We start from the raw sequence: 144,179 nt of genomic DNA, 5'->3' as shown, positions 1-144,179 counted from the left end.
TCTTTTTAAATTCATGACATCCCCACTCCAACCTCCCTTCTGCCTTTGTTCTCCCCAAGTCGCACTCACTCTGTTTTTTTTTTTTTTATTTAAAATGGCTCTGAGCACTATGGGACTCAACTGCTGAGGTTATTAGTCCCCTAGAACTTAGAACTAGTTAAACCTAACGAACCTAAGGACATCACAAACATCCATGCCCGAGGCAGGATTCAAACCTGCGACCGTAGCGGTCTTGCGGTTCCAGACTGCAGCGCCTTTAACCGCACGGCCACTTCGGCCGGCTGCACTCACTCTATTTTCCCCTTCCCCTCCTCCTCATTTTCTTGTTCCTCCTCCCCCTCTCCCGTACTTCCGACAGATACCTCCACACTCTCTGATATGATGATGTTCTGAGTAGACAGTACTGGTTGCTGAAGCAACTACCTAGGTAAATTCTACATATATTAACAATTCTTCTTTCTCCTTATTGAAAAATATTAAACGGTAGAGGTAAAGGTGGATAAATGGGCCCCCACTTTGCTTTTTTTATATAACACCTTTTATTTTTAGTATAATCACCTGAAATTAACATAAAGCATTTCTCTAGTATGTCCTGCAAATGGTTACGACATGTTTTGGCACAACTTTTTAATAGTTAAAACAAAATTTTATTTTTCCTGATAGTCTGTATTTTGTTGCGTCAAGAATTTGTGCTGGTAATATGGGCCCCAAGGTAGTTTGAAATAAAAAGAAACAAAAATTTGAAAAAACAATTTTATTTAATTTTTGTGTATAATGAAAGAAAGATTCACTCTGAACATTGTTAATTAGTCTACTGGTGGGATGATTTTCACAGCCTACGCCTAGTCTATTCACAATAGTCACACACATAAGCATCTTTTTACTCGTTACAAGTGATGCTCTTTCAGCTGCAGATAATGCACCAACTTGCCTTTTTCCCCTCAGGCCGATGGCACGAGAAATTTTTCTTTGAACGACACTAAGATCTGACTCGTCTGCCGGCTGGAGTGGTCGAGCGGTTCTAGGCGCTACAGTCTGGAACCGCGCGACCGCTACGGTCGCATGTTCGAATCCTGCCTCGGGCATGGATGTGTGTGATGTCCTTAGGTTAGATAGGTTTAAGTAGTTCTAAGTTCTAGGGGACTGGTGACCTCAGCAGTTAAGTCCCATAGTGCTCAGAGCCATTTTTTGATTCGTCTACATTAAAAACTCTGTCTGCAGGATATTTGTAGTTACTGAACGCAGCTTCAAGTAAACTGAAGAAATTGTCGACAGCTTGTTTATTAAACTCATTAGCACGTGAAATGGAAGTTGCGGATGGCTTCAAAATAGACAGAATATTTTTGTGCCGTGACATAAAATGGTCAAACCAAGTTCGACCAGAAACTTCGCCCTTTACAAATGGATGAGGGATTTTATTTCTTGTGCAAAGCTGGTAGGCCAAGCGCCTGACGTCATTTCTGGTAAGGCTGTAGAATTTGGATTCCATAATGAGAGGATATTTAACCAGTTCGTCCTAAAGTCCCTGTGGTAAAACCGGTGGACGGCCCAGTTTAATATAAACTATTTCTTCGACCGGTTTATCGATTCGTGAAAGCCTTTGGAGCGTAGAACGAGGGACAGAGTACACTTTAACCGCTTTTTTCAACCCCATTTTTTTCTCTTTAATAGCTACAATAGCATTTGACATATTTGCTTTGTCTCACGATTGCCGTTTCGATTTTTTTGGTGGTACAAGATGTCTTCGAGGCATCTGAAACATAAAGAGTAGCAATATTTGTAAATGGTCCCATAAAATCTGATTGTTTTTACGGGGCCCATAATACCAGCAGCAAAAGGCGCCCATATATCCACCCTCGACATCTTGGGAAAAACGATTTTGCCTACGGTTAGTTTGGTTCGCAACCGTCGTTAATTAATGTAAAACGGCATCCCATCAACAAGCCAAATACGTACCTTACCTTAGTTTTAGTAATAACATGTTAGAAATTTGAGTTTTATTCAAATAAACACTAACCTTTCAAACTTTTGATGACAGCGAAAAAATTCACAGCACAACTACTCACAAACCATGACAGCTACTACGTCTGCACACTCTACAGCGAAGTTTGGCAACTAGTTCTAGTAGCTCATGTGCTCTCCGCTAGAATTCATGGCCTGTACTTCCAAATATGTAGGGGGCCCATAATACCAGCAGGGGCCCATTTTTCCACCTTTGCCTCTACATATTTAGTTTTACTTTGTTTTGGATCTGAAGATAGTCCTGAGTGATTCAAACATGCCGTCGAATTAAAAATGTACAACTGAGACTGAATAATAAATGGGAATTATCTTCAACTTCTTTTCTTTTCCCCTTATACCTGGAAAGCCCGAATCTGTAGGGAATTAAACTCCCATGCACAAAACAGCTTCAAACATCTGATAACTTTATAAATGAGTTGAAATGTTACATATTTGACTTTGCGTAAGTAAGCGAAATAAATTTAGGAAAGGTCTGAAATTCTGCTCATAGTTTGTTGGAAGTCGCTAAGTGTTCTAATTATCAAACATTGCATGAATATAGTGTGGGTAATTTACGTTCCATTTTAAGCAGCAGCTACTTTTTCAAGCACATAAATGTTTAGAACGTCACATCTCCTTAACTACGTATCGTACAATGATATAATTTTGCACGTTCATTGAATAATATATTTAGATACTGTCTGCAAAACGGGTAGCGAATAGAGTTAGTACTAGTGAAGAAAAAAAATTGAATGGTTCTGCCGCATCATGAAGTTGTACTGCACGTCGTTTAGAGCATTTAAATGTTTATGACACAACAACCTCTGAGCTCTTCGTTTACAATAACGCAATTTTGCAGGTACATTCAATGGCGCCGGCGGCTGTGGACGAGCAGTTCTAGGCGCTTCAGTCTGGAACCGCGCCACTGATACGGTCGCAAGTTCGAATCTTGCCTCGGGCATGGATGTATGTGATGTCCTTAGGTTAGTTAGGTTTAAGTAGTTTCTAAGTCTAGGGGACTGATGACCTCAGATGTTAAGTCCCATAGTGCTTAGAACCATTTTTCAGTGGCACTTGCGCTTGTTGCCTGTAAACAGAGTTCCGTATAGCGTCAGCAGGAAAGAAGAAATTAATTGAAACCTCATGTCTTGTGCTCAAGTTTGACAGCATGAAAAGCGAAAATGTAATGTGTGATGTAGGATTTTTTCTTTATTTAGTCGGGTGTGTCAGCGGGAAGAAATATCTTCATTGTTTGAAATTGTGTGTGAAATTTGTTGGAAGTCTCTAAATGTTCTCCTTGTCAAGTAGTGGATGAATACAATCTGGTTATTTGCGCGCCGTCAGTTACGCTGCCTTAAGGAAAACACACAGTTTCTAACTGTTATACTCCTCTTATTGTGTTAAACTTTTAATATAAGATTATACCTCTTAATGAGAGGATTATAACAATATTTTAAATTTTTAAATTCGGTCGAGAATGCGGCGAAATACTGAGAATAAAATTCTGTTGCACCTGGAAGCCGTTAGATAGGCAATGTGCAACGGGTACAGGGTTCCGGGATAACGGTTTAAAAACACAGATTCCGCTGAAATGAAAGAAAATAAATTTGCTTCGATATCGGAAACGGAGCACTAGCATTTACGAACATTTTATAGTGAGAAGATTTAGATTGTCTTCTAATCTACACATGCGTTATCCGTGAAGATTTAAAAGGCCTCTACGAGGTTGAGGAAATGTCTGATGATGTGACAGAGGGAGAAGTGGGGGTCGATATAAAAGACATAAGAGATCCAATATCAGAGTTTGACAAATCTTCGGAAGACTCTCGAAAGAAAAAGGCAGGGAACTTTACATTCCTTTGGAATTTCTAAAGTCTTTAGGGGAAATGGCAATGACGACATACCACCACACTCTCGGAAATACATCAGCCATACAACATACCACCACACTCTCGGAATCATATCATACATACAACCCATACGATAGCAAGGTAAGTGTGACAGTCATCGAATAACCCGCTTAACAAGTCATGCATCCAAGTTGATGACAAGAATAATAAACGGAAGAATTGAAAACAAAATTGGGTCATCAGTTAGATGGCGATCAGTTTGGCTCTAGGAAAGGTAAAAGCGTCAAACAGCGAGTTCTGACGTTGTGCTTGACAAGGAAGAAAAACTCAAAAATAGTGAAGACGCCTAGATAAAATTTGCCGACATAGAAAAAGCGTTTCGCAATTCAAAATGTAAGATGTTCAAAATTCTCAGCAAATAGGTGTAAGCTATAACGAAAGATGAGTGGTGTACAATGTGTACAAGAACCAAGAGGGGTGAAATATGAATGGAAGAGCAAGAACGAAGTGCACGGGTTAAAAATTGTGTAAGACATGGATGCCGTCTTTCGCCTCTACTGCTCAGTCCACACAACGTAGAAGCAAATATGGAAATTCACTGATGGCGTTGCTATCCTCAATGAAAGCGAAGATTATGTAGGACCTGTTGAATAGAATGAACAGCACACCCAGAGGGTTGAGAGTAAACGCAAGAAAGGCGAAAATAATGAGGATAATCAGAAATGATATTACCGATGAACTTAGTGTCAAAATTGTGGACACTGTGGTAGATGATACGAAAATTTCTTAACTAGGAAGCAAACTAACGCTTGGCGTTCTGAGTAAGGAGGGCATACGAAGATTGCATTCCTGACTAAAAGAGGGCTACTGTTACCAAACAGCGGCCTTAAACTGAGGATGAAATTTCTGAGAATGTACGTTTGGTATACGACGAAACAACGTTTGACGTACGAAGCAAGGAGGACATAACAAACCGACTAGCACAGACGGAGGGTTATTCCTGTCTATAAGACAGCTGCTATTATCAAATAAGAACCTTCAGTTCTCGGTGAAACTTCTGAGAATGTACGTGTGGAGCAGGGCATCGTGCGGAAGTGAATCATGGGTTGTAGGACAAACCGGAAAAGAACGGAATCGTTTTGTGTGTGGTGCTATGGAAGGATGCTGTAAGGTAAGTGGACTGATAAGAAATGCAGAAGTCCTCCGCGGAACCGGTGAAGAAAGGAAATGTGGAAATCTCTGGAAAGGAGAAGGGACTGGATAGTAGGAAGTGTTAACACATCGAGGAATAACCTCTGTCGTTCTAGAGGGAGCAGTAGACGGTAAAAACGGTAGAGGACGACAGAGATTAGAATGCAACTAACTGATGACGTCAGGTCAAAGTCTTACCCTCAGCTGAAGACATCGCCACAGGAGAGGAATAATTCTTCTCGGGTAGCATCTAAACAGACAGAGTATTGATGACACTTTTCCTCCACAGCAAAAAAGTGCCATTGAGAGAAACAACACTCCCTGAAGAAAGCATAGGTCAATCGCCTTACTGGAACCGGAATGGGACCTACGTCTCAAAAGCCCGTAAACCCTTGGGTATTGTCTTCTGTAGGAAATTGAGTTCCCTCCAGGTGAAGCGATGACAAACTAGCTGACGGATAAACTGCTGAAAACAACACCTGCTGCCTCAGAGTCAGGGAGGTGGTACCCCTGCTGCTGGGCATTTCCTGTGAGTCAAACGTAGCACTACCAGAAGGAGCCGCAGTATGTCCAAAGACCCAGTGCCTGAAGCTAGTAATGATGATTCGGCTTGTCTCACTCTTCAAGTCTCTTTTCTGATATTTCCTAATTGGCAAATATATATTCGGTGATTTGTGATAAAATTGAGAGCCTGACAGAGCAAAAGCTTGAGTTTGGGAAAAGTAACGGCACCAAGAAGCACTTATGACGTTGTATGTGATAATGCAAGAAAGAACTCAGCAACTTCAAGAAACATTCGTAGGATTTGTGTACCTATAAATGCGTTACACAATTTGAAATAGTTGAAATTCTTAGGGAAATAGGTGCCAGGTACCATTTACTATGTATACATAAACAAAGAGGGAAAAATAAGAATGGAGAACCAAGACTGTAGAGACCGGATTGAAATGGATGTAAGACAGGGATGCAGTCTTTCTTCCTTATTGTTCAATCGAATAAACAGTGACGAAAATAAAAGAAAGGTTGAACAGTGTAATTAAAATTTAGGGTAGAATAATATCAATCATAAGATTCGCTGATGACGTCGATATCCTCAGTGAAAGTGACGAAAGAAATGCAGGATCATTTGAATGGAATGAAGAGCCTAACGAACACACACTATGGATTGAGAGTAAAACTGAGAAAGAAGAAAGCGATGAGAAATAAGAGAAATGAGATTAGCTATAAATTATCAAAACTCTAGATCATGAAGTAGACGAATTGAAGGAATTCTGCCGATTTGAGAGCAAAATAACGCAAGACAGACGAAGTTACCAAGACATGAATCATGGACTGTAGAATCTAAACGTTTGAAACGTGTTGTTGTAGAAAGAGTCGGAAAATTAGTGGACTGATAAAATAAGAAATTGGAGCTTCTTAGCAGAATCGATGAGGAGAGGAACATTTGAAAAATATTGACAACAAGAAGGGACAGGATGACAGGACGCGTGTCAAGACAAGAGGGAGCTGTAGAGCGCAAAAGCTCTAGGGTAAGACAGAAATTGGAAAATATCCTACAAATAGTTGAGGAACTTCAGTGTCGGTGCTACTCTGAGATTAAGAAAGTGCGGCACAGGAGAGAAATTCGTGACGGACTGCATCAAAACAGCCAGATGGATGATGATTAAAGAAAAAAATATTCCTGAAACTTAAGTCGTATATAATTATTAGATGCTTTCGAAATGTAATAGTAGAAGTTCATCCAGATCAAAATAAAATGCTGCGTTTTTGGATGCTGAGATCTTGATATTTTGCCAACGGCCGCAATGGTACTAACTTGACTGTAAGTGACGGGTAGTATTTCCGCATATGGGAAGGGGACGCAGTTTAAATCAACCTAGTTGTATAGACACAGTTCCTTTAGCAATCAATTAAATACAAATCGTTAAAGGCCTCGTATTAAACATTTCTAGTTTTCAAAGAAAATATACATTGAGCAACTAGAACATTATGACCACCTTTGGCACGGATAACAGCAGTGATGTGAACTGGCGTGTAAGCAATGAGGCCCTGGTAGGTCCCTGAAGGGAGTTGGCACCACACTTGCACATACAAGTCACTTGATACCCGCAAATTCCGGGGAAGAGAGCGATGAGCTCTGCCGTCACGTTCAGTCACATCTCAGATGTTTTCGATCGGGTTGACATCTGGCAAGTTTGGGGGTCAGCACATCAAGAGGAACTTATCACTACTGTTTTTCTCGAACCATTCCATCACACTCCTGACATTTTAACATGGCGCGTTATTTTGTTGAAAAATACCACTGCCATCGGGAAACATGATCATCATGAAGGGGTGCACGTGGTCTGCAACCAATTTACAACATTACTTGGCCATCATGGTGTCTTGCACGAGTTCCACTGGACGCATGGAAGCCTGAATATTCCTCAGAACGTAATGGAGCCGCCGCCAGCTCGTCTCCGTCCCACAGTACAGGTGTCAGGGAACTGTTCCCCTGGAAGGCGACGGATTCGCGCCCTCTCATCGGCATGTTGAAGAAGGTATTGGGATTCATCAGACCAAGCAACTCTCTGCCACTGCGCCAACGTCCAGTGCCGATGGGCACGAGCCCATTTGAATCGTAGTTGCCGATGTCGTGGTGTTAACATTGGCACCTGCATCGCACGTCGACTGCGGAAGCTCATCTTTAGGAGTGTTCAATTCACTGGGTGTTGAGACACATATGTGCTCTGCTCAGCATTAAAGTCTAATGTTAGTTCCTCCACAGTTCGCCGCCTGTTCTGTTATACCAGTCTGCCTAGCCTACAACATCCGACGTCGGTAAGGGGGGCGTTGCCCACGTCTGGACCGAGCGAGGTGGCGCAGGGGTTAGTAAATTGGACTCGCATTCGGGAGTACGACGGTTCAATACCGCATCCGACCATCCTGATTTAGGTTTTCCATGATTTCCCTAAATCGTTTCAGGCAAATGCCTGGATGGTTCCTTTGAAACAGCACGTCCGACTTTCTTCCCCATCCTTCCCTAATCCGATGAGACCGATGTCCTCGCAGTTTGGTCTCCTCCCCTCAAAAATCAACCCAACTCAACGAGGTCTGGACGTGGTTTCACATGTTGAAGACACCGCAACACTCCTCGAGTACCCGACAAGTCGAGCAATTCCCGAAAGGTTCGGGGCAAGCCTCCACGACATCATAATGTGCCATCGGTCAAATTCAGACAGATCGCGTGCCTTCCCCAGTCTACACACGGACAGTACACTCACAAGACACTACGAGCATGGTGTGTGCGTCTGACTAGCAGCCATTCCGCGCCAGATGACGCTGTTATCGCCTGGACGGGTTTATACAGACAGTAGGTCGTGGTCATAATGTTTGGCTAATCAATTTCAAAACAGTCTTGGTTGTAATTTTAGTTTTTTTCTTTTTCAACTACGCGTTTCCCCTTATTTAGGCATCTTCAGGTGATCTTTTCTAGATGGACGCTAGTGACACCAGGATGTGTATAACGCGTTCCCGTTCACAGAAGGAATATGCATATATATATTTTCCGTTCTCTGCTTCAGTAAGTAGAGCAGGCTGTTAAGAGTTCTGACGAGAGCGACGGTGTGGTGCATTGCATATTGTCTTTTACGTGTTGCAAGCCACTTGCGAGTTATGAGCATCTGTAGACGAGCAAATGGATGCACATGATCTGATCCTAGGTTACTGCAATGGACTGAAGGCATTCACGGTCTGTCTTTACTAACGTTTCGCCCCATCTTCTGAAGACACCTTCACACGTGAAGTTACCAATTTTATTACCAATTTTATCTCTCCTAAGATGTCACTTGCAGATGGGGACGAAACATTAGCAAATATTTTACACATTAATGACGCCCTCAACGTGAAAGTTTTTATCGTACTAGATTACTGTATCTTTTGCGGGGAGACATTATGACGGAAATTTCAGAGATTTATTCCATCCCTTCTAAACATTACCCACGTAAGAAGACATCCACAACTGCGTGAACAAAGCGGAAGCTATGGCCTCAAGTTGTTTCGATGTATTCGTGTTCTGCCGTTGGTTTGTACTAGTATGTAAAGCGATTGATCAGTCCAGGAGAACTATTCCCATACTTCGAACATCCAGTGGCATTATCCTTGCACCCGTCAAATCTTTCTGCCCTGTGACGTTTGATGACCAGCTACACACATATGACACGTTTGGATCTGTATGCCGTAGCCAGGAGATGGTTCTGAATGCACGGACGCTCGCTGGTTGTTGTTTCGTTCAGCATTGAACAGGCGCTTAATTTGCTACTCTGGGGCGCGTCTGTCCGCTGTTAGAAGCAAAGATATCCCTTGATGACCCCTGACATCAACACATTTTTCTTGTTTCTTATGGCATTTTGACTTTTTCCACTTCTAAATACTCGCGGTACACCCTAGATGGTTTAGCAGACGAAGAACACAGTGGCTGCATAGCCTTGGAGACAAGGAGACATGTGCGGTCTGCGGTCCCCCAGAGTTTGGCCGGGATCGAAAGCACTGCTACCACAAGCCATGTTCTTCCTGCTCTCGACTGTTACGTCGTCTATGACTAATTAATTAGACCGCGCGGGTTAGCCGAGCGGTCTGAGTCGCCCTGTCACGGTCCACGCTGCTCCGCACGTCGGAGGTTCGAGTCCTCCTTCGGGCATGGGTGTATGTGTTGTCCTTAGCGTAAGTTAGTTTTAAGTTAGATTAAGTGGTGTGTAAGGTTAGCGACCGATGGCCTCAGCAGTTTGGTCTCATAAGACCTAACCACAAATTCCCAAAATTTTTTACTAATTAAATTATTCTGGAATGCACATAAAAACTGCAACTGCGCTTCTGTATAAGAATACTAATATTAATCTAAACAATAATGTACTTCCTTTGTTGCAACTGAACGTAATGCGGATGTACCCTGACACCTCCTGAGGTATAATTGCACAGGGTTTAATGGGCAAACGTGCAAATATTTCTGTTAGTGACTGAAGGCAGTGTACTGAACCACGTTACATCTGTATCTACATCATTCGCAGAATAGTAATTATAGCCATTACAAGTATGTTTTTAGGTAGGTTAGTACTTCCAACTGCCTGTAGCAAGCGTATTTTCCCCAGGACAGCAGGTCCGGTGCTGAAGTGTGGACATGTGGATGCAAAATGATTAGTCTACGCTGACAGGCGGTGTACACTTAGTGGAGCACTTGCAACCTTGCAGAAAACGTCAGACTGTAAAGTATGTGGCATGACTGTTCTACAGATAGGTAAAAAACCACCACAGTGATGTGTGTACATATAAAGGAGCCATGTAGAAATATATCTGCACTTATACATATTACATCATTTGTAATCCGTAACGTAAAGTTACTGATTACTCAGGATGCCTACCCTATATTTCAAAAGATGCTAATAGATTCAGGTTCAAGTTTTTAAATACAAAATGACTGTACCTATCTTTTTAAAAAATAGCTGAAATATATTCGCAATTGCGAATACGAACTACTAGCAGCTGTATGATGGAGTAACTACAGTGAAAATGTGTGCCGGACGAGGACTCGAAGCCGGACTTCCCGCCTATAGCGAGCGGTCGCCTTTCCATTTGACTACCAGAGCACGACTCATAGCTAGACCCAAACCTTCACATGTCGTCAACGACGTGTGTACATCTTGCACTCGTGCATCCGTTACGTATATTCCCTTACAGGGAAGACATACTTGAAAGTCGCTTGCCCGGTTTCGGCCGATAAATACGATATTGAATGCCTGTGTAATTCGGAGGCGCAAATTTGTGCAGTGAAACGTGTGTCCAAGCCACAGAAACATAACACGACGTAGTATTTACAAACGAACAGCTCCGCTACACAAAAACATGTTTGGTACATCAAAACAAACTTGCCACAGTTAAGGACTAGCAAAATACTACAACGATCAAATGGTGTACTAATTTAGACCTGTGGCTGATTTTGTTTGGCAGCCACAGAACACACGCAATGTAAATCAAAAGAAAAGTAATGAAAAGAAAACCCTGAAGATGACATAACTGTGACGAAACATGTCTGGGTGATAAAACAAAGGACAATAATTTGTGTACTTGCAAATAGGGGGAGCAGTAATTTTTTCGGCGAGGCACGGGGGGGGGGGGGGTGGAGGGGGGAAGGGGGCGGGGATGGCGGTCTAAAGAAACTGCTGCAGCCTTACACTAGGAAGATTGTTACATTCGCTTGACGTTAATTTAGGAACCTAGGAACCTAGAAGACTAACTCAAACAACCATATTGGCATTTGGACAGAGCTCTTAATGCCACTGCACATCAACTGATGACATGCATTTTCTCGCACGACTAACGCAGCGAAACACTGTCTTTACATAGTTTAAGTTTCCACTGTTAAACATTTCAGCAATGATAAATACCTTAAATTATGCGTGATCTATGCTGCTTCCAACAAATTTTGCGACGCTGCACCTGGGTGATACAAACATCATGCAGTGTATGTTGGCTAGCAGCTATCTAATCTTAAGTTCATGGGAATTCGTCTTTTCATTGTCACAGGTTTCTCCTCACAGTCTGAAGCAAGAACGGTGGCCTCCACGCCTAATGGGGCCTGTGTGAAAAATATTATTGATTGGCGACTCCATGGAGTGTCCTGTGCACCACGACCAGATAATGGATATACTTGGAAGGACAGACAGCATTGGTCGAATTTTTTTTTTTGTTTTATTAACCGCAAAATCGATTTTCGGTCACTTAGTGACCATCCTCAGTGCTAGGAGTTAAAATTTTTCACATAACGATCAGAGAGTATAAAAGGGAAAATCACAACTACATCTGCATATGCACCTAACAGTTGGTAAGAACATACCTGTAATATACAATTTAAATTAGTAGGCACTGGTGTCAACAAGCTTAGATCGATCACATAAACTGAGGCCGCTGTTTACATGCACTTGTTCAGCAGACCTCGGTGTGACAGGTCTTGGAACGCCCTCTATGTGACATGTGTCACGTGAAGACTTAATATTACTGGTTTTGCGAGATATTAACACTAAATAACTCTTGTGCATTTGTGAATCATGAAGTAATTCAAATTTAAAATGTACGTAAAACACATAGCAGACGAAGGGGGAAGGAAACATATAAAATACATTGGCGTATTGTTTTTAAAAAAACAAACTTACAAAACATAAAACAGATCGATAATAAGTTGTCAGAGTGCAGGACAGATAAAAGAGAAAAAGACCATGAAAAAGAATAATATATGAATAAAATGAAATGAGGTATAAAACAGGTTTTTAAAGAACATAATACCCACCATCTGGCGTGATAAGTTAGAAGTACAACGTTCGTGATTTACGTAAAATGTTACTTTAAGACTAAGGTATATATATATATATATATATATATATATATATATATATATATATATATATATATATAAGGTAATAGTACGAAACTGACATTACGTAATAATTAAAATGCCGTGAAACACAATGTTCATTACAAAAAAGTTTGTAGGTGTGGATTAACAATTTTGCGTGAGTCTCCATGGAACCGAATGGGAATAGTGGCTACTGAACGGATACCTTGGGGGACAGCACGAAAAGGTCACAGATTTGTTTGACCCACGGGAGTGGGTCTTGAAAAAACAGAAAGAACTGATTTGGCACGTGCTTCAAGATAGCCGCAAACTATCCCATGAAAGTCTACTTACAAAGTTTGTACAACTAACGTTAAGTGATGAATCTGGGAATATATTACAACCTCTACGTATCGCTTCTACAGGGATCACGAAGAGGAGAACTGACTAATTACATCACGCACAGAAGCATTTAAGTAATCACTCTTCCTACGCTCCAAAATGAATGGAATGTGAAAAAGTACAATCTGCCACGCACTTCACAATGGTTTGCAGTATACACATATACATTTAGAGGCCTAATATCTTTACCTTTTTTCTGAATCTAAATTGTACACTCCTGGAAATGGAAAAAAGAACACATTGACACCGGTGTGTCAGACCCACCATACTTACTCCGGACACTGCGAGAGGGCTGTACAAGCAATGATCACACGCACGGCACAGCGGACACACCAGGAACCGCGGTGTTGGCCGTCGAATGGCGCTAGCTGCGCAGCATTTGTGCACCGCCGCCGTCAGTGTCAGCCAGTTTGCCGTGGCATACGGAGCTCCATCGCAGTCTTTAACACTGGTAGCATGCCGCGACAGCGTGGACATGAACCGTATGTGCAGTTGACGGACTTTGAGCGAGGGCGTATAGTGGGCATGCGGGAGGCCGGGTGGACGTACCGCCGAATTGCTCAACACGTGGGGCGTGAGGTCTCCACAGTACATCGATGTTGTCGCCAGTGGTCGGCGGAAGGTGCACGTGCCCGTCGACCTGGCACCGGACCGCAGCGACGCACGGATGCACGCCAAGACCGTAGGATCCTACGCAGTGCCGGAGGGGACCGCACCGCCACTTCCCAGCAAATTAGGGACACTGTTGCTCCTGGGGTATCGGCGAGGACCATTCGCAACCGTCTCCATGAAGCTGGGCTACGGTCCCGCACACCGTTAGGCCGTCTTCCGCTCACGCCCCAACATCGTGCAGCCCGCCTCCAGTGGTGTCGCGACAGGCGTGAATGGAGGGACGAATGGAGACGTGTCGTCTTCAGCGATGAGAGTCGCTTCTGCCTTGGTGCCAATGATGGTCGTATGCGTGTTTGGCGCCGTGCAGGTGAGCGCCACAATCAGGACTGCATACGACCGAGGCACACAGGGCCAACACCCGGCATCATGGTGTGGGGAGCGATCTCCTACACTGGCCGTACACCACTGGTGATCGTCGAGGGGACACTGAATAGTGCACGGTACATCCAAACCGTCATCGAACCCATCGTTCTACCATTCCTAGACCGGCAAGGGAACTTGCTGTTCCAACAGGACAATGCACGTCCGCATGTATCCCGTGCCACCCAACGTGCTCTAGAAGGTGTAAGTCAACTACCCTGGCCAGCAAGATCTCCGGATCTGTCCCCCATTGAGCATGTTTGGGACTGGATGAAGCGTCGTCTCACGCGGTCTGCACGTCCAGCACGAACGCTGGTCCAACTGAGGCGCCAGGTGGAAATGGCATGGCAAGCCGTTCCACAGGACTACATCCAGCATCTCTACGATCGTCTCCATGGGAGAATAGCAGCCTGCATTGCTGCGAAAGGTGGATATACACTGTACTAGTGCCGACATTGTGCATGCTCTGTTGCCTGTGTCTATGTGCCTGTGGTTCTGTCAGTGTGATCATGTGATGTATCTGACCCCAGGAATGTGTCAATAAAGTTTCCCCTTCCTGGGACAATGAATTCACGGTGTTCTTATTTCAGTTTCCAGGAGTGTACTTATTTAAGTCCATTTTCAGTACCTCTGTCTCCGTTCCACGCAGTTTTATTGTTAGCAACTGTCGTGGAAGAGATGTCGGACCGAATGTCGAATCGTTCTGATGATTATCCGCTCGTGCCTTCTACGTTAGCACAACGGTTATACTTTACTGTTAACTCAGGTTCTGCACCCTTAACAAAATTTCTTTTGTTCACTTGTTGAGCAGACATCATTCAGCGGTTTATTAAACTTTGTGACATAGTACACTTTTCTACAGAAAGGCACTGAAAAATGTGTAGTTAGTTGTTTAGAAAACCACACCCGATTTCTTTAAAACTATTTCATCTGAAAGACGTATGCATGCTAACAGTATATTGCGACGTGCACTGGCGCTACATATGTCGTGGGATACCGATATGCACATATACAAATGGTGGCAGTATCGCGTTCACAAGCTGTTAATGGGCAATGAATTGGCATTTGCACTCTGATGATTCATGTGGAAAGGTTTCCGACATGATTATGGGCGCACGACTGGAATTAAAAGACTTTGAACGTTGAATGGTAGTTGGAGCTAGATGCAACAGGACATTTCATTTCGGATATCGTTAAGGAATTCAGTAGTCCAAGATCCACAGTGTCAAGAGTGTGCCGAGAATACCAAACTTCGGGCATTACCTCTCACCACGGACAACGCAATAGTCGACAGACGGCCTTCTCTTAACGACAGAGAGCAGCGACGTTACGTACAGCTGTCACAGCGAACGGATAAACAACATAACTTAAAATAACAGCAGAAATAGATGAGAGACGTACTACGAACATGTCCGTTAAGACAGTGCGGTGAAATTTGGTGTCAGTGGGCTATGGAAGCAGACGACCGGCGTGAGTGCCTTTGCTAACAGCACGACATCGCCTGTAGAGACTGTCCTGTGGTCGTAACCATATCGGCTGGACCCCAGACGACTGGAGAACTGTAGCCTGATCAGATGAGTCCCGATTTCAGTTGGTAATAGCTGATGATAGGGTTCATACCCCAAGAAGCCATGGACCCAACTTGTCAACAAGGAACTGTGCAAGCTGGTGGTGGTCCCACAATGGTGTGGACTGTGTTTACATGGAATGAACTGGGTCCTTTAATCCTACTGAACACATCATTGACTGAAAATTATTTTCGGCTAGTTGGAGGCCATTTGCAGCCATTGATGAAGTTCATGTTTCCAAGCAACGATCGAATTTTTACGGATGACAATGCGCCATACCCCCGGGCACAACTATCTCGATTGGTCTGAGAAACATTCTAGACAATTCAAGCGAATACTTTGGCCACGCAGATCGCCCGGCACGAATCCCATCTGTCATTTTTGCACCAGCAACTCTTTCGCAGTTATGGACGGCTATAGAGACAGCATGGCTCAGTATTTCTGCAGCGGACTTCCAACGACCTGTTGAGTCAATGCCACGTCCAGTTACTGGATTACACCGGACAAAAGGAGGTCTGACACGATATTAGGAAGTATTTTATGACTTTTATCACTCAGTATAAGTAGTCACAACTTTACAACAGTATTTGTTCTAGTGGGCAGTGCATACACAGAAATTTTCCCACTTGCTGAGTGTTCTGTGCCCAAGCGTACTGTCATATATCCCTTATACTGGGAGTAAGGAAGCAACTGCTAGTAGCCGAATTTCTGCAGACAGTGTAATTTTCCTCGAGGACGCTACTGTGTCATGTCTCGTTTGAAGCACTTCATCGACAGAATAAAACGAAATCGCTGAGATCATACTGACGTGTAAAATGTTACGTTTGCAGTGACCATGTTACAACCAGTAGAAAGCAATATTACCTCCATCTCACGGCCGCGCGGTGTAGCCGCGCGGTCAAGGACGTCTTAACATGGTTCGCGCGGTTCCCTCCGTCGGAGGTTCAAGTCCTCCCTCGGGCATGGGTGTGCCTGTTGTCCTTAGCGTAAGTTAGTTTAAGTTAGATTAAGTAGTGCGTAAGCTTAGGGACAGAGGGCCTCAGCAGTCTGGTCCCATAAGATCTTACCACAAATTTCCAATTTCCGTCTCACGATCCACATATACTTCGAACTCCATCAGTAAAGAGTCTTACGAAACAGCGTTACACCAATCCAGCGTGGACTTTTGCGAGTGATTCTTACAGGAAATTTCACCTAGGTCTGACTTCCGAGAGCATGATTAACTCAGAAACCTAGAAAAGCTATCAACAACCATGAGTGGTACTTGCTCAATATTGTGCAAAGCTATACGGACGAGTCTGATAGAATGCTAACCACGCTCCGCAGGGAACACTGTAATATTCCGGTTGGCTCTAATAGAATGCTAACCACCGTCCAAAAGGAAAAATGTAGTATTCCTATTTCAAGTGTTGGTAGAGTTCTTGGTGAAGTTCAAGCTGCTAGAGAATTTTTTGTGACTCTAATAAGACACGGCCGTCCTATCTTGTTAGGGAAAGCGTACAAATCTATTTTTCGAAGTTGCTGAGAAGGCAATAGTATACATGCGTCTTGACTAACACAACCTCTCGACTTAACGTCTATGCATTTGTTATTGTGCGGGAGGCGTGAGGTACTCTGTGTGTCCGTCACCAGCAGACTCTCTTCAAGATGTAGTTCCCTGCGTTGCTCGTATTGTAGACATGATGAATGTGTTACACAGTTGTCACTATGTTGATGTAAATTACGCTTTAGTATACAGAGTAAGCAGCTTCATCAACAGCAAACACTAAACGCAACTGACCACAGTCTCAGAACATAAATTAGTAGTGCGTTACTTCACATAGAATCAGTGTATCTCGTAACCTCTGTATCTAGGCACAAATCCAAAAGGCACATCTCATCTAAAAGCGTTTATATTTTTCCGTATAATACTCTCCGGATTTCTTAGCTGCCTTGAAGAGAGTAAAGTACAAAAAGTAATGCCTCAGAATTTTTTATTCTGTTCTAAATATCGGTTGAGGTTTAACACGTCATGCATATTACAGGGTCGATCTTAGCACTTCGCTGACGCAAGTTGCAACCCTCTACCGCTAGAGGCTCGGAATTGTAGCGCGTGACATGGCAGTGTGTTACGCGTCAATGTCGGTAAATGAGAAATAGAGTGCTGGAATCGAGTTTCTAACCACAGAAGTGTTTCGAAGAGATAGACCACACAAGAAGCATTCTCTCCTTCAACATGACAATGCTAGACCACACACGAGCGGTGCTACTTCTGCAACAATCTTTGCCTTTGATTCACTGTATCCACCATCCTCCGTACAGTAGTCTCGACTTCACCCCGTGTGGTATTCATCTGTTTTCATAACACAAAGAACACTTTCGAGGACTTCACTTTGATAGTGATGAAGCGGTGTAAGGTTTTGGCTCCGTCAACACAATCGTATATGCAACAGTGACAGAATTAACAAACTGGTCTATCGTTGGGTGAAATGTGTTCTTCGTGAGGGTGAGTATGTTGAGGAATAAAAATATAGAGTGAAGAATATAGATGTAGGGTGTTAATAATGTTATATAAGAAGCTTTAAGAATTTTGCACATAAAGAATTTATAGGCATTAAAGCACGCCCTCGTTATATGAACATTCCAGCCAGGATAGAGTCTCCGTCCGTAGGCTGACCATACCTGCTGCCCACAAGAAGTCTGACTGACACGGTTCGTGAGTCCAAAGGCGGAACAGGCAAACTGCAGAGAGTTGAGTGAGGCAATATATATATATATATATATATATATATATATATATATATATATATATATACTCCTGGAAATGGAAAAAAGAACACATTGACACCGGTGTGTCAGACCCACCATACTTGCTCCGCACACTGCGAGAGGGCTGTACAAGCAATGATCACACGCACGGCACAGCGGACACACCAGGAACCGCGGTGTTGGCCGTCGAATGGCGCTAGCTGCGCAGCATTTGTGCACCGCCGCCGTCAGTGTCAGCCAGTTTGCCGTGGCATACGGAGCTCCATCGCAGTCTTTAACACTGGTAGCATGCCGCGACAGCGTGGACGTGAACCGTATGTGCAGTTGACGGACTTTGAGCGAGGGCGTATAGTGGGCATGCGGGAGGCCGGGTGGACGTACCGCCGAATTGCTCAACACGTGGGGGCGTGAGGTCTCCACAGTACATCGATGTTGTCGCCAGTGGTCGGCGGAAGGTGCACGTGCCCGTCGACCTGGCACCGGACCGCAGCGACGCACGGATGCACGCCAAGACCGTAGGATCCTACGCAGTGCCGGAGGGGACCGCACCGCCACTTCCCAGCAAATTAGGGACACTGTTGCTCCTGGGGTATCGGCGAGGACCATTCGCAACCGTCTCCATGAAGCTGGGCTACGGTCCCGCACACCGTTAGGCCGTCTTCCGCTCACGCCCCAACATCGTGCAGCCCGCCTCCAGTGGTGTCGCGACAGGCGTGAATGGAGGGACGAATGGAGACGTGTCGTCTTCAGCGATGAGAGTCGCTTCTGCCTTGGTGCCAATGATGGTCGTATGCGTGTTTGGCGCCGTGCAGGTGAGCGCCACAATCAGGACTGCATACGACCGAGGCACACAGGGCCAACACCCGGCATCATGGTGTGGGGAGCGATCTCCTACACTGGCCGTACACCACTGGTGATCGTCGAGGGGACACTGAATAGTGCACGGTACATCCAAACCGTCATCGAACCCATCGTTCTACCATTCCTAGACCGGCAAGGGAACTTGCTGTTCCAACAGGACAATGCACGTCCGCATGTATCCCGTGCCACCCAACGTGCTCTAGAAGGTGTAAGTCAACTACCCTGGCCAGCAAGATCTCCGGATCTGTCCCCCATTGAGCATGTTTGGGACTGGATGAAGCGTCGTCTCACGCGGTCTGCACGTCCAGCACGAACGCTGGTCCAACTGAGGCGCCAGGTGGAAATGGCATGGCAAGCCTTTCCACAGGACTACATCCAGCATCTCTACGATCGTCTCCATGGGAGAATAGCAGCCTGCATTGCTGCGAAAGGTGGATATACACTGTACTAGTGCCGACATTGTGCATGCTCTGTTGCCTGTGTCTATGTGCCTGTGGTTCTGTCAGTGTGATCATGTGATGTATCTGACCCCAGGAATGTGTCAATAAAGTTTCCCCTTCCTGGGACAATGAATTCACGGTGTTCTTAATTCAATTTCCAGGAGTGTATAGAGAGAGAGAGAGAGAGAGAGAAATATCTTCCACAAAGAAAAAAGTAACAGAAAGACTGACTTTCCAAAATATGAGTTCTAAAATATTCTCTCTTACTAATCTACCAAAAGCATTCTGCAATCATTTTGCCAAAGTAACGTATCAAAAGCATTCTGCAGTCATAGTCATACTGACAAGCTAATCTACCAAAGGCGTTCTTCATATTGAAAAATTAAAAACACATGTTCAGAAATTGTTGGTTTCCCAGAAGTAATGCAGCTTAGTTAAACATCATAACTGTCCTCTGACGATGGTGCAAAGCGTCCGAAACACGTCGTGTGCTCTTAGTCTGCAAATTTCGGACAAATTCTTTTCAATTGATCTGTTTCGCTGAATTTCAGTTTCTTCGAAGTTAGGTTAAACGACATACTAAGCAATGATAAAAACAAATTATTAATGTATTAAAACTACTACCTACTTCAGTTCGATACAGCAACAAGCAAATTTGCAAATTTCACTTTTTGTTTAACTGATTACTAGTTTAAGGTTACTGGAAGTCATTAAATTACTTACAGTATACCATATATACTTCTCAAAATCTCGGACAAATTCTTTTCTATTGATATATTTCTCTGAATTTCAATTTCTTGGAAATTAGGTTAAACGACATACTAAGCAATGATAAAAACAAATTATTACTGTATTAAAACTACTACCTACTTCAGTTCAATACAGAAACAACCAAATTTGCAAGATTCACTTTTTATTTAATTGATTACTAATTTCCGGTTACTGGAAATCATTAAATTAATTACAGTATGAGATATATATTCTTCTCAAAATTTTGGACAAATTCTTTTCAATTGATGTACTTCCCTAAATTTCAATTTCTTGGAAGCTAGGTTAAACGACATACTGTTATTGTTGTGGTCTTCAGTCCTGAGACTGGTTTGATGCACCTCTCCATGCTACTCTATCCTGTGCAAGCTTCTTCATCTCCCCGTACCTACTGCAGCCTACATCCTTCTGAATCTGCTTAGTGTATTCATCTCTTGGTCTCCCTCTACGATTTTTACCCTCCACCCTGCCCTCCAATACTAAATTTGTGATCCCTCGATATCTCAGAATATGTCCTACCAACCGATCCCTTCTTCTATTCATGTTGTGCCACAAGCTCCTCTTGTCCCCAGTTCTATTCAATACCTCCTCATTAGTTATGTGATCTGCCCATCTAATCTTCAGCATTCTTCTGTAGCACCAAATACCGAAAGCTTCTATTCTCTTCTTGTCTAAACTACTTATCGTCCACGTTTCACTTCCACACATGGCTACACTCCATACAAATATTTTCAGAAACGACTTCCTGACATTTAAATCTATACTTGATGTTAACAAACTTTTCTTTTTCAGAAACGCTTTCCTTTCCATTGACAGTCTACATTTTATATCCTCTCTACTTCGACCATCATCAGTTATTTCGCTCCCCAAATAGCAAAACTCCTTTACTACTTTGTTGTTGTTGCGGTCTTCAGTCCTGAGACTGGTTTGATGCAGCTCTCCATGCTACTCTATCCTGTGCAAGCTTCTTCATCTCCCAGTACCTACTGCAGCCTACATCCTTCTGAATCTGCTTAGTGTATTCATCTCTTAGTCTCCCTCTACGATTTTTACCCTCCACGCTGCCCTCCAATACTAAATTGCTGATCCCTTGATGCCTCAACACATGTCCTACCAACCGATCCCTTCTTCTAGTCAAGTTGTGCCACAAACTTCTCTTCTCCCCAATACTATTCAATACTTCCTCAATACTTCCTGACACTTAAATCTATACTCGCTGTTAAGAAATTTCTATTCTTCAGAAACGCTTTCCTTGCCATTGCCAGCCTACATTTTATATCCGCTCTACTTCGCCCATCATCAGTTATTTTGCTCCCCAAATAGCAAAATTCCTTTACTACTTTAAGTGTGATCTACCCATCTAATCTTCAGCATTCTTCTGTAGCACCACATTTCAAAACTTTTATTCCCTTCTTGTCCAAACTATTTATCGTCCATGTTTCACTTCCATACATGGCTACACTCCATACAAATACTTTCAGAAATGACTTCCTGACACTTAAATCTATACTCGCTGTTAAGAAATTTCTATTCTTCAGAAACGCTTTCCTTGCCATTGCCAGCCTACATTTTATATCCGCTCTACTTCGACCATCATCAGTTATTTTGCTCCCCAAATAGCAAAATTCCTTTACTACTTTAAGTGTCTAATTTCCTAATCTAATTCCCTCAGCATCACCCGACTTAATTCGACTACATTCCATTATCCTCGTTTTGCTTTTGTTGATGTTCATCTTATACCCTCCTTTCAAGTCTCTATCCATTCCATTCAACTGCTCTTCCGAGTCCTTTGCTGTCTCTGACAGAATTACAATGTCATCGGTGAACCTTAAAGTTTTAATTTCTTCTCCAAGGATTTTAATACCTACTCCGAATTTTTCTTTTGTTTCCTTCACTGCTTGCTCAATATACAGATTGAATAACACCGAGGAGAGACTACAACCCTGTCTCACTCCCTTCCCAACCACTGCTTCCCTTTCATGTCCCTCGACTCTTATAACTGCCATCTGGTTTCTGTACAAATTGTAAATACCCTTTCGCTCCCTGTATTTTACCCCTGCCACCTTCAGAATTTGAAAGAGCGTATTCCAGTCAACATTGTCAAAAGCTTTCTCTAAGTCTACAAATGCTAGAAACGTAGATTTGCCTTTCCTTAATCTAGATTCTAAGATAAGTCGTAGGGTCAGTATTGCCTAACGTGTTCCAACATTTCTACGGAATCCAAACTGATCTTCCCCGAGGTCGGCTTCTACTAGTTTTTCCATTCGTCTGTAAAGAATTCGCATTAGTATTTTGCAGCTGTGACTATTAAACTGATAGTTCGGTAATTTTTACATTTGTCAACACCTGCTTTCTTTGGGATTGGAATTATTATATTCTTCTTGAATTCTGAGGGTATTTCGCCTGATTCATACATCTTGCTCACCAGATGGTAGAGTTTTGTCAAGAATGGTTCTCCCAAGGCTGTCAGTAGTTCTAATGGTATTTTGTCTACTCCCGGGGCCTTGTTTCGACTCAGGTCTTTCAGTGCTCTGTCAAACTCTTCACACAGTATTGTATCTCCTATTTCATCTTCATCTACATCCTCTTCCATATCCATAATATTGTCCTCAAGTACATCGCCCTTGTATAGACCCTCTATATACTCCTTCCACCTTTCTGCTTTCCATTCTTTGCTTAGAACTGGGTTTCCACATGAGCTTTTGATATTCATACAAATGGTTCTCTTTTTTCTGAAGCTCTCTTTAATTTTCCTGTAGGCAGTATCTATCTTACCCCTAGTGAGATAAGCCTCTATATCCTTACATTTGTACACTAGCCATGCTTGCTTAGCCATTTTGCACTTCCTGTCGATCTAATTTTTGAGACGTTTGTATTCCTTTTTGCCTGCTTCATTTACTGCATTTTTATATTTTCTCCTTTGATCAATTAAATTCAGTATTTCTTCTGTCACCCAAGGATTTCTACAAGCCCTCGTCTTTTTACTTACTTGATCCTCTGCTGTCTTCACTACTTCATCCCTCAAAGCTACCCATTCTTGTTCTACTGTATTGATTTCCCCCAATTCCTGTCAATTGTTCCCTTATGCTCTCCCTGAAACTCTGTACAACCTCTGGTTTAGTCAGTTTATCCAGGTCCCATCTCCTTAAAGTCCACCTTTTTTTTTTGCAGTTTCTTCAGCTTTAATCTACAGGTCATAAGCAATAGATTGTGGTCAGAATCCACATCTGCCCCTGGAAATGTCTTACAATTTAAAACCTGGTTCCTAAATATCTGTGTTACCATTATATAATGTATCTGATACCTTTTAGTATCTCCAGGGTTCTTCCGTGTATACAACCTTCTTTCATGATTCTTGAACCAAGTGTCAGCTATGATTAAGTTATGCTCTGTGCAAAATTCTACTAGGCGGCTTCCTCTTTCATTTCTTAGCCCCAGTCCATATTCACCTACTACGTTTGTTTTTCTTCTTTTTCCTACTATCGAATTCCAGTCAAACATGACTATTAAATTTTCGTCTACCTTCACTACCTGAATAATTTCTTTTACCTCATCATACATTTCATCAATTTCTTCCTCATCTGCAGAGCTAGTTGGCATATAAACTTGTACTACTTTAGTAGGCGTGGGCTTCGTGTCTATCTTGGCCACAATAATGCGTTCACTATGCTGTTTGTAGTAGCTTACCCACACTCCTATTTTTTTATTCATTATTAAACCTACTCCTGCATTACCCCTATTTGATTTTGTATTTATAACCCTGTATTCAACTGACCAAAAGTATTGTTCCTCCTGCCACCGAACTTCAATAATTCCCACTATATCTAACTTTAAACTATCCATTTCCCTTTTTAAATTTTCTAACCTACCTGCCCGATTAAGAGATCTGACATTCCACGCTCCGATCCGTAGAACGCCAGTTTTCTTTCTCCTGATAACGACGTCCTCTTGAGTAGTCCCCGCCCGGGGATCCGAATGGGTGTCTATTTTACCCAATAGGACGCCATCATCATTTAATTATACAGTAAAGCTGTATGCCCTCGGGAAAAATTACGGCTGTAGTTTTCACTTGCTTTCAGCCGTTCGCAGTATCAGAACAGCAGGGTCATTTTGGTTAGTGTTACAAGGCCAGATCAGTCAATCATCCAGACTGTTGCCCCTGCAACTACTGAAAGGCTGCTGCACTCTTCAGGAACCACACATTTGTCTGGTCTCTCAACAGATACCCCTCCGTTGTGGTTGCACCTACGGTACGGCTATCTGTATCGCTGAGGCCCGCATGCCTCCCCCCCAACGGCAAAGTCCATGGTTCATGGTGGAGAAAGCAATGATATAAACAAGTTATTAATGTATTAAAACTACTATTTCAGTTCTATACAGGAACAACCAAATTTGCAAGATTCACTTTTTATTTAATTGATTACTGGTTTCGGGTTACTTGAACTCTTTTTCAAATCATACTGGGAGACAGAAAGTTAAAATTACAATTTATCCTGCAAACTGTAACGAAAGTTACTATGATCATGTAACGAGATACAGAATGTATCGTACCAGGATAAAATAGTATTTTCCAAAATAGCGTATAAACCATGACAATATTATAAACATATGTGCTACGAAATCAAATTTAACCATTATCCTCTCTCTTCTCCTCTCCCCTTCCATACACCATCCTTCAATCGTCGTTTAGTTTGTGGCATATATCCTAGTTTATTCCCGGTCGATTGTCCTTTTCCTTGTTTATGTCTCGGCTTTCTCAATAATCTCCCCCCTCCCCTCCCCTCCCTCACTCAAAATCCCCTCACTCCCGTTTCCCTCACTCCCACCATAAGCAGTATTTTGGATATGCTTCACTTCTGTAATCTCTTAACTTACAATCACTCTTGGTTGATTATCAGCTTTCGTTCCAGATGGGGCTTCATGGCTGATCCATTAATTGACGAAATCAGCCTTCGATTCCACTGTACTATACAGTCATTTGGTGCCTTGTGGTTGCTACACGTTCAAAGTTATTATGTTAAAAATGTTTTCGTTTAGTTCGGTTTAGTGTTAGTAAAATAGTCTGGGCCCTTTTTATTAACATATGGTTAATGTAACAACTGTCCGCAATAAACAACGTGAATAATTTCCCGTCACATTCCTCAGTATGTTCTATGGATCAAATGGCTCGGAGCAATATGGGACTTAACTTCTGAGGTCATCAGCCCCTAGAACTTAGAACTACTTAAACCTAACTAACCTAAGGGCATCACATACATCCATGCCCGAGGCAGGATTCGAACCTGCGACCGTAGTGGTCGCGCGGTTCCGGACTGTAGCGCCTAGAACCGTTCGGCCACTCCGGCCGGCCAGTATTTTCTATGGTTTTTAATTAATCGTAAGCAACGAACTGCATGATGAAGGATTATTTCTCCAACTGTTAACAAGATTGTTCTCGCTACTGTTAGTTTTAGATTATTTTATATTTCTGTCAGGCTCTTCGTGCGGCTTTCGTGGATTGCAAACGAATTTCTGTCCTGTGCCAAACCTTTCATCTCACAGCAGCACTTGCAACCTATAGCCTCAGTTATCTGCTTACGTATTCCGTTCCGATCTCTGTCTTCTTCTACAATTTTGGCCCTCTACAACTTCCTCTACTACCATGGAAGTCATTTCCTGAGGTCTAAACAGATGTCCATTCTCCATATCAGTGTTTTCCACATCTTCCTTTCCTCTCCGATTCTGCGCAGAACCTCCTCATTCCTCACCTTATCAGTCCACCTAGTTCTCAACATTCGTCTGTAGCACCACATCTCATATGCTTCAATTTTCTCCTGTTTCGGTTTTCCCACAGTCCATGTTCCACTAAACCATACAATGCTGCGCTCCAAATGTACATTCTCAGAAATTTATTGCTCAAGTTAAGGCCTACGTTTGATACTAGCAGAATTCTCTCCGCCAGGAATGCCCTTTTTGCCAGTGCTAATCTACTTTTAATGTCCTCCTTGCTCCGTCCGTCACTGGTTATTTTGTTGCCTACGTAGCAGAATTCCTTAACCTCATCTACCTCCTGACCATCAGTCCTGATGTTCAGTTTCACTCTGTTCTCATTTCGCTACTTCTCATTACTTTCGTCATTCTTCGATTTACTCTCCTTCCGTATACTGTACTCATTATATTGTTCATTTCGTTCAGCAAATCATGTAATTCTTCTTCACTTTCGCTCAGCATAGCAATGTCTTCAGCGAATCGTGTCATTGATACCCTTTCACTTCTAACTTTAATTCCACTCCTGAAACTCGCTTTAAGTTCCATCATTGCTTCTTCGATGTACAGACTGAACAAAAGGGGCGAAAGACAATATCCCTATCTTACATACTTTTTAATCCGAGCACTCCGTTCTTGGTCGTCCACTGTTATTGGAATCCGTCTCTCCCCACACCTTGCCATATTTTTCTCCGATTTTGAACATATTGTACCATTTTACATTGCCGAATGCTTTTTCCAGGTCGAAAAACCTTACGAATACGTCTTGATTTTTCTTTCGTCTTACTTCCATTATCAACCTCAACGTCGGAATTGCTTCTCTCGTGCTTTTACCTTTCCTAAAGCCAGAATGATCACCATCTAACACATCCTCAATTTGGTTAACCATTCTTCTGTATATTATTCTCGTAAGCAGCTTGGATACATGAGCTGTAAAGATGATAGAGCGGTAGTTCTTGCACTTGTCGGCTCTTGCAGTCTTCGGAATTGTATAGATGACATTTTTCGAAAAGTCAGATGGCGTATCGCCAGACTCGTACATTCTACACACCAACGTTAAAAGTCGTTTCGTTGCCACTTTTTCCAATGTTTTTAGAAATTCTGATGGAATGTTACGTATTCCTTCTGCCTTACCTGATCTTACGAAGCTCACTTAATTTTTGATTCTAATACTGGATCCCCTACCTCTTTTTAATCGACTCCTGTCCCTTTTTCTATCTCATCAGACAAATCTTCCCCCTCATAGAGACCTTCAGTGTACTCTTTCAACCTATCCGCTCTCTCTTCTGCATTTAACAGTAGAATTCCCGTTGCACTCTTAGTATTACTACCCTTACTTTTAATTTCACCGAAGGCTGTTTTGACTTTTCTATATGCCGAGTCAGTCCTTCCGACAATCATTTCTTATTTTAATTTCATTACATTTTTCATGCAGCCATTTCGTCGTAGCTTCCCTGCACTTCCTATTTATTTCATTCCTGAGCGACTTGTATTTCGGTACTCCTGAATTTTCCTGAATATTTTTGTACTTTCATCTTTCATCGATCAACTGAAGTGTTTCTTCTGTTACCCATGGATTCTTTGCAATTTCCTTCTTTTTACCTATGTCTTTCTTTCCCACTTCTGTGATTGCCCTTTTTAGAGATGTCTATTCCTGTTCAACTATACTACTACTGGGCTGTTCTCAATAGCCATATCTGTAGCCTCAGAGAACTTCAAGCGTATCTCGTGACTCCTTAGTAATTCCGTATCCCACTTCTTTGCGTATTGATTCTTCCTGACAAATCCCTTAAACTTCAGCTTACTTCCAAAAATGGCTCAAATGGCTTTGAGCACTATGGAACTTAACATCTGAGGTCATCAGTCCCCTAGAACTTAGAACTACTTAAACCTAACTAACCTAAGGACATCACACACATCCATGCCCGAGGCAGGATTCGAATCTGCGACCGTAGCAGTCGCGCGGCTCCAGACTGAAGCGCCTAGAACCGCTCGACCACATCGGCCGGGACTTACTTTCACCACTACCACATTGTGATCTGAGTCTATATCTGCTCCTGGGTACGCCTTACAATCCAGTATCTCATTTCGGAATCTCTGTCTGATCATGATGCAATATGACTGAAATCTCCCCTTCGCCCGACGTTTTCCAAGTTTATCTCTTCCTCTTGAGATTTTTATTGCCTAACATTTTGGGTAGTTGACAACAATGCTTATTCTATGGTCCTGTATCTTCTTGTCATCCCCTTTTAGCATTATCCTGTTTTGACTCTTTCCATTTTCCGCACTTCCTCTCCGCCCAGACCTTCCAGCTCCCTCTCCCTACCCCGCCCCCGTTTCTGGCCGGGAGTTGTTCCTTGCCTCTCCCCGGTATGGCTGTTATCCTTTGGCCTTTTCCCTTCATATATTTTAGGTATCTGATATCCCTACTTTACTGTCTGATTACGTAGATAAAACAAGTTATTATGGGCCGTTGTGGGCCGTAACATTTGGGATAGCGTATGGGACAACCTAGCGTTTAATTTGTGTCCTTACTTACGAAGGGTCATTTAAAAGGGTTTTTATACGAGTAGTTGTTATATTGTGTTAGATCTGTTTCTGGTATTTTACGGGTATGTCTATTTCGGTAGGTGATGACGATTTTTCAATACATACTATTTTGATTTCTTTCACACTGTTTTATGGTTCCCAGCGAATAACGCTATGTGTCGCTAAACCATAGGACTTTTTTTTTTCTATACGTCCGATACGATGTTGGTGCTGTTTACTGTCCGTTGGTTTTAGGCCCTGCTGTCCTTTAAAAAGTTTTGAAGGAACTTAAGTGTGGCAGTTGACGTGGATTGATGATTGAAAGTTTTAGTAAGGACATTCCTTACATCCTGATAGGGTGTCCCTAGCTGAGGATTCCTTATGGCAGTGGAGGAAGTAGTCTACCAGTTATATGTTTTTTTCAGTCACTGTTCAAAGATCAACAGACTTCGGTATACGTGTATGTATAATCTTGACATGATTTATATGCTATTTCGAAAAATAATACTTCGTCTATCTGGTACATATATCCAGTTACAATATGTTCTGTATCTTGTTATTTCTACTCAATAATTTTTTTTTATATTTTAATGGATAAATCGTAATTTCATCTTCCGTTTCGCAGGATGATTTGAAAATGGGGCCGGCCAGAGTGGCCGTGCGGTTCTGGGCGCTACAGTCTGGAGCCGAGCGACCGCTATGGTCGCAGGTTCGAATCCTGCCTCGGGCATGGATGTGTGTGATGTCCTTAGGTTAGTTAGGTTTAATTAGTTCTAAGTTCTAGGCGACTGATGACCTCAGAAGTTAAGTCGCATAGTGCTCAGAGCCATTTGAACCATTTTTTTTGAAAATGGGTTGAGGTAACCCGAAACTAGTTATCTATTAAAGAGAAAGTGAATTTTGTAACTTTGACTGTTTCTTTATTTTATGGCTAAGTCAAGCCGTTGTCCTGCAAATTATCCAGCAAACTGGAAATCCATATTACATATTTATTATTATTTGAATCGTAGGGATGTGCCACACGCTAACGGTATGGGTGACAATAAACTCTGTTGGCGATGGGGGAGAGCCTGCAACTTATTACGAACCCCCACCCCAGGAGCGACAGCTGACTCAGCACCTACCTCTGTCAGTCGTAATGCATGACTAACGAACTTCACAGTTTTAATAACAGAAGCGAATATACCACCCTTTCGTACTAAATATGTAACAAATTTTGAAAGAAGAATCAATTTATCGAATAGGAGGTACTGTCAAAAAGGAACGTTAACAGTTTGCTTTTCGTGTTAATTTTGCAATACCTGATATTTTATGATTTCGGAGATGTGGTCTCAGTGAGTGATCGATCATCAATGAAGTGATCAGCTGCTGCAACATTCAGGAGGGTTGAGCAGCGCCGTGGGCCACAGCAGGTGTCCTCGGCAGCAGCAGCCGTAACGGGATGCCGCGGGGAACCAGTTCGCAGCAGGCCCTGGTGCCCAGCTCGATGGTCGGCAAGTGTCTGCCGGCCGTTTCCGCAAACGAGACACCTGGAAATCCCACAGCAGCCGGTCTCAGGCCTGCGCCGTTCAGTTCTTTTCCACTGACACCTCCTGTGGACCTTACAACCCCTCTAGTGCCTCTCAGATGTTTCATCAGGGCCGGCCGGGTTGGCCGAGCGGTTCTAGGCGCTACAGTCTGGAACCGCGTCACCGCTACGGTCGCAGGTTCAAATCCTGCCTCGGGAATGGATGTGTGTGATGTCCTTAGGTTAGTTAGGTTTAAGTAGTTCTAAGTTCTAGGGGACTGATGACCTCAGAAGTTAAGTCCCATAGTGCTCAGAGCCATTTGAACCTTTTTTTTTTTCTTTTTTTGTTTCATCAGGTACATACGAAACTTTCATTTATTCATTTTGTTATGATGTAAAATAAATCCTGAAGTTCTATTTTGATGCCTAATAGTCAACATCCACTGCATAAGATTTAAGTACAAATATAAACACAACGTAACTAGTTTGTAAATTTTAAGTTTTATTTTATTTAAGAAGCATTTCGTAGGCTTTACGCAATCATTAGGTAGCAGTTCGCTCCCTCGCTCCTTCTCACTAACCCACCAGAAACACCCTTCAATCAACATAATAAAGTGGAAACACACTAGATATTTCGACATAGTTGTTTCTCAGGAGCAACAGCTTTGTTAAACACCGGATCTGTCACCTGACGATGGAGCAAAGCTTCTGAAAGGCCTCGTAAATTAAAAAAAAAAAGTTATTGGTTGGGTATCTTGTGCCTAAAATTAAAACATTGGAAAAGCTACCAACCATGTAACGTGAAGTGATTTGCTCTTAAACTTTTACTGATGTCGGTCAGAAAGAAATCCAATTCAGTCGATGTCGAATTTCAGTTATCAAAAATGAAGCTCCTTCGAGCTTCAGGGCCAGCATGTGAATAAACATGTAAAAAGTTTATTGTCTTCACTTTATTGTGGTTTCTGCGAGTTAAATAAGGTGCTACAATATATTGCTGATAAACGTAAGAATCATACCGAGAGATTCTCCATCGTCATTTTCAGTGGCTATATGATGTTGACTGAAGTGTTGCAGATTCCATGTTGAACTACATAACACAGAAAGAAAGTGAGTCAGTTTGTTATGTAGTTTTCGCACTCGATACTTTTTCATTTGCAGTGAGCTAATTTCTTTCAACACTGCTGCCATTACGTGATGTAAGCACATAACCTATCTCTTTGTGTTATGTATAAATCTAAGAGGTATAATTTTTATATTATCATATTGTTTGTAATTTATTTTTTATTACTTCCTTGCTGCTGTTAATAACTTGTGTTATTGTTGTTACCACCAAATCACTTAATGACGCCCAAGGGGATGGAATTAAATTGTTTTATTTCAAAAAAATAGTAGGCAAACAACTTCTTTCAAGAAGTTTAAAACGACTGTACAACCTAGAATAAGAAAGACTATATATTTTCCGAAATATTAAAATAATATTACTCCATTCGATAACATTGGAACAAGGTAGATTTACATATGTTGTTTTGCCGATCACTAAATTTTATGAACCGGTTGCAACACCGAACGGAACTCTATTTCACTTGCTCACGCGATCAAGGTTTTTATGAAGCATGTCGAATGAGGACATACCAAACATTTAAGATACGAAACACGAGTGAACAAATATGAAACAGTAGTGTCCAGAATAAATGCGGCGACTGGCTTGCTTTCTGGAACGCATAGTTTATTCGAGCGAGTAGCCTACAGTTTATACAAGATAATTTTATTTTCAGTTCCAATCGCAGATAACTTGTTCGGCAGTCAACAACGTTTCTCCACTGTATTGCCAGTTTAACATTTCGTTCAACGGTGAAGTGTCATTACTGAATATGCAGATAGTCTGCTTGAACGCGTAGACTTTACACGTATCCGTACACCTTGAACAATAAACTTTACAATATATATATATATATATATATATATATATATATATATATATATATATATATATATATATATATATATATGGAGCTTTCAATATCGTATACATATTAAGGATCATATTGTACAAAATGATCTCTTATTTGACATTTTTGGGCTCTCTCAGTTGTAGAATCTATCGTTTGATCACTTTACGTATTAAGTGTGTAGACATCTCTTACTCATTTACTATGTCTCAAAATTATCAATAATCTTTACTTCCCCAACGTGGCTTTTTGTTGAATCAGATTCATACAAACTGCTAATGACACAAAGCAAACAAGATAATATTTGATATTCTTTGCATACCTCATAATTATTTATCGGGATGGCCTCCTTTATGTACATTCTAATATTGTACCCAACACAGTTAACCATTGTAGCCAAGTGTTACGTTTATCGCAGAGCTTTTCTCTTACTTCGTAGGACAGCTACGATAATATTGCGTGGACGAGTTTCCAAGCGGAAAAATTTTGTTTGGCATGAATTTGTAATAGAAGTTACGTATTTTCCTGACGAGAAAGGGATAGCCTTATATCGAGGAACAATTGGTGACCTCTAGAAATATCCTTGCAATAAGTGAACCAGATAATATAAAACACGGAAAGTGACCCGTCTTGCACAGTACAGTGGCTTGCCTTGAACAAGAAGGGACACGATCATAAACTGTGTTCTCCAGGGAATGATCTCAAAAGTATATACATTCTATGTTTAAAAATCAGGTAGAACTGTGTCTCAACTATTATCAGAATGTCTATCTCTCTCTCAGTAAAATCCTGAGTTCTGATTTAGTACTCACTAGAAAATTCTAGGAAAACGTCCGAAACGTTCCAAATATTGTATATTGATCATTCGATGTGAAACGTAAATGAAATATGATGAAATCATTTTCTATCAAAATATTGTCTGGAACATTTAATAATACGCAGATCTTTCGCTGATGTATGAAAAAGGAGAATTCCGAATGTAAATACAAAAAGGTTAAATGTAAAGGCACATACAGGAAATAGATGAAATTTTTAGGTAATATTTTCAACAAAATCAAGTTGCTAATTTAGCTTTTCATTGGCTTATTTCATGTCGACTTAGCACACCGTCCACACCATTCAACAAATGTTCTTCGGATAGCTGGTACCATCTTTCCATAGAATTCTAAAATCAGTGCGTGTTCTGATCTTGTCTTTGGTAAAACTTGGATGGCGATGGAAATAGAAGAGGATGCGCATCTTAGACATGTTTCACGAAGTTCGTGTATCAGGATATTTTACAATTGCTCTTGCAGTATATGTAGTCACAAATCAGATTATCCACTGAAAATTTAGGCGAAACCAAATTTGGCACCCAAAAACTATATGCCTCTCGAAATCAAAAAGAGAAAGAAAAGCAAAACACCACAAAGAAATTATCCGATTAGGACGCAAATCGACAGATGTGATGTACATTGTAGAGACAAACAAATGGTTACAATTTCTGAAAAAATTGGATGATTTATTCAAGAGAGAGAGCTTCACAAAGTAAGCATATCAGTAACGCGTGTCCACCTCTAGCCATTATGCAGGCATTTACTGATAGAGTTCTGGATGTCCTCCTGAGAAATTAAATTAGAAATTCTTTGCAGCTGGCGTGTTACATCGTCAAAATCCCCTACGGTTTTGTGGGGAGGGTTGGGAGAGGGAGAGAAGGAGGCGTTGCTGCCCATTACTCTCCAAACATTCTCAATTGAGAAGAGATCCGGCGACCTCGATGGCCAAGGTAAGGTTTGGCAAGCATAAAGACAACAATACAAACTCTCACCGTGCGCGGACCGGTCTTGTTGAAATGGAAGCCTAGGATGGCAAAAAAACGGGGCATAGAGTACCGTCGACGTGGTGTAAGGGTGCACAGATGACAACCAAATGGTTCCTGCCACGAACTGAAATCGCGCCCCAAACCATGTCCTGGTTGTCGAGCCATATGGTGGGCAACAGTCAGGTTGGTATCCCATTGTAGTCAGCGGCGTTTCCCGACAGTTTCCAGACAGGTCTTCTCTGATCATCGGGGCTCAGTGAAGCGGGTCTTATGACTGAAGGCAATTCTACTCCAGTCAATGAGAGTACAGGCTGAATATGCCGAATGCCAATGCAGTCGAGCTCGTTTGTGTACAGAGATCAATGGTACTGCCGAGGAATGCCGAGAGCTCAGCCCCCTTTCTGTGAGCCGCGTATTAATAGTCCTTGTGTTCAGTGGAGCACGAGTTGCACGTCTGGATCGATAATGATGATGGTGATGATGGATAATCCGTGGCCCTGAGTGCCTCTCAGACGACTGTTCGGTCCTCACGTTCTGTCGTCTGTCTAGGCAGGCTACTTCCTTCTTGACGCTGTGTTCGGCCACGATTCACCCATTCCTGCCAGCATCGTCGAGTAGTGGTATCAATCCTATTCAAATGTCGATTGATTCGCCGATTCCTCCAGCTGGCTTCTTTGAGCTCAACTACACGTTATGGTGACATCTGCGTATACTGTTCACGCGCTTGCTGTGACGCATAACTGCTATTCAGCTGAGTACATGGAATGAAATTCCCAAAGACTTTATACTCTGGTACCGACATGTTCCCTATTTACTATCCTTGATAGCTGTGCGGTGAAATTACTCTTCAATGTCACACATTTATCCATCAGCCACCAAAGTTTACAATTTTGCAATTTTCGGTGATACCTGTGTGAATATGAATTTGTGACCAGTTTACGTAATCCTTACTTTTTCTGTCTTAAAGCGCATGTTTTTTGGCTTTCTTCGACCTGTATTTGCGTGCCCCTGCAAACATGCTGACGACTATAATCAAATTATCACCATCAGATCTTTTCCATTGTCTCCGTGAAACCAGGTGTTTCAAGGTGACTGCAAACAAACGCGTGACAGGAGCCATGCACTCGGCCTTTCACTCTGAGTGTCCTGACTCAATGTAATAGGGTTTTTCCAATCACAATAACAATTGTAGTGCATTACCTGACAGTGTCAAACCACCTAAATAATACTTAGTTACATGTACAGATTGTTATCTAACCTGTCAAACGCACCTTCCATCTAGAATGGGTCAAACATAATTTTTATGTTGTATTACTACTGTACAGCACAAACTCTGTAGAAATAAGTGTCTGATAGAGGTTATCATACAAGTGTAAGCATTGTTAGCCTGATATTCTGTGTTTCTTCATATCCATCAATCATAAACTAAGAGTTGTTACCATTAGCATAAATCCTTAAGTGCGTAACGTCGTAGTTCAGCTGTGGTTTTCTGGTTCCACTTGGTTTTGGAAGCTATTATAGCTGTCAAAGTACAAAAAAGTGTAAATAAAGAACTAATATGGAACGTGAAGAAAATGCACTGCATAGAGACATATTAGGTTAACCCAAAAGAATATTCAGAACGGAGCTAGTTTCGATCAGGGATTTTATCAGTAGTTAAAGATCAAACATATCTAACTCAGAATAAATAATTTTATCATCTGCAGGAAATTGTGAGATCCAGCGAGGTATGGCATAGGCCACCATATCTTTTAGAAACTAGACGTTAGATCTATCTACCGAAAGTATCGTACGTCTGTCAACTAAAATCAGTCGTATTTGTCATCAGAAATTAATTTGTTAATTATACAAAACTGTCCAAATTCAGTCTGCAGATCGCTTGTTTTTATTTTCTTCAAATCTGTTAGAATGAACTGAAATTTCAATTGGCTTAAATCAGAAACAGTTTAAGATTTATGTTTGGAAAGTTTCAAAATTACAATATAGCAGTTGAGCAACATGGCATGTGTTACAAAGTGAGCTGTCGGATATGGAACAGAAAGTTAACTGTCTTAAGTAGCAATTCACAAGCAAGCTGTGGCTTACTAATTCTTTTTAAAAAAACACCTCATTGGTGCAACACTTTCCGCAATGAAAAGTGCTCTTTGTCTGTTGCACCAGTTGGGATCATTAAATTTTTTTTAATGTTTTGTATAAGTTTTATAATTTTTTTTGAATTCCACATCAGTTATTCATGCTATACTTAGGAGCATTTTTATGAATTACATCAGTCCTCTCTACAGATAGAGGGCGCTTTTCAGCGCTGTAGGTGTTGCACCAGTTAGAATTATCAAAAAATTTTATAAAGCAGCAGGAGACTGGTGTATGGCTAATTATGACAGTGAACTTTCAGTTCCCTATCCGGCAGCTTACCCTATAACTATAACATATGGCATGCAGCTGTTGCATTGTAGCCACTTACTTGAGGTTTTCTAAACATAAATCTCTGCGGCTGGTCCCTACGGAGGTTCGAATCCTCCCTCGGGCATGGATGTGTGTGTTTGTCCTTAGGATAATTTAGGTTAGGTAGTGTGTAAACTTAGGGACTGATGACCTTAGCAGTTAAGTCTCATAGGATTTCACACACATTTGAACATTTTTGTAAACATAAATCTTAAACCATTCGTAATTTAAACCAATCGTAATTTAAAGATTTTATATAAATCTGAAAATGGACACGTGGCCCTAAAGAAGTCATGTCGGTATAGAGAAAAGCGACATAGAGACTGAACTTGGACAGTTTTGTATCATGTATCTTCTGAATTAGGTTTCCAAGTTTTACAACACTTTTCGTAAAATAGAGAAGAGGGTCTGCTAAGATAAGAGAAACTCAAAAGCGAAATGGCACAACCCGAATAATGTAGAAAAACCATACGATTTACGAACGGATGTATCATGCAGTGCACAGGTCCCAATAGACGAGAATTCTTAGGCACGTGTATGGTTCACTGCCCTCTTCCATACCTAAAAGATAATTCTCCACCTCATTGTAGAACGAGACACTTCTGTGATCCATGCTATATGGCGCTAAATAGGATATGAATGTGTTTGCAAATCTTCATCTGCTACCCGTTTGCAAGCGAATTTTGAGCTGTTAAAAATTTCAAGAACACCGTCAACTGTAATTTAATCAGCAATTTATTGGCTGCCTATAGCAAAATAAATTAGAGACGAAATTGCAGCAAACGTTCTTCCTGACATTTATAACATACGTATTTGTTCTACCATTGAGTAAAGCACTAATGGACGCACCTAAGTTTTGAATCGGGATTCCAGTCCCGTACGTGATGGAAGAAGCTGTAAAAGAGATAGATTAAACTAGGAATTTGATCAACCTAATAAACTGTTAAAAATTTTAAATTATTCTGATGTTGCGCACTGAGGTGACAGAACACATGCGATAGCTATATTCACACATACAGTTGGAGGCAGTATCATGTACACAAGATATAAAAGGGTAATTCACTGGCGGAGCTGTCATCTGTACTCGGGTGATTCATGTGAAAAGATTTTCGACAGGATCATGGCCGCACGACGGAAATTAACAGATTTTTAAGCTGAATGGTAGTTGGAGCTAGACGCATGGGACATTCCATTTCGGAGATCGTTACAGAATTCAGTATTCAGGGATCCACAGAGTCAAGAGCATGCGAAGAATATCAAATTTCAGTCATTACCTCTCACCACGGATAATGCAGTGGCCAAGAGACCTTCACTTACACCGCGAGCAGTGACGTTTGGGTAGAGTTGTACAAACAGACAAGCAACACTGCGTGAAATAATGGCAGAAATCAATGTAGGACGTGCGACGAACGTATCCGCAAAATTTGGCGTTAATGGGCTATGGCAGCAGAGGACTGACACGAGTGCCTTTAGTAACAAAATAACATCGCCCTCGTGGTCATATCGGTTGGACCCCAAATGACCGGAAAACCGTGGCCTGGTCAGATAAGTCCCGATTACAGTTGCTAAGAGCTGATGGTAGTGTTTGAGCGTGGGGAGAACCAATGAAGCCATGGACGCAACTTGACAACAGGGTTCTATGCAAGCTGGTGGCTCCATAACAGTGTCGGCTGTGGTTACGTGGAGCATTGATTGGAAATACATTCGGCTTCTTGGAGACCATTCGCAGCCATTCATGGACTTCAAGTTTCCGAATAAGTGCCGTGTAACCTGGCCACAATTGTTCGTGATTGGTTTGAAGAACATCCTGGACAGTTCGAGCCAATGCTTTGGCCACACAGATCACCCTACATGAATCCAATAGAATATTTATGGGACATAATCTGAAGGTCAGTTCGTGAACAAAATCGTGCACCGGCTACAACAACGCAATTATGGACGGATATAGAGGCGGCATGGCTGAATAGTGCCGCAGGGGACTTCTAACGACTTGGTGAGTCCATACCACTTCGAGCTGCTGCACTACTCCAAGCAAAAGGAGATCCGACGTGGTATGAGGAAGAATCCCATGACTTTGTCACCACTGTGTGCATTACTTGTTAGTTGTAATCTTTTTCAAAATATCTCTGAATCCTCCCACCTGCTCTTTCGTATCAGCCACATATAGTTCTTCTTCACAAATCGACAAAATATCCTTCCTAGCGAAACGTAATAACAATTGAAGCAGCACCAGAAAACTAGAGAATTATATGGACGGACAGAGAAAATAGAGGAAGATGTTGCTGTATTTTTCAGCCTGAAGACTATTTTGATGCAGCTCTGGATGCTAGTCTATGCTGTGCAAGTCTCTTCATCTCTAAATAACTACTGCAACCTACTTCCATTTCAGCCAGCTTGTTGTATTTAAGTCTTGGTCCTCCTCTACCATTTTTGTGTCCCACACAACTTTCATTACCAAACTGACGATTCTTTGATGCCTCAAGATTAGTTCTATCAACCAATCACTTCCTCTAGTCGGGTTATGTCATAATTTCCCCTACCACCGACCCCTAGTTCACCTCCTCATTCTCTACTTTTAAACTTTCCTCTGTATCACCACAGTACAAAAACTTTTGTTTTCTCATTGTCTGAACTGCTTGTCGCCCACATTCCATTTCTGTACAAGGCTACCTCCCGAAAACACATTCAGAAAAACTTACCAACACTTTCACTTATATTCGATGTTAACAAATTTATCTTTTTCAAAATACTTTTCCTGAAATGACCTGTCTGTATTGTTATCCTCTTTTCTTCGGCCATCGTCAGTTAAATTGCTGCTTAAATAGCAAAAATTCATCTACTACTTTTAATCTTTGATTTCTTGATGTACTTGCCTCAACATTGCCCGATTAAATTCGACTGTATTACGTTACCTTGTTTTTCTGTTGTTAATGTTAATCTTACAGCCTCTTTTTAAGACCCTATCCATTCCGTTCAATGCTCTTTCAAGTCCTTTGCTGTCTCTGTGATAATTACAAAGCCGTCGACAAACCCTAAAGTTTTTGTTTCTTCTCCCTGATATTTAATTTCCTTTCCGAATTTCTCGTTGGCTTGCATTACTGCTGGCTCAGTTTGTGGACCGAATGACGACAGGAAGAGGCTACACTCGTGTCTCACACATTCTCAACAACTGTTTCCCTTTCATGCTCTTTGACTATTATAATTGCAGAATCGTCTCCCTACAAGTTGCCGATAAGTTTTTGTTTCCTGAGTTTTAGTCCTGCTACCTTTAGAATTTTAAAGAAAGTAATCCAATCAGTATTACATATGTGGATCAATAACTAATGCAACAATTTCTTTTCTCGGCCAGTTTAGGTTGAAAAATGCGGAATTTACTGTGGGACATCGTGGAAAATTCCTGCTTCAACACTTATGCTTTCGTAAAGTTGCGATAGGTAGCGACACAATATATACAGCCCTTCAAATGGCGTTTGTAGCGGAGATGCGTTCCATGAAAATAGTTTCTTTTGCCGGAAAACCAGACCATCGCAGTTATTCACAGGCGCTTGCAGATTATCCACGGAGACCTGGCGGTGAACAAGAGTAAACTGAGTCGGTGGGCGAGGTGTCTGTCATCATCGCAACATGGTCGCGCAAACATGTTCGATCTCCGGCGTGCCGGTCGGCCGCAGACAGGTTTGGGTCCAGCAGTGTTAGACCGTGCGGACACTCTCATTCGAGGTGATCGACGTATCACAACCAGACACCTCAGCTGGACGTCTCTCTTCGTAATGCTGACACACTCGTCCACCAGTTGAGGTAATCAATGGTTCCTCATCTACCTCACAGCCCGCATCTCGCTTCTTCCGACTTCCATCTGGTTGGCTCAATGAAGGATGCACTCCACGGGAATCAGTACTTAGATGATGACGAGGTTATTGATTCAGCAAGACGTTGGGTTCGACGTCGACCAGTAGAGTCGTGCTAGGCGGGCATAAAGGCCTTCCCAGTAATGTGTTATAAGGCCGGAAATTATGTTGAAAAATAGGGTTTTTTAGCCAAAAGAGTAGGGAATTGTATACTGCAATCCTGAATAAAACCAACCTGCTTTCAGAAAAGATAGTGTGTTGCATTACTTATTGAACGGCCCTCGCGCCAAAGGTTCTCTTAAATCTACAAATGTTATACCATAGGTTTGACCTTCGCGAGTTTGTCTTTTAATGCAAGTCGTAAGGTAAGCATTACCTTGCAAATTCTTATACAGGGTGATTCAAAAAGAATACCACAACTTTAGGAATTTAAAACTCTGCAACGACAAAAGGCAGAGCTAAGCACTATCTGTCGGCGAATTAATGGAGCTATAAAGTTTCATTTAGTTGTACATTTGTTCGCTTGAGGCGCTGTTGACTAGGCGTCAGTGTCAGTTGATGCTAAGATGGCGACCGCTCAACAGATGTTTAGTGATGAAGCAACTTTCCACACTAACGGGAAAGTCAACCGTCACAATGTCTGTATATGGGGCACTGAGAATCCGCGGGAAACAACTCAGTATGAACGTGCCTCGCCTAAGGTGAACGTTTTCTGTGCCATTTCAGCCAATAAAGTTTTTGGTCCCTTTTTCTTCGAAGGTGCTACTGTAACTGGACTACAGTATCTGGAGATGTTAGAGAATTGGCTGTTCCCTCAGCTCGAACAAGAAGCACAACAATTCATATTTCAGCAGGATGGAGCGCCACCACATTGGCACTTATCTGTCCATAACTACCTGAACGTCAACTACCCGAGGCGATGGATCGGCCGCCAGGCAGCCCGTGACAGAGCACTTCATCACTGGCCTCCAAGAAGCCCTGATCTTACCCCCTGCGATTTTTTCTTATGGGGGTATGTTAAGGATATGGTGTTTCGGCCACCTCTCCCAGCCACCATTGATGATTTGAAACGAGAAATAACAGCAGCTATCCAAACTGTTACGCCTGATATGCTACAGAGAGTGTGGAACGAGTTGGAGTATCGGGTTGATATTGCTCGAGTGTCTGGAGGGGGCCATATTGAACATCTGTGAACTTGTTTTTGAGTGAAAAAAAACCTTTTTAAATACTCTTTGTAATGATGTATAACAGAAGGTTATATTATGTTTCTTTCATTAAATACACATTTTTAAAGTTGTGGTATTCTTTTTGAATCACCCTGTATTTCACCGGAATCCATACAGTTCTTCCCCAAGGTCACCTTTATCAGTTTTGCTGTTATTCCGTAAATTATTAGTGTCAAAATTTGCATCCACGATTTATTAAACGGATGGTTCGGTAATATTCACACCTGTTAGCTCTTTCCTTCTTCGGAATGGAAATTATTACATTCTTCTTGAAGTCTGAAGGTATTTTGCTTGCCTGATATATCTGGCATAGAAGGCAGGATATGGCCAAAAACAAAAACACAAAAAAAAATCTGTCGATACAATTGCAAGGCGGTCGTGGCATATTCTGATCTTCAACTTACCCCTCGTTGAAACAGTCATTAGTTCGCTGAATGTAAAGAAATTCACAAGCTGTCTGAAAAGCTCTGAGTTGCATATCCATCCATTTTCTGGCGAAGGTTGTTGGGAGAGGATATTCGGAACCGCATTTTTCTGAAAAATGTAGAGAACGAAGTATGAATTGAAATTAACAGTGGACGTCGAATAGATCGCTCGATTTAAAATGTTGATTAAATGTTTAAGTAACGATTCATATAAATTGATAGCTTAATTTAAAGGCAATCGAAAGCATTAAAACATCGAGCAGCCATATCAGTGGGTACCTATATTTCTATCACCTCACTTTCAGATACTTACGAGATCAAATGAAATGATGAACTTTTCATTCCATAAGCTTTGAATTTCTTCGGCATGTCAGTGCACACCAAGACGACCACTGTGCAGTGCAGATTTCCGTTAAGCAGAAGAGACGTGAGGCACCTAACCGAAAACATTTAGTATTCTGAGATGAAGATACTAGCACAGTAGAAGAAGACGGGGGGAGCAAGTGCCTAGCCAGGAAACTTATGGGAAAAAAGTAAAAGAAACACGTTTGCCGACCTCTAACGTCTGCTAATGCATAGTTCCTACCAAACAAATTTAAGAAGACGTGTTTGTAGACGTCTTCTGCATTTTTTTATCTCCAGGAAATTTACTTATCGATATATCTGATTAATGTGCAGCGTTTACAGTCTACATTATTTAATTATATCAACTGAAGAGAATGTCAGATCCTTAGTCATCAACGGAGATATGTGTTTCCGGGAATTAACTCTTTCTGCGTACAAGTTGACGTGAGCATAGCCGTCGTATTTACCGAGAAACTCAAACATTTACCGTGCTGCTCCACAGCATGTCTGTGTCGGAGACAAATAGTCATTGTAGAATAGTGTGATAACAGTATGATGCTTTTCAGAAAAATGTATGTTCAAAACAGAAAGTTTCCTAGGTATGTAATTTTATCTGATACTAACATTACAGATGTGGTGTCCAGCCAGACTGTTAGCAGAGGTTCACAAAGCGTTCCCCCATTTCCGGTGGCAGAGTTGTCAGTCACTATTACCAGTATAGAACCTTATATCTCCACTTCTGCTACAATTCACATTTCGCTCCTTTCTCTTTTTAGGTATACACAGTTTACGTTAACAATAGTAATGGGGTTGTACCTTTACTGGTGCAGTCTGCATCGTTACCAAATTTCTGATAATGTCAGTGATGATGCCATCTACCACTGTTGCCAGATTTCCACCTCACGCAGCCATGTCAATTGCCCTATTTATAAAACGGTAGGAAACTTAAAATGTTGTGGGAAATTAAAGGCTCATAGGCTTTTCCCCACTGCTCTGATGTCTTAGCTCAGAGCCCAAATGTCTTAATTATAAATTGGCTGTAATTTCAAAAACAGGCAACTGTCGTACTATTTGAACATCCAAGATAGTGGATCCGCATTGTCAGAACTTAAGATGGCGATCCAGTATGGCGACCTGGGCAAAGTAGGACATCTTAAGTATGTATGTGTCATAAGTTTAAGTCCGGTTGTCTTAATTTTATACAAGACCCCCTCCATAAGTTAAAATAATTTATCTCACCCCAGTTACTCTAAGTTTGAAACCAAGACATGACTTGCTCTAAGCCTATTTGCCCTTTGCTTAAACAATCCCCCTTTTTCCCCAACTGCCACCTCACTTGTACTGTGTAATAGGACCAGGATAGGAATTTTTAGGTCTTTTTTTTTTTTAACAAATGCCACGCTGGAAAGGAACCCACATTTTGCCGATGCTTGGCGCTGTGATTTTAGAGGCATTGTGGGGGGGGGGGGGGGGGGGGAGAGGGGACGAGTGTAGTACCATTACATAGGATATACTAATGGGAAAAGTTGGATCTACTGTCTTGGACATTTGGTTTTCCCGCAATTTTTAACAGGCAGGTGCGTTCTTGGATCCTATACTTGAGACTCGGAACCGATGCTCTTCTTTGGAGGTGGCGGGGTGTGCGATGCCCCGGCACCAGGAACAGTCAAGCAGTAGGCGAGGCACTGTCAGCAATAGTCGCTGGTCACCCAACACCAGCAAAGAGTGTCGTGATTCGGGACTTGGAGAGCAGCAAGTGTGGCCCTCCATGCGCAGTATTTGTTTAAATAAAGACGTAACCACTCCTATCCATTCCTACCACATAGCAAAAGCGTGTTAGAATTTGGGGTGTAAGAATTATTTTATCGTAACTCAAAGGCCTTAAACATAGGGCAAGTCAGCTCTTAGGTTTCAAACTTAAGGTAAAAAAGGTGGGGTAAATTGTTTAAATGTGCAAGCTGTGATTTCATAAGGCGAGGTGGGTTGTTTAAATTTAAGAGGACTGGACATAAATGTAGGAGTGGATGTGGCATCAGCAGAAAACCCAGTAGCCATCTTGGTTCACCATCTTGATTTCGTGGACCAACACGACACTTCGGACTATCCTAGTACCAACAGATCGCGATCTTGGATGGCCATTTGGGTAAGTCTGACAACTACAGAAGCTGCACCAGTATCTCTGTACCTGCTAGCTTGTAGAGTCAAACAACTGGATAATTGCTTAGTTTTGCATTTCCTGCCAATTTCTACTTAAACACTTCGACACAGAGTAGTATTGAAAACCTGACTTTTTTTACTTTCTTGCCTTTTTTTCTTTTCTTTTTTTTTTTAATTTTCCACTTTTTTACACATAGAGTAACTGGCCTATAATATCAGAGAGGTGGGGGCAGTGTGAGGGTATATCTGGCAAGCATGAGTGCAGACTGCTTCAGTAATCGTATATCCCCGACGCTAACCACGTTCCACATTTCGTTCGTTTGTATAACCCACCGAATCCCACATCAGCTGCATATTTTTAAGTTCAACATAGTACCACTCTGAAAACTGAAGAAAGAACACTACTCGACCATTGTCGTTGATTTCAAATTCACTAATATGTAAGGTGTATGACATCATACGGTAATAAAACATTACAGTTCGTATCATATCATTATGTAGATTTCTTATTATTTTCCTCAGTTATGTACCATTTAGATTAAAGTCATAACCGTTGTTATGAATAGTGCTACACTGCTCAAAAAGTTACCAATGTAACTTATCATTATCAAATTTTTAAGATTTCTCATCTGGACAATAATCTATCTGCGTTCATTGCCCTGTATTCAGTAAGAACAAGTGAATGTAACAGCAGATTGTAAATCCACAGTTTGTCCAACGACCTAATTTCTACAATCCAAAAGGCCAGAAGGCCATAAAAGAGCTTGTGTGATTTTATACTATTGCTTCATTCGGAATTTCTGGAAATTTGATAAATAAAGCTGATATTACTTTATTTGATTAATGCAGGGACGAAAAACCAACAGTGGTCTTAGCCCACTTTTGCCCACACCAAAACTAAATTTATTGGCAGTTTCACTCCCTGTGATTCTAGTAAAGATATCCTTAAAAATAGTTGGATACAGTTTACTAGTTACCTATTACACACGATTTCTTCAGGCTTTAATAACCCGAATAGTCTGTATCTTTTGACGTCCTTAGCTTCGCATTGGAAGATCAGGTTTGGTACAGTTTCATCCTCCCCATCACATAATCTACGCTAGACTCTTCTTCTCTATATCCATCAAGTGTAGGTGTTTCTTAAAGTTCCCATGGCCAGTCATGAGGCCTATCATTATTTTGATTTGTCTCCTGTTCAAGTTCAGGATTACACAGCTTCTTTCGAAAGATGGTTTTGGCATCATTAGCTTGCAGTGTTTCTGTTTTTGAATTACAGCCCGATGTTCTGCGTGCTAGTCCCTGATCCAGCTTTGTAGTTTCTGTTCCTTCACACACAAGTATAAGAGCACCCTTGTCTAGATAGAACCTCCTGAATTTGGGTCCTGGACTTGCATCCTCCCCAGTCTTATTAAAGAGAGCCACATAAGCAAGCACCACCTGTCGCGAAGCTACATTGACCAGCGGATATCACTCTTGGATAATCTCCATCCTGAAAACCGAGGCTACAGTGCTATAGCTCTGTTTCCCTTTTTCTTGTTTCAGTTTTTTCTGGATCCGTTTATCCTGAGAGATGGGAGAATTAGACTGCTCCCTTGATCTCTGGTTTACTGCCTTAGAGATAGAAGGAGTCTGATTACCCCTTCACTCTGAGCCAATCCTTTCTTTGGAGGTCTTAGGTTCAAGACGTTTTAGCTTCCTCCATTTATGTTTAGCAATCCATTGGGCCTTCCTTTTCATTATGTTCTTTGAGAAGTTTCCTCATCCGACCCCAAGACAAGAATTTAATTTCGAACTTGTCCAATTTTGCAGCAACAGTTTCCACTTCTTGGACTGGCCTATCGCCCAATCCAATCGTAAAAGCTACTTCTATCGACGATAACCCTGATGCTTGTGTGTATGAGGTCTGATCAAGCGCCTCAATATTTATTTTCAGTGTTCTCCATTCCACGAGAACTGGGGATCTATTCGGTCGACATCAGGGAACTCCACGCAACACAAGGATAATTACTCAGGGAGGTTGCCCGACATAAGAGAGAGATGATGCGTTGTGGGACGCCCTTCGTCTAGTTCATCAGCTGAAGCCTGTCCAGCAAGGGAGACTCTGCCACCAGAGCTGGCGCAGCCCTCGGCTTCATGTGATTAAGCAAGCCTCTACGCGCACACGGTAAGTACTCCCCTGGGGAAGATAAACATTCTCATACCGTTTCATTACAGTCGAATGTGTACATGTTTGACCCATTAAAAGTTTTGTTTATTTTACAGTGTTTGTTTGACTGCGATTTATTAAAGTGTCTTCACAGCCACACACAGACCAACGTCATTTATAAGTCATCGTATTTCAAGATATTAAAATCCAACTTAAATTTTATTAGCAGAGGTAGTTTTCTTAAACACTTCCTTGCTGCAACAGGAATACTTAATGTCTATGACTCTCATACAAAATTTACAAAACTTCAGCGTATTCTTTTTTTATTTCTAATAATTGTTTGGCATCAAACATGCTGTCATATTTTGGTACCCATATTTACATCGTGTAAGCCTATTATATACTCTCAAAAAAAAGAAAAAAACTTTTCTTAAATGTCTTCCAATGTGAAAGATATAACGACAATTTGGTAAGAGAAATACCTGAAAAACTAAAAGTGTGCAGACGGAAAAAGCAGAAACTTGTGCATGGTGGGCATCAAATTTCGTCTGGTAAGTTAGCAGAAGGCACAGGGCACAGAAACTCAATATAGAGTAAATTTTAGTATCTCTTTTAAGGTTTCCTTAAGTTTTTGAATAGTTAAGGCGATGAATCAGAAAAAAATATGTTCAAAACGGACATAATGACATTTCAGAATTAGTGCAAAATGAAATGTGTAATGCCAGTCAGAGTATAAGGAAACGAAAGGAGGCTGGGCTTCATGGTGTTTGAATATAAATGGCCCAAGTTGGAGTCAAAGTGATACAAACAGAAATTGGAAAATCGTTTGCAGAATTTTTGTGAAAGGAGACGATGCACCAAAGCTAAAACAAGGGTATAACTGTTCCACTTCAAAAGGAAGTGAACAACCGAGACAAAAAAACTATGCGCTCATGATCCTACTTTCCGCAGTGTACAAGACAATGACTAAAATTATCGCCATCAGCACTGAAAAAATATTCGGTTTAGCTCTGAGAAAGGAACGAGCTGTGTGCAGAGGTGGATATAGCGCTGTCGACAATTTGCCTGTCGCGGTCGAAAATATGTAGCGGAACAGTGTCTATGAATCATCACTTTGAGATGAATAAATTTTGAGAAAAATTTTAAGTCAAAGAAATCTGAACCAACAGGTCCTGAGAAACAAACTTTTGTTTCAACATTCGTTAGCACACTCAAGAATATGTATACGTCAGTCAGAACAGTGGGAATCGAGAAATTATAAAGGAGACGGACAGGTGACTCCCATACAAAAAAATTATCTCAGCACCGACAAAGGAACTAAGACCTTGAAAACGGTTAGCGGAAAGCAACACGTGCTAGTAGAGCATATGGCAACCATCTCCGTTTTGTTTATGTACTGTTTGCTTCAAGTTGATTAATTTGTTATTTACATCTTCTGCAGGCCATCTGAACGTTTTTCAAGGAAACAAAGGTTTCCAAGACAGGCAGTCATATGAAGTCCACGTACGAGACAAGGACGAAGAGAAGAACATAAGAGTACATTTGAATGCAGGCGTGAAAAATCAACCGTAATAAATCCAAAATAACGTGCACGGAACACCTCGAACAAAAAACTAAAGGAGCTAACAATTAAGTCATAGAACGTATTGATAATGTTACATTTTTAACTTGTAAAAAGACGACTCAATAGTTAGAAAAATAAACGTAAGAAAAAATAGTTTAAGTGCTTTTCGTATATACGCTTTACAAAACTAAATTTCCGAGCTACATGAAAACAAATCATCCCATTTAGTGTACATTCTCATTGTTCTGTTATAGTGTTGACACGTTGAGTTTAAAGCAAAAATTGTAGCAAAGCTGAGCGGTGAGTAATATATACACGCAAGTTTGGAATTATGCGGAGGGACTATAAAGCAAATAATAACACATCAGAGAACATAATCAAATAGATAAATTAATCTTGAGTGTACTTAATCGAAATGGAGACGGGTGAGACATACATATGCCCGAATGAACAGAAGATTGACCAATGAAAGCCGCGACGAGGACCTAATGGAAAGTGGCCAAATAACATTGGAAAACGTGCGGGAACAACAGTGATTCCTGCTTACCTGAGGACCATAAAAATGGCTGGAAGAGAGAAGCCCTTTATCCTGCAAAGGATTTCAAATCGCTGACGACGACAATGATATTTATATCAGTTTCACCATCGGAAAAGCAATGACCATTTAGTACAACCTGCAACATCAACAAACACTGCAAGCAGTGCGTACAGCACACAGAATGTTCAAACAACCACCTGAAACTGTCAGAAAAGACCTTCTTTGAGATGTTATTCATCTCGCACGTCAAAGTCACGCCTTCTTCGGTCGTGGCGAGTCATCAGAACCAATATTGCAGTTTGTCTTTTGTGGTAGCTTCGTACTCATAACACCGTGATGTTTTTTGCAGAAAATAATTGTCTGCGTATTTCACTTTGATTAAGTGGCGGCAGGAATCCACACGTCGTTTTTGTTCGGGAGTCAAGTTTTCCCACTCATAAAAACATGCTAGAGAATGTCTCGAGAGCCTGATTTAGAGATGTTCAATTCGTTGTTCCATTGCGATTCACGACAAAACAGCTCTGACACACTATGGCGCACGTCCAGTAGAATGAACATCTGTTGCTTAGAGTTGTTAGCTCATGTTGCCTGGCTAATTACTGCGCTGAAATCGCTTAGGGGCTAGGAATAAAATCAGTCTCTGGAATTTTTGGACAGAGGGCGTGTTTTATACCACTGAATACTTGGTTCAAGTGGCTCTGAGCACTATAGGACTTAACATCTGAGGTCATCAGTCCCCTAGAACTTAGAACTACTTATACCTAACAAACCCAAGGACATCACACACACCCATGCCCGAGGCAGGATTCGAACCTGCGACCGTAGCAGTCGCGCGGTTCCCGACTGAAGCACCTAGAACCTCTCGGTCACCAAGGCCGGCCACTGAATACTCTTCGCAATTAATTCAGTTGCACACAGACGTAACCGCAAAATCATTAGTATACTATGGTGTTCTTCATTAGAATATTCTTTTATCTCTGCTGTTTTCATTTTTATTGAAGAAATGAAGATGTAAAATTAACGTTTAAGGACTAAATTCTACAGCATATACATTTCTGTTATCATTTTACCTTCATCCTCTGTAAAATAATACAACGATACATATTAGCACAGCGATATTTTCGCAAACATCGCGGTGACTTCAACAAGAGGACAGACAATGAACTCTAAAAACCAAATAATTTTTTTTTAGTTTCTCATTTCCTTTCTTAACGTTTCTGGAGGACTCAAACTGTAAATTTCAAATTAATCATCCCGACGATCTCCGCTTTTCTGTCCTTTAAGAGCCGGCCGGAGTGGCCGTGGGGTTCTAGGCGCTACAGTCTGGAACCGAGCGACCGCTACGGTCGCAGTTTCGAATCCTGCCTCGGGCATGGATGTGTGTGATGTCCTTAGGTTAGTTAGGTTTAATTAGTTCTAAGTTCTAGGCGACTGATGACCTCAGAAGTTAAGTCGCATAGTGCTCAGAGCCATTTGAACCATTTGTCCTTTAAGTTTTCTTCTATGCTCGACAGCCAGTCATCTGATGCTGGTAATACGAGAATACTTCGACATAAAAAGAGGATATGCAATGGAATCATCTTCTTCTCAGTTGAAAATTTATGCGATATGTTCCAGCACTCCAGCTTCATCCATTACACATGTTTACAACGGCCTCCCAGCCATGGTTCAAAATGTTATCTCACGGGAGCGTCTTACGAAATATATTGTATCCTGATTTAACACATTATTTTCAACAGTAATAATTGTTTAACTGCTAGTTAAAATGTCGTGTGACTAGGGTCTCCTGTCGGGTAGACCGTTCGCCTGTTGCAAGACACTTCGGCGACTTACGCGTCGATGGGAATGAAATAATGATGATTAGGACAACACAACACCCAGTCCCTGAGCGGAGGAAATTTCCGAACCAGCCGGGAATCGAACCCGGGCCCTTATGATTGACATGCTGTCGCGTTGACCACTTAGCTACCGGGGGCGGACAATTGCTAGTTGAGAGAAGTACTCCCGATATTACCAAATACAGACATTTTTTAATCTGCGACCAGAGTGATAGGCTGCTGAGAGTCGGTGTCAGTTTTTCATTTAGCAACTGAGCAATAACACGAATTGTACGTAGATTTTCAGCAAGCTAATTTTTATCTTTGCCTTAAGAGGCCGTCCTTCTACGTGAGTTTATCTCCATAACAGGCTTTTCAAAGCAGTCCAAGACCGTAAAGTTCTTTCATATATTGTCGGTTTCGGGTTTACAAACATTATATCTTAGTTCTTTGACATCTGATTAATTCCTTGTATTTACAGTTTAAGCTCCACGGCAGTTGGTACGTGCAGTAGTGGCTTCACGAAATAAAATATTTTTTCCCAGCTCCCTGCACTCAAACTATCACTACTATAAAGCATCTAATGTGCTAATTCTGATTAGATTCAGCAGTGCCACACATCCTCACAAAGCAAACGATGAATATCAACTTTGTGATGTATATTCTTTCAACAAATGATTTTTAGTGCACTTGCTAGTGATTCTGTGTTAGAGATATTGTCCTTTGGAGAGTGTGTAGGTAGTGTGTCAGCAGGTCACTTCCATTTAGCCTCATCCATTTGTGGCTAGAGTTCGCTACCTGCTATCTTCATATCGAACACCTTCCTTAGGTGCACACAACAGTAAACAATTAGAAAAGTTAGTACACGACACGTTCGGTTCTGATTCTAAATATGAAGTCCTTATAAAATATCTTGTGTTGATTTTAAGCCATATCATTTTGTTGACCACTTTTGTAAGCACCATCACCTAATGTCATCAAAAGATCGTTGCATGAGTGCAGAGACATTTCCTAGAGGTTTTTTTTCTTTTTTAAGCTTCCCTGTTAGGCGACTATTTCGCAACACCGACTAGAATCTAGAAATCAGTGCTGGAAGTTCTCGGTATTATTTCCTTCTATGGACGGCATAGCTCTGTAGGAATTACTCTGAATAAGTTACCAGTTACCTAATTTTCAACATTTGACCGCAGCACCAAATCTCAAACGTTTCGATTGTCTTCTTTAACAGTTTCCCCACAGTCCACAAATCACTTTCACTTAATGCTGTGCAGCAAATGTACGTCCTGAGACACTTCTAACCCAGTTTAAGTCCAATTTTTAAACTAGTAGACCTGTTTTGGCCAAGAATGCCCTCTTCGTCTATGTTACAAGGTAACAGAATTCCTTCATTTCGTCTTCTTCGTTGCCTCCAGTTATGATGATAAGCTTACCACTAATCTCATTTGTGCCATTCTTCATTACTTTTGTTTGTCTTCGGTTTTACAATCATTTCCCCGTGTGTTCATCAGTCTGTTCGTACCATTTAATGGGTCTTGCAGTTCACCCTCTCTTCCCTTGAGGATAGAAATGACATCAGCAAATGTTATCATTGTTATTGCTTCGTCCTGAATTTCAGTACGACTCTTGAATTTGCTTTTGTTTCCGTCTTTGCTTTTTCGATGTGTAGATTGAACAGAAGACGCGCAAGACTACATTTGTGTCTTAAACCCTTTCTAAGCCAAATCTTCGTTCTTGATCTTCCGTTCGTATTTCTTGCTCTTGGTTCTTGCGCATATTGCATATTTCCTGTCTCGCCCTAAGGCTTACACCTATTTTCCTGGAGATTTCAACCATCTTACACAGTTTTACGTTCACGAACGTCTTATCTAAGTCGACAGATCCACGAATGCGCTTGATTTTTCTTACATCTTTCTTCTGTTATCGAGCACAGAGCCATAACTCTCTCTCTGATGCCTCTCCTTTCCTAAAGCCAAACTGAACGTCGGCTAACAGCTCCTCAAATCAGTGAAATCGGATGAATCTTACACTACTTTGAATGAAACATACACTGAGGCGACAAGAGTCATGGGACACCTCTCCTCTAATACAGTGTCGGACCTGCTCTTGCCTCACATAGTGCAGCACTTCGTCGTGCCATTGTCTCAACACGTCGTTGGAAGTGTCTTGCAAAAATACTGAGCCATGCTGCCTCTGTAGCCAGCCATAATTGCGAAAGTGTTGCCAGTGCAGGACTTTGGGCACGAACTGACATCTCTATTATGTCCCATAAATGCTCGATGGCATTACGTCGGGCGATGTGGATGGCCAAACCATTCGCTAGAATTGTCCAGAATGTTATCCAAACCGATCGCGAACAATTATGGCCCGGTACATGGCACATTATTACCAATAAAAATTCCATCGTTGTTTGTTGCAAATGGCCTCCAAGTAGCCTAACGAAAGCATTTCCAGTCAATGATCGGTTCAACTGGACCAGAGGACTCAATGCCATGTACACACGGCCCACGCCATTACGGAGCCAACACCAGCTTGCACATTTCGTTGTTGACTACCTGGCTCCATCATTTCGTGGTGTTTTCGCCGCAGTCGAACACTACCATCAGCTCTTACCAACTGAAATTAGGACTCGCGTTACCAAGTCGCGGGTTTTCAGTCGTCTAGGGTCCAACCTCTATGGTCACGAGCCAAGGAGAGGCACCGCAGGCGATTTCGTTTCGATAGCAAAGGCACTTACGTCAGTCGTCTGCTGCCATAGCCCATAAACGCCAAATTTTGCTGCACGGGTGCGTTCGTCGTACGTCCCATATTGATTTCTACGGTTATTTGATGCAGTGTTGCTTATATGTTAGCTCAAATCTACGCAAACACCGCTTCTCTCGGTCGTAAGTGAGATGTCTGTGGTGAGATAAAATGCCTGAATTTTAATATTCTCGGCAGACTCTTGACATTGTTGACCTCGGAATAATGAATTCGCTAACAATTTACGAAATGGAGTATACCATGCGTATAGCTTCAGCTACCATTCAGCGTTCAAAGTCTATTAATCCCCGTAGTGTGACCATAATCAGATCGGAAACCTTTCCATCTGAATCAGCTGTGTACAAAATCACCCGAGTACAAATGACCGCTCCGCCAGTGCACTGCCCTTTACACCTCGAGTACGCGAAACTACCGCCAACTGTATATGTCTATCACATGACTTTGTCACCTCCGTGCAGTATAGTGTTACCAGTGGCAAAGTCCAACCTCCGCTTCTGCGTTCTATGCTCGGTCGTGACGGTCACGAGAGCGGCTTAGCCGCGTGGCAATGAGAAGTAAACACACCGGTTGCTGCTGGCCTCGCAGGGATATAGCGAGGCGGCCGCGAGCTTCAGTCAGTAGCTCGCCGCCTGCGACCGCGGGCGCATCCTCTAGCGGACACGGCAGATACTACATACAGCAGGTAGGTGCCGCACAGGGCTGCTGCTGGAGCGGCGGACGTCACGGCCGTGGAGTGTATTATAATACCTCGAGTAGTAGCAGTGCCTTATTTCTTTTATATGTGGTACATTATACTCTAGACCTAAAGGAGCCATACTTGTCTCGAGTTGCAAACACAAATCTGTCGAGCTCCAACCACTTATTTACGAAGTATAGAACGGCATCTAATGGAACGTACTATGCATTACTCTGGCATGTTGGTGCACGTATGTCATTAACTTTACGCGAATGGAACTGATATGTCTACTTAGAACTGTAGGGAAGTGCAATGCTACAAACATATCTCCTTTTTTTCACGTATCTTGACTTCTCTCTTTGACAGTTGACTATTCAACAGCGACACATTGTAGCACAAAAAAAAACTCATCAATTTTCACAATCTTTAAAGAATTCGAAAACACTGGCGTATTATTTAATTATTGGCTTTTGGGCTCAAAGGATACAGCCATATCATAATTCTTTAGGACTTGTTTCGGGATTTACATCGTAAGATTACATTTATTTACAAGTTCCACAGTTATTTTAAAAGAAATGTATTATTTTGATAGAGAGCTGCTATATTACTTGGTGAGGGTTGATGGGACCCTATTAATTGTTGCATGAAATCACTTTGCTGGATGCACGAAATTTACATTTAAAAAAATGTGATAGATATATCTTACTACATCACATTAACATTCTCGAGTATGCATTTAGTGAAGATGACTGGAAAATGATTGGTGAACAAATCTCATGCGAAGTGTTATTTTCCTTAACCAGGGAATGAGGACTTCGAGCGAACATTTTCCGATGTTTGTCTCTATCATTTCCTATTGTTGCGTATCGATGATTGATATTCGTCTTGCCGTTGGCGTCTTGCTCTTCTATATAACGCAACTTTTATGTCCGTAATAACATGTTTTTAAATGCGCCATTTCTAGAGTCTGTTTTCTCCAAGTCATCGACTAATTCATCACATTTAATGTTAGCGTGTCCTTCGATCCATATAAACTTTATCTTCTTCCCTAGATTTTCGTTTTTCTTAGTGTATTTTCTAATCACATTTAATGAGAACGGGTGGCGGCTACATATATTGGAGCAAGTTTTTACAATTCCTTAAAATCAAAGTGTTTTTTACTGCGATGTTCTTCAAGTAATGTGGAGCTGCACGTATAGCTAAGGCTTCTGCAGAAAAACTAAAAGTCCCAATGGGAAGTGAAATAAGTCCTGTAAACAGTACAAGGACTCAGAAATGTTTAACCCTCCCTGTCATTACTTGTGGGTTTTGGAGCCATATGTATTACATTAGGGGAAATTATAGCTATGCAAGATTTTTACTAATTGTTTAGCTTCATCAAATGTTTCCTCTGTTGGAAAGAAGAAAACTTTGGCTGCTAAAATTATTTTGTAATACTGGTAACCGCAGATTATGTAAAATTTGTTTTAAATTTATAAAGCTTGTACATAACTCTAGTTTTTGTGACGTGTTTATTCTCTGTCTATCCTTTAAACTATTACTTAACGTATTTATGGAGAGGCTAGTTTAAGAAATGCTCTAAAAGTAGTACATTTACTGCCGTAATCGTGCTATCCCTCAAATAGAAAACGAATGCTTCTAACGTTGCTTGAAATAGTGTTGCTCTATGTCTGTAGAAGACTGAGCTACGTAGTTGATATAGCGAGCATTAACCTTTGGAAAACAGTGAGATGTACTACACTTTTTCCTTACTTTAGTCGGAAGAATGGAAATTAAATAGCAAGCAATAAAAGCAATGGAGAGAAAGATAATGTGCAGATTACTTTACGGGTTGAAATGTAGATAAAATCCTGTAGAGTGTCTACGAAACGTAAAATCCTACCCAAAATCTGACCATCATTCATTACAATCCTAACTTTCATTTGTCACTGAACAGCGAGAACGATAGTACTAATTGCAATAATGAATGTAATTTTCACCTACAGTTTGAAACAATTTCCGCGAATACAGAAACTTCAGATTGCTAGGTTTGTCGATATAAATTCTTTTATACGAAAAATTCTGCACTAATTTTAATTTTCCTTAACTAGCCACTGTCAATTTTCCTTAAGCTCACGTCGTCACATAGGTACGTAGTCAAAATATAGATCGTCAAAATATCAATATTCTCGACCCAATTGAGAAACTATATTATCATGCTTCGTCAGTAGACACTGAAAAGAGAGGGAAAAGTGAAAATGCGTCCCACAGATAGTTCAAATTCCAAAATGCCCGAAAATATGAATTTGTTCCAGCGAATAAGTTTTTTTTTAATTTGTTCTTCTGTTATTAAATGATTTCCTTTACGAATTTCTTGCAAAAGGATGTTATTCCTTCGCTGTGTAGATGTTCGTTTATACGGTACGAAAATGAGAAGTACATACTAGTAGAACAAAAGAACCAGTACATGTTGTCCGATACATGAATTTCTATGCAAACTCAGCTATATTTTATTTCATTATTAGAAATTAAATCTACTGCAAACTACACATTTATTTAAATAAAGTAGAAAACAATGATAAAGCTGCAATACGCCTTTTCAAATAGAAAAACTCCTTCCAATTATTATCCTATCCAGCATTGTCTACTCCTAAAAGATGCGAATTCGTGTTCTGCGCTTCAAATGTAAACAAGAAATATGTCACCCTTCTGTCCTTTGACACCATCACCCACATTTAGCAAAGTGTGATACCTTGGCACTCTAGATACTGTATGAGAAAGACTGTATTGCTGATGATCAAGTAAAATCATCAGCCGTAGCAATATCCAAAGTAAAGTAATGTCATATTTTATAGGATTCTTCCCTCACTTCTTGGTAGAACAATCTCATATTCTAGATTGAAAAGCAAACTAATTGCGTTCTTGTTCTACTAATATATTTTTTCTTACTTCCAAGTGGTTTTTGGCTTATAAGGTCATCGACCAAAAAACCAGAGCAGCGTCCACCAGAGACGCTAGAGTGTAGGTAACAAAGGTACTATCAACACCCACAGAATATTTCACCATTATATTCGGTGAGACAGGTCAAATTGAGCGTCCTTCACTCATATTACACACCAAAAATGATAAACTACAATGCTAAATTACAATTTACGAGTTAGTAATATCAACCGTACTATATAACAAAATTACCTAAAATGAAACTGTAAACTGTGTAAGTTGTACGGAAGAATTTTTAAAGTTTCTAAGGAAAATCAAAGAAAGGCATCGTGACTATTCTATTGTGATACAAGTTTTTGGATATGAATGTGAATTCGGACTGAGGCCTGGGGGTGTGTGGCTAGTTGATTGGATTAAGTGAAGCTTAAGAATGGAGATTTTCTCAGCTGTAAATGATCACTTGCAACCAGAGGTGTTGATAAAATCACTTGCACTGTCTGTTTGTATATTAGTCAAACGGGGCAGGACTGTAGTATCTAGACTGACTGAGAATGCACAGAGTTGCAGATTGAACAAGTTTGCTGAACATTTGTTGAAGGAAGGCCATATACACAAACACAGATGGGCTTAGTATCGCCAATAGTCTTATTAGAAGCAGCTGTGGTAAAAAAGTATTTAGCTCAAAACCATCAATTGCTTGTAACCGTTCGTTTCAATTTCAGATATGACAGTAAGGGTTTTTCTTTTGCATGATTGCCTGTTTTTAGTAATCTTAGGACAATCGTTGGTAGCAAGTGAGCCACGCCAAGTGCTTCACGATTCGAGATGAATATTAATATAGGAAACATTTCACGTACTTCAGCTTCCTTCCCTAGAATCCCGCTATCCATTATGTAACTTACTCCCTTAACGAGGTTTTCGAAGTAAGCCTACGTGCGACGGGACTCGTACTGTTGAACTGTTTCGTCATTTTATTACGATGTCCCGGGTGCGGCAAAACACGCGGAGTGCCACTGTCCCCATCAGTGCCGTTTCCCGGCTATTAGTTATCACACCTACCAATGACCGGTCGTTAGACGGAAACTTGAATACTTTGCAGCTAATGCAGAAATAAAGGAGCCACATGTAGCTTCCACCGTAGTTACGCGGTTACAGCTGTTGCGTCCAAAGCCCTTCACACACCGTAGCTGTATTACATACACTGGGTGAAGAAAAAATTATATATCTGGTGGTTGGCATGCGATTCCTCATTCAGATCAAGACGTAAGTAAATCTAGCAAAATCAGATTGGGTGTACTTCAAAAACACGTTTATGGAAACGACGTCCGTTCCCTAGTTCTCGTCGTTTATTGTCAAATAATAATAGCCTGTCACATGACTGATCCATTAAACTGCATCCCTGTGTCTATCAACCGCGCAGTGCGCAACCATAACCGGTCCTGGCAGGTTCATATAAGACGGCTTCCCGATGGAGTATACAAACGGTGATTATGTCCATATGCTTTTGGTGCTGAGTGCATCCGATAACCAGGCCGCTCTTGTTGTTCATGTGAGTGCTGCACGATACCCTCAAAGGCGCTGTTCCGATAAGTACGTTTTCCATCGCATGGAGCCACGCCTTTGGGAATCCGGTAATCTTCGCCACTAGTAATGGACAGAAGTCGTTCAAGAATTAGACGTACTCCACAAACAGAGGACATGATTCTTGAAACAGTTCACCAACAACTTCAGCAAAGTGCCTGTGGTGTTACAAGGCAGTTTCAGACACCTCAAACACTGGTTGTGGAAGTGTTGCACGATTAAGAACAGCATCCATATAATGGCACGTTAACACCTGAGGCCAGAGGACTGCACTCAATAAGAACACCTTTGTGAATGGCTTCTACACCAAGTGGAAGATAACGAAATTTTGTAAATAACATGATATAGACTAAAGAATCTAGCTTGTCTCGTGAAGGTATTTTCAACCTCCACAACAGCCGTTATTGGTGGGAACACAACACACATGTTACTTGTGAACGTGGCTTTCAGGCACGCTTTGGCATAAAACTGCGAGCTGGAATCATGCAATGAGTGCTTTTTGGCCTCTGCCTGTTGCAGGACAAGTTGATGCCCCCCTGTATCATACCTTTCTTTACAATATTTTTCCCGACACATTGAAAACGTTATACTTTCGGTTCGGCGACAGCTGTGTTTTCAGCATGAGGATGCACCGGGACACTTTAGAATTATGTGCGTAACTGTTTCAATGAGGTGCTTCCTGGGAAATTGATTGATCGTGGAGGCCCAATGTTCTGCCTTCCACGTCCTCAGTGACGTTAATCTACTACACCTTTATTTGTGGGCACACTTAAAGGAATAAGATCTTAGTACTCCACCCATGGATGTACACGACCTAATAACTCGCGTGCATTCCATTTCGGCAATGGTGGATGCAGGTGTGTTGTGAAGGGTCCAGAAAAGTATGATCCAGCGAGTATCGAAGTGCTTGCAAATTCAAGGTGGTCGCCTTGAACATCTTCTCTAATGTGAACATCGCTCATACGTGTATGTACCGGATCTATGAAGATAAGCCTGGATGTCAAAAGTACAGAATGGAATTATTGGGCAAGCAGAATGTGGGTTCTAGTGTAGCCTTTCTGTTGTGTTTTTTGTACCTCATTTGGTACATACCATGTTACTGTATCCATTATTAACATCTATTGGCTTTAATTGTGTCACAGACGAAACAGTATGTTTACGTTATTTTATGTCTTAATGCTTGAATTAGGGTAACAGTAATAGAAATAAATACACAAGACATCGCTTTGTAGAGGCGTATAGTGGATGAAGTTTGAGGCTTTAACTGAAAAAAAAAAGAAATGTTCAAGTGCCAATGCTCCTCAAACGTCGGCGAGTCTACATATCGTTCGTCACGGCATTGCCTCGTCTCACTGATCTAATGGGACAGTTCATGCTAGCCGTTTTTGGCCATGCTGCACGCACTTACTGCTTTAAAACAGCCTCGTTTCCTTAAACTGCATTTCTATTAAAACTGTTGGCGGCACTAGCTTTTGCTAGATACACTTTCGTCTTGAAATGGTTTGAAGAATCGCATGCCGACTGCTAAGTGCGGAATTTTCCTCCACCCTGTATACTTCGCTTTTTCCCTCCCTACTTTTGAAACGTCAGAGATCGGAAGATTTACGACAAATATCGTGTCGGTAGTCTCTCTTAAATCACATTAGTGTAACACGTTAGAACCTACATCGCTGTTGTTGAAGTTCACATTATTCGTATTACTCTATGGGGAAATAGTTTCAGATATTATTGTTTCATTTGTTTCGGTCTTCAGTCCGGAGACCGATTTGAGGCAGCTGTTCACGTTGGGATATCGTGCACAAGTCTCATCATCTCTGCATAACTTCTGCTAAATGCATTCGTTTGCATGTTACTACTGTAGATGAGCCTTGATCCCCCTCTATAGCTTTGCCCCCACATTTTTCTTCTGGTACCAAACCGACAATTCCTTGATGCATCAGAATCTGTCTTATCAACCGATCCCCTCGTTTTGTGTTGTGACTTCATGATTTCTTTTCCATTGAACTCAATTCAGTGCCTCTTCATTAGTTACATGATCTACCCATCTAATCTTCAGCAGTCTAGTGTCAGATTCCTAAAGCTTCTAATCACTTCTTTTCTGAACTTTTTGGGATATTTATCATATTTTCACTTCCGCATTAGCCTGCACTCCAGACTAATAGCTTTAGAAAAACTTCCTAATCCTTAAATTCATTTTATATGTTATCATTGTCTTTTTTAGCAATGCTATACTTGCTTTTACCAGTGCACATTTTATATCCTCTCTTCTTCGGCTATCGTCAGTTATTTCGCTGCCCAGATAGCAAAACGAATCAATTCTATCAACATCATCTCAATTAATTCGACTACATAACACTACCTCTGCTTTGTTGCTATTCATCTGATAAGTTCAAGACTCCATCCATTCCGTTTAACTGCTCTTCCAAGACCTTTACCGTCTCTGACAGAATTGCTGAGTCCTCGGCAAGCCTCAGAGCTGTTACTCCTTCTTCCTGCACATTAATTACCTTTTCAAATTTCTCCTTGAATCCTTTAACTCCTTTACTGCGCGATCATTGTATATATTAAATAACATTGAGAACTGCTGAAATCTTGTAATACTCCACCCTCAACTATTGTTTCCCTTTCATGTTCTTCAATTCTTATATCTACAATCTGGTTTCTTTTCGCTCTCTGTGTATCATTTCTGCTACCTATACTGTTTCAAAGAATCTGTTCCAGTCGAGATTGTCATGAACCTTTTCTAGATTTACGAATGTTAATTACGTAGGTTTTCTTTTCTTTATGTACCTTCTAAAATAAGTCGTTTGTTCTCTAATATCTCTCGTGTTCCTATATTTCTCCGCCACCCAAACTGATCTTCTCTGAGACCGGCTTCTGCTAGTTTTTTCCGTTCTTCAGCAAATAATACGTGTCAGTATTTTGCCATGACTTAATAAGCTGAATTGGAATACTCACACTTGTCGGCATCCGTTTTTTATTACACTGCCCATTGAAGTACTCATTACCTCCACTTCTCAGATTTAGATCGATAGCAACTGTATATAGTTATATCATCATATATCATGAAACCCTAAAAGTTATACAGCTGACAGTTGGTAGTTTTTACAGGACGCAAATTGTTTTATGCTTTTATAACCGGAATTAACTCTGGTTTACCTATTGCAGCTAAATTTCAACGTAATGTTTGCTCAGAATTTTTCATTACACATACTGAGACTGTCCTACAACACTTAATGCTAACGAGTTTCATAAAGTCAGGAAAAAGAAGAAATTCATTTTGTCCGAAGACGTGGCCTATACTTCCCCCTGATCCTGATGATTTACATGCAGAAGTTGGTTTCGATGAAGTATTTTGAGTCGAGTGGTTGTGGCATACATAAGAGCCTGCTGCATTCTTATCTAGGCTTATATACAATTATATTAGACAGTTTTGTAGGCTGTGTGTTATCACTCTTAAGAAACGAGCTTTTGAACTGACTACTAACAAATAGTTATCCTAATTAGAACACAGCTTTTTGTACACTACAAAAACGTACTACGATTGTGGTATCTCACACAGTGAGCAAATTGAGGGCGAATCCTAATCTTTCTAAAACGTTCGGAACTGCATAAAACAATTTATTTTTGTGATCTGATAAATAATTCTTAGAATATAATGAAAATATTAATAGTCAGCAACTAGTACTACTTAGAATGGCTCTGAGCACTATGGGACTTAACTTCTGAGGTCATCAGTCCCCTAGAACTTAGAACCACTTAAACCTAACTAACCTAAGGACATCACACACATCCATGCCCGAGGCAGGATTCGAACCTGCGACCGTAGCCGTCGCTCGGTTCCAGACTGTAGCGCCTAGAACCGCTCGGCCAACCGGCCGGCTACTTAGAATGAAATCTGTTTAGAGATTTAGGGCTGTTCTCACATGGCTAACTCAGCCTTTTGATCAAGTTTTTACTCGTGCCCCGGACCTTTGGATGGATGATAACATCTAGACTGGACGATAAGATGACATCTTATGATTAAAATTTTTCCAGTTCATCTTGTAGACCGAATACCTTACCATTCAATGTTACTGAGTTAAGTACTACTGTCGTTATCCAAATAACGCAAGGGGAATGATTATCGTCGATAAAAACAGACTTGTTCTATATAGCCCCGGTCAGTTCACTTACAGTCGGCACATAAACGCAGTAGTATTTGTTTCCTTTGCTCTCAAGTAGAATCAGCCAGTCATATTACAAAACCTTTGACACAGCGGATACTTATGTTTGCAGTCGAAGTTAGCAGTACCCCTGACAAACACAAGAATTATAGCCTACATGGAACCAAGTTTTAAGTACTTCTTGCCATTCACTCTACATTCGAAAGGAATATGGTAGCAGTCCCTAAAGCGGCTCAGAAGAATCAGGTTTAGATGTTTCTTCTTGTTCATTGGTCATTTCAACCACTTGGATCAATTCTTCCTGTATACTTCTCTGCCATGGTTTCCGGGCGTTGGTCCCACTTTTGTCGTATTAACATCATATTCGAAGACCCCAAAACTTCAGCTGTGTCTCCTGCTCAGATGAATATCTATATGAGTGTTTTGCCTTGTGGCAGCCTCATTACATTTTCTTTGTTCATAACGGTGGGTTGTGAAAACCCGTCCATGAGTTCGTTATTATAATACTTTCCATGACTGAGCTCCAAGATCTTTTTCAGTAGATTTGCTCAGAAGAGGCTGTTCAAACACTATTCCTTTTATCTTTCTTCTTACTTTTAATAGAGGTACAATACTTGTTTAGAAAATCAGTGTAATTTAGAAAATATGTCAAAGTGATCTCTTACTACGTGCGTGTGTGGGACTAAATGTGCACCGGTGGTTATCGACATTTCCAGCAATTACTTTTGTTTTTGTTTTAAGAAAAATTTTCTGAAAAATATTCGTTGACGATTTCAAATTTTTAGGGCAATGTGTACATAGGATATGGATTACTGAGGATTGCAACCTGTTCCTCTTATTAAATGTGCTTAGGAAAAAAACTTTAAGGCGTTTGTTAAGGTGTGGAGAGACTACTAACTTCTGAGAACTGAGATGTGTAATGTGACTCACACTGTACGTTGGCTGGCCTCGTTGCAACAGTATTACTTGGAAACCATAATGTCTGAAGGAAAATGCTTCTGAGAAGGACTTTCACTCAAACAGGCTGGCGTTATGAGCGGTTTGTCTCAGACATTAAGAATAACGTCACATGAGACTCAGACTGCAGACGACATTAGCAATACCTTCTCAAATGTTGAAGCAATAAGCTCGAGCCTTATTAAAATAACTTGTTGTTGACAAATAGCTTTTACAGAAAATTAATCAGGGCAGAAAAGAACAACATCCTATCCACAGTCCGCTAAACCAGACTAATTATCAGAAATGCCTCACATCTTTCTGTGACAATTGTTGATACTTTCGTATAATGCGGGAAAAATTACGGCATACACTCCGATTTACAGCTAAATGGGGGAAGGCATCGTTACCAATTGGCACTTAATAAGCCATGCTAAAACGTTCCCTAGGAAGAGTGTGCAACTAGAGAGATCACGTAGTTCAGTATTGGGCAGATGTGGGATGCTAGTTTCCCATCATTACTCTGTCAAACGCTAAATTATTTCAATATTATAACGTCTCTCCCCGTTTAGAAAAACTAACATCTGCTTAGCCCTTTGTTTTGGATATCACAGTGTTTTAGTAGGCACGCTTGTATTAAAGGTGCTAAGCCCATATTTTTCTCTGACCACTGAATTGATTTACCCAGCTTGTTCAGCGGTACAATTTGTCATTTTCACATACTGACAGGGCATTGTCGCAAATGAAAGAAGCAACATGTGGCAGAAAATAACATTATAACAAATAAGGACTGAACTTTTGGACTTGTAGTCCGACACTTAGTCACTCCGCGACCTATCCGATCACTCGCAGCAGAGATGCGCAACATACGACACTACATCTCCTGTATCCGTGGGTTATACAGAAGGAAAAGTACAGCAAACACAGAGAGCAAAATAGAGCAGAAGGTAACCATTCATTTCTCCGCCATGATATAGCAAAATAGTGAAGACGAACGCTCAGGTTCTTACATGCGATGCGCTCCAGCAAATGTGTCCGGAATTCTTGCACACTTCTGGAAGATGGAAGTGCAGCATATGTCATCAATACGTGTTGATGTCAACTGATGCTTCAGGCACGAGACTCGGTCATTGTTGAATCAAAATACAATGCAGGACAAACTACAGACAAGTCGTCACATATATGGGACAAATCATAAGCGGGGGAGGCAAAAATGAAATATCGAACTACCATAACTAAAGGTTCATCCAGAAGCTTTCCTCATTTCGCCTCCATCAAGCGGTCACCAGAAGTACAGCGAGTTGTCGTTCTGATGAGATCAGCCGCTGTCATATAAGGAAGACAAAAGAATGGCTGGAGTCTCATTCGCAACACGTCGCCATTGCGCTTGTTAATTGCAGCTGCAAGACACACACAGTTGCGTGTGACCGCGCATGCGTGAGCACGCATCCGCTCGACTCGCGTAACCCGACATCCCCCGATCCCCCGCCCCTTTTCCCCCTCCCCTCCCCCCACACGCAAACGCCTTGGCGTTCTTCTTCGTACAATTTCAAGACGTTCACTCGCCACTTCCTACACTGTCGTCACTACGGCCAAGGACCGGCGAAACGCCATGCTGAGGTTTTCTCCGCTGCTTTTCTGAGCGTCGGATTTGTCTGTTGATGCTGCGTGGGCCTCGACTGATCACCACAGTGTGGTAATACCTTAATCCGGCACTACCTATATACGGAAAAGTCTACGGCATCGGTTCTACACGTTAAATATCTCGCCTTCCCTAACAATAACCAGCATCTCCTACACCAAAATACGTAATTATTTCATGTACACCGAAAGACCAAGTGCAGTGGCTAACGCACTGGACTCGTATTCGATAGGTATAAAGTTCATATCGCTGACCACCACACTATTTCCATAAATCACATGTCGTGAAAGCTGATTTATTTATTATTACCCCTTCTTGTGAATGTTAGTTATTGTTATTTCATACCGCGCTTTGGAGCAAGAAGAACCAGTAATTGTCTTTAATTTTCTTGTTTTATTCTTAATCTTTTTCGTGTCACTATGGGTCTGTTGCAGTGCCCGCGCACTTTTGAGTTCCTGAATTCTTTATTTTAGATATTTTGACGTGAGCTTGTAAGAATCGGTCTCCCGTAATCTGTCGCCAATGCATTTCGGAGTGTGCCATCAGACACTGACTGAGATCCTCTTGAGTGTCGGCTGGCCATCGTATCAAGGTTATTTGGGGCCCGTTTATGACGGCGAAGATTGTCTTTGATAATCGTAATTCGTCCTTTCGTACTATTTGTTCTCCTCTTACGATAAAGAACAGTACATGGGCTCCAAACACGCAGACATGTGTTGCCTCACGTCAAGATATGATAACACCACAATTTGTCATGAACACTACAATTAAAAACGCAATCAACTCAAAACTGAAACAGCATAACCTAGATGTTAAAGAGATTGCCAAAGTATTCAAAAAAATGGTTCAAATGGCTCTGAGCACTATGGGACTTAACATCTATGGTCATCAGTCCCCTAGAACTTAGAACTACTTAAACCTAACTAACCTAAGGACATCACACACATCCATGCCCGAGGCAGGATTCGAACCTGCGACCGTAGCAGTCGTGCGGCTCCGGACTGAGCGCCTAGAACCGCTAGACCACCGCGGCCGGCCAAAGTATTCACATAGGTGTCTGTTACTAAGAGAGGAACAGAGATCAAGCTTGATGACACAGACATATATGACAGAAAAATTTCTCACTTTCGTTACAGCTTCGTACCTATCCAGCAACTGTTTACTGCTGTAACGTAAGAAATAAAACTTTTCTATAGTTATAAGCATGTAGATATGGAACATTTTTTACTGTAACTCAACTGAGCGACCATCATTAGAAACAAGAAAAGGCTAGCGTCTTTGACAAGTAATCCAAACGTCATCGGTTCAGGGTACGAACCCAGCAACAGCATAAATTATGAATGAAAATTATCAGCAGTAGCTGCCGATGACGTCCGCTTGTCACCCCCGTTTTGCCAACGGCCTTGTCTAAGAGGGCGTAGGAGCGGAAGAGGCTCAGAGCAGTCTCTCGCGCTTAGGATGGGAAACTGTCCCTAAAGGCAGAAGAATCAGCAATGATCAATGGCATGAGGCTGCTGAAGACAATGGAAAACATTGCATTAAAGACACATAATGTGTATCCTATACGGATTCTAGGAGAGAGCTGCCAAGGGGGAGGTGACCACGAGAAAAAGACTGGAAAACCAGCGAAAGGATGTTCTATGAATTGGAGCGTGGAATGTCAGAAGTTTGAGTTTGGTAGGGACGCTAAGAAACCTGAAAGGGAAATGCACAGACTCAGTCGAGACATAGTGAAGGTCAGTGAAGTGAAATGGAAGGGAAACAAAGATTTCTGGTCAGACGAGTGTAGTGGAATATCATCAGCAGCAGGAAATGGTATGGCCGGAGTCTGATAAGTCATGAAGACGAAGTCAGTGTTGAAAGTGAGTTACTAGAATCAAATAAGGCATAAGGGATAGATAATATTCCTTCTAAATTTCATTAATCCTTGACATAAGCGGCAATCCTGCGAGTATTCAAGCTGGTGAGTAGGAACTATGAGTCTGGAGACATATCATCCACACATTGCTGAATATAGTAAGTACAAATCGCACAAACAGCTTAATAGCTCATGCATCCAAATTGCTGAAAGTAAAATATACAGAAGAATGGAAAGAAATTGAGGATCTGTTAGATGACTATTAGTCTGGCTTTCGGAAAAGTAAAGGCACAAGAAAGTTAGTTCTGACGTTCGACTGACAATGGAAGCAAGGCTAAGAAAAATCGTTAGAAGAAAAATAGCAAGATGTTACAAATTATGAGAAAAATGGATAAAATCTCTAAGGAAATACGGGTGATAAACGCAACATGTACAAGAACTAAGAGGAAAAGAATAATAATGGAAGACCAAAGACGAAGCGCTCGGACAGAAAAGGGCGTCTATTTCACCCTTACTCTCCAATCTATACATCGAAGAAATAAGGACGGAAAAAAAAAGGTTCAAGAGTTGCATGGAAATTCACGGTGGAAGCTTATCAATGATTAGATTCGCTGATGGCATTGCTCTCCCCAGTAAAAGTGAAGAAGAATTCACCACTTCAGCAGTTCTATCATTCCGGAGACTCCCACACGGTCAGGTTCCCAGAAAAATGTCACTTGCGTTCAATTCTCGTGAAGGCGTAATTTCTGTTTATTTACTTTTTTTCGCTTCAGACAAACGAACATATGTTTAGGCCAAGCAGGTACTTGATTCACCCAGCTGTTCCATGTGTTACTGAAATATTGCGCTGAGTTTGACAGTACCAAGATATTTGACTCCAAGCTCGCATTTTGTTACAGAGACTGACCGAGTAGCCAACATGGCGAAAATCGCGACAGTGCTGCTTTTAGTGACGGCGGCAGCCGCCAAAGATGCTGTTATTGGCATACCAGGGGTGAGTACCTACATTTCCGCTCTGCATCACCGTAACTCACACTTGTATTAGTATAACTGCTGCACTTGTAGCTCCATTTCCCCCATAACCTGTTTTCTGATCTTATGCGATTCCCTTCGTTACGTGATCGTTGAGCAATTGGTATGATCATTGACATAATTCACTCTCGCGGCTGCGTTGAGCAGAATATCGAAAAAACTTGCAATGATATTTAGGTCTTATACACTCCTGGAAATGGAAAAAAGAACACATTGACACCGGTGTGTCAGACCCACCATACTTGCTCTGGACACTGCGAGAGGGCTGTACAAGCAATGATCACACGCACGGCACAGCGGACACACCAGGAACCGCGGTGTTGGCCGTCGAATGGCGCTAGCTGCGCAGCATTTGTGCACCGCCGCCGTCAGTGTCAGCCAGTTTGCCGTGGCATACGGAGCTCCATCGCAGTCTTTAACACTGGTAGCATGCCGCGACAGCGTGGACGTGAACCGTATGTGCAGTTGACGGACTTTGAGCGAGGGCGTATAGTGGGCATGCGGGAGGCCGGGTGGACGTACCGCCGAATTGCTCAACACGTGGGGCGTGAGGTCTCCACAGTACATCGATGTTGTCGCCAGTGGTCGGCGGAAGGTGCACGTGCCCGTCGACCTGGGACCGGACCGCAGCGACGCACGGATGCACGCCAAGACCGTAGGATCCTACGCAGTGCCGTAGGGGACCGCACCGCCACTTCCCAGCAAATTAGGGACACTGTTGCTCCTGGGGTATCGGCGAGGACCATTCGCAACCGTCTCCATGAAGCTGGGCTACGGTCCCGCACACCGTTAGGCCGTCTTCCGCTCACACCCCAACATCGTGCAGCCCGCCTCCAGTGGTGTCGCGACAGGCGTGAATGGAGGGACGAATGGAGACGTGTCGTCTTCAGCGATGAGAGTCGCTTCTGCCTTGGTGCCAATGATGGTCGTATGCGTGTTTGGCGCCGTGCAGGTGAGCGCCACAATCAGGACTGCATACGACCGAGGCACACAGGGCCAACACCCGGCATCATGGTGTGGGGAGCGATCTCCTACACTGGCCGTACACCACTGGTGATCGTCGAGGGGACACTGAATAGTGCACGGTACATCCAAACCGTCATCGAACCCATCGTTCTACCATTCCTAGACCGGCAAGGGAACTTGCTGTTCCAACAGGACAATGCACGTCCGCATGTATCCCGTGCCACCCAACGTGCTCTAGAAGGTGTAAGTCAACTACCCTGGCCAGCAAGATCTCCGGATCTGTCCCCCATTGAGCATGTTTGGGACTGGATGAAGCGTCGTCTCACGCGGTCTGCACGTCCAGCACGAACGCTGGTCCAACTGAGGCGCCAGGTGGAAATGGCATGGCAAGCCGTTCCACAGGACTACATCCAGCATCTCTACGATCGTCTCCATGGGAGAATAGCAGCCTGCATTGCTGCGAAAGGTGGATATACACTGTACTAGTGCCGACATTGTGCATGCTCTGTTGCCTGTGTCTATGTGCCTGTGGTTCTGTCAGTGTGATCATGTGATGTATCTGACCCCAGGAATGTGTCAATAAAGTTTCCCCTTCCTGGGACAATGAATTCACGGTGTTCTTATTTCAATTTCCAGGAGTGTATTAATATGAACGCCCTAATGGACTGTAGAAATATTTTCATTGGTAAGAATACTAAGCGAAAGTATTTTAAAGCAATAAGAAAAGAGTTTATTGAACAGCAATAAAAGCAAGCTCTGTAAGACAGAGGAGCTCGAGTTATGCTTGAAGTCGTGGCATCCTTTCTTAAGGCGGTTGCAGATATGCGGTAAAAATAAGGTTTTGTTTCACTCACTTCGTTAGTCGTCGAATGGATCATACTGTCAGTTGCCGCTACCTTTAAAACTTCATCATGAAAATACACTACAAGGATAGAACGTGTGCAAATCATTACATATTTTTCCAGGAATTATGCGTGCACTATGACACCCGAGAATTCACTTCATGGTACTGTTTGTCTCACTATATTTCTGGCCTTACTTTATCTTCATTTCATCATCCGCTTTTTCCATATACAGGGTGGTCAGAAACAATCTGAAAAGCTTGTAACAGTAGGTTATCCTGAGAACTCAACAAATTCGATACGTTGCGTCGTTTATGAATTAATTAGCACTGAAGTTAGCCATCAGGCTGTTGCGCGTGCAGTCTCAAGGGTCCCGCCAGAGACAGTGTCTTCAGACGATCTTCATTTGGTTTCCTAACACTGAACAAGAGGGTAATACAAGAATTAGATTTGAGGAGATCGTAAGGATCGAAACCGAGCCGAAGGCGAATCAGTCTTTTGCGCTGTCATCTACGCTTGAATTTGCTAGCAACAGCCTGATTGGCTAACTTCAATGATAATAATCTCGGAAACGGCGTGACATATCGATTATTTTTCTTAACAATTATTTCTCAACACAACTCACCTTACAAGGTTTTCAGACTGTTTATGACCACCCTGTACATTTACTTACTGATCTTGACATTTGACCTCTTATCTAACTACTGTGCACGGCATGATACAAATATTATTACAATTTTGAACTGATTGTACATGTACATTAAACAAAAATGCTATGTTTCTCTGTTAGTAAACTGTGTTTTGTGATAATTACCTGGAGCGATGGTATACGAGAGCATGCTAAGAGGTATTGTCCCCGAATTTTTAATGTGAAAACTCGGAAAGCTTTTTAAATAAAACTGACGATATTAACATTCGACATCTTTATTCATTACTGAAAATATCTGCAGACCTCTGGCCTGCTGCTGTGGGCGAACTGTTCTGGGCGCTTCAGTCCGGAACCGCACTGTTGTTACGGTCGCAGGTTCGAATCCTGCCTCGGGCATGGATGTGTGTGATGTCCTTAGGTTAGTCAGGTTTAAGTAGTTCTAAGTCTAGGGCACTGATTACCTCAGATGTTAAGTCCCATAGCGCTTAGAGCCATTTTTTGCATACCTCTGCCGCTAGATGGCTCCGAATTGTAGCATGTAAGAGGGCGGTGCGTAACGTAACTGTGTCGGTGCGTGACAAACAACGTGCTATAATCGAGTTTCTAAGAGTTCAACCACACATGGAGCACCCTCTCCTTCAGTGTGACAATGCCAGAACGCACACGAGCCTTGCGACATCTGAAACAATACGACACCTTGGGTTGACTATCACCGATCATCCTTCATACAATTCCGACTTGGCACCATTCGATTTTCATTCGTATCGAAAACTTAAAAAAACCTTCGACCACTTCACTTTGATAGTGATGAAGCTTTGCAAGGAGAGGTGAGGTTATGGCTCTGTGAACAAAGTCAAAAATCAGTGAACCAGTCTCTCGTTTGGAGAAATGTGTCCATCGTCAGGGTGACTATTTTGAGACATGAAGTATAAAGGTGTAGATCGTTAGTATCGTTTGTTTTACTCAAAAAGCTCTAAGAGTCTTCCCATGAAAAAAATTATGGTCATTACTTTTAGCATGCTCTTGTGTCATTACTGAACAAGAAGTACAATGTAAGGGTATTTAACATTGTTGTTGTTGTTGCGGTCTTCAGTCTAAAGACTTGTTTGATGCAGCTGTCCATACTACGCTATCTTGTGCAAGTCTCTTCATTTCCAAATAAATACTGAAACCTACATCCTTCTGGTTTTGTATACTGTATTCATCTCTTGGTCTGCCTTTACGATTTTTACCCCTCCCCACCACACTTGTCTCCAATACTAAACTGGAGATCTCCTGACGTCTCAGAATGTGTCCTATCAACCGATCCCCTATTTTAGTCAAGTAGTGCCACAAACTTCTTGTCTCCCCAGTTCTGTTCAGTACCTCGTCATTACGTGATCTACCCATCTAATATCCAGCAATCTTCTGCAGCCGGCCGGAGAGGCCGTGCGGTTCTAGGCGCTACAGTCGGGAACCGCGAGACCACTACGGTCGCAGGTTCGAATCCTGCCTCGGGCATGGATGTGTGTGATGTACTTAGGTTAGTTAGGTTTAAGTAGTTCTAAGTTCCAGGGGACTGATGATCTCAGTAGTTAAGTCCCATAGTGCTCAGAGCCATTTGATCCAATCTTCTGCAGCACCACATTTCAAAAGCCTCTATTCCCTTCTTGTCTAAACGGTTTAATACAGTTAAATGGCCTGTACTCTGTGAAATATGTTTCTGACATAATGATGCAGTAACTTTTACATCTAGAATTGTTGCATTACATTTCGTTGTATATGCGATAAGTTAGTTGGCAGTAGACAACTAACTCAGTAACTGTTTACTGGCTCGCACAAAGCAGAGCTATCATTCGTATCAGCACACCAGATGAAAAGTCATTCAGCCGGAAGAGACACCGCGTCAATACATAATGGACTTAATCTGGGCACAAGTTTGGCAGGGCGGTCACATGAATTACTGGCAACCTCGCGCCGGCCAGGGTGGCCGAGCGGTTCTAGGCGTTACAGTCTGGAACCGCGCGATCGCTACGGGTGCAGGTTCGAATCCTGCCTCGGGCATGGATGTGTGTGATGTCCTTAGGTTAGTTAGGTTTAAGTAATTCTAAGTACTAGGGGAGTGATGACCTCAGAAGTTAAGTCCCATAGTGCTCAGAGACTTTTTTTTTTTTTTCTTTGGCAACTTCGCGACGTTGACTGCCTGGCGTGCTATCGGTAGTGTACGATGCTAAAAACGTAGTATGCGTGCAGCTCTCTAAACTCACCTGTTGTCATCTTTGAAGACAAGAGTGTCCACGTAATAATGACCATGAAGATGTAGAATAAATGTGAGCACTACTTCACCAAGAACGTTGAAATAAACCTCCTGATCCATGTTCACGATAACCTCAGTGACTGGAACCAACTCGCGGTAAAATAAACATCAGCCACACATTACATAAACACTTCCGACTTGAACTACACTCTCCACTCACTGCGGTCAAGCGCTTCGTTTGACTATCGCTGCACTCAACGCCTTTCATAATTCTAAAAGAGACAAAATCGCGATTCGTCGGACCACACTACTACTACCCGATTTCCTTGTTCGTTAGATGTGCAACTTGATTTGCGACTATGACCAATGGTCATTACCGGGACTTCAAGTAATGCAGTACAAAAAGAGTCCTTCACAACATTGGGTCGGAAACTGAGATGCACGTGCATTCACTGACAGTAGCAATTCCAGATGGACTTGGAACCGTCTGCTGTTGTCGAGGTGTGACACCCGTCTCCAGTCGCTAGCAGCTAGAATACTCTTGCGAACATCGTTCTTAAGTCATGTTACGTAGTTGCGAATGGTACACTACTGCTTGATACACCAACAAATCGGGCAAATAAATTTACTTTGTGTTCCTGGACATGACCGTTCACGATAGCTCCTTGCCACCATTCTAGGAAGGCGCGATCAAAAGTAACACCTCCGAATTTTTATGTGAAAACTCCAAAAAGCTTTTTAAATAAAACAAAGTTTATAATATTCTACATCTTTATTATCCATATCTACATTTTTTCCGTCAGGTACTCATCCAGGCGACGAACGCATTTCTCAAAACGAGAGACCAGACTGCTTGCACCGATTCATCACTATCAAAGCGAAGTCCTCGAAGGTGTTCTTTAAGGTTTGGAAATAAATGAACATGGGGACAACTCATGACTGTGTGTAGGATGATCGACGGCGGTGAACCCAAAGCAGGGTATTGTTGCAGATACTGCAGCGCCCGTTTGTGGTGTGACATTTTCAAGCTGAAGGAGAAGTTGGCTCATGTGTGGAGAGCTGTTCTGCTGCCAGGGACCCGATAACAGACCGCTGTTTGTCTCGCACTAACAGGAGCTCAAGAGAAATACAGTCCCCGCAACGAACTTGTGATGTCACACTCGACGGCTTGTCCGCCACACTTCGGAGCTGTCGGTTCCGTGCGAGGCCCACGGGAAATTGACATGTAGTTGAAAATGTACCCATCAAAGGTGTTAACTTTGTCGTGTGCTGTTGAGAGCTTGAATGCATTAGACGCGTCTGAAATCGTTAGTCGCTCCCTGCCGGAGACGGCTGCTGGCACTCGTAACACCTGCAATGTCACGTGTTGTGACGTACGCGCGGCGGTCTGTCTTTTTCGTGGATATCGACACCGACATAATTATTTTACACACCTCCGTGTTTCACAGTGAAATTCGTAGCCTTCTAGTATCAGAGGGTTGTAGCTTGTGTTAGTGAAGCGGGAAATCTACTGAGTAATAAGCATTACATGTAATACCTCAACCGACATTGAGAACAGAATAAAATTCCGAGGTGTTACTTTTCATTACGCCTTCGTATCACGTTCCCACGGTTATCTGTCATACTGTGCTGGTTCCACTTAGCTGACTGGCACCTACGCAGCACATCATTGTTTGTCATGGCTTTCATCAAAGGTGGAGAGGCTACGTAACAGCCTGGTGACAGTTCTACACCGTAAACAGCGCTGCAACAGTGTCCCCCTTACTTACCTCATCGACCTTCTCACCTTTAACTTTTTGCTGTCACGTTACTTCGTCTTCTGTGCCACCCTGTCACTCCTTTCTGCTGCTGATCCTCAAAAAAACTGAAGATGTTAACTGGACGCTTTTGCGACTGCCGCACAGACATTCTCTGGGATGATTTCCACTGTGATTTAAGAACGCTCACTACGTTCAACTGGACGGTGGCCTTACATAAGATTATTCGTAACTTATGGCCCGATAAGGCGGATTACACTTTGCTTTGTTAACCAAGAAGTATACTTTACAATTGAAAATAGACAACGAAATCAGTAATTGTATGCTTAAACAAACCAAAAACGAGAGTTATGTCTGGTTAACTTATAAATGTTCATAAATGATTTTCTTCCTCTACATATTATATCTTCTTATCTCTTCGTAACTGCATTGATGTGCTACATAATAAATGTCCAAAGAAAGAACCTGTTTTGAAATTGTTTGGAAAACCTACCAACATAGTACTGTTCTTCGGAGAGGATGTTGTGAGGTTTGATACGTGTCTCCCCATTACTCTGTCTTGTGCAACCTATAAACATTTGAAACTGCATACTCCATTCAAGCCTTGGTATCCATCTACTCTGTTTACCCCTACACTTCCCTCCATGGCCAAATTAATTATTCGTAGATAACATGGAGTTTATCCTATAAACGCCCTTATTCTGGTCAATTTCTGCTATAAGTTTCTTTCCTCCCAAGCTGAGTCAGTACTTCATTATTTATGTGGTCTACCCATGCCATTTGCATTATGCCTCTGTAGTGCACATTTCAAAAGTTTCTAATCCCTATTTATCTGATCTGTTTATCCTATACGTTTAACTTTCGTGAGAGGTTACAATCAATAAAAAGAAGTTCAGAAAAAGTGTTCCTAATACTAAACTTGTATTCGAAGTTAACGAGATGCTCTTTTTTGAAAATGCCTTCCTCGCTATTGCCATATTGCAGTTTATACCCTGTTTATTTCCTCCATCATCAGCTACTTTGCTACCAAAATATCAAAACGCATCTACAGCTTTTAGAGTCTCGTTTCCTAACCTACATTCCACTACACTTGTTATACTTCCATTAATATTGATAACTTCTTCAACTAAACTTCCAAGACCTTTGCCATTTCAGACGAAATTGTCATCAACAAACATCAAAGGTTTTATTTCTTCTCCATGAATCTTAATTCCCTTTCCAGATTTCTTCATGATTTCCTTTTCATCTTGCTCGTTGTAGATATTGAATAAAGTAGGGAATACACTCCAAACCTGTCTCTCCCCCTTCTACATTAATTCTTGCTTTTAATTTCCGTCGGTTCTTATGATTGCTACCAGGATTATAAAGAAGTTGTGAGTAACATTCCTTCTCCTTACCACATTCAAAATTTGCGTGAAGATAAGAACATAGATAATCACCCGTATTACCTGAACAGTGCTTTTCTTTCTCTGCAGCTAAAAAGGACATATACAATCACAACATATTTAAATCACATTCACTCCCGATGGGCACTCGGAACTCGATTTACGGTTTAGGAAGAAATGATATAAAGTGACATCATGCATGCCGGCGGGCAAATATAACGAAGGAAACCATAATAAGATTTAAAGCCACATCGGAGACGATGTCATTACTGAGAAGGTTTCGACGTGGGATCACCCCGGAATTAGCGTTATGTGATTTAAGGAAACCATCAAATATACGAATCTTGATGATCAAATACAAATTTGAACAGTTATCCTCCCGAAAGCGACTCCAAATGCCTTACAACTCTGCCGCCTGGTTGGTTATGATGGTTCAAATGGTAAAATGGCTCTGAGCACTATGGGACTTAACATCTGAGGTCATCAGTCCCCTAGACTTAGAACTACTTAAACCTAAATAACCTAACGGCATCACACACATCCATGCCCGAGGCAGGATTCGAACCTGTGACCGTAGCAGCAGGGCGATTCCGGACTGAAGCACCTAGAGCCGCTTGGCCACACCGGCCGGCTTGGTCATGATGCAATGTGTTGGTTAGTGTTGTTAGCGGAGGCAGATTTTCTTAAGAACAGCTGACTCATCCCGCGAGCTAATGTGGCTTTCACTTCCGTGCTCATCAGCGCATTACGTGTAACGAGCCCCCCGGGAAAGGCCACCGGCCACCGTGAGACAGGTGCTCTCCAGCGTTGCGCTCACAGCAAGTGTTTCTCCGTGGCAGACGTGAGCCTGCCCTCTCGTCTGCCAGCCTCAGACCAGCTGCTCCGATGTCGCGTCTGTATCACCGGTTCCAAGCGAACTCCTAACCTTGAAGAACAAACAATCATTTACAAGAAAATGTAACCCCCGAGAGAGTGGAGAGACACCAATATTACTACATAGGGTAGGAAATCATTATAGAGATCGGCCATTAGAGTTAACATCCACACACAGACTTTCTCAAGACCCCAATGCGTTTGTTACCCCTTCTGATGCATTCCTGCCACAGCTATCACCAGGTAAAAAATATAAATGTTAGGATAGATACAATGTATTTCGTAACCTATACGTCAGTGGTATCCAGAAATTCTTGAAATGTATTAATTAAAATTTTTACGTGGTACCTAAACGCTATTCAGCATCAGAACATTCAAAATAGTCACCTTAGGAGTGAATATGCCGACACCAACGTTTCTGCCCCTTTCAAATGCATTCGGGTATTTGTCTTTTTTAGGGAATTTATTACCCTCAGTGATTCTGTTTAAATTTGCTCCATGTCGTCAAATATCCTCCTTTCAACTTACTTTTGCTCTTGGTGAAGAGAAAGAAGTCACACAAAGCTAATGGTAAGTATGGGAGGAGAGGAACAACTATCTTCATGTTTTTACTGAAAAACTCCTGCATAAAGTAGGCAATATCCTCTCGTGAATTGTCATGCTGGTGCACCAAGTCAATCATATGTCATTCCTGTTTCTTCCATATCTCCTCCCTCAAAAATTTCAGAACATCGTAAAATAATTCTTTACTTACCGTCTGACCAGAAGAGACGAACACTTCATGATAAAAACATGACGTAATACAAAAAAAAAAAAACAAGAAAATTGAAGGCTGAATATTACCTTTCACACGTGAAGGTCGACTGGAGAAGCACTCTTCCATTGCGAGGAGTGCTGTTTAATTACAGGATCATAACCATAAACCTAGCTTTCTTCACCAGTGGTAAACGTCAACGAAAGCTTGTATCGCATTAACGTTAAAAAAAATTATACAGAAAACTTTGTACCGCCTATACCGAAATTTACATTAGACAATTAAAACATGAGGAGTATTATCTGTTGTGTATAACAACCATCTTCAGAACATAAATTCAGTGAAAAAACAGTCTAGATCGCGATGATTATTTTTATTACAATGACCCGTTTCGTCATAATCAGTGTTTTTTTACTGATTTTATACAGCTGTCTGTATACGAGATCTGTTTCCCAAAAATGTTACCAAAAATGTCATCTTCAGATCGTTCAAATCGTAACTGCAGTTGAATAAGCACTTAACAGTACCGCTAGCGAACATCATCTAAAAACGTGCATTCTCGTTAAGAAACGATCAGACCAAGACAATAGTTATGTTAAAAGCATCATTAAGGGCGAACCTGGTCGTAGCCCATGATCTTGCGAGATGCCGTAAGTAAAATTTCATCAGTCATTCATTACATGGGTTTATAACAGGTGATACAGTGAAAAACTTTACGCAACAACAACAAGAATTTAAAACTGTTCCACGCCCTTGTTTACAAGAGAGTAAACCATCTAACATATAAAATAGCCACTGTTGCAATCTATAATTTCTGTCAACAACGAAGGCTATTCTGTATGTTACGATGCAAAACTCAACCAGGGAGGGGAAGAGATTTTAATTCTTGCTGGCGTTGTGTGAAGCTTTCTCACTGTATCACCTGTTGCAAATGATGAGTCTAATTTTATTTGTACCGTTGCTCCCCCCCTCCCCTTCTTCTTCTGCATCACGCAATACTACGAGCTACAACATGATTCAAACTTGATTATGCTTTTAACATCAATAATGTCATAGTATTCTAACTTTTTAATATGAATGCATGTTTTGCATGATGTTTACTATCAATATTGTTCAATGCATATTTACTTGCATTTGCGACCTGAACGCTCTGAATATGGTTGTTATACACAACTGAATCTCGTCATCGCGTTTTAATTGTCCAAAGTAAATTGCGGTCTAAGTAGTAAAAATTTGTTATACAATATTCTTTTTTAATCTTTAGTAAATTACTTGAAAACCACTGCCCCCTTTACTGATAATGTCTGCCTACACGAAAGTTGTATCGTCTTCATCCCAATTCGTCTTGTATCCAATTTTTCTGTCAGGATACCTTCATGTTAGCACATCTTATCCCCCATGGGTTATAGAGGTCTTGGATTGTCTGTTTACGATAGCAGAGTCATATTCCTCAATTCATGAACCTTTTTTTGTTGGGATGCTAGTAAATGCTCCGCAGGAATGTTCATCACCAGTGGATGTTCCTCAGTTTCTGAAACGCCTATACCAGTCAAAGTTTGTGTCAAACCTAAAGTGCCGTATTCAAAAGCTTGCTTCAATTTTTGGCGCGGTTCTGTTGTTATCAGGCCAGAATAAAATTTTATACAGACAAACTACTCTTTCAGATCAGCCATCTCAAAACCGTAAACTCATAGAAACGTACTCATCGACAACTAACCCAACCACTCTGATCACAGCCACTTGAAATACTAAATTGAGATGTGTACTAGTAACCATTTGTGAGCAAAATTAAAATTTCGAGAACTTTGGATACCACCTTGTACACTTTATCGATATGTTTTGGTGATGGCTTTGGACGTAACGCACGAAGAATGATAAACACAATGCGATCTGGACAAATTTTGTACGTAATTATTACAAAAATAGTGAACTGAAACGCTGATAATCTGTGGCCTATAACTCTCACCAAAATAGTCAGCAAATGATAATAATTGGCCTAGAATTTCATCAGAATTAACATAAAACCAAAGCCAACGACAACAGTTCAGATATAAATGGCTACATCACCAGAAAAATCTGAAGAGAGAGAGAGAGAACATGTATGAGGATACTGAACTGGTAATTGGTTCAAATGGTTCAAATGGCTCTGAGCACTATGGGACTTAACTTCTAAGGTCATCAGTCCCCTAGAACTAAGAACTACTTAAACCTAACTAACCTAAGGACATCACACACATCCATGCCCGAGGCAGGATTCGAACCTGCGACCGTAGCGGCCGCGCGGTTCCAGACTGTAGCGCCTTTAACCGCTTGGCCACCACGGCCGGCGAACTGGTAATTCACTATGTCAAAGGAGATAATGTGATAATCAAGGAGAGACTGGAACGCGGTAGTAGAAGAAATAATAGATGAAAGAGTTACAGGAGAATATGGGCTTTGTGGTAGAAATGAGAGACAGTAATTGAGTTCTGCAATGAATTTCAGTTAGTAACAGCTAATACACTGTTCAGAAATGGCAAGAAAAAAGTGGGAAACACCTGGAGTTACAGAAAGAATCCAGTCGATACATCTTGATCACACAAAGATTCCGAAATCAGGCACCGATTTTAACGCGTACACAGGAGTCGATATAGACTTGGATTACATCTCAATAGTGATGAAAATTGGTTGACGTTTAAGAAACTCGTCTGGATGCATCAGTGTGGAAAGAAAGCGAATACTGTTGTACCGAGGCCGGCCGTGGTGGTCTAGCGGTTCTAGGCGCTCAGTCAGGAACCGCGCGACTGCTACGGTCGCAGGTTCGAATCCTGCCTCGGGCATGGATGTGTGTGATGTCCTTAGGTTAGTTAGGTTTAAGTAGTTCTAAGTTCTAGGGGACTTATGACAGCAGATGTTGAGTCCCATAGTGCTCAGAGCCATTTGAACAATTTTTTTGTTGTACCGAGGAATGGTGAGATACGTTTGAAGTTCTCTGAGACTGCAGATACTGTGATAATGACCACAGTAGGCAGTTCAGCTATAGAGGATTGGCCGTATCAAAAAGGGCAGTCACAGAATTTAGACAGACAAACATTGGTACGAGGAACGTCACTGCGAATAAATCTTAGGTAACGGAAATACTTAATTTTATCGACAAAGGAAGGAAGAACAAAAATGTTCAGAAAACTTCAGGAATACAAAAATATAAATCGTTTAGGAATAAAATAAATAGGAAATGCAAAGAAGTCAAGGTGAAATGGTTGCATAAATAACCTGAATAATTCGAAAAAAGATATGGTCTTTGGCAGGTATTTCTGCATACAGAAACATCAAAATAACCGTTGGTGAAATTAAAAGTCAGGACGTAAATGTGAAGAGTGCAATGGGAGTGCCACTGCGAAGTGCAGATGAGAGAGAGAATAGGTGGAAATGTGGGAGTTGGAGAAAAATATGGAAATACATCGAGAAGAGCATGCTTGAACATAAATGCAGATGGCAGCCAAGCCGGCAGGTTGTGCTGTTGTATTTGATCACGAATGGCACCTATGCAAGTGTCTATCTTGGTCAGGATAGTATTCTGTGTAGTGGGTGAATTACGTCGGAGCTACGTGAATTGCAACATGGCAAAATTGTTGGTTCTCGTATGGTGGGCGCTTCCGTAACCAAGGGGGTCCATGCATTTGGTGTTTCGAGACGGACCGTGTCGAAGATAGTGCATGAAAGTTTGTATTGAGTGATCTAGGCTGACGGCTGTTGAAGAGAATTCTGACAAAAAACACTTGGACGATAATGGATAAAGTCGCCGTAGAACTGAATATCGCCCTTGCAAATCTTGTCGGCACCAAAACAACAAAATGGCTCGGAGCACTATGGGACTTAACATCTGAGGTCATCAGTCCCCTAGAACTTAGAACTACTTAAACCTAACGAACCTAAGGACATCACACACATCCATGCCCGAGGCAGGATTCGAACCTGCGACCGTAGCGATCGCGCGGTTCCAGACTGAAGCGCCTAGAACCGCTCAGCCACTCCGGCCGGTCCAAAACAACACAAAAGGAGCACCATAAGCAGAGAATTTCAGGGCGAGATGGAATTCCTAAACGACGCATAAGTGATGCAAATGCTCGTGACAGGTAAACGTGGTGCCGAAGCCATAAAACCTGGACTATGGTGCAGTAGAAGACAGTAATTTCGCCGGATAGGTCTAGTTTCAAAAAGTTTTCAATTTCTGGCAGAGTTTACGCCCAGAGAATTTAAAATGGCGGTGTTTCGGTAATGATTTTAGCAACCCTGTGTAGGTATTCCATGGGCCCCATGGTTACTCTGCAAGGTTTCGTTACTGCCAGTGATGGTGCGATCATTTTGGCTGATCATGTGTACCCCGTAGTACAATGACTGTTTCCCAGTGGTATGCTGTGTTCCAAGACGTCAGAGCCTCTGTTCACACAGCTGACATTGTTCAAAACTGGTTTTGGGAGCACAAGAATGAATAGTCACATATCCCATGTCCACCACAGTTACCAGATCTCAATATTAGTAAACAGCGGTACTTTACTTTTGAGAGAAGGATGCGTACCAATATTTTGCAATGAGGATGGTATGAGGATCCCTTGAAAACCATTCTGGACCTATATTTATCCTTTCCTAAACGATTGCAAACTGTTTTGAATGCCATTGGTTTTCCAACACCGCATCATGCAAGCTAAAGTGATGCTTTTTTGCTGTTTCCATATTTTCATCCAACTCATGTATTAAACTGAAGGTCCCTGCGTCGGAAAGAACTCGTCTGATAACGTGATTTAGGAAGAAGTTGGAGTCGATATAGAATACCTGGGGGGCCGGTGTCAAAATCAAATAGAGCTTTAGAAGACTTTAGATCAAATAAGACATAAGGGATAGGTAATATTCCTTCGTAATTTGCTAAATCATTGAGTAAAGTGTCAGCCAAGTGTCGATTCGTATTTGTGTGTAGAACTTTGAAACTGGAGACATACCATCATACATTCGGATAAATATCATCCGCACGAGCGAGAAGATATGAAAGGCAGGTATGTACGAGAACTATGGCACAATTAGCTAAACGGTTCATGCATCCAAATTGCTGACAAGAATAATATGCAGAAAAATGGAAAAGAAGAGAAGCAGTTCAGATGTTACAGTTGGTAACAGAAGAAAGAGTTAAGAAACAATAGAACAAGTTAACAGAATTTGATTTGTTGATCATGTAAAATGGTGCATATATTAATAATTCTGAGATAGGTAGGAGTAAGTTACAGGAAAAGATGGATAATGTAACAACCAAGAGGAAACAATAAGAATGGCAGGCCAAGACTAACTTCTCAGATTGACGTGTTTAAGGTAGAGATGTAATCTTTCACCTCTATACTGTTCAGTCTATACGTCGATGAAGCGATAACGTAAATAAAAGATTGAAGAGTAGGGTTAAAATTGAAGGTGAAAAGATATCTATAATAAAATTCGCTGATAAATTGCTATCCTCAGTGACAGAACGTGCTGAATGGTAGGAACTGTCTAATGAGCACAACGTGGATTGAGAGCAAACGGAAAAATGATAAAAGTAATTATAAGTAGCAGAAATAAGAATAGCGTGACGTTTAATAGCAAAACTGAGAACTACGAAATAGATTAAGTTAAGGAATTCTGTGACTTAGGAAGAAAATTAACACATGTCGAACGAAGCAAGGAGGACATAAGAATTAGATTAGGACAGGGCAAGAGAGCTCTGCAGGTTTGGTCTTCATCTGAGGAAAATTTTGAAAATGTGCTTTTATAGCACGGCATTGTATGGTAATGAATAATGGATTGTGGCGTAACAGGACAAGAAGAGAAACGTAGCGTTTGAGATGTGGTGCTCTACAGGGTTGTTGAAAATTAGGTGGACTGTTAAGAGAAGGGATAGATAGATTCCTCGCAGAATCAGGAAGACAGTGTACTCAATGAAAACACTGACAAGAAGAAGGGACAGAATGGCAGTTTGTGTCTCAAGACATTGCTGGTTAATAAAGGGAGATATAGGAGGTAAAAACTGTAGGGGAAGACTAAGATTGCCACACATGCAACAACTAATTCAGGGCGTAGGTTGCAAGAGCTACTCTGAGTTGAAGAGTATGTGAAAGAATGGCAAAAGTTATTTCTCTTTCACAGTGACGGAAATTCACATTTAGTCATGGCGGTGGATTCGTGGTCGGAAGGAACGAGCCTCAAATCGCCGTCTAGTCACCCACATTTACGTTTACCAATGTTTCCTCAAAACCCTAAGAGGTTCTACAATAATACCAGGACTTTACCATCAGAAAAGTACGTAGTCAATGACTTCTATCATCTTCCTACTGAGATACTGCATTGGCTCCAATGATATTGACAGTTACAACAAAAATGTAAATACACAATTATTTTTCAGAGATCGAAAATGTTCTGACAAACAACATAGTCGATTGATGTCAAGAATTTGAAATTAAAAAAAAAAAATCTTCATTGAAGAGAAAATCTCATTACAAGGCCTTTCTCCTCTCAGTACATTTATTCTTTTTTCTGGACTCCGCTTACAGAACATTCTGAAACATCAACATGTCTAGTTTACTCAGTTTCTCATAGAAAATACACTACATACTGTACCAGGGAAAAACCTCCCGAGTTAATTCAGTCTCGGATACTGTGCTAAACAGGATACAAGCATTAAGTGACTAAAATTGTAGAGGGACTAGCTTAGGCGCCCGCTGCTTCGCTCTCGTAGACTGCACGGACAGCAGAGTTCTTTTATTTTTCATTTAATCGAATTTTTATGTTGTTCACAAATTGCGACACCTTCCAAGCTTTTCACGTCGATTAAGGCCGTATAAGCGTGGTCTTCCCCGAATGTACTTCTGACCAAAAAGCGATTCTGTTATCTGGAGTCTAAGGTTTTTGTTTATCATAGCTTTTGCGTTCTTCTGGAGATATTTCCATAGCAAGTTCCATCCCCTAACAAATATTTCATTATATCTAACAGAAAAGTGAAATACAAATTTTCATAAGTTTAGCTTTAAAATTTTTTAACGTAACGATAGTTTCTTAAAAATTTTCATCCCCTATTGCACTCCCTTACGAGTTTAATTTCCAGAAACACAAACGTGTAATTTTTTTATTTATGACCGACAAGTCAAATACTAGTCGTCATAGATGTAGCCTTAAAAATCCTTTAGGAGTTCTTTAGCAATCATTTATTTACAAAAAGCTTTCACTCACTATTTTACTCCCTTAGTGGCTGAATTCCCAAAAAACGTGAAACAAGTATTTTTTTTTAGTCTCTGACTGAGAAACGAAACACCAGTTTTCGTAGTTCTAGGTTCAAAATTCCCTTAATAGCAACATACTTTCAAAAAGCCTATTTCACTCTCTTGGGAGCGGAATTTCGGACAATCCCTTCTTAAACGCTGCCTACGGTATAAGATCCACACCCTCTCCAAACTTCGAGTTTCTATCCTTAGCAGTTTGGGCTGGGCGATGATGAATCCCTTAGTGGATCCCTTAGGGGATGAATTTCCAAAAACAGTGACACACGTGTTTTTTCATCTTTAACCGAGAAGCCAAACACTAATGTTGAAAGATTTAGCTTCAAAAATGCTTTCGCAGTGAAATATTTTCACAAACATTTTACTCCCTATTTCACCTGAAACACGTATTTTTTTTATTGGTAAATACCGATGTTCACAGATGTTGCTTTCAAAAAACTTTAGTAGTTCTTTAATACTGAAATACTTTCGAAAAAAGCTTTCACTCATTATTTAACTCCCACAGGGTTAAATTTCCAAAATTGTTGGAATAAGTATTTTTTTTATTTCTGACCGAGAAACCATATACCGATTTTAGTAGTTCTTAACTTCAAGATTGCCTTAATGCAGTATTTTTCAAAAAAATAATCATCCTCTATTTAACTTCCTTAGGGCTTAAGTTTTGCACAATCCCTTCTCAAACGACGCTTACATTATACGATCCATATCTTTCCCAAATTTCAAGTTTCTGTGCTTAGAGGTTTGGGCTGGGCGATGATGAGGCAGTCAGTCAGGACATTGCCCTTTACATACAGAGATGATAATCCCTTAAATATCTCGTGTGATAGGAGAGACCGGTATTGCGCCAAGCTCAATAGGTGCAGATTCGTTACACGATGGGTAATCGGGATAGCATCTACTAAGCTATACGTGTGTGGAATCGGCGGGTAGAAGAGGATTGCAGGAAAGAGCGGATACTCGGCCGCATAGACATAGCAAAGCGTAAAATTTCGTTCGTGTTGTTCATTCGATTCTGAAGAACTGCCCGAAGTATGAATCTACTAGCGTTTACCATTCGATCCATAGTGCGGTTCTGCCGTGAGTATTATCATTCAGGATTCGCGTCTGGGAGGACGACAGTTCAAATTCCCTCCTGATCAGATTCAGTTTTCCTTAGGGACATTCCTCTTCACAATCCTAACATACGCTCCGTCTCTAACGACCACATCGCCCTCTGGACGCTGTACATGGAAAGCTAAACATATCAAAAATTATCTGATTTTTACACTGTATATCGATATGTATGTCCATTTTTCTTTATGTTGATCTGAATTAATGCAAATGTATTGTTTTACTATTTTCCATACCTTTTACCGTCAGGTCACTTCACTTACTGCATTGACGGAAAAAAGTCGCAAACAAAACCATAATCGATGTAGAGTAATGAAATTTCGGGAATGTGTTTGTCTAAGTAACCTATTTTAGGTGATTAATTTTGTAAGATCTCAGGTTAAAGTGAGAGATAAGCCATTGCAAATGTGAAATTATAGTACAATAGTAACCGTTGTAGCTGCCAGAATGTTGAATGGAAGCAAGCAAACGTGCATGCATTGAGTTATACGTATGCTGGATGTCAGTTTGCGGGATGGAGTTCCATGACTTTGGACCTGATCCGTCAGTATAGGGACGGTTAATGCTGGTTGTGGATGACCGTCGAGTTCTCGTCCGATGATGTCCCACATGAGCTTGATTGGAGTCAGATTCGGTGATCGGGCAGGCCAAGACAATATGTCAGCACCCTGTAGAGCATATTGGTTTACAACAGCGGTATATAGACGAGCGTTATACTGTTGGAAACAACCCTTGGAGTTCTGTTTGTGAATGGCAGCCGCGCGGGATTAGCCAAGCGGTCTTGGGCGCTGCAGTCATAGACTGTGCGGCTCATCCCGGCGGAGGTTCGAGTCCTCCCTCGGGCATAGGTGTGTGTTTGTCCTTAGGATAATTTAGCTTAAGTAGTGTGTAAGCTTAGGAACTGATGACCTTAGCAGTTAAGTCTCATAAGATTCCACACACATTTGAACTTTTTTTTTATGGTAGCAGAACACGTCCAACCACCAGCTTGACGTACAAATTTGCGTGGCGTAACCAAGAGAGTGGTTCTGCTGTCATACGAAATCAGACTCGAAACCTTAACTCCATCTGTATGTGCACTGTGTCTATCTTGCAGGCAGGCTGATTGCAGGACCTTAACTGGCCTTCCTCTAACCAACATATGGCCATCACTGACGCCGCGGCAGAACCAGCTTTATTCAGACAATACAACAGACTTTCGACCTGCCGTCCAATGAGCTCTCACTTGACACCACGGAAGTCGCAAATGGCGGTGGTTTAAGTTCCGTGGAATGCACGAAACACGGCGTCTGGCTCGGAGCTATCCTTGAAGTAAAAGATTTGTAACAGTGCCTTGGGTCACTGGGTGATAACTGCCGCTGAAATTACTGCCACATATGCACGTATGCTGTTCACCCGTATTCTATAGGTAGTGTCTTCGAAGAGTAATCAAACCATCCTCGGCACCGGGTTCGATACCCGCCACCGCTTAAATAATGTTGATTAATAATCAGCACTGGCGGTCGAAGACTTCCGGCATAAAAAGTCACCCTCATACTGCCAACAGCTTTGTCAAAGAGAGCGCAGGAGTGGACAGAGCTTCAGGACACTCTCTGCTTCTTTGGGTGGAAGACTGAACCTAAATACGGAAAAATCAGCAATGATCAACGGCGTTAGGATACAGAAGACAATGGAAACCACTGCATTAAAGACACATAACGTCTATCCACAGGACATGTTGCCTGTAAGTGGAAAAGTGTCATGATGATCTCTCCATTGGCAAAAGATTCCGGAATATCTCCTCATTCGTATCTCCGAAAGGGAACTGCCAAGGGGGAAAGTGACCATGAGAGAAAGATTGAACAACCAATGAAAAAATAACGTTACACGAGTCAGTGCATGGAATTCCAGAAGCTTGAATGTGGTAGAGAAGCTAGAAAATCTGGAAAGGGAAGTACAAAGGCTCGAACTAGGTATAATAGTGGTGAGTAAAGTGAAATGGAAAGAAGACAAGGATTTCTAGTCAGATGACTATAGGGTAACATAAACAGCAGTAGAAAATGGTATAACGGCAGTAGGATTCGCTATGAATGGAAAGACTGGGCAAAGAGTGTGTTATAGCGAACAATTTAGTGGTAGGGTTGTTCTCATTAGAGTCGACAGCAAACCAACACCAACAACGACAGTTCAGGTATAGATGCGACGTCGCAAGCTGAAGTGAAGAGATAGAGAAAGTACAGGATAGGGAAATGGTAATACAGTACGTAAAGGCAGAGGAAAACCTAACGGAGAGACTGGAATAGTGTTGTATTGGAAGGAGTAGAAGAAACGGTTACAGGAAAGTATGGGCTGCAGCTAAGGAATGAAAGAGGAGAAAGATGAGTTCTGTAATAAATTTCAGCTGGTAACAGCGAATACTCTGTTCAGTAATCTCAAGAGGAGGAGGTATACTTGGAAAATGCAGGGTGATAGGGGAAGATTACATTACATCATGGTCAGACAGACATTCCAAAATCAGATACTGGACTGTAAGGTGTACCCAGAAGCAGACATAGACATAGATCGCACTGTAGTAGCGATGACGAGTAGGTTGAATTTTAAGAAATTAGGAAGAATCAATACGCAAGGAGGTGGGATACGGAAGTACTAAGGAACGACGAGATAAGCTTGAAGTTCTCTAAAGCTATAGATAGTGCGCTAATGAATAGTTCAGTGGCAGTTCATTTGAAGAGGAGTAGACGTCTCTAAATAGGGTAATCACAGAAGTTGGAAAGTAAAACATAGGTACAAATATGCTGTCTGCCAAGAAACCAGGGGTAACAGAAGAAATACTTCAACTGATCGATGAAAGAAGGACAAAAACGTTCAGGGTAATTCAGTAATACAGAATAACAAGCTAAGAAACGAAATAAACAGGAAATGTAGAGAAGCTAAGACGAAACGGGCGCAGGAAGAGTGTGAACAAATCGAAAAATAAATGAATGTCTGAACGATTGACTCAGCATACAGGAAAGTCGAATCAACCTTCGGTGACATTAGAAGCAAGGGTGGTATCGTTAAGAGTGCAACGGGAATTCCACTGTTAACGTAGAAGAGAGAGCAGATATATGGAAAGAGTAAACTGAAGGTCTCTATCATGGGGAAGGATTTGTATGATGTGATAGAAGATGAAACAGGAGTCGATTTAGAAGAGACGGGGGATCCAGTGTTAGAATCCGTATTTAAAAGAGCTTTGGGGGACTTAATGTCAGTCGTGCGGTAGCGTTCTCGCTTCCCGCGCCCGGGTTCCCGGGTTCGATTCCCGGCGGGGTCAGGTATTTTCTCTGCCTCGTGATGACTGGGTGTTGTGTGATATCCTTAGGTTAGTTAGGTTTAAGTAGTTCTAGGTTCTAGGGGATGTTACGTCCCATAGTGCTCAGAGCCAGCCACTTAATGTCAAATATGGCAGAAGGGATGGATAACACTCCATCAGAATTTATAAAACGATGAGGAGGAAGTGGCAACAAAACGACTATTCACTTTGGTGTGTAGAATGTATGTGTCTCGCGACGTACGATCTAACAAGTGCGACAAATATCGCACAATCAGCTTAACAGCTCATGCAGCCAAGTTGCTAACGAGAATAATATACGGAAGAATGAGAAAGAAAATTGAGGATGTGTTATGTGACTATCACTTAGTCTTTGGGAAAGGTAAAGGCACCAAAGAGGCAAGTCTGACATTGCAGTCGATAATGGACGCAGGATTAAGGAAAAATCAAGACACGTTCATAGGATTTGTCGACATGGAAGAAGCGTTCGACAATGTAAAAAGGTACAAGTTGTACGAAATTCTGATTACAATAGGGATAAGCTACAGGGAGAGACGGGTAATATACAATATGTGCAAGAACCAAGAAGACATTCGCTATGAATGGAAAGATTGGGTAAAGAGTGTGTCATCCGAAGACCAGTATCAGTTGCAAAGCGATTTAGAAAAGATTGCTGTATGGTGTGGCAGGTGACAGTTGACGCTAAATAACGAAAAGTGTGAGGTGATCCACATGAGTTCCAAAAGAAATCCGTTGGAATTCGATTACTTGATAAATAGTACAATTCTCAAGGCTGTCAATTCAACTAAGTACCCGGGTGTTAAAATTACGAACAACTTCAGTTGGAAAGACCACATAGATAATATTGTGGGGAAGGTGAGCCAAAGGTTGCGTTTCATTGGCAGGACACTTAGAAGATGCAACAAGTCCACTAAAGAGACAGCTTACACTACACTCGTTCGTCCTCTGTTAGAATATTGGCTCTGAGCACTATGGGACTCAACATCTTAGGTCATAAGTCCCCTAGAACTTAGAACTACTTAAACCTTACTAACCTAAGGACATCACACACACCCATGCCCGAGGCAGGATTCGAACTTGCGACCGTAGCAGTCGCGCGGTTCCGGACTGCGCGCCTAGAACCGCGAGACCACCGCGGCCGACCTGTTAGAATATTGCTGCGCGGTGTGGGATCCTTACCAGGTGGGATTGACGGAGGACATCGAAAGGGTGCAAAAAAGGGCAGCTCGTTTTGTATTATCACGTAGTAGGGGAGAGAGTGTGGCAGATATGATACGCGAATTGGGATGGAAGGCATTACAGCAAAGACGTTTTTCGTCGCGGCGGGCTCTGTTTACGAAATTTCAGTCACCAACTTTCTCTTCCGAATGCGAAAATATTTTGTTGAGCCCAACCTACATAGGTAGGAATGATCATCAAAATAAAATAAGAGAAATCAGAGCTTGAACAGAAAGGTTTAGGTGTTCGTTTTTCCCGCGCGCTGTTCGGGAGTGGAATGGTAGAGAGATAGTATGATTGTGGTTCGACGAACCCTCTGCCAAGCACTTAAATGTGAATTGCAGAGTAGTCATGTAGATGTAGATGTAGGAATAGTAAGAGTGGACAACCAAGAACGAAGTGCTCGGATTAAATAGTGTATAAGGCGGGATTTAGTCTTTCGCCCGTATTGTTTAATCTGTGCATGTAACAGTCAATGATGGAAATAAAAGAAAGGTTCAGGAGTAGAATCAAAATTTAAGGCGAATGATACGATTCGCTTATGACATTGCTATTCTGAGTGAAAGTGAAGAAGACTTACGGGATCTCCTGAATGGAATGAACAGTCTAATGAGTACAAATATGGATTGAGAGTAAATCGAAGAAAGACGAAAGTAATGAGAAGTAGCAGGAATGAGCGCAATGGATTGATGGTCACGAAGTACATGAAGTTAAGGAATTCTGCTAGCTAGGCAGCAAAATAACCAATGACAGGACATCAAAATGCAAACTAGAACTGGCAAAAAGTCCATTCCTGGCCAAAAGAACTCTACTGGTATCTAACATAGGACTTAATTTGATTAAGAAAGTTCTGGGAATGTACGTTTGGAGCATAGCATTATATAGTAGTAAAACTAAACAGAAGAGAATCTAAGCATTTGAGATGTGGTGCTACAGACGAATGTTGAAAATTAGGTGGAGTGAAAAGGTAAGGAATGAGAAGATTCTGCGCAGAATCGGAGAGGAAAGGAATATGTGGAAAAGTCTGACAAGGAGAAGGGACAGGATGACAGGACATCTGTTAAGATATGAAGGAATGACTTCCATGGTATTACAGGGAGCTGCAGAGGGCAAAATCTGTAGAGGAAGACAGAGACTGGAATAAAACCAGGAAATAATAGAGGACGTAGGTTGCAAGTGCTGCTCAGAGATGAAGGGGTTGGTGGAGGAAAGGAATTCTTGGCGAGCCCCATCAAACTAGTCAGAAAACTAATTACTCAAATAAATAAATAAATAAAAATGCTCTACGATGCGACAGAGCCACACGCGGAACACGACAGTCTTCCCTCTCGGTAGTGCCAAGTGAGCATCCGGAGCCCGGTCTTCTTGCGACCGTACATTCGCGTGACTACCGCTACCAACCATTACGTACAGTGCCCACATTCCTGCCAAATCTTTCTAAAATATCGTAATTGGAATGTCGAGCTTCTGGTAGCCGTGTTACAGAATCTCGTTCAGACTCAGAGAGCTGCTAATAATGGAGTCTTTGTCGTCTTAAAGGCATTTTTGATCCGCATCAACTTACCACGTCCAGTCGCAAAGGTAAGTTCCGTTCGCGCCTGTGACAACGTGTACTTAAGTCAAACCTGAGTTTCGTCCTCATAGTGGCGCTACTAGCTCCACTCGTACGTGAAATCATTTTTAAGATGTAAGAACACGTCTACCAATTTAGTTTAGATCGCGAACCCCTTCTTGGCGTCGCGATTTCTTTTTCCGTCAGTGTATGTTCTCTTGCGGATAACATACTGGCTTATTTTATCACTACCTATGAAAATAATCTACATTTCATACAGTACACACCACACACACACACACACACACACACACACACACACACACACACAAACACACACTTTACAGGTTACAAAATATTCCAAACACACACATGTTTTTACATCACACATTCTCTTGGGAAGATAGGTGACAGTGTCTCTCTCTCTCTCGCTCTCTCCTCTTCTCTCTCTCTCTCTCTCTCTCTCTCTCTTCCTCTTCCCTCTGTCGTAAGTTAAACCAGTCACTGTGTTGCAACACAGGGCCCATCTGTCTCGCTGGGGGCTGGTGGAGTGTCGGCTTCCTTCGGTGGCTTCACAGCAGGCGCCGGCATCGGACCCGGAGGCCTCCACGCGGGGGCTGGAACTCCCGGCGGGCCGAGCGCCTCCGCCGGCCTGGGAGGCGGTGCGTCCTCCGGGTCGTCACAAGCGGCAGGTGGTGGGCTGCACGCAGGGGCGACAGTGGGCGGCGGTGGACCGAGCGCTGCCGCTGGACTCGGTGGCGGCGCCTCGAACGGAGGCGGCAGCTACAGGTCAGGAGGAGCGCTGTACTCCGGCGCCACGGTGGGCGGCGGAGGACCCAGCGCGGCGGCCGGGCTAGGGGGAGGCGCCGCTGCTGACGGCCTGGGCTACAGGGCCGGGGGCGGCCTCTACTCCGGGGCGACTGTGGGCGGCGGCGGACCCAGCGCCGCGGCTGGAGGAGCTGGCGGAGCTTCCGCGGGCGGTGGCGGGGGCGTCGTTTACAAGGCAGGCGGCGGGCTCCACGCAGGAGCGGGCGTGGGCGGCGGAGGCCCCGCTGCCGGTGCCGGCCTCGGGGGTGTTAGTGGCGGGGGCGGCTACAGCAGCAGCAGTAGCAGTAGTAGCAGCAGCAGTAGCAGCAGCAGCAGTGGTGGTGCTGGCGGTTACGGTGTTGGCGCTGCTGGTGGTGGAGGCGGCGGCAAGGTAGTCCACCAGCAGCCTGGAAGGACACTGTTCGATGATATTTTCAACGTAAGTTTACGGCGCAGCAATTTGTATTAATCAAAGTCTTAACTTTAAGCCATATACACTATACGACAAACAAAGTTAAATGCCGAGAAAGGGACGAGGAAATGAAATGAAATTTCACTGACTTTGTTTCAGTGATTACAAAATAGATTAAGATTTACGAAGAACTTAGCGGTGTGAGTCCACCCCATCTGGGCTGGATGCATGAACTGGTTCGGTTGAGAAGATAGCCGTAAGGCCCTTCCCCACCCTTTAGACCTGCTGCCTCACAACAGCTGTAACTTCATTCATCCTTACCATGAGTTACGACAACCAACACAGATATAAATAGCAATAAGTAAACCAATAGCAGTATTTTCATCTCTGATTTACTCCAGATGCATCCGGTTTCAGCATTCCATTGTACCACCATAAGGCCCTCTATGGTACATAATGGCTGACCTATTGCTGTTGTTGTTGTGTCCTGGTGGTGGAAGGTTCTCCCGTTAGGATAACTGCAAGCATTTCCTAGGGAGCAACATTTTATCACCGGAGTTATCTTCGGGGGGGGGGGGGGGGGGCACCTTGCTTGTATCCAGTAGCTGAGCTTGTATTACCAGACAAAATATCGTGCAGAAGCGAAACAGTATCCGCGCCATATTGTGTAACACGACTGTACACTCGTAAACAACCTGAGCGCTCGGATTTCTTACGAGTGTATAGCTTTTTAGATAAGCTGGCACGGATAATGGTTCGCTTTTGGATGATATTTCGTCTGGTAATACAAGCTCAGCCACTATGTTACTATAGAGAACCTGATGATGGCATAATGGAATACCGAAATTGGATGTCTCTGGAATAAATCAAGGATGAAAATACTGTTTTTAGTTTATTTATTGCTGGTTACATTCTTGTAATTGGTCCTTGGTATAGTGGATACAGGCACTGAGACGGAGGTATCCTCCCTACGTTCATAGCTTTCCGCTTTTATAGTTCCCTTAAGCGCAATAAGCGGAACACACCCTAACCACGAAAAACACACTCATATCGTAACGCTATCTCACCCATATTTCACATTTGGCACTAAACATGATGGCAGGTAAAGTTCGCCAAGCACGCGGCATACTCAAACCCTTGAATCGGATTTCCAAGGAATATGACGTGATTCATCACTCTAAATCCCTCATTTCCATTCATTCATTTATCCAATGGCGTCACTTTTTAACCTTTAGCGACGATAAACTGCTTATTGTTCAAGTTTCACTTCCGTGCAAAGAAAATACTTCAGGAAGTATTTGCACTTAATTTATGTTGAATGTTAACGAATTTCTCTTTTCCGGAAATGCTCTGCTTGCCATTCCCAATCTGCGCCTTACATCCTCTGTACCTCGGCCATTGGCAGTTACTTTACCACCCAGTTTACTAATGTAATTTTAACACTATTTCTTGATTTAATTTGTCTACATTTCGTTACCCGTGTTCAACTCTTGTTTTGCTGTTCATTAACCATTAACACAAGGCCGGTGCAAACACAATCTTAATTGTTACGAATAAAATTCACCAAGAAGCCGTACGTTTTTGTAAGTTATGTTTTTTTTTATTATTTAGACAACCAGTTTCGGCATTTCAGTACGCAATCTTCAGGGCCCATGTGCACTTCATGTGCAGACAGTCAGGTGTATCAATATTAGCATACTGCAGCCATCATCATCTGGATACCGTGAATTCGTTATTCGAGTGCTTCCTTCAAGGGCTTGACAACACTGAGCACACCTGCAGTCCGAGAATCAACAGAGACAATCTTAACTGGAAAAATCACAGTTTCCAGCATCATCATTCAACGTGTACCTGAAGTCTTCCAATTTAATCTATTGGTACAGGAAATTTTGGTGCTTTCTGTAGCTGCTTTTGGGAGACAATCAGTTTGAAGAATCTTTCTAATTTACAGGAAATACGGGTCATAACTTTTCGGAACATTAATATCGACTTTGCCCTTTTCTTTCTTTCCACATTTACATCTGCATTTACTCTGCACAAGTTATTGCACCTTATGGTGTACGTTTGATGACACTTGTGATACCACTACATTTCCCCCACGATCTGTTTTCCAGTTGCGAATGGCGCAGCGGTAAGCCTCCGTATGAGCTCTAAATTCCCTGAGTCTGTCGTTGTGGTCTTTTTACGAGTCATATGTGACGGGAAGTAGCATGTTGCTCAACTATTCTTTGGACGTACGAACTTAGACCTTCAACGGTAAAATTCTGCGAGATTCGCGCCCATCTTGTACCATCTGCCACTGGTATTGGTTGAGAATCTCAATTAAACTCTTTCGATAACCAATTTTATTCTATTAATACAGACTGACGCAGGTTCAGGAATAATGATCCTTACTCAAGAATCACTATAATAAGGATTTTGTAAACCATTTCTTTCATGGATGAACTGAATTTCCTTATGAGTCTTAGAGCATAGCCTACAACTACGTTATGTGGTCTTTCTTGTGGATCAACTGCATTTCCTTAACAGCCTTCCATAGTATCTTAGCCTTGCATCTGTTTTTCCTACAACTAGTTTGATGTGCCAAGAAGAGCTGAGCATATTAGATCGGTAGTACTAGCTATTTTGTTTCCAGTGAATAATCGCCAATAGCTTATTTGAAGTGTAATGGATATCTTGGCCAAATTTTGCGAAATACGTTACATTTATTTATTATCACCGTCAACTGTCTGTCCCTGCACTTATCGTCGATTCTCTGCAGGTCTTTTTGCATTTCATTACGGTCTTCGCTGCCTTGAATTTTGTTCCGCTCTTGGCTTAAAGTGATGTACTTGAAATACTGTCAAAAAACCGAAGTAGTAAAATTTACAGTGTTGTAGTAACAATGTAACATTTTCCGCATTTAGTGTCCTAGGGCTACGTTAATTGAATCCTTATTAAAGGGTTTAAATTGCTGAGAAATTCATGTACAATCCATCATTGTCTGTACCCTGATACGACTGTGCTGTCAGCTAGTATGTCATCCATTTCTACCGCCAATCGTCTAGTACCAGACTGTGTGCTTTATTGATCTTGTCATCTGTGGTTGCCGTCTTTGGCTCAACGTCCTCCACGCAGATCACCCTCAACAATATAAATACAGCGCGTTCGAATAGAACAATTGATTTATGTTATTCCCCATCATGTACCAATACAACAAAAATAAAAAAGGCACACTGATACCACAACCAAATTTGTGTCATGTCGAAAAGTTTCACTCTGTCATCATGAGAAAAGCGAATGACAATGTTGTGTTGTAATAGTACGAAAAATTTACTGGACGTGGAAATGCAATGAAAAGCTGTAAATGCCATACTTCAGCTAAAAGATAGTAAACCATTATTCTACTTTCGTAAAACTCCATGTAGTCATTATTTGTGAGGTACTGCAAGATTTCCATCAAATCTCTCTTCCTTTCCTTCACAGACATCCAGGGCAGGTAGCTGAATTTTCCTGATGTCCTATACTCGACCACTTTTCTCAAAATAGGGATACCTTCCCAGGCATCAATTTCATTTGAGCTTCTCCTGCTGTTAACTACACGAGGCCTGTGTCTATCTAACCTTAGTCACTGTACATTGGATATGTTTAGATTTGCTTTGCTTATATTACAATCTGCTGCTTACTTGATATCTAAGAAGTCGGATGCATTCATGGTACTGACGCTAAATGGCTTTATTTATCTTGATTTCTGTATCACACCCTCGAAATCTTCTGGAACAATACATTTGGTAACTCAAAAATAAACAGTCTGTCCAATTATGGTATAGGTTAGCGATCAGTAATGAGACTCACGTCCTGTGCTGGATGAACTTTCGCAAGAATACCTTTATTATTTGAACTTATGTATTCATTTCTTCCAGTTTTCAGTTTTCTCCTCATTGTTGCCAGACAACCTTCTCCTTTAATTCGCCGCTTCTTTTCACTCAAACTGTTACAAACATCTGCTGCCTCCGCCAGTTTAACACTGAGGAGTAATCGCAAGGAACATGAAAAAATGGCTCTGAGCACTATGGGACTTAACATCTGTGGTCATCAGTCCCCTAGAACTTAGAACTACTTAAACCTAACTAACCTAAGGACATCACACACATCCATGCCCGAGGCAGGATTCGAACCTGCGACCGTAGCAGTCACGCGGTTCCGGACTGAGCGCCTAGAGCCGCTAGACCACCGCGGCCGGCAAGGAACATGAAGCCTTACATACTTTAACAGCAGTGGCTGCTTAACCACATGCCATCTGTCTATTGCATTTGGTACAACATTTTCATTCGTGCCACTTTGAGCCTTTTATGCGTTATTGGGCTTGGCATGTATATCGTATTACACAAAAAATTCAAAATTCCGTATTATTATCGCACCTAGAGCTTTTTTATTTCAAGTCTTGAACCAGTCTTTATACATTCTAAAATAGTGTTTCAAGTCATTATCAATCACGACGTCAAAGCGTATTAAGTCACTACATCTCCCAGCAACATACCGCATTCCTGCCAACGATGCTCGCAAACACACCCGCAAGTCCTGTAACTTCTCACACAACGGCTAACAAGAAGGGGAAAGTACGAGGAACGAAATGACGTAAGAAAATTAGATCCTGAGAGCTAACGTAATACTTAATAACACAACAGGTAGTTTCCGTGAGAGTGCACTGGTAGATGTTTGGACCACTGTTGATGTTAATGAAACCACTTACATACCTCAGTCCCCGGAATTTGAGTAAATGTGTTGTGTTCATCTTGCCGATATGATTTTGAAAGAAGTAACTCCGAAGTTCCGAGACTCGAACTGTTGACTACAAGTTGCTTCGGCTAAGACAGTATATTTGTATGTAAATGATCCTCAGTTCACAATGTTTAGTCATAAAATACTAATGTTTTCCTGTTGATATTCTGTTTCAGAATGGTGTGTCACTCACTTGCAGTATTTGCTTTAAATGTATGATTCCTTCATGATACTTCAATTTTCACTTATGTATTACCGTTTCCCTGTTAAGACCTATTACACAACAATCACGAAGAATGTATTCGTAGTACATCATAGGTACATCAAGTAAAATATTAAATGGTTGTCATCGCAGTATCATTAATAACCATTGACCTTAAGACGCTATAGCAAATTTTACGAGAAAATTTTCGGAGAATTATGTAACCTTTGATAATAACTGGTTTTGTAAACAAGTACGAAGTTTTTTAGGGAGAGATGAGAAAAATAACAAACAAATAAATTATATGGTGATAATTTTATGATATCTGTGACGATTTTAGGACCCAAGTGTCACTTAGTCAGTGATAATCACGATGTCGACAACTCTTTATACTGTGACCCAAATACACTCCTGGAAATTGAAATAAGAACACCGTGAATTCATTGTCCCAGGAAGGGGAAACTTTATTGACACATTCCTGGGGTCAGATACATCACATGATCACACTGACAGAACCACAGGCACATAGACACAAGCAACAGAGCATGCACAATGTCGGCACTAGTACAGTGTATATCCACCTTTCGCAGCAATGCAGGCTGCTATTCTCCCATGGAGACGATTGTAGAGATGCTGGATGTAGTCCTGTGGAACGGCTTGCCATGCCATTTCCACCTGGCGCCTCAGTTGGACCAGCGTTCGTGCTGGACGTGCAGACCGCGTGAGACGACGCTTCATCCAGTCCCAAACATGCTCAATGGGGGACAGATTCGGAGATCTTGCTGGCCAGGGTAGTTGACTTACATCTTCTAGAGCACGTTGGGTGGCACGGGATACATGCGGACGTGCATTGTCCTGTTGGAACAGCAAGTTCCCATTGCCGGTCTAGGAATGGTAGAACGATGGGTTCGATGACGGTTTGGATGTACCGTGCACTATTCAGTGTCCCCTCGACGATCACCAGTGGTGTAAGGCCAGTGTAGGAGATCGCTCCCCACACCATGATGCCGGGTGTTGGCCCTGTGTGCCTCGGTCGTATGCAGTCCTGATTGTGGCGCTCACCTGCACGGCGCCAAACACGCATACGACCATCATTGGCACCAAGGCAGAAGCGACTCTCATCGCTGAAGAAGACACGTCTCCATTCGTCCCTCCATTCACGCCTGTCGCGACACCACTGGAGGCGGGCTGCACGATGTTGGGGCGTGAGCGGAAGACGGCCTAACGGTGTGCGGGACCGTAGCCCAGCTTCATGGAGACGGTTGCGAATGGTCCTCGCCGATACCCCAGGAGCAACAGTGTCCCTAATTTGCTGGGAAGTGGCGGTGCGGTCCCCTACGGCACTGCGTAGGATCCTACGGTCTTGGCGTGCATCCGTGCGTCGCTGCGGTCCGGTCCCAGGTCGACGGGCACGTGCACCTTCCGCCGACCACTGGCGACAACATCGATGTACTGTGGAGACCTCACGCCCCACGTGTTGAGCAATTCGGCGGTACGTCCACCCGGCCTCCCGCATGCCCACTATACGCCCTCGCTCAAAGTCCGTCAATTGCACATACGGTTCACGTCCACGCTGTCGCGGCATGCTACCAGTGTTAAAGACTGCGATGGAGCTCCGTATGCCACGGCAAACTGGCTGACACTGACGGCGGCGGTGCACAAATGCTGCGCAGCTAGCGCCATTCGACGGCCAACACCGCGGTTCCTGGTGTGTCCGCTGTGCCGTGCGTGTGATCATTGCTTGTACAGCCCTCTCGCAGTGTCCGGAGCAAGTATGGTGGGTCTGACACACCGGTGTCAATGTGTTCTTTTTTCCATTTCCAGGAGTGTATATATAAAAGCAATATTCTTGACGTCCATAAAGAAATTCACACTAGTGGATGCAAGAATGAGTTACTTACCGAAGAGGATCATAACAGCAAAGAACTTGTAGTTTTACGCGAATAGTACTATCAACGTATTTCTCATTGGGCCTTGAAATTTAATTTGTAAGATCTGCGCATTAAGATCTAGGTTCACGGGATAAAATATTACAATATTATAGTGCCTGTGTTGTTAAAAAGAACGATACAATGTTCCTTCGGACATCCAAACTGTTTTTACGCAGTGTTACACTGCCGCGAGTGGTACACCAATCCTTGTATACACGTTGAACAACCTGTGTTGGTACACCAATAAATAGAGCGACTTCATTCACAGTGTTGTCTGGGAACGTAGGAACACCGTATGCACCGCAGTATCGTATTAATCCGCCGATACCAGGTAATTACATAACGTGTGTACGAGTAAAGGTTATGACGTAGTAACGATGACATATGGAAGTTTTGGTCTGGCCGTGAGTCGTAGATGGATAACCAAAGCGGTTAAGGCGACCTCTCGCGTCAAGTGTATCAGGGATGCGACAGTTTGTTGGTAGGTTTGTGGAGGTAGGTGGCATTAGATGTCTACGCACAGTTCATGTAATTCGCATCATAACGGGCCACTGATTTACGAACGGGGTGATCGTACCCGTTAGCGACCCAGATGTTTCAAATGGTTCAAATGGCTCTGAGCACTATGCGACTTAATTTCTGAGGTCATCAGTCACCTAGAACTTAGAACTAATTAAACCTAACTAACCTAAGGACATCACACACATCCATGCCCGAGGCAGGATTCGAACCTGCGACCGTAGCGGTCGCTCGGCTCCAGACTGTAGCGCCTAGAACGGCACGGCCACTCCAGCCGGCGACCCAGATGGGTTCCAAAGGATTTACATCAGGCGAATTTCGTCGCCGAGACATCAGCATCACTTCAATGCTCCTCAAATCACTGTAGCACGGTTCCGGCTCTGAGAGACGGACAGTTATACTGCTGAACGATGACATGGCCGTCGGGGAATATGTCAAGGATGAAGGGATGCAGGTGGTTACCCTGCTGTCAGCGTGTCTTCGATGACTACCGCATGTCCCATGCAAGCGTATTAGAATTTCACGCACCAGCATTGTGCCTTTTGGCAGAGATGCCTCAGAATACCATCTGTCCTACTTAACACAGCAGACAAGCCTCCGAAACCCACATTTTGTGAAGATTCGTGAACGTCCCATCATTTAGCACCCAGTGCAGTCATTCTACCTCTTCCTGTGGGTGCTCACGACAGTAGCACGTGAACATTCGAAGAGCTTCGCTATTTCCGAGAGGCTCGTTCGCAGGCTTTGCGTAATAATAATATTCAGCCCTTTGTCAAACTCGCTTATCTCAATAAATTTCCCCATTTGCAGGCTATATCTTCGTTATGGTGATCCCCTGTCCGTGTCTGCCCAGATAGTATAGTTTTGCCTCCAGGCGGCGTCCACCGTTGCGGTGGGCAGTCATAATGATTTGGATTATCAGCGTAAAAGTAACACAATGGTGGAAAGGAGCTACCGTGTTCCGACGTTTCCATACGACACACCGAGAACGAAGTTGCTCGATTTGTTGGTGTATCAACATCGGCTGTCCAACGTGTTTACAATGAATGGTTTACCACTCGAGACCATGTAACACGGCGTAAGAGCAGTGGTCGTAAAAAGATGTTAGCTGATAGCGACTGGGGACGGGTTTCAAACCTTATCAGTGACAATCGGCTTCAGTCCAATGGGAATTTCTGTTGTCTGTGAATTCTGGTCCATCTCATCCAATTTCCGAAAGAAACTTGAGAAGCAAACTGCATGCAATAAACTTAAATAGTGGAGTATCCCTCAAAAAGCAATTACCCGTAGGAGCATATGTGCCGCCCGGAGTGGCGGAGCGGTTCTAGGCGCTACAGTCTGGAACCGCGCGACGCTACGGTCGCAGGTTCAAATCCTGCCTCGGGCATGAATGTGTGTGATGTCCTTAGGTTAGTTAGGTTTACGTAGTTCTAAGTTCTAGGGGACTGATGACCTCAGAAGTTAAGTCCCATAGTGCTCAGAGCCATTTGAACCATCGGAGCGTATGAACTGCACGTCTTATGGGGGTCAAGAAGCAACACAGATACATACAGTAGCTTACTGGGAGCGGGTAGTGTAGTCAGACGCGTCGCGAATCGTCTAGTCCACAGGATATGAAGGGTACAGTGGTGTTCTCACATCATGACTTCTGCCCACTCATTCAGGTTACCATGAACACGAACCACGATGTTTATTTCATCATTCTCTGTGACCAAATGTTGCCCATTCATGTACATCTTCGTGATGAGTATGCTGGCGGCACTTTCGCGTTCCAAGATAACATCCGTGTTCACAGAACTGTACTCATACGTCCTTGATTTCACGATCAGTCGACTGGCCCGCCAAACCACCCGATCTTAATGCCATCGAAAATCTCGGATACTATCTGGCACAGTGGGTGACACATACCAATAAATATTCCCGCAATTTCATACTTCTGCGAAATGTAATCGTCAACGAATGGTTGTGTATGGCATATGTGAAGAAAGTGAAGTCCCTTACTCGCCCAATTGAAGCCGTTATATATGCTACAGATAGTGCTAGACGGTATTAGCGTCTTGTATATCTCCTGGAGACTTTTTTTTGTGCAGTGTGCTTATAACTCATACACCGGGTGGTTATAATTAAACTTTCACTATTTAACAAGTTACAACGTGGAAACCAATTACCGTACGAGGACCAAACATGGTAGCGTTAATTTAATGTTCATGGGGAAGAGAAATAATGTAGAATCACTTCAATTGAAACACTTTTAATGTGCTGTTACGGTACATCATACCATTACATACCGGTTCCAGTACTGCTACAAGAGGGTTTCAATATGGATCCCGTCAGTGTCCAGAGGATACTGAAAGTGCTGGATTGCAATCTGCACAACAGAACGAAGCATATCCGTTGGTATGCTACTACCTCTATTGATATGCTGCGCTTCAGGGCCGGTATGACATGCTGGCGAAGCATATCCCAGTTATGTTGGCCAGTCACACTGCACGTCTTTGATCCTTGAGGGCCAACCTGTTCAAAAAAGAATGGGCCAATGATGAACGTAGCCATGAAGCCACATCGTATGGTGACACGTTCACCACAAGAGGAACTTCAAGCACAATGACTTGACGTGAAGATGCCCAGACTCGGTAGTTCTGTGTGTTCACTTTTCCCGTCAGAGAAACATGATCTTCGTCTGTCCATAGGATGGTCCACGGCCAGCCCTCTCAACTTCAACCCTTGCGAAAAAGTGGAGAACGAAGCCAACATGTCGTTGTGCGACCTGTGGTGCAAGCTTATGGCTCTTGTACGGTACCATTTGAGAATGGTTCGAACCACCTTCTGTACAGTGGACCACGGGATGTTCAACTGTCGTGACACAGCACGCAGACTGTCTGACGATCGGGAATTGCGCGCAGCGTTGTCTGCCATAGCAACAGCGATTTCATGACCCACCTGTGGTGCAACCGGTTGTCGGCCTCTTCCTGTAGTTCATCACGCTCCGCACCGCAGGTAGAGAAAGAGGACCCTTTCGGAATCCTTTCAGCCGGCGATATTCTCGAAGTGCAGGTGCTGCATTACTGTTGTTTTGATAACAGAGCGTTACCAATAATACCCCGCTCCTTTTATCCAAGCCCATGTTCACACGTCAACAAGTGCACTGCGACTTGTCAGATGTGAGAGAGTATGAATCACGGTGACTGATCACGGCACCTGGTGGCCATAGTTGGAACTGGGCGGCGGAGCTGTGACGCATGGAAATCATGCATCCCAACTCTGGACATTAATGCTACCATGTTTGGTACTCGTACAGTAATTAGTTTCCATGTTATAACGTGTTAAATAGGGAAAGTTTAATTATAAACACCCGGTATACGAGATCACAGTATTCTAGACCTCAATAAATTATTTCAAATGCGTGTAACATGAGGTAAATTCCCTAAACGCTACCAAAACAGCAGAGGAGCTGTAATACGACAGGAATATCCCCAACGTATTGTTTGTTTGCACGTTGTTGAAATGACAGTTTAGTCACAAAAATGTTCCAAACTTGATGAGCGAGCCGTTCCAGAATGAACTCAGATTACTAGCATAATCACTGTAATAATTGTTAAGTGTCATTTGACTGTAGCTGAAGGTTATTACGTTTAAAAACTAAAAACATCAATGTCATCGCGAGCGTATATATATATATATATATATATATATATATATATATATATATATATATATACACTCCTGGAAATTGAAATAAGAACACCGTGAATTCATTGTCCCAGGAAGGGGAAACTTTATTGACACATTCCTGGGGTCAGATACATCACATGATCACACTGACAGAACCACAGGCACATAGACACAGGCAACAGAGCATGCACAATGTCGGCACTAGTACAGTGTATATCCACCTTTCGCAGCAATGCAGGCTGCTATTCTCCCATGGAGACGATCGTAGAGATGCTGGATGTAGTCCTGTGGAACGGCTTGCCATGCCATTTCCACCTGGCGCCTCAGTTGGACCAGCGTTCGTGCTGGACGTGCAGACCGCGTGAGACGACGCTTCATCCAGTCCCAAACATGCTCAATGGGGGACAGATCCGGAGATCTTGCTGGCCAGGGTAGTTGACTTACACCTTCTAGAGCACGTTGGGTGGCACGGGATACATGCGGACGTGCATTGTCCTGTTGGAACAGCAAGTTCCCATTGCCGGTCTAGGAATGGTAGAACGATGGGTTCGATGACGGTTTGGATGTACCGTGCACTATTCAGTGTCCCCTCGACGATCACCAGTGGTGTACGGCCAGTGTAGGAGATCGCTCCCCACACCATGATGCCGGGTGTTGGCCCTGTGTGCCTCGGTCGTATGCAGTCCTGATTGTGGCGCTCACCTGCACGGCGCCAAACACGCATACGACCATCATTGGCACCAAGGCAGAAGCGACTCTCATCGCTGAAGACGACACGTCTCCATTCGTCCCTCCATTCACGCCTGTCGCGACACCACTGGAGGCGGGCTGCACGATGTTGGGGCGTGAGCGGAAGACGGCCTAACGGTGTGCGGGACCGTAGCCCAGCTTCATGGAGACGGTTGCGAATGGTCCTCGCCGATACCCCAGGAGCAACAGTGTCCCTAATTTGCTGGGAAGTGGCGGTGCGGTCCCCTACGGCACTGCGTAGGATCCTACGGTCTTGGCGTGCATCCGTGCGTCGCTGCGGTCCGGTCCCAGGTCGACGGGCACGTGCACCTTCCGCCGACCACTGGCGACAACATCGATGTACTGTGGAGACCTCACGCCCCACGTGTTGAGCAATTCGGCGGTACGTCCACCCAGCCTCCCGCATGCTCACTATACGCCCTCGCTCAAAGTCCGTCAACTGCACATACGGTTCACGTCCACGCTGTCGCGGCATGCTACCAGTGTTAAAGACTGCGATGGAGTTCCGTATGCCACTGCAAACTGGCTGACACTGACGGCGGCGGTGCACAAATGCTGCGCAGCTAGCGCCATTCGACGGCCAACACCGCGGTTCCTGGTGTGTCCGCTGTGCCGTGCGTGTGATCATTGCTTGTACAGCCCTCTCGCAGTGTCCGGAGCAAGTATGGTGGGTCTGACACACCGGTGTCAATCTGTTCTTTTTTCCATTTCCAGGAGTGTATATATATATATATATATATATATATATATATATATATATATATATATATATATATATATATATAGGGTGTTACAAAAAGTTACGGGCAAACTTTCAGGAAACATTCCTCACACGGAAATAAAGAAAAGATGTTATGTGGACATGTGTCCGGAAACGCTTAATTTCCATGTTAGAGCTCATTTTAGTTTCGTCATTCCAACGTGATCAAATTGTAAATTTTCACAATCAACATGTGTGGGCTGACGAGAATCCGCACGCAATTGTGCAATCACGTCATCAACACAGATTTTCTGTGAACGTTTGGGCAGGCATTGTTGGTGATGTCTTGATTGGGCCCCATGTTCTTCCTCAATGGAGCACGTTATCATGATTCCATACGGGATACTCTACCTGTGCTGCTAGAACATGTGCCTTTACAAGTACGACACAACATGTGGTTCATGCACGATGGAGCTCTGCACATTTCAGTCGAAGTGTTCGTACGCTTCTCAACAACAGATTCGGTGACCGATGGATTGGTAGAGGCGGACCAATTCCATGGCCTCCACGCTATCCTGACCTCAATCCTCTTGACTTTCATTTATGGGGACATTTGAAAGCTCTTGTCTACGCAACCCCGGTACTAAATGTAGAGACTCATCGTGCTCGTATTGTGGACGGCTCTGATACAATACGCCATTCTCCAGGGCTGCATCAGCGCATCAGTGATTCCATGCGACGGAGGGTGGATGCATGTATCCTCGCTAACGGAGGACATTTTGAACATTTCCTGTAACAAAGTGTTTGAAGTCACGCTGGTACGTTCTGTTGCTGTGTGTTTCCATTCCATGATTAATGTGATTTGAAGAGAAGTAATAAAATGAGCTCTAACATGGAAAGTAATCGTTTCCGGACACATGTCCACATAACATATTTTCTTTCTTTGTGTGTGAGGAATGTTTCCTGAAAGTTTGGCCGTACCTTTTTGTAACATCATATATATATATATATATATATATATATATATATATATATATATATATATGTGTGTGTGTGTGTGTGTGTGTGTGTGTGTGTGTGTGTGTGTGTGTGTGCATTAAGATCAATTTACAATAAACTAATTTCACTTTAAGCTGCCAAACGAAGTTCCTCTTTTGCCCCGTTCACCTGGTCGCTATCATAGCATTGACTCTCATTGACTCCTTTTGTTTTCTTTCAGATCCCGACATCGGTGCTGAAAGCCGTGAACCAGATGCTGAACAATAAACAGGGCAAGTAGCCAGGCCTGGGATCTGTGGTCATGACAAGTGAAGAGCACGCTCTTTGTTCCTATCCCTCCGCATGGGAATTAGGCTTTCTGTTCTTGAATTGTACTTCCCGCATGATTGTTTTCCACTTTACTGTAGTATACTACACTTAATTGTAGATCTCATAATTTCCTTACACACAACGCACAACGCTCCCACTGGTCGTTATATGCAGCATAGTTTTGAGAAATCGACAGCTCTCTGCGGAACATGAATATCTGTTTCAAATAAAATATTACGTATGTTGGGTCTTCTAACCACTTACACTTTTATGTCAACACCTTGAAGATTGTACCTGCGACATTAACCGAAAGTGTTCGATATTAGTCTTCGGCCAACCATTACAACAATGGTGAAACGTTTTCTATGTGACTTCCTAAAATTCCCTGAAAGTCTGTATTAATGCAGTAACATGTCTTGCCAAATGATGACCATACTCAAATATGAGACTTGGTTAGAAAAAATTACATTAAATCTAGTTTAATAAAAAAAAATATAAAACAACGGACGTCGTCATTCTTTCGACATTAAACACTTCCAAACTTTCCCCAATCGCGTCCTATGGAACTTAAGTGATCATTTTTCCGACTTCTTGTAAATAATCCCACCAATGTTAAGATGTCACTTTACAGAAACGATAGATAGGTTGTAAGTCGGAGAGATGAACATGAATAGTTCGCCTGACAAACCTGGACGTTCGTTGATAAATCATGTAAAGCTTGAACTACAGTGAAGTCACTGTTAATGGTACCTCACAAAAACACAACCTTACAACTCAATTACACAGATGCAGTTCATGGTCAGTTATTAGTTTCATATTTGAAAAGACTGTCTAAACATTGACGCTAATTCTTCCAAAATGGGCATTTCTAGAGTCGCCTAGAGTAGACCACACATTGCCCACCCATATGAAATACATTCGGAGTCCTAAGAACATCTTCGCATCTCATAGGATCAGATTTTGTAGTATGACACTAGCCATGTATTGACAACTATGCTCGTTACACTGACTCAAGAGTCGACTTAAGGTACACCTGACATAAACCGTCGTCTGGCGCTACGACAGTAAGATTTCCATACAGGATGTAACATAATTAATAGCGGCCGCTTGGAGAGATAAGCTGAGAGGTGTGCTAGCGCTAGTAGGGAAAACTGTCGGGCTGGGTGTGGACATCATAGATAAATACATACATTTATTTACCAAGTGTCAAAACACTACTTCACTCTTCCTGTGTCCTTCACTTTGGTATTTTTCTTCCAATGAACACGTGCATGATTTTCGCGCAGTGAATATTTTTGTACATTCGTAGACGATAAGAGGCTGTTGTAAATTAGGACGGTACGCCCTTTTCCCCTCTACTCTTACTCTGTTTTGTTTAAACAAACTGTATCTCTGTATGTGTGTTGCCTGTGTTGCATGTTTGGTAGTATAAGATACTACTAATTGGATCTGTTGTAAATACCTGTAAATAGAACGATACGTTAATTCAGAATGTGTTAAATGTTACGAACCAACTTAAAGAACTATTTTTACTAACAATTTACATAGATACGTTAAGAAAAAAATTGGTACTGTTTACCTGAAAACTGAAAAGTAAATATTGGAGAACATAAAGTATCGAATATGCTTAACACTCTTAAGTAATGTCTTTGAGTATTACTGTACATTGTTTTCAAATATCCTTAGTGCTATAAGCACCCACATATTGCGTTTTACGTATTCTTTTCGTTTATGGACACTTCCCGTATGCAAATTGGCTGTCAATATAATTAACAATTCTGTGACACACTTATTAAATATTGTAAGACGATGAAAATTATGATTGATCTATTCAGTTTCAAATAACAGCGAAATTTCTCATCATGGCTAACAACGGAAGAACATCTCACTGGCGGTGGCACTTGCACTGTTTCATAATTGAGTACTGAAAGGCACCTAGAACCACAATCAATGCGAGTAATGTTGACTTATACATATTGTTTTCTTAACGCTAACGTGTTGCCGCCATCAAAATAACATACACTGCTGGCAGTCAAGTTTATTACTTGTCTACTTTGTCCTGTGTGCTATGCGTTTCGGGAAGTAATTCCCATTCTCAGTTGTTTTTATATTTTACATCTTAATTATATGTACTTCGCGTGAAATGTCGCATCGACCTCGTAATCTCACTAGTATAGAGTTACTTGTCCGATAGGTTCTAGCAATGTAAAAGCATATTTCATTTTTGGGAATAATATGCCGAAAGTCACTGATGGCCATCATCGCTAGCAGAAAACCGTAATAAGATAGACAGGGAAAAATAATGTTAAAAGTCGCCATAAAGCATAAATATTACTTTCACAGAAAAGGTACACTTCAGTAATAACATGAAAAATAAAAATTATTTACTATGTAACAGGTACATGACTAATTTTTTCTATCATTATTGTTTTAATTTTGTTTGATTTCACAAAATTGTCAAAGAATCTGAAGAAATTCATTAATCTGATTTCAAGTTCTATGCTTAGGAAGCTGTCTTCTGATTTCGAGCAATACCAGTGGATCTGCACATTTTGCAACGTTTTCTTTGTATGGATTTTATTTGTCTGGTGAAGTGCTTCGACATTTAAAGTGAATTAATTCATGGAACAAATGTTGCACAAGATAAAATCCTGAGTGGCATTACACTTTAAAATTTTAGTTGCTTTTGCAGAACTACAGCAGTCATTTGTAATAGACAAGAAATGCCAAATTTTATTGATGCAGAAACAGTAGTACCGTTCAAACGCGCTTCACAAATGAAACACATTTTAAGAGAGAGTTACGTTTCCTCGCAGCATTCGTTCTAGACATAGAAAGTGTATTTCTGTTAGCACATGTGGAAGAAGAGAAATGTGTAGCTGTATAACTTTACAATCGGTTCTCACCTACAAATAAAACTGTAATGGAGTCAATTGAGACCTACTGGATGATACTAATTAAACTTTCACTTCTTAAACAAGTGTAGATGGAAAACTATTTACACAATGGGTACCCAACATCATAGGAATGTTGTTCAGAGTATGCGCTGCACGATTTGCGTTGTTAGTAGTGTTAGTGTCATGATTTGTCGTTAGGTGCCGATACTGGTACGACGATACAGGGATGAAACACAAGCATCAGTTTCCATTGAAGTTGCCGACAGTCAACATGGACAAGGAGGGCAGGGCTTTACTTGTAAAGCTGTTTTATCAAAACGACAGAAATAGTCTGCTGCCCTTCCTGAGTATATACGCAGTAAAGGAGTACGGAGAGGTTCTCTTTCAGTATTTGGGTTGAAGAACGTTATTCAGAAGTTCGAATTAACTGGCGATTTTGGAATTGCTCGTGGGGGATGCCAATGGCCAATTTTGCCACAAGTTGTTGAAGAAGTTACTGTCACCATGGCGGAGAGTTCTGGACACTTGGTTGACGATGAGCACAGAGGAGACGTAGCCAATATTTCACCTGAGACGTGTCGGGCAAGAGTAGAGCAGGCGCCGGCCGAAGTGGCCGTGCGGTTAAAGGCGCTGCAGTCTGGAACCGCAGGACCGCTACGGTCGCAGGTTCGAATCCTGCCTCGGGCATGGATGTTTGTGATGTCCTTAGGTTAGTTAGGTTTAACTAGTTCTAAGTTCTAGGGGACTAATGACCTCAGCAGTTGAGTCCCATAGTGCTCAGAGCCATTTGAACCATTTTTAGTAGAGCAGGCTGTCGTGTGTGTAAATGGTCGCCACATTGAGCAAAGTCTGCTACCTCGAACGTAAACGTGGTACGCAATTAACAGACGTTACCCTACCCTCTTGAAATTGAAATGTGTTTCTTTAAATGGTTTATTCGTTATTTCTCTTTTTCATGTCGTTAAATATGTTCCCAGAAGATTAATTGTCCTAGGCTCACTCATTTTTCCTGGGGACCCTCTCAAGTAGCGAAAGCTTAATTGTAAACATCCTATAAACATCTAGCGAGCGTTGGGTAGAATACGGAGTTTCGACACAACTGGTCTGCTCTAGGTCATTATGGAGCTAGTCTTATTACACCTTCCGAGACACATCTTGGAACAATAAGGTTGTGGTTTTGGTTGTCGATGACTAATGGTTATGGACTGTACTACTATGTTCGTGTTGTTAGATGGTAATGGAGTGAAAGGAAACGATAGGGCGAAACCTGATGTCGTCAAGCGACGTGATCATCTTCAATAGCACCAAATGGGTCTCCGATGCTCAGCAAATAGGATCGCTGAATCACTATCAACAGTTTCCCGAAAGCTTACTCTAGAAGACACTATGGAGCGGTTTGGTATCCAACGCAGGCTAATAATCTTGAACTGTAAATCACTCTTCATCCCCTTGGGATGAAAATTTCTTCCTTGATTTATATTCGAAGCAGCTACTGCCTCACCGAATGATATCGTCCTACAGTGAAGTCCCTCGGCTAACGAGACAGGTTTGAAATAAACGAGCTCTATAGAAAGGGACTGATTGTGTTATGTATCTTTAATGTCACTGTAGCTCAAATAAATACGCGTTGAATGTGTTATTTGGAATTCACGTTCGGCGCATTATGACTACTGCGATCAAATAAGATAATATTCGTTTACTTATTAACTGAAATGTCCAAAGCCTATTTGCGATGCCTTTTCCCGATGAAGCACGTACGGGGTAACGTTACAAGATAACTATAAGAAACCACTTACAGTAAATTGTGAAGCCCGGTTAAAATGAGAGGAGATCAAAAGGATGTCTAATAAAACACCTTGATGCAAATGAAATCTTTTTAAACTTCGGTGGGTGTCACAAAATATCCATTTTGTACGAGTGGTGTTTCTGCTACGCATGTAATAAATTTAACACCTATCTAGTGATATCCCTATTCTGTATTGGCTTGTAGCAAACTTTAGCGATTAAATTTTTAACTTCTGTCGCTCTCAGTTGCATGTAGTATTATCTGGATGATTATCACTTCTGATCCATCTAATGACGTATAATTAAAGTAATTCTTCGTGCCACACGCGTTTCGCCTTTATTATTTTAAAAGCAACATCTGCTGCAAATTTCGTACATGCTACTCTACACGTGTTATTGTTCCGGTTTTGTATCCAAAACAATAAATAAAGTAAATGGGTGTTCATTTATCATTGCTGTAAAAATGAAATTTCGACTGGTAGTAAGCATAAGAACAGCTCTACAACTGGGAATAGAACGAAAGTAGAGCAGCATTATGAGATTTGACACTGATGATGCCTTTCAAATAATAAAGGCGATACGCATATCGCACGAAAAATTCCTTTTATTCAGTCGTAATCAGACTGACCTAAAGTGTTACTATCAAAATAACATCAGTAAAGAAATAAATAACTACGCTAATATGCAAAATTTAGGCATAACCCAGAAAGAAGAGAGAATTTTCTGAACAGGTTGTTGAAGAGCAACGCAACCAGATAAAGTTAGGAGAAAGATATGCCTCTAAAACGGTACCCAAAAAAGTGCGTTAAAATAAGCACTCTAATAGAAGATACACGTTTACAAATAAGTAACAAGACATGATAATCTACATAACAAAAAGAACACACTTAATAAAGGATATTGTGAACCGCAGTCGGTTTTCTTTCTCTACAGCGATATGACGCACACAGTATGACGTGACGCAAGAGGAGAAACACTGCTTAGTTGTGAAAGAGTGCTTGGTAGTGGTGGAGAGGCTGTAGTCCGCCTCTTCAATGCAACGCAGACTAGCTATATCTACACGATTCAGATCTAAAGAGGCTGCTGTTCAGTACTCGTTGTGGATATTTCCAGAAATAAAAAATCACAAGTAGAGCAGGGGCGAGTTGTCAGTCTTTATCACTGATGAAGAGAAGTTGAAGCCAGCTGCGCTTGTGGAAACGTTCAACTGGTTGCAGCGCCTCATCTCACTAATTTTGAGGCTTAACAGACGTTCTCCAGCGATGTATGGATCTCTGTATGTGTTTGAAACACGATACCTTAGAACACCACCACCTAAAAATTGACCGGTTTCCAAGATATCCATGTGACAGTACGGACACGTTCTCACAGAATAAATATGCAATGAGAATCCGTTAACTAGACCTGGACAGGTATGTTAGAAACAGATTTCTCCTATCTTTATGGTTCAATTTTTACGTCGCACAATCTACTGTAAATGAGTCCTCCGCTACTCAAGCTTCCAGACTTTGGGATACAGATAAACTGCTTTGAATATCTGGTACTCTGATTTCTGGAACTGCAGATTTTGTGGCGGCGGTAGGTACTGCAAATGGCTGCTTGTGTACATTCTGGTTGATTGTATTTGAGATCTTAGTAAAAAACATTAAAATTGTATTTGAGATCTTAGTAAATATCATTAAAATAATTCTTCAGGTAAACATACAAATTCGTACTACTCTGAAATCTTAACTTCACATGACAATGCTTTCGCATTCAAGACAGTAGCGTAACGTGAGAACCGAACTTGTAACCCGAAAAGTATGTCATGTGAAATAAGAAGTTGTATAGCACATTAAAAAATTTATTATCTTGTGTAATAATATTTGCATGCATAGCTGAATTTTGTCGCTAGTTAAACCCATAAGTTGGACCCTATGGAGTGGTTACACTAGGTCGACACGTTATTTACGTACGAAGAATATTTCCTGTGTTTCGTTCAAACCGACAATAAGTCCTTGTACCTACACTTTGTAGTGCATTCAACACTGCTGGGACTGCGGTCTACCTGTTACCTGCTTGTCAGCGTCCCAGAATTCTGTCTAGCAGACCCAGCAACGAATGATGCCGTCGTAATATTAAGTTGCTTATATTTCTTTTATTTAGCTTGGGTTTATTGAAGCACACTGCTTCCAGGTTGATACAAATATGAAATCGTATAGAAAGTGCAATCACAACAGAAACAGTTTGAAAGATGATTTTAAATTACGAGCAATTTCCATGTCGGTGCAATATAGCTAAGGAATCAGAGAATTCAACGCAAATTGAGAAGCATACGCTTTGAGATCAGAGTGATTACGTAGCCACAAATAGAACACTAGCTTATATATATCGCATAAATCAAAAAGGGCTTTGTATATTTGATGATCTTCATGGTACAGTATAACAATAGCACTTGTTGGAAGGATTGCCTTCCACTTCACAAGGTTTTGCAGTAAACGGTTTCACTGTGCTTCGAAGAATCTGCTGTAAATAGCATGTCCTCTAAACACGCTTCTTCATTAATCTGACTGTCGCAGAAATTCTTACGCGTGATGCCTACCCGATGTAAGTGGTAAGGAGTTGACTATGGTTTGTACCAAGGCTGTTAGCATCTTCCTGCTAGCCTTAAATGTTCGATGCCGGGGGGGGGGGGGGGGGGGGGATTCTAATTACTGGTTGGATCGCTTCGTAATATTGACCTCTATGGCAGGCTGAAAGGCGTAATCTTTATCATTTTCTTCCTCAACCAGTTCTCGCGTCCGTAACTTGTGATCGGATGATGGTAGACTGACGTTCATTGTAGGGCTCTCAGATGCACTGATTTCCTGCGTCAGTTGGCTGGTTTTTTTCATTGTGAAACAACTCTACTTGAGCGCGGAGCACCACAGACAGGAGACAATCATACCTCTTCGTTAATTTAGAAATGATTCTCGTATACTTTCCAGTACGGCAATATTAATTTTACTGCTCCGCTTTTGGTTGTCAGTAGATTGCATTACGCTGACACTAAATTGGAAATTTGTGGTAAGGTCTTACGGGACCAAACTGCCGAGGTCATCGGTCCCTAAGCTTACACACTACTTAATCTAACTTAAACTAACCTACGCTAAGGACGACACACCCACCCATGCCCGAGGGAGGACTCGAACCTCTGACGGGGGAAGCCGCGCGGACAGTGACAAGGCGCCTAAGACCGCGCGTTTACCCAGCGCGGCACGCTGACACTATCAGCAGGTTCTGGAACCGCGTGTAACAAGCAAACTTGTGAGCCTCTCGAAGGACTATCGCTTCCATGTAAAATTCAGCAGTATGGAGCCAGACGAAATTGCTTGAAATATTTCGGCTTAGGGACAACAAACGCACGTTTACTGTTGAAGTCTCTTGACTAGAGATATTAGTGTACACCTGAACAAAGTGCGGCCTGTACAGATAATTGTAAGTGATGAAGCTGGAAATGATAGCGCCAAAACAATAGTGATTTTCGGTATTTTTCAACCGATATCGGAATGGAAAGCAAAATAGGACTTCGTAGCTGCCAATAGTGGAAGGCAAAGTTTGTACCTTTCTCAGGTAGGTCTTATGAGTGGAAGATTACCTCTCATTTCACATGGGAGGATAATTATTAGTGGGCTAATCACTTTTGCTAAATAAATTTTCTTGCCAAGTACTAACATCTAATATACAATGGAGGTTCAGCAATTTCTACTAATAAGGTGTTTGTCGGAGCCGACCTCTTTGTTCCAAGGCGTACGCGCAGGCATCGGAATGTATCATGTCAGGTTTATGAACTGCACGTCCATCAGCGCTGTGATACACGGAACATTTATAATCGATGACAGAGCAGACAAGGCCCTTGTACATGGTCAAGAGAATGTTAGGGTCTAACCACAGAATCTGTCAACGACGAACAACATGTACATAAAGCATATGGGACGTAGTTACCTACATTTACATGATTACTCTGCAATTCACAATTAAGTACCTGGCAGAGGGTTCACCGCACCACCTTCAAGCTATCTGTCTAGTGTTCCACTCTAGAACAGCGCATGGGGAAAACGAACACTTAAATCTTTCCGTGCGAACTCTCATTTCTCTTACGCGATTATGATGATCATTTCCCTCTCCGTGGGTGGGTGCCAAAAAAATATTTTCACACTCTGAGAAGAAAGTTATTGATTGAAATTTCATGAAAAGATCTTGCCGCAACTATAAACGCCTATGTTTTAATGACTACCAGCCCAATTCAAGTATCATATCTGGTGTACTCTCTCCCCTATTTCGCGATAGTACAAAACGAGCTGCCCTTCTTTGAACTTTCTCCCTGTTGCATTTTCTAAGTGTTTTGCCAATAAATTGTGGCTCTCTGGTTTGCTTTCCCCGTAGCGTTGTCTATGTGATCGTTCCAGTTTAAGTTATTCTTAATTGTAATCCTTAAGTATGTGGTTTAACTGACAGCCCTTTTATTTTTGTGATTTATCGTGTGACCGAAATTTAGCTGATTCATTTTAGTGCACGTATAGATGACTTCACACTTTTCATTATTTAGAATCAATTGCCATTTTTCCCACCATACAGATATCTTATCTAAATCGTTTTGCAATTTTTTTCGATCATCTTACTATTTTATTTGACGTAAATAACAGTCACATCTACAGACAATGTAAGGTGGCTGCTCAGATTGTCTCCCATATCGTTTTTGTGATGAGGAGCAGCAGGTGGCCCATAACAGTTTTTTGGGGAACGCCACATTTTACTCCAGTTCCTCGCGATGAAGTCGCTTGTGGATAACGGTGTCAAAAGAATTCATTACTTCGTCAAAATAAAGAGCTAGTAGTGTTCCACAAGAAAGGAATTTTCTTAATCTGCGTTGGCTGTTTGTCAACAAATCGTTTTCTTTGAGATGAGTCATAATGTACACACACACTATATGTTCCAAAATCCTACTGCAAATCAAGGTTAGTGATGTGAGTCTGTCATTCAACTTATTACTGCTATTTCCTTTCTGGGTATTGGTGTGACTTGTGCTACTTTCCGGCCTTTAGGCACGGTTCTTTCGACGAGTGAGCGATTGAATATCATTGCTAAATATGGAGCTATTGTATCAGCATACTCTGAAAAGAAACTGTCTGGTATTCATCCCTCATTAGGGGAGCTTATGGAAACAGCGTAGATAAGAGGTGTTGAGTCAGCCCTATCGTCTCGTTAAGACAGTCCAAGATTGCCAGTGTAGGTAAATGTGGTGGTATACCTGCAGTTTAGTATTTGCAGGTAGATATCTACTTCCCAATCCCTTTCTTCTGATTTTGACAGTAACAGCTGTTGCTCTCGCAGTCGTGATTATGATCTCAGCATTTGACGATAGATAAATGATCTATCGCAAATATATGAAGCCAACTTCTACCTCAAAGCGTTTATGTCTTAACAGCAATGGACAGGGAAGTTGAAGTTGCAGTCCAATGTGGACTATAAAACAGCGTCGTTAGTTTACATCAGTCTTACAGTACTTCCCCCAGTGTTTCTGCCACCTTCGAGGCAATAAACACACTATCATTACTGATCACCTCATTCGATCTATATGCGACTTTCACCATTAGACAACTTTATACAAGACGAAAGGCACCCTAGTTGGAATTATTTACTGAAATTTTTAGTATATCCTATAAGCGTTATACCTTTAAAATACATTTCGTATGTAAAAAAATCAACAGGAGGTGATACAGTTTGTGTTTTCTCACAGCTTCACAAGTAAATCGTATCTATCATTTTTGGAGGAAACTACATTAGAGTCGCTTTTGTAATCAGTCTCACATCTGCGTTATTTGTGTCGCATACAGTAACAAGACAGAAGTAGGCGGGTGGCAGTGACATGGTGATCGTCGGGCACCTTTCCATTTACTTTGCGCAAGAAATAGATGACATCGCAATACTCTCAGACGAAATAATGGAGACGAAATTGCAACCAGAAATATCCGGATTATTGTGGAAGGACTCCCTGTTAAAGAAGTTGTTAAAAAACCACCGTCCGTCCAGACATCCACTTATTAAACAAATTAATACTAAAATATGAAATCAAGAACAAATCCAGGTGTAAAATGAAAGATGAGCCCAACAACCTTGCAACAAAGCATGGGATTCAACGGAGACAGAATGTATATGCTGATTCATTAAAGAGAAGATCTTAAAAAAAGCAATACTCTCAAACTGAGAGTTGGTTGACGGACTACAGTGGCTCACTAGGTACGGTCCTATGAAGGGTGCTGTCTCCTTGTAGTGACATGAAATCTACACTCCAAGGTGGAACTCTACAGACGGAACGGGCTGTCATTTACCAAGTCTACGAATTGTTTCCAATGCGGGAAATTATTTCAAATATCAGGTATTTGTATGGAGTGTAGCCATGTATGGAAGTGAAACGTGGACGATAAATAGTTTAGACAAGAAGAAAATAGAAGCTTTGGAAATGTGGTGCTACAGAAGAATGCTGAAGATTAGATGGGTAGACCACATAACTAATGAGGAGGTATTGAATAGAATTGGAGGGAAGAGAAATTTGTGTCACAATTTGACTAGGAGGAGGGATCGGTTGGTGGGTCATATTCTGAGGTATCAACGGATCACCAATTTAGTATTGGAGTGCAGCTTGGTGGGTAAAAATCGAAGATGGAGACCAAGAGATGAATACACTAAACAGATTCAGAAGGATGTAGGTTGCAGTAGGTACTGGGAGATGAAGAAGCTTGCACAGGATAGAGTACCATGGAGAGCTGCATCAAACCAGTCTCAGGACTGAATACCACAACAACAACAACAACAACAGGCAAAACGCCTATCAGATTTTGGTAGTCAAAACATTTTTTTTATTTGCTACACTGATGGTAAAAGTACTAAGTCCAAATTGTTTTCGAGTTAGGGAGGGAGAAACTGACGTGGTAAGTGTAATTTTTGTATCCACAAGAAATCTGAAGTGTTTGTCTACCCGTCCACTTTCTGGTGCATTGCTGATAACGTAGGCTTCCTCAGTACCTGCTGTAAGACATACCAATAGTATAGGAATAAACTAGATGACCAGAGCTCAGTCCGTTTATACATTTCCATTGAAGGGCTACACCACTCGTCCGTCTTCTCCACACACGTACTTGTTTATATATATATATATATATATATATATATATATATATATATATATATATATATATATATATATATCACTGTAGACTGTATTTGCTTTACGAGGACACAGTTCAAATAACAAAATAATTTTCTGTATTCACATTAACATCAGTACTCAGTAAGCCAGCTTACAATGTAAAGAGGGTACATCGGATGCCTTTATCATTCCCCCTCCCCCCTTCTGATCATATTCGTCCATTATGTCGGTAAGCCTCGGCATGAGTTCCAATTTCTGGATATATTAGTTAGAAAGTAACAGATCGTCCCACTCCTCTTTAATGCACGCTCTCGCTATTGTGACAGCGTAACCTCTTCGTGATGCACGATGCCTCTCTGACAGTAACTCTCATGTGCAGTTTGTTGAGCATACACCGATCAGCCAAAACATTATGACCACTGCCCAGTTAGACGTTGGATCGATCCTGGTGGCGCTGCGGGCACGTGACGCGGTACAAGATGTATGTAAGCGAAGCAGACACGGATGGGAATCATCCTAGCAATGATACGGACTGCAAATGAGAAAATCTATTGAAATAAACGACTTTGACAAAGGGCAAATTATTACTATTCAGAGCCTGAGAACGAGTGCCTCGGAAACGGTGAAGCTGGTCGAGTGTTCACGTGCTACGTGAGCACCTGCGGAAAGAGGTAGAAGGATAATGGAAGTTCCTCTAGGCACTAAATGGTTGGACGTCCAAGACTCTTCACAGAACGTGGGATTCGCAGGCTTGCCTGCTCCGTAACGTAGGACAGATGGTGATGTGTGGCATCTCTGCCGAAAGAACACAATGCTGGTGCACGCACATGTGTTTCGGAGCACATCGCTCATCGTACATTGCTGAGCGTGGAGCTCCGCTGCAGACGACCCCTACGTGATCACATGTTGACCCAACGGTATTGTCAATTACGATTACAGTGGGCACGGGACCATGGATATTCGACCTTCGATCAGTGGAAACGTGTCGGCTCTTCGGAAGAATCGCATTTTCGCCATACTAGATTGATGGTCGTCTCCCCAAACGCTGTCACCGAGGTGAACGGCGGCTCGAAGAGTGCTGTGCCTCACGAACGCAGGATGATGGGAGCAGTATTTTGCTATGGGAGACATTCTTCTGCGCTTGAATTGGACCTTCGTAGTAATCGATGACACGCTGACAGCTGCGAACCACCTGTATCCCATCGTGCTTGATGTCTTCCCCCACGACGTTGTCATCCTTTACCAATACAAGTATCCGTGTCTCAGAGCCAGAACCGTGCTAACGCGGTCTGAGGAGCACTATAGTGAATTCACGTTGGTGTCTCGGCGACCAGGTCCGCCTGATGTAAATCCTATGGCTCCATTTGGGTCGCTGTCGGCGCCATCACCGCGTACGTAAATCAGCGGCCCGTTATTTACTCGAATTACATGAAGTTTGAGTAGAAATATAATGCCACACATCCCCACAAACCTACCAACAAACTGCCGGATCCCTGACACCCAGATTCAGTGATATATTTCGTTCCAAAGACGACAAACAAGCTATTAAGCAAGTGGTCATAATGTTTTGGCTCATCAATGTACATACCATTTCACTGCTATGAAGTACGCCACCGGTGGAGGGTCACTTCACTTCTAATCCATCTACAGCGCTCCAAGGAGACCATTATGTTTTTTTCCTTTTTTTAAGGAGTCATTAATAGTTTTTCCGCTACAGTTTCCTAGCGTTGCGACCTCTCTATAAGTGATAGCGTTATAATGTAACAGCTGCACGTAGTTTCCGACATGTCGATAAGTTTTCTTATACACATCGACAGAGGTAGCCGTCCTATAGCAGTCATGGGACGCCTGAAGTTACTATAACATCTAACCATTTCTTTGTTTTAACAACGATGTGTCAAGTTCTCTCTACTCTCAATCCCTTAATCCAGTCACATAGCTAGGCCGATATTCGCTAAGCTCGTATTTTCTTCACTGGGGACAATACGGAAAACACTCTTGACGCATTCGGCTGTCAGCGGGTGCGGCGTGCGCGGGAGCTCCAATCAGGCTTCCTGGTCGGCCAGAGCAGGCTCTTTCCAGTGTGGGCACGCCAGGCCACGCCGAGGCCGCGTTGCGAAGGCCGCGCCCGACCACATTCTCACATCGCTTTTTTCAGAGCGCTATTGTTCCTCCGACGCCTGACTACGAGCTATGTAGCTTTCATCCTTTGAACTGCGACCGCGACTCTTGCAACAGGAACGATAATGGAATAAAATGCTCCATCCTTTTGAGCGTGGGTATGTTCCGAGTGCTCCGGCCTTGGGACAGCATCTTTTTACTAGTGATTAAAACTTCCTGGCCCCTGGAGTCGAATCTGCCCACTGTTTAGATTTTGAATAAATATCATCAGCAAGGGTGGCCGAAGACTTCCGGTAAAAGAAGCCATCCATGTTCGGCCACTGGCCTTATCAAAGAGGTCGGAGGAGTGGATAGACGTTCACGTCTCTCTCTCTTGTCCTTGTGGTGGAACACAACTCCAAAGAATCGGCTGAATCAGCTACAATCAAAGGTGTGACGATGCAGTAGACAATGGAAAGCACTGCATTGAAGACAAATAAAATGTACCCACAGGAAATGTGTCCTGTAAATGAAAAAGTGTCACGATGATCTCTCCATTGGCCAAAGATTCCGAATTAGTCCCCCATGCTGATCTCCGGGAGTTACCCGCCAAGACGAGGTGACTGTGAGGAAAAAATGTAATAAACGTAACAATCTACAAGTCGGGGAGTGGAATGTAAGAAGTTTTAGAGTGGTAGAGAAGATACAAAATCTGAAAAGGGAAATGTTGAGCCTCATCTAGATAAAAGGCAGGGGAACGAACACAAGGATTTCGGGTCAAACCACTATAGTGTAGTATCAACAGCAGCAGAAAGTGGTATAACATGAGTAGGATTTATTGTAAACAGGAAAGTAGGGCAGGGAACGAGTTAGTGTAAACAGTTTAGTGACTGGGGTGTTCTCATCAGAATCGACAGTAAACCAGGTATACACGTCGTAGTCGAAAACAGAAGATCAAGAGATAGGGGAAGTATAAGAGGATATTGAGCGGATAATTCTGTATGTAAAGTGAGAAGATGACCATGAGGATTGGAAACCAGTTGTAACGAAAGGAGTAGAAGAAAGAATTTAGGGAGAATATGGGCTTGGTAGCAGCAATGGAAGAGATGACTAATTAGATTCTGCAATAACTTTCAAGTAGTAAAAGCGAACCCTCTGTTCAAAAATCGCAAGAGGGGGAGGTACACACCGAAAAGTCCCGGATACATGAGTAGATATTTCAGCTGGACTACAGCATGGCTAGACAAAGATTCCGAAATAAGATTATCGATTTGAAGGAGTACCAAGGAGACGACATGGACTCATATCACAGTTTAGTAATTATGAAGATTAGATTGAAGTTTAAGTGAATCGTATGGAAGAATAATTGTGGAAGTAAGTTGGATACTGAACTCAGGCGCAAGAATGAGACGCGTTTGTAGTTCGCTATAAGATGTCCACAAAGCGATACGACCGGCCGTGGTGGCCGTCCGGTTATAGGCGCTGCAGTCCGGAACAGCGTGACTGCTACGGTCGCAGGTTCGAATCCTGCCTCGGGCATGGATATGTATGATGTCCTTAGGTTAGTTACGTTTAAGTAGTTCTAAGTTCTAGGGGACTGATGACCTAAGATGATAAGCCCCATAGTGCTCAGAGCCATTTGAGCCAAAGCTATACGGAACACCACAGTAGGCAGTTGAAGAGGAGCGAATATCTCTAAAAAGTTCAGTCACACATGGTGGAAAGGCAAACATAGATGCCAGGAAGGTAACTATTAACAAAACTTGGGTAACGGGTGACAGAAGAAGTAACCTACTTAAGTTGATCGACAATAGAAGGAAGAACAAAAATATTGAGGAAAAGACGGGAATGTTGCAATATAAATCACTTAAAAATGAAGTAAACAGAAAGTGAGGGGAAGTCAAGGCGAAATGGCTACATGAAAAATGTGAAGAAACAGAAAAATAGTTAATCATCGGAAGAACCGACTATATCATATAAAAAAGCCAAAACAACCCTCGGTAAAATTAGAAATAAGGAAGGTAAAATTAAGGGTTCAATGAAAATTACAGTGTTAAAAGTGGAGGAGAGTGTGGATGGTTGGAAAGAGTACATTGAAGGCTTCTAAAAAGGGGAGGTTTTGTCTGGAATTGTGTGATGACGTGACAGAAGAAGAAGTTGCAGTCGGTATGAAGTAGATGGAAGATCCAGTATTAGAATCGAAATTTAAAAGAACTTTGGAATACTTATGATTATGCAAGTCAGAAGGAATAGATAACATCCATCCCTTTGGGAAAAGTGACAACAAAATGACTATTCATATTGTTGTGCAGAATCTATGGGACTCCCGCCATACCAGCAGACTTTCGGGAAAACACATCATCCACACAACAGCATCAAATTGCAACTGTGAGAACTATCACACAATCAGCTTAAAATCACATGCATCAAAGTTGCTGACAAGAATAATATATACAGAAAAAAGGGAAAAAATTACGGATCAGTTTGGCTTAAGAAAAGGTAGAGACACCAGAGAGGCAGTCATGACATTGCGCTCAGCAAGACTGAAGAAAAATCAAGACACTTGTCGACCTGCAAAAAGCTTTCAACAATGTAAAATGGTGCAAAAATATGAATAAACTACAGAGAAGGAAGGGTAATATCAAATATATACAAGAACCAAGAGGAAACAATAAGATTAGACGATCTAGAACGATGTGCTCGTATTAAAAAGAAGCAATAATGGAAATAAACGAGTTTCATTATTGGGATTAAAATTCAATGTGAAAGGATATCTATAATAAGATTCGCTAATGATATTGCTACCGTTTAATGAAGGAGATGGAGAAGTACAGGACCTGTCGGATGGAATGAACGTTCTAATGAGTACAGTAACGAGAAGTAGCAGAGAATAGCAAGAAACTGAACATCAGATCTGGTATTCAGAATGAGATTTTCACTTTGCAGCGGAGTGTGCGCTGATATGAAACTTCCTGGCAGATTAAAACTGTGTGCCCGACCGAGACTCGAACTCGGGGCCGTACAATCTCAGTCCCGAGGTCGAGTCTCGGTCGGGCACACAGTTTTAATCTGCCAGGAAGTTTCAAAACTGGTATTACTAAACAGACGAAGTTAAGGAAATATGCTACATTAGAAGCAAAATAACCCATGATGGACGAAGGAAGGAAGACATAAGAAGCAGAGTAACAAAAGCAAAAAGGGAATTCCTGGCCAAAAGAATTCTATTAGTATCAAACATGGGCTTATTTCTGAGAAAGAATTTTCTGAGATTGCACGTTTGAATCACAGCATTGAATGGTAATGTATCATGAACTGCGAATGAAAAGTGAACAGAAGAGAATCGAAGCATTTCTAGGTGCGGCGCTACAAAAGAATGTTGTAAATTAAGTGGGTGACAAAATACGGAATGAGCAGGTTCTCTGCAGAGAAAAGAGGAAAATTGTCGTGAGTGGAGAACACAGAACGCCAAAACATAAGCAGAGAACTGCCCCTGTTACGACACGAAAACAGAACGACATGTGCATAGTGGCCTGGCAGTGAACTTAGAAGATGGGAAACTAAGGCGTGAAAATGGTATATTACTAGTACTAGATAATAATATTTTCCATTTAGTGTCTCTGGGAACGTTTTCGTGACCTTGTAATATAACATATTGAACAAATCTCAATCATAAACTTGGATTAACTTCTCGTAGCTGTGGTTCAGGATCATACAAAATTTTGTAAGAAGGCAAAATGAAATTAAAAAGAGGCGTGGACTACTGTAAAAATTCCAAGAGCTCGTATTCAATAAAGAATCAAGCAACATATCACTTACTAGCACATACGCCTCACAAAATGGTCCAACGGTAAAATCAGAAAAAATTCAGATCTCACATAGGTGTGGCAAAACTATATTTGCTGTCAAACTGGCTCGAGATATGCCACAGTGGTTGATACAGTATCGAGCCTGCTCGAACAGTCTTGTGACAATTGAGTAACGCGGCGCGAGTGCAAGGGGCGTGCGAGAATCTAAGAAGTAGATATAACAGGTTGTATTTCTATTTAAAATTGCACAATTTCACATAGAACACAGGAGGAAATAACGTAAAATTCTAACAGCGTACAAACTTCTGTTGTACTCGTATTAAAACAAAGAGTTCTCATATAGTACATACGGATAGCCTGTAAAAGCGTGTCCCAGGAGGAAACGTCAATATTCAGGGATATGACAGGAACGCTCATCTGAAGCAAGAAACTTTATATGAACATATTGCCCTATTCCGAAAGCTTTACAATTTAGAATACATTTAATATACATTTGTTTCTGTGGTAGTATCGCGCACGTGTGTTTCTTACCAATCCAAAATCTTTAACATTTTGTTCCAGCCCACCCTTCCTCGTTGATTTCAACTTCTTTGCTCGGGATGTCTTTCTGCCATTAAATTAGACCATTATCTCTCAGCTCTCCGTGGTATATTACGAGTAAAGTAGTGCGAGGAACTGAGTGTGTACCAGAGAGAAGCAACAGTTAACTGTGTTTGTACACGAGCTGTATAAAATGCCACACATTTACACTAATGAAGACAGTGCAGATAGGGTGTACGGTTACTGCTTCTACGCTGGTAGTGCTCCTGCTGCTTTTGCCCGCATCTCGTGGTCGTGCGGTAGCGTTCTCGCTTCCCACGCCCGGGTTCCCGGGTTCCATTCCCGGCGGGGTCAGGGATTTTCTCTGCCTCGTGATGGCTGGGTGTTGTGTGCTGTCCTTAGGTTAGTTACGTTTAAGTAGGTCTAAGTTCTAGGGGACTTATGACCACAGCAGTTGAGTCCCATAGTGCTCAGAGCCATTTGAACCTGCTGCTTTGGAAGAATAAATGGCTCTGAGCACTATGGGACTTAACATCTGAGGTCATCAGTCCCCTACAACTTAGAACTCTTTTAAACCTAACTAACCCAAGGACATCACACACATCCATGCCCGAGGCAGGATTCGAACCTGCGACCGTAGCGGTCGCGCGGTTCCAGACTGAAGCGCCTAAAACAGCTCGGCCACAACGGACGGCCATGGAAGAATACCATCGGCGATTCCCGACATGTCGAATTCCTGATCGTAGAGTGTTTACCAGGGTTTTCGGCACGTTTCGAGAAACACGTGTTCTTGTAAGTTCACATTTCCATCTGAACGTGCAGTTAAACAAGCTGTGCAGGAACAACAACACTCTGTTGAAATGGTTCTCTGTCGATAACTCCATAAAGCAAATATTCATGGACGAGCTGCTATTCCAAAACCATTAGTGACGACAACCAACGCAAAGAAGCATAAATCCTGGACGGCTGATCAGTGGACGTTTTCGTTATTTGCAACATCGAACCGGGTTTACGTCTGGAGAATGCCAAAAGAAGCCTACAGTCCTGTCTGCTTGATTCCGACGGTTAAGCGTGGAAGTGGGATAGTGTGTGCAGCCATATCATGGTATTCTGTTCGTCCATCATTAGTCTCAAAGGGCGTGTTACAGCCAACGATTATATGAACATTTTAAGAGATCAGGTGCACCCCATGATTCAAATGTCGTTCAGCAACAATGATTCCATATTTCAGGACGACAATGCACCCATTCATACAGCTAGGACAGTACAATCGTGATATGAGGAGCACGGAACTGAGCTGCAGCGTTAGAAGAGTTTCTGGATCGAAGAGTGGCATAACATTCCACTGGAGACTGTACAATCATTATATGCCAATATTCCAAGAAGAATCGCAGCTGTATTACGAGCAAATTTGGGTCCAACCCCTTACTAATAAACCATTCCCTAGTAATAACAGGTGTTCATATTATTTTGCATGTCCCCTGTACAGATATGTACAACAAAGGTGTAGAAGATAATAACTAAGAGTTTTCACATAAAAAATTCGGGAGCATTGCTTTACAGCCCGCCGTCGTACTAACGACTGTGAGACATTGCACCACATGTTCCGGGAATAATGACTGCTTAAATGTCTTTATGCGCGTTACAGTCAGCATAATTTTTCTCGTGGTACATTCAGAAGCAGTATGCGAAGAGTTCGGCCATAGATCTAGATGTTCCAGTTAATAGGGGTACTTTGCGAGTAGCCTTCCTCGGGGCAACTGTCGTCTATATTCAGTCGTCTTCGAATTGGTCTTTCAGCATTTCCTGTATATTAGTGAAATTTGGATAGCAGAAAACCAACGAAAACTGGATGCATTTTAAACGTGCCACTATACAACATTTAAAATTACACTGCACGTGTTTTCATCACACTAACTAATGTAATTACGATTAGCTATAAACTTTTTAAGGCGACCATTAACTTTGGTGACGACGTTAAATTCACCTTTCAATGCTTCGTATTTTTCCCAATGACGCTCACCTTCTTTGTAAACGTCTGCCTTTTGGAAATGCCCATCAGAAACAAGACGTCGTCAGTTTTCTGGAAATGCTTGCCATTGAGTGGTTCCTTCACCTGAAGAAAGAGGAGGAAGTTACTGTATAGCATGTCAGGAAAATACGGGAGGAAGAGTAAAAATTTGATAGTCCAAAGAAATAGCATGTGTGACTGTGTCATGAAGAGGATGAGCTCGGATGTTGTTGAGAAGCTGTTGATAGCTTTCCGTGACGCCTTCCGTAATATCTTCAGCTTTCGATACTATACCGCTGTGATGGTTTGCCTCTTACCAGCATAATCTGTCAACTCCACACCATAGCAGTTCCGAAAAACACTCAGCAACTCATTGCCCGGTAATGGTTGCCTCTGCGTCGTTTTCGGTAGTTGTGAAACTACCTATTTCCACTGCTTTGCTTTTCTCCTTTATCTCGAGATCATAGTGAAATATCCAGCGCTCTTCTTTGGCGATTCATATAATCAATAAGTCATCCGCACTGGTCTGATCCAGTTGCAACATTTCTGTGGCTTTCTCGGTTCAGCTGGCTGTCTGAATGGCGCAAACAGTATTGAAACCCAGCTGAAAACTGAGACATGATTGTCTTTCTACAGTCGTCCCTACTTTGATATACATGTCTTCGAGCACTTCGGCCTCCACATCTGTTGCAAATCCCATTTCTTTACAGAGGGGTGGTCCTCCACTTCGCCCTTCATCTTTCTTACTTGTCTGACCAAGCTTGAAGTGTCTACACCTCAGTATCATTCCATGGGGCACTTCGACCAGCTCAGAAGGAACTGTTGCCCTTCAAATGCGGGAAAGGAATTGCAGCACGAGACTGCATCATGTACATCGACGTCGCCACTTAGTTTTGGCTTCTGTAGCTGTGTGATAAAGCACTGTGGCGCAGGTATCTCAATATGTACCAGGGTTGCAGACAAGTTCTTGTAAACGGACAAAAAATTAACAACGTAACTTCATATTTTCGAGATGATAATTTTATGTCTATTGCTGATACAATCATGAGCTCTGAAAGGTGATGCGTATCTTACCCTGTGTGATGTACAAAACAGCCAGATTTCAGGATCAAATTTTTTGTTTAAGTGGTGACTAGATCTGAGTTATGTGAATCCATTTTCAAATCATCCTGTGACATGGAAAGTTAAAATTACAGTTTATCCAATAAATTGTACCCTATCCCCGTCAACTTATTTTTTCCCGGAAGGTACTTCATTTCTTGCCTCTCTCCGGGATGGATGTTTCTCTTTGGTTTTAACCCTTTATGTATTTTACGCATCTGACACCCTGCTTCACTACTCGTTAAAATACACATATCATGTTGTATACCTTTATGAAACATAGCATTTTGGACAGTGGAAGACACAACCTAGCATTTTAATTTCTGTTTTACCTAGGAAGTCATTAAAAATATTTTCAATGGTGTGTATTCTGTTAGGTTTGCTTCTCGTTAAGTGATTTATGAGTGTGAAGTAATTAGAAAGGTAATGCTTTTTTCAATGTCATACTATGTTTCTTTCCACAGCATTTATGGTTCACAACGAATGATGTTATGAGTCACCATAGCATACGACTTTTGTTTATGTACGCCGTATGTGGCGCTGCTGTTGTTTACTGTTCTTCGCTTTTAAATGTCTTGCTGTTTTCGGGAAAAATTTTAAAGAGCGTTCAAAATTCTTGCTGTTTCTGGAAAATTAAAAAAAAAAAAAACGGAATGTGGTAGTTGACTTGTACTTCCATTGTATTAATTTTTTGCCCTTGTTGATTGGTAATTGTAATAAAATTCACTGCATCCTTATGGAACGCCCCCTACCTGTCGTTTCCTTGTGCAAGTGTAGGAAGTAGACTATCAGTTGTATGTTTGTCCTGCTAGTCTTTACTGAAAAACTTGACGTTGATATAAATGTCTGTACAATCATAACATTGTTTGAATGCTGTTATCGAATATAGCATTTGGTCCGTTTGGTATAAATATCCTGTATGACATGCTCTGTATCTTGTTATATCCACTACATTTTTGTAGCAAGTTATTAGATAAATTGTGATTTTAACTTTCCCTTCCACAGGATGATTTGAAAATAGGTTCAGGTTACCTAAAACTTGTCATCAATTAAATACAAAAGCTATATCTTGGAACTTTGGCTGTTTTCTACATAAAACTGGTTAACACAATTTGCTCTCCTGTTATCAACACAGCATGCTGCAAAAAAGTATCTTACCTTGCTCTACACCTTCCTCTGATGCAGAGCCAACCAGCTGAGTCCTTCTTGGTGCTGTAATTAGTCACTGAAACTTTGCTTGTCTCAGTTACACGTTTTACTGGATGAAAATTGCTTGACGCATTTCGATACTACATCTTTTCCAAGGGTTACGTATAAGTATATACAAGGTATTATAAGTAAGTAATGGTTACATAAATGTGACAATGAATCTCCTAAAATTCATCGATATATCTTCCGAAATTTTAAAAATATAAAAAAATGTTCATGCTAAATACTCTTGAAACCGAGTATATTCTGTCTCGTTATCTGTTGAGTACCACAGCCAAGAGCAAACGGATCATAACGCTGCGTGATCTTAATTAAAGTCGGAGGCAGGAGGGCACTGGTGCAGTGATACGTTTGCTGATTACCTACACGATTGTGTTTATAAATTTTTAAAAATTTTAAAAAGTTAAGAAGTAATCTTAAAACTAACAAATTGTCTATTACATTTGTCCTACAAGTAATTGTATTCTAACAGTAGTAAGTGGAGTTAAAACACAAACCAATAGAGGGTGTTGCATTTAGAGAAAAAGTACTAACTAGAGTTACATCACAAACCGATAGATGAGATAAATTGTGACAAAACTCACCATTTACGTACACAGTAAATACGAAACTCATTATACGTCTCTCATTTAAATTTACTTGCAAAAGCCTCTGACAGGCTGCAAATGCAAGAAGTGTAGTGATGAAATGAGTAAAATTACTTCATATTGTTCTTTAAGAGATCGATGTGAAAGCACAGTCCTTCATAGGAAGTACATGGGTAAAATATCGTAGTGCAGGTACAGAGTTACTGATTTACTTATAAACTGTATACGACCGTAGCCTCATTGTAAATATTAACTGCTATATGCAGTTTATGATAGACAACATTATGAACCTACTTGGAGTATATAAAATTCATTAGTTAACGATAAAAGTTACATTTATGCCAAGAGGTGTGCATTAATCACTGCGTATGTGTGCATGGAATGAAGGGAAGGAAGATAAGAATAAATCGTTAAAATTGGGGACGAAGATGGGGGTGGTTGGGGGGTGGGGAGAGAGAACAGACCTGTCGTGGGGGTGAGGCTGAGTACGAGGTATGGGAAAGGTTGAGATAAAGTGGGTATCAATGACGAAACAGAATGAAGGAGAACGAAGGGAGTCCTAAGAGACAAGGTGGTGGGAAAGAAGGGGAAATTACATTGGTTTTCAAAAGATAACATAGTAGCCATGAGGTTAGTGCAGTGCCAGTTACATTTGTCTTACAATTAAATGCATTGTGCCCTTATGTGGATCTCCAGCCCATAGAAAGAGATGTCATTGCTTCTTCTTGTGGTTCTGGTCTTCAGTCCTGAGACTGCTACTCTATCCTGTGCAAGCTTCTTCATCTCCCAGTACCTACTGCAACCCACATCCTTCTGAATCTGCTTAGTGTATTCATCTCATTGCTTATGGAAACAAAATTCAGATGGGAAATACACAGCACGTAACTGACTCCTCAGTTCAAACTGTTGATAAGAACGTGTGACACAATCAACTACCTAAAACTATGTGGTCATCACCTTACATTGATCATTTACCAATAGATGTAATTGCAAAGTTCTTCAGAGATACATGCATAAACTTTGCTATTATTAATACAAAATTGGTGACATTACTGTGAAATATATATATTCAGTCTAACTGTGGACGGTCACTACTATTTATCGTTCATCATGGACACTATCACGCACATATTTCAATTACATGAAATCATGAAATATCTATGCATTGTATTATGTATCTTAATTGGTTTGCACATATCACTGTATGTATTCAGGAATGCAGTATTGTACAGATGCATTTTAAGTGAAGAAAGGAGAAGGATAAAAACCAAACATTAAAAAATACATGGGTGTATAGGAGGGGGGAAGAGTGGCTCATAATAAGTGGATGTCGGAAGGGTGGGGAGAAATATAAGGATTTTCAATGTTAACAAAGTAACGTCGAGAATAGCGTACTATCAGTACATTTGTTATACAATTAATTGCATTGTGGCACTCCAGTAGAGGGTGTGGCCGAGAAAAGCGAAGTTTCAAGTGGGCACGACATCTTATACTGCGTTTTTGCAAACTATCAATAACTGGTAATTTTTCTTGGATGTATTTAATTGTATGATAAGTGAAACCAGCAATGCGCTAGCCTCAAAACTACTTTGTTATCTTTTGAAAAACCCCGTAATTTAACCCTCCTTTCCCATCTCCTACCAGCTAGCCCTCCCCACGCGCTCCTTCATTTTTTCATCATTGGTACGCACGTTTATCTCAACCTCCCCCCTCATCCTCACTTCAACTCTATCCCCACTCCACCACTGTTCTCTCTCTCCCCACCCTACACCTCTATTTGTCCTACATATTTATTATTTGTCACAATGGTATTTCCACCGAGTGGCTCACTTGAAAATTTATTTCGTTGTGTTGGACTGTGCAGCCTCTGGAGGGGTGACGGTGGTGAAATACGGAGGCTACGGCAACTACGGAGGCTACGGCAACTACGGGGGCGCGGGACGGCACTACCCCAAGAAGACGTACACGTACAGCCAGGGCAGCTCCAACAGCGCCAGCCATCAGGGAGCCGTGGGCTCGCGCTCGGGTGCCGCGTCCAGCGCCGGCGCCTCGGCGTCGGCCTCGGCAGGGGGCTCTGCACGCGGCCACCCCGTCAACTACGACGCCATCTTCAACGTGAGTGCCACAATCTCTGCTAGTCTCCTCCTTCCAGCCGTGTAACGAGAAATAGGGGAAACACATTTACCTTGGATTATCACAGAAGATTCAGTCTCACCTCTTAAACTGATGGTTTCTGCTGTCAGGGACTTTTCAGGCCAAGTTATAACTCTGCCGACTATTGCTACTCCTGTTAAGACAAAAGACAGGTATAACACTATTGGCTGTTCCCACAACAAGGACAAGATGCCAATAACGTTACTCTCGATATAGTATTTTGAGTTGGTCGTAATCGTGTACAGATGTTAAGGTATCGGACTTCCTTACGTTATCAGGTATATTACTTATTGATAGTAAGCAATAGTTACACTACTGGCCATTAAAATTGCTACACCAAGAAGAAATGCAGTTGATAAACGGGCGTTCATTGGACTCATATATTATGCTAGAACTGGCAAGTGATTATATTTTCACGCTATTTGGATGCACAGATCCAGAGAAATCAGTACCCAGAACAACCACATCTGGCCGTAATAACGGCCTTGATATGTCTGGGCACTGAGTCAATCAGAGCTTGGATGGCGTGTACAGGTACAGCTGCCCAGCACGATACCTCAGTTCATCAAGAGTAGTGACTGGCTTGGTTGGTTGGTTTGGGGAAGGAGACCAGACAGCGTGGTCATCGGTCTCATCAGATTAGGGAAGGATTGGGAAGGAAGTCGGCCGTGCCCTTTCAGAGGAACCATCCCGGCATTTGCCTGGAGTGATTTAGGGAAATCACGGAAAACCTAAATCAGGAAGGCCGGACGCGGGATTGAACCGTCGTCCTCCCGAATGCGAGACCAGTGTAGTAGTGACTGGCGTATTCTGACAAGCCAGTTGCTCGGCCACCATTGACCAGACGTTTTCAGTTGCTGAGAGATCTGAAGAATGTGCTTACCAGGGCAGCAGTCGAACATTTTCTGTATCCAGAAATGCCCGTACAGGACCTGCAACATGCGGTCGTGCATTATCCTGCTGAAATGTAGGGTTTCGCAGGAATCGAATGAAGGCTAGAGCCACGGGTCGTGACACATCTGAAATGTAACCTCCACTGTTCAAAGTACCGTCAATGCGAACAAGAGGTCACCGAGACGTGTAACCAATGGCACCCCATACCATCACGCCACGTGATACGCCAGTATGGCGATGACGAATACACTCTTCCAATGTGCGTTCACCGCGATGTCGCCAAACACGGATGCGACCATCATGATGCTGTGAACAGAACCTGGATTCATCGGAAAAAATGACGTTTTGCCATTCGTGCACCCAGGTTCGTCGTTGAGTACACCATAGCAGGCGCTCCTGTCTGTGATGCAGCGTCAAGGGTAACCGCAGCAATGGTCTCCGAGCTGATAGTCCATGCTGCTGGAAACGTTGTCGAACTGTTCGTCCAGATAGTTGTTGTCTTGCAAACGTCCCCATCTGTTGACTCAGGGATCGAGACGTGGCTGCACGATTCGATACATCCATGCGGATAAGATGCCTGTCATTTCGACTGCTAGTGATACGAGTCCGTTACCCTCCTGAACCCACCGATTCGCGCTGGGTTAGCCGAGAGGTCTGGGGCGCTGCAGTCATGGACTGTGCAGCTGGTCCCGGCGGAGGTTCCAGTCGTCCCTCTGGCATGGGTGTGTGTGTTTGTCCTTAGGATAATTTAGAGTAAGTAGTGTGTAATCTTAGGGACTGATGACGTTAGCAGCTAAGTCCCATAAGATTTCACACACATTTGAACATTTTTTTGAACCCACCGATTCCATATTCTGCTACAGTCACTGAATCTCGACGAACGCGAGCAGCAATGTCGCGATACGATAAACCGCAATTGTGATAGGCTACAATCCGACCTTTACCAAAGTTGGAAACGTGATGGTGCGCATTTCTCCTCCTTACACGAGGCATCAAAACAACGTTTCACCAGGCAACGCCGGTCAGCTGCTGTTTGTGTATGAGAAATCGGATGGAAACTTTCCTCATGTCAGCACGTTGTAGGTGTCGCCACCGTCGCCAACCTTGTGTGAATGCTCTGAAAAGCTAATTATTTGCATATCACAGCATCTTCTTCCTTTTGGTTAAATTTCGCGTCTGTAGCACGTCATCTTCATGGTGTAGCAATTTTAATGGCCAGTAGTGTAATTTATCTGGAATGGAGCCAGTGCTATTGTGGTTGTAAAGTGAAACTGATGTCTCCTAAATAAAAGAGGGTAATTAGGCAATGCGGGTCCAAGTACATACACTGTTAATGAAGAAAATTGACTACTGTTGTAGCTTTACATGGGTCTTAAATCTGCTTTGTAAATTGAACTTGAAACTAACAGTATAATCTAGCAATAATTGTGACAGGCAGCTAACCATGAGCAACACACACGAAAGTTTAAAATGTTTTAGCAACGAAGTATCTGTCACCAACGTGCACCGTCTGTACCAAAGCAAAAAAGACAGTGTTCATTACACACTAACAGTTTGTAAGGAGGGCGCAAGCTAATCTAGATGTGCGGTGACTTTAATACTTTACTATTGAAAGACAGTATAGTAGAAATAAATGTCGAACTGCAATGCTAACCAACATGGTTATTATTTGTTTTCAGGTGGAGCATTCTGTAGAGCATAAGAGAAATCTTAATCTGTTACATTTTTAATAAGTTGTAGCCAGTTAGATTTACAAGAACTGAAATATCTCTAGAATGGTTGTTGCACTTCATAAACACGTTCGGTGTGAGAATTACTGAACTACCGGATCAGGGTGTCGGGGGAGGGGAAGTGATTCAGAGACTGCTCTACCTACTGACTGGGTTTAGGACAACCACTTAAAACAAACACAATAAGGATACACGCATAAACACAATAATGTGAAGAAAAGCACTATTAAAACCTATTAATTAAATAATAACAGCGAAAAAATTTAAACTGTAATGGCCTATAACTCCTGCTTATATTCACAACAGCTGCCTGTTACCTTTAGCACTACGCAAAGATTCTATTAAGAATGAAAATCAAACAATCTAATTATGACTTTTTGTTTCCACTAATTCTTTTGAAGTATATTAATTCAGAGCAAACCAACAAATCTCAAGACTTAACAGACAATATATATCCCCATCAGAAGGATAATTAATTCAATCTTGCGGTTATTCTTGCTTGATTTAGCAAATCAGGTGTTAAATGGATGAATGCTGACCGCCGACTGTGTATGTCACAAACACTTCTTGCGGTACTTCGCGGCAAACCACCTTCTTACATTCCCGCTTACAGTTTTCCCTGGTGGAGGAACTTCAGGTTATACATCTATATAAACCTACGTGCCACATGCATGAACCAATTTTACACACAATACTTTGATATATTTTTATTACATAGATAAAAAATGTGCAATTACAAATAAATTATTGTCAAATAACTTTACAGAAAATAAGAAGACTTATTTACACACATGTTGAACCAAAGAACATAGTAACACAGATATTACATTAGACGCAGGAAAACATGGAAGCTACATGTAGCAAACACAATTAAGTCAAACATAAGTGTTACAAAGTCACTGATTTATTTATTTATTTAGCATATGGCTAACACAGATATTTTATAAAATTAAATTACGTAAACATATATACATATTTACACCCAAACTTAAGTTTGGCTTTACAACTGAATATTCAGTCCTTCAATCCAGCGCACTGCATCTGGAGTTGCTAGCAGAAGTCCTCTTCAGCACCGTGATAGGCTCGAATCCTGCATTCACTGACATTGTGGTGAACAGTCTGGAATAGAACCCCACAGTCGCAGGCTGGATTAGGCAGCTTCTTCCATTTAAAGACAGCATCCCTGCATCGACCATGGCTGGTACGGATTCTGTTGATGACAGTCCAGGTCTTGCGTGTATAACTGCCCACGTCGTGTTGTGCCGACTCCACTGTAGCTTGAATGGATTTTTAAGTTTGTTTTATATGCCCGACTTCTAATTTACCCACACAAGTCTCCAGGGTTGAGCAGTTATTACCCGATGACGACACGCAATACAGTTTGTTAAAGAGGAGTTCGCCGTTATTAATTATGTTTTTAGATTACAGATTACAGATTTATTACTCGTACAGAGACTAACCGTTCCTTTGTTTAACAGCGCGTCGTCAAAATAAGTATGAAATGCTAATGTCTTTGCAATACATAATGTCGACTATTGAGTTAAAGTTCGAACCTATTTTGCCATTTTAGAGAAGAGAAACCTTAAGCGCTTCTGCTTCTATAACCTCAGTATCAAATGTTCACTAATTTCATTTACTTCCTATCTCAGTTCAGTATTTAACACAAATTATATATCAATGTCATTTCAGAGACATTACGTCGGTTCCACACGAACGGAATAACACGTAATTGTCATTTAACATCACTTTTATTAATAAACCTTTTTCTTATGACGCAAATGTTAATGAATGATCACCATCTAGGAGGAAAGAGGGATTGATCCTAATCATGAGATAATAGCTTTTAATGAGCCCGCAATCGTTAATTAAATAAAAAGTCACGTTCAAGAATGATACGCGAACAACTTTCGTTACGTCCGTTTTCACGTATCTGTCAAAACTAATCCTGTCGCCCACAATTCAAATTAACACTTACGTTAACCCCTTTTGTCGGAACATCGAATCGTAACTGTTATGTGGAAGTTTATTTTAGTCCCCGAATTAATTCCTTTCAGGTACGCGCACGACCGAACAGCGGAACGGAACACAAACGACTTGTTTTAACAACCGAACAACGCAATGACGTTACATTACGACAATGTCCGCCCAATGAACATCTCTTTGACTTTATCTTTTCTACTCTGCTTAGTTAAATTATTGCTAATTACAATTTATTCAGCTATTTAACGAAAACATCTAACAAAAAATAAAATAAATTTATCCCAACGTAAAAGATCCGTTATACGTGGTAGGTCGAATCCACTTGGAAGTTTAGCACCTCAGAAGATGTCGTGCAGGGGCTCATCAGTCACTGCTTCCCACCGACCTTTCCATTCTTCAAGGGGTTTCAAATCCTTAGAAACCATCTCAGGAGCATCGCACAGAGTTGGATGATGTGACTTCAGTCTCTTTCGATTTAAAAGTGGCAGGTCGCTATGCACAGGTAGATTAGAATTCCTTGAGATCTTGTGGAATTCCCTCATAAGGGCAGCACACCTGCGAAGATCAGCAGGCATTATACCAGTTAACAGTGGAAGCCAATAAAATGGAGTAGATCTGATTCGCCAGATATTATGCGCATTGTCGTATTCACCTGGGTGTCAACAAGCCTTGTATGATGACTGTTCATCCAACCACATGCACAATACTCAGTACTTGAGTACACCAAACCCAGAGTTAAAGATCGCAAGGGCCGGCCGCGGTGGCCGTGCGGTTCTGGCGCTGCAGTCCGGAACAGCGGGACTGCTAAGGTCGCAGGTTCCAATCCTGCCTCGGGCATGGGTGTGTGTGATGTCCTTAGGTTAGTTAGGTTTAAGTAGTCCTAAGTTCTGGGGGACTTATGACCTAAGATGTTGAGTCCCATAGTGCTCAGAGCCATTTAGATCGCAGGGTGGTTGCTGAAGATCACCAGCTAGTTCCGCATGGCTTATGGAGAATGTTGTTGTTTCGAGTCCTCAACTTTTGGACCAAGTTAAGAAGGTGTTGTTTGAAGCATAGTATATGGTGCAGGATGACACCAAGATATTTTGGGCTCCAATTATGACGATGAATTTTGCCTCTGAAACTTATCCAGTTTTACGTTCACCAACCGATTATTTAAATGGAAGCAACACGCTTCTGTTTTACTCACATTGGGTTGTGGCGTCTAGCCGTGTGATATGTCTTATTTCTTAGCGACTCAATGCCTTTTCTAATTATTTGTTTCCATACATATCACTTAAATCATCTGTTCGTTATCACAGTATGATACAAGACGATAAGGGTTTGCATGGCAAACATCAAGATGTAAGTGTCGGGTCCAGAGCAATTTATGCATAGTCTTCAACAATCCAGATCCAAATTTTGCTCACAATCTAGTCTTTCAAGAAAACAACCAAACAGTTTCACAGAACTAAAGGATACTGTCAGTGTTTCAGCTCTCCACTAAATGAAAAGTTAATGTTAATGCCCTGTAACTCTTCTAAAGTGGAAGACATTGTAATGAATGCTGAAGTCTTCATATGCACGTCAAACTAAGAATGTTCATTAAAGAAGAAAACACTCCATGGGACTGTAGAGTAAAAAGTAACTAAGCATCTTCTAAGTCAATTCAATATGTTTAAATTTCTACCATGATTTATGTTGATAAGCAAATAAAATGTATTTTGCACTTCGCATATTCCAATTCATTGTCACACGACCACGATAAGTTTTTGACATTGCTTGTAGTTGTGAAGCCATTATTGGAGTCAGAAAAAGCAAATACTAAAGTGCTTTCTGGAATACATGGCAGTTGGTATATTTTCATCTTCAGTTCAATGTGTATTCATGGGAATCATGCCTGTCAACAGCCATGGCAATACTCCTCATGGCAAAATATAAATACATTCATAATCGATTATGCAAATTCTAAAGCACCTGAACCTTACGAGACTGAATTTTAATTATTATTGTTGGAAAATATTGACAGGTAATGTTAGCAACAATTTACATCAAAATGAAATTTTTATTTAAATAAGTTAATCATATACTAGCCTTGCACGACGAAACACTGAACAAGGCCAATATCAACAGTAGTTTATCGTGGTAATATCATAAATATTTATGTTTTGTTCAGCAAGTCAATAACTTTTATACAATTATCACACTTAACTGCACTCAGAAATTACAACAGTTCACAAAAACTATTTTTTCTCCGTAATTTTGTGTATAGCTGTTTGATATTTGAGACTCTGGTCCAGTAAGAAATATTTGATTAGTAGACGGTCGTTCTACTTAACTGCAGTCATAAATCATCATTTTTGAGTCGCGATGCAGGGGAAGAAATAGAGAGAGTAAAAGAGAAAGAGAGTTTTAAGTTTACATCGTAATGCATGCATCATTATTACCTAAGCTACCACTGTTTGATCTGTTTTATTTCATTTTGTTTCATGTGCAACGCTGCATATTCATACTAAAGCATCACATTTCTCTCTTTCAGATACCTATTTCTGCACTGAATTCAGTAAATCGGCTCCTCAACAACCTGGGCTGAGAATGACGTCTTTATAATCAAAATATAACAACATATACATACACCAAATTATAAGTATCAAGTGACTACCTGTTTCCACATTTCAGGAACTCAATATCTGTGATTCCTGAATTGGATTGTAAATCACCACCAATTTTCTATTTCTTCTATTTTGTAGAATATTTATTTACCTGTTTATTGTTTATTTTAGAATATGTACAATATACTAAATAAATACATTTCCAAAATTGTTCAGCTTTTAAATAATATGTTGGCAAATGGCATCCTTAATTTCCAGCAACTATTGTAATATTTCTCTACTATGAAAAGAATGTTTCTGAAAAAAAAAACCTTCAAGGATTGAGGGCAAGGAGCTATAGCAGAAGTTGCCACTCAAAAAAAATATTTGTTCTAAAAGTTAATTATTTTATTTACTGCATCCAGTACTCCACAAAAGAGTGAAATCTAACTATCGTAGTGCTTAACAACAAATACAAGAATATAATCACCTGCAAAACCGCAATCTTAAGACAATTTATAACAACAACTTCAACGCACGCAATTTACAGTCATGTGCTGGAGTCTGTCAACGGGACTGGAGACGCACTGCACCAGGAACACTTGGTAACTTCATACAACAAACTGGCGACTCACGGTAGCTACAACATTCACAAGCCAATTCTCATTAAATGCACAAACGAATAAAAACAACAAATAATTAAAAGATGAAGACTGACAACTTGAGTTTACACTCAGGACATGTAAATAACAGAAGTTTCAGTGCTCTTACATAATACTTACGAAAATGTGTAATTGTAGGGTAGCAGGCGTGATCTGGTTTATCGCTAGGGAGGATTTCCAAAGGTTCCTGCGAGGTACCTTGAGAACTTCCAGCATGCTGGAGTAGCTTGGGTTAGCAACTTCTGTTAATCTACAGAACGAAAAACCAGTCCACTTTTTATTCATTCGATGACTACTTTAGGACCGAGACCCATTTTCAAATCATCATAACAAAGAAACGGCATGTTAGAAGATGTCACAAATGTGCAGTGAACATTTACAGTGCATACAGGTGGCCGTATGGACTGTAAATGTGCGCTGCACATTTCAAATATCTTCGAAAGTGCCATTTTCGTTTTTGTTATTATGATTTGAAAATGGGTCTCGGCCAGAATCTAGTCATCGAATGAATAAAAAGCAAAAATTTTCAACTTTGACTGGTTTTTGTTCTGTTGAGGGATCACTTGATTGTATCTTCGCACTTCAGCAAAAAGATGATGACTTGTTGCTGTTAAATGTAATTCAATCTCGATCTTGTCTTTTAGAACCTACCGTTTACTTTCAAATTACAGTATGTGGAAAATTTAATTACGTCATAGTAAAGCCTTTAAAAAAATGTTAGCCTTGTAGATCTATTATGTGTATGACACGGTGCTATCCACCTAAAAATGTTAACCGATATTACCATAATATTAACTGCTACCGTCGAATCGATGTTGTCCTCGCAGTTCTTGGATCCTCATAATACCATGCCGACCCAGTGATAGTAATGTTTTTTTCGCCAAATCCAGAGATGTTCCATATAATCCAGTCCTGTTAACTCATACTTCGTGGAAAACAATACACCACGAAACTCAGTATGTTACTGTTCAAAGACGACTTAGTGCAACTTCTAACAATAACACCACTTGCAAAGTAGGTTAGAAATCAGATTAATAATGTTGCTCACGCAGCACATGTTCGCTTTATCGAGCAACAACAAAGTTATTGACTGTGGATGGTATCGTCAGAATGGAAATTATGAAGTCACTGTAAAAAGGTAATTAATTTTGGCACTTATCTTGAATGGATTCCCACGTAGGTTTCGTCGAAGTTGTTATGGCTCATCTTGTTGATTCTAGGGTGACTCCACTTTGACTGCTAGAAGGTCCAGATCTGTAATTTAGCAATATTTGAAGACCTAACAAATGCGTTTTTCAGGAAATTCTTAATTATCTAACAATCCCAGATCAGAACAATGGTATGGTAGAAATAATTTTTTACTTGGTGTTCACGATCCACATTTTTATTAAACTTCTTGTAAATTCACATATACTTCTTAATTGTCACATCATCAAGAAAACAGTTTTGTATCAATCTTCATATATTTAATTTCCACTTTAACCAAACACAAGACTTGACTGTTCTTTTACAAAGCGAAATAACAACTTAACTTCTGCAAAGTGAAACAAAGACTGCTCTGTGCGCATTCGCACCAAAACGGTTACAAGTAAGTCAAAGATTTTGACAGTCTCACAGAAATGAATACACGCAAGAACCATATCACTGTAATATATCGATACATCGGAGTACCTATACATTAATAAAACCAAATGCGAAAATTGTCACAAAAATATATCTGTTACTTCGCAGAAAATTGTACGATATTACTGGTATCGAGAATTGGGGCTGGAGTGCCGTAATGGTCACGTAAATAAAGAACCATTACGAACTCTTCAAAATTTCAATAGTTCTGATACTAGCAGTTGCCTCTTCATTGAATGTGATCGTCCACAACACTATTTCTGCTCCAGGCATGTTTACAATTTCCCAAACAACCTTACCTTTAGAGTCATTGTCTCTGTAGCTGCTCCAATTCGTGGGTCTCACCTCCACCTCGCGTCACAAAACACCGGAGTCGATTGTTTCTGTTGAGTAATTATGATCCCATGCCGTCCTGGACGTGAGTTCTCTTTCGCCTTCGCTAAGGAAAGTGGGGATGCACACACCCTCAGAAAGCTGTCCCTGGGTTGGCGGATGCGCCCCTCGCATCAGCTGGGCGGCTTGGCAGGTAGCGGCGACGACCAGCAGTGCCAGTGTGCTCTGCCGTAGACTACGGGATGTACCTATTGCGGCTCTCAGCGGGAAACCCACCAGAAAGCCCTGAGCAGGACACGCCCCTCAGCGTTCCGTTATGGGTCTGCTCATGAATGCATCGGCGGAGCCAGCCCATCAGTCTAAAAGCACCTTCTTTCACTCCGACGAACGTAAGTGGCTTGCAACATTCACATTCATGGGGGTTAGCATCCGATTTCACCTTCACGTCTTCTTTTAAAGTTTACTACTCTGTGCGTGCTGGCCGCGGTGGTCTCGCGGTTCTAGGCGCGCAGTCCGGAACCGTGCGACTGCTACGGTCGCAGATTCGAATCCTGCCTCGGGCATGGATGTGTGTAATGTCCTTAGGTTAGTTAGGTTTAGGTAGTTCTAAGTTCTAGGGGACTGATGACCACAGCAGTTGAGTCCCATAGTGCTCAGAGCCATTTGAACCATTTTGAACTCTGTGCGTACTAGACAATACTTTGCAATTACTTGTCTGGTAGTCACTTGCCTACTAAAATGTATACTACATTATATTAAAATGAGAAAAGCGAAATTGTGAACGACAAGCTCCTTAACCTATACATACGCAAATAATACCTTAGTGGCGCTAACTAACAAATGCTAATATATGTATTTAAAATTCACGTTAATCATTTCATCATTGCACTTAAGAGACCTACATTACACTAAATCGAATAGTTGCTTTACAAAGCAGCGGTCTCCTTAATCACATACAATAAATATGACAGAATAACTTAAATGCACCACACTAACATGTCTGTCCTCCGAAATCAAAACAGTTAAAAAAGGAATTCCATTTTTAATAACTTACAACTACTTATGTTCCGCCATAACAAGTGTGGCAAAGTGCATGCCTTATTTATTTACTAGTAACCACCTACAAATGCAATCTCATCAATATACGTATGACGAAATACGGTTCACGGTATAATCAAAGGAGAAAGAAATATTCTGTCATCACTCTCTCTTGTTTTTCTTTACGTTGACATTGGATGTAAGATGGACGAGTGCTAACAACACAAACGGGGAGCTACCCACCACCAACTCGTTATTAATCTACTCATGTTATCGACAAAAATATTCTCTTAAAACTGAGTCAAGTTATCTTTGGTTAGCTCGATTCAAACATTATAAATTATTTTTAATTTTCGCCATAGTAACTTGCATGAATAAATCGCTCAGCTCACAGATACATGGCACATTCACAAGATATCAAATCTTTACCATTAGTACCACGAAGGCAATTACAGAACATAATGAAAAAGTCCAGAAGTGTAGACAAACTCTCTCGGCTGCCTCATGTGGATATACTCACTCATAATTCCACTTGAACGCTATACAACACATCAATGAAACAAAACGCACCTACACTCACCTCCTCTTAATCTGATGTCCGACCTTTGGTAACGAAACGTTACATGTACTTCACCTCCGTTCTTCAGTGTCCTCACTTCCTTTCTGTATTCATTTTCTATGGAATACCATGGCTAAGAGCGAGCACTAGGGCTCTGAATTCAGTTTTCTTTTGCTAGAAGGTCCCACACCGCACTTCCATGCATGCAACATTGATTACTGATGACAAAAAACACACATCATTAATCCCAACATTTTTTTCAGATTATGCCAGAATAAGATACACACTATTTTACATGCCTTCTAAATTAAATCGTAGCTACAGGGCGTTCTTATTAATTACTGCACTTGCCTTCGATGTTTACAAAAAATGGCTCTGAGCACTATGGGACTTAACATCTGTGGTCATCAGTCCCCTAGAACTTAGAACTACTTAAACTTAAACTTAAACTAACCTAAGGACATCACAAACGCCCATGCCCGAGGAAGGATTCGAACCTGCGACCGTAGCAGTCGCGCGGTTCCGGACTGAGCGCCTAGAACCGCGAGACCACCGCGGCCGACTCGATGTTTACATTCCCTGCTGTTCGATGTTTCGGTCACTTCACACCT

At 41.8% G+C, this 144,179-nt stretch overlaps 1 protein-coding gene across 1 annotated transcript; it reads left to right on the top strand.

Annotated features, from left to right (window-relative positions):
- The first annotated feature begins 53,572 nt into the window (after positions 1-53,572).
- Positions 53,573-139,583, top strand: LOC126252932 (loricrin-like). Its single transcript, XM_049953927.1, has 6 exons — positions 53,573-53,705; positions 67,701-67,795; positions 92,280-93,005; positions 106,733-106,784; positions 131,890-132,140; positions 139,302-139,583. Exons 2-6 carry the CDS (start codon positions 67,721-67,723, stop codon positions 139,353-139,355), a joined length of 1,158 nt encoding a protein of 385 aa, XP_049809884.1. The 5' UTR covers positions 53,573-53,705; positions 67,701-67,720; the 3' UTR covers positions 139,356-139,583.
- The last annotated feature ends 4,596 nt before the right edge of the window (positions 139,584-144,179 follow it).

Source organism: Schistocerca nitens, chromosome 4, assembly GCF_023898315.1.
Source record: "Schistocerca nitens isolate TAMUIC-IGC-003100 chromosome 4, iqSchNite1.1, whole genome shotgun sequence".
Lineage (NCBI taxonomy): Eukaryota > Metazoa > Arthropoda > Insecta > Orthoptera > Acrididae > Schistocerca > Schistocerca nitens.
This window is presented reverse-complemented; position numbering and strand designations above follow the sequence as displayed.

Coding starts and splice junctions, on each gene's coding strand:
- LOC126252932 (XM_049953927.1), top strand. CDS start 67,721: ATGGCGAAAATCGCGACAGTGCTGCTTTTAGTGACGGCGGCAGCCGCC. Junction 93,006..106,732: donor TGTTCGATGATATTTTCAAC/GTAAGTTTACGG, acceptor GTTTTCTTTCAG/ATCCCGACATCGGTGCTGAA. Junction 132,141..139,301: donor ACTACGACGCCATCTTCAAC/GTGAGTGCCACA, acceptor TCTCTCTTTCAG/ATACCTATTTCTGCACTGAA.